Consider the following 121889-nt stretch of genomic DNA (forward strand, 5'->3'; position numbering starts at 1 on the left):
ATATTTTCGCTATAAAAAGCCTTGAAGTTACCTATAAATGTTTTGTCTAAAGGCTGTAATTTCTGGGTAGTATGTGGTGGGAGAGAAATGATGGAGATGTGATTATCTCTGGCTAGCCGTATCACATTTATGTTACAAGTGTTTCTGTAGTATCTGTCTAGTACCAAAAAACCAGAGATTCAACGGTTGGTTTTACGAAGTCTCTAAAGTGTCTCATCCACTCGGTAAATAGGTTATGTTGCACCTATCCACTTGGGTAAACTGCATATACAGATTCAGGTGGTGCACCTCTCATAAGCTGGTCATTTCTATTTTTTCTAGAAAAAATCATCGGTGGGACATTTTGTCCTTCTGCGCTCATGGCTACAATAAGCGTTATTAATGATCTGCGCTTAGCTGATGTAAGCTATGCTATTTTTTTTCCTTTTCTACCAATAACTTCCACAACTTTGCTTTGAACAATAGAAAATAGATAATGTAAAAATCCGCCCAACCAAGAGCGTCCAGCTAAACTAAAAGGATGCTGAATAACGTTTCTTGGAGATGAATTGTAAGCCATTTTTTGAACATTTTTTCTTGTAAGTCCGTAATACTTTGCTTCCATGATCAAGATATATTCCTGTTCCATTTCACTTTCTAAAACAGTTTTCCTCCCAAGTTTAGTTTTTACTAGTTGTTCAGGCTCTAAGTTTTCATTTGGTAGAAACATTTCTAATGTCGATCTAGGAACTCGATAATCTCTAGCAGCGGCTCTGAAGCCAACTCCTTGGTTTCTGTCTGCTACTATTGTATTGCGTTCAAAGCCCCAGCCTTTCTCACATTATTACACTTTTGTTTTGACTGTCTTCTAGGCATCGCAACTGAAAAGAGATACAATTCTTATCAACTTGGTTTGAAATATGGGCCAGACAACTGCCCCATATTAGAAGCAATTGAGGTCTATGTAATTTAGAATTTTATTTTATTTATGGTAAGGTGGAAACATTTTTGTTGTAACAATATGTTGGCTGACAATATTTCAGCTAACTCGTAATTTAAAGACAAAGATATCAATCGAAACAGGTGATCTTTACTTGCCTAGTGAATTATTTCCATTTTACCAAAAATGAATTTTTGCAGGTGGTTCGATTGTATTTGGTCATCAGGTAATTCAGAGTCTGATGCATTCACCGTCAAATGCTGAGAGTGTGTCAAGTCAACTGATGACTTGAAAACGTGACTAAGAGGTTTTCTAGAGGATTCGTGATATTTTGTGAACAAGTCTAGCCATCATATTCTCGTATGATCACTTTAGTGTTTGCTGCCTGTTAAATTTCATTAAAACTATTTTGAGGAAGGTTGAAAAAGACAAGCTTTTTTGGTATTGCTTCAAATATATAAAAAAGATGGTGTGCTTTTATATTTTATTGAAAAATATTAAGACAGTTAACATTCATACTATAATTTTATCCAATATTAACAAAAATTCTCTAATAGGGATTATCTACAAATAGCAAAATTAAACGGAGTATCTCATGTATATTCTCAATTTTTTTTGTTTAATAGCAAGCTATCAAACATTGTGAGCGAATAATGGTAACAGTAAACCTGATGGAGACGGGAAGCCGAAAGTTATCGAAAACATTTTTGCTAGTCTTGAACGACAGATAAACAAGTTCAATGTATTCCTGGAACATAAAACTTTTTGTTCCTTACTTGAACCTAATACAGTTGGAACGCATTTTTCATATAGCGCATTACTCAATAGTTACAAACAATCTGGAACTATGGAGTGTAGAGATAAGGAGAACTATCTTAAATGGGAGGTAAGCTGAAAGAGTGTGTCCATCTGTAAACAGCAAATTCGAAGACTCACCAAAATAGTGTGGCTCGTATATGTGTGCCAGAACTCATGCGCGTGAAACAGTGAACAAGACTTTCACTGTAAGTGTCTGCTTATTATATGATTCACCACGTTCTTTAACAAAATGATTGACTGAATTTCAACCCTCTTAAGATCTCAGTATCTCTCCACAAACAGTATCTTATTGACTCCACTAAGTATCAATTTGTGCGTTCATAAATAGCAGGAACGTCTTCAGCGGTTAATGAAAGAATGTTTCAAATTTTGTTAAAGCGATAAGCCTGTTGTTTTCAATGAGCCAGAAGAAAGAAGATGATAGAGAAACTAAAGAAGATTTGGATACAGATACGGAAGCAGATATAAAAAAGATGAGCTATCATTATATTTTTTAGGAAGAAAATAACAATACTAAACGGGTAAAAGATGTACCAGCCCAAAATGTTAGGACCCGGTTATATAATATTGTAAACCATTTTCGTAGGCCAAAAACTGCCACTAGAGGTTTGATAAATCCAAACAATATATATGGAGCTATTTCTTTCCTGTTTACATGTTGGATGTTATTGTTGAAAAATCAACAAAATAATGGAATTCGTAAGAGACAGTTATTGAAGGTGATAGCGATGCCCTATGCATCAATATTGTGAAGCTAAAAGTACTAATTTATCTTGATGGAGTAAAAAAAAATTAGACAACCACCGGGACCATTTGAAATTGGTAACTGTCTTAGCAAAGTAGTGGAAATTGGAAACAATCGGGAAAAATGAGATGGAGTTTCCTTTTCGATTCAGTAACCCATCAAAACGTTCAGAAATGACATCAATGTTTGTTTTACGAAAAAACTGCTCAATGGTTTCATACATTCCAACGCCATTCACTCATCTCAAATAGGAACTATGATGATGATTTGGACAAGGCAACAGGTGAACCAGGAATGATTATGATGTATAACCCAACAAAACGTGGAGTGGCATTTGTTAATTTTTTACTCGATGCTAAATGTAGGTGGTATCTAATCATTAATAATGTATTAAGTACTTTTTCCCACTGTACCCTTTGCGCCCCTGTACCTACTCTTCCTCTGTATAAAGTAGAATATGGAACTTAGCAGACCCCAACCAACTGATGTGTGATGATGTTTGCTGTAGAAGTCTTACCAATTATAACTGTTAATGATGATAAAGAATGACGCGTTTCTGCAGCTTACAATTTTCCAAATTTTGAATCCAGTTTTTACTATGCTCACGTCTCAACATATTAACTCATTATGATGGTTTTTCAACCATTTGCATCATCATTTTCATTTGATTTTCCTATGAAATACCCCGTTCAATAACAAAATATGTACATCTGATTATAAATAAATGAATCATATTTACATCTGATCATATAAAAAATAATTAAGGCGCTTATTTTAAATGTGAATGTTTCAAGTTATAATATCCTTAACAATTTTCTTCTCGTTATTATTCAAGTTCTTATCAGTAATATTTTTGTTTATATTTTCCGCTTTGATGCAGTCTTCAACAGAATTGACCAAGTTTTTTTCAAATTCCACTAACGAAGGTGTCAGAGAAGATTCATTACTGCTGCTATTCTTTGGTAAATTATTTTCGTTCTTATTTTTATTTTGTTTATTTTCCATACTAAACTTCTCCAAAATTTTTATTAAGTTTGAATGCTCTACCTTATCGTCTTTTTCGGCCGGTAACTTAGTGGAAGTTTTTCGTATTAAAGGCTCTGGTATAGGAGAAGGAGGGGGTGTGATAGTTTCAGCGGTCGCATTTGTAGCAGTAAGAAACTCAGTAGATCTTTTATGGGCCTCTTCTGATGCTTCTCTATTAATTTTCTTCACCAAAGACTCTGTTTTCCGTGGTTTCGGCTTGGGCGTTTCTTTTTCTATTTCTTCTTCTGTTACTATCATACTCTCTATGTCTGCTAACAATGCATCATCGTTTCTCGGAAGCTTCCTGGGTCTCGGTAAACTTGCATCTTTTGGATTATAATGTTCAATTAAACCCAAATCCCAATCTTCCAAACCGCCAAAAGAGTCATCGCTTTCGATGTCGGTCGGTGTTTTTCGAGGTCGTAATTTTTTTAATTTTTGAGGAAAAATTGATCCAAAACTTCGACAACGAGTTATATACGTATCCAATTTGCCTGTAGAACCAGCTGGCGTTTTCTTGTGATCAATTGGTAACGAAATTTCTGAGGGATGCATATCTTTTCCGGGGTTTAGTACAGATATTCCTGAAAAACAAAAAATATTAATATGAAATACTACGTTATATTATTTTGTCAGAATTATACTACGATTTAAAACCAAAATTGATAATAAATATATAAAGTATCTCATCTAATGACGTCTGATAAAACGTTCCATTTTAGGGTTACTAATTAAGTTTTTAGATATGGCAACATAGATCTAAATATGTCAAATCTGACAGTTTTTTAAATTACGTTCATTTTTGGTATTCAGATATCTTCACTCAGTGAACATTATAGGTTATTCCAGTCTCATTGCGTTGCATTTTTATCATTTCCAAGACACTGCTGTAGCTGGTAGTACACTCGGAAACAAAGTTTCAAATCTTGATTAAAATTTGCAACAAGAAGTAGACATACTGGGTCGTTAAAACCTGCGATTGCTCGAGAGCTTAGTACGAATCTAAAATCGATTCACAAACCAGCACCAAGTTTATTACGTTCATGATCCCCTGTTTTCCAAAAGCATACTAAAATGTATGCAAAAAAATGTACGAAGAAAGAAGCCTGAAAAAAGAATCCCCGATTACTTAGTTCATCATGAAAAAGTAACTTCTTCCAATTCACTTTTGAATCACGAGATTTCAATATTTTCTCGTCTGTCAACAACCGCCTTAGTACCACGCGGCAAAAATAAAAGAATGTGCTAGAAAGGATACGTTTTAATACCTTTTCTGTTATGGAGAAAATCACAAGACGTAAACCATCCAAAAAAAGGCTTCCAAAAATGTGTATTGTGTACAAAGAACAGAGCTTCGAATTTTATATTACCTCTTTACTTTCTTATATATCAGAAAATATTCACGTTTGCATGGAAATTTGTGTTGGGAAACTCGAATATATATAAATATTACTCAACTATATGAAGGATCTGATTTGAGCAAAGCTTTTCCAGCATTCACAGAGTGTGAGTTCATCAACTCGGTACATACAAATGTCAAAAGAATCGATTAATAGTGTTGACATTTTTGCAAAGAAGTGAGGGTTTACTTTTCACCTGTGAGGTAACGAGTCAGAAGACTATTTGAAAAAACATACATTGTTACATATGATGATGATAAAAACATAGTACAAGACATAATAAAAATGTTATTAATTGTTTTTTGTGATTTTTCTGTTATCAAACGTTCCAAGTATTAACTTGTATTAACGTCTTTGTTGGAAGTGTAATTTCAAGTATGGAATCACTCTTCCGACTCACCTTTATCACTATCGTCAAATTCTGCCACAGTTAACTTCAATTCGTCATAATTTGGAAGTGAAGTAACTGATAAGTTTTTCTTCCGTTTCAAACTTCCTCTATTATCTCTGATGTTATTTAGCTTGTTATTCATTCCACTCTTGCTTTTATCGTTATCAATGGTATGATTATGGACGTGATGATGATGATGATCGCGATTATGAGATGATTCGTCTGCATCACAAATTGGGCACTTGTAATTTATAGTCTTTTTAACAAAAACTGGCTCTTCAACTTCGACTTGTTGTTTGGGTACATTCTCAACCTAAAAAATATGAAATATCCAAATATACTGATGTTCCAATAAATTCTTTGATAGATAAATTTTACGTTAAAAATATAATTAAAATTTTTATCTACGTTGTATATATTGTGCTTTATTCTATTTATTCCATCAAATTCAAAACTCTAAATACTCACCTGTTTTTTTGACTGGAACGCCTGTAATCCCGTTTTTGCAACGGCTTCAAGTTTTTCTCGTAAATTTTTCTTATGTTTTCTAGGAGGCGGCGTGGGGGTTCCTTTTTCGTTATTGAATATTAAATTAAGTTTCGGATTCGGAAGGTGAACATGATCTTCTTTGTCAGGTACTTGAAGATCTACTTCAGTCCAATCGGATGATTTCGAAATTAGTTTCGAGGTTATCACATTGTTTGGTTTTTGATTTGGATTCTTCTCGATTCTAAAAATAAGGAAAATGTACAATATAGCATATAAAAAAAGGAAAAAAAAGGTTATATTTTCCAGTATATCAATTCACTACCATTCAAGAGAACATTTAGGTTGCAAACGCTACAAGATCGACGATCGAGGTCATACGCCTTCTTATCGGATTAACGAGAAACTTCTTTGACTAAGGAATATGAAAGCTGGAGTACTGTCCTTAGAAATGTTTCAAAAAAATGGAGACGATGTTGAAATACAGTCAACATTGTAAGCTTTACAACGATTTTATAATTGTTAACAATAAACAACGTTTTCTGTTTGTAAAAATATGGGAACCTAACTTTTGATGCAACCATCATCACTACCCGTTAGTTATTGCCCAGCTTGAAATGACAATTTTCATTTCACAGTTTTTTTTATGAATCCATCACCGTCTTATGGTAGTACAGATTTATTCAGTAACTGATTTATTTACTCTGCTAGTATAGTAGATTCTGTTTCTTAAGCTTCGTGCTTGGAAAGAAATTGTTGATCCTGATTCCCTTGATAATGACTATGGAAAAGAATTATTGAGTGAGTATATTGTTATCAGTACTTGACAAGTGTACAAAATTCATATTCATCGGTCCTTAATGAGTTTGTTGACAATAAATTCTCTATTTTTTTGTACATTGTATGCTTATTTGTTGACGTCTAAGCGATTACTTCAAATACATAACCTGTTGAAAAATACAATATCAGAATACGTAGGCTAAATTGCCGCTAATTTAATACTAATATGTACAATAGAAATGTGTGAATTTGAAAGAATAGATGACAAATTTTAGAAATAAGCAAATAGTATTTTTATTCATAAACAAACATTGCGATTTTTTCCAGTAGTACAGAAGCCTCTGTATTAGCTATATGTCATTCATTTTTCAAATACCTAGTTCTAATTATTTAACAATTGTAACATGCCATTTAGCTTGTTATGTATTGTGGCACAGTAGTCACTTCGGATTTATTTATTCTAACCTTGAGTTACTGATGAAATTAATTTGTAATCGACCTCCAACTCCATTCGAGAAATTCAATAAAACCTCGAAATTTATTCGAATTCTTCCTCTACCTATCCACACTTCAAGTAAAAGTAAATTTTAATAAATTTGTCGTGATTTTATTCTCTATATTCACTGATAAGTTTTTCTTTGCTTTTTTTATTGTGCTCACAAAAATTGCAGTTATCTTTCTTTCTGGATTTTCTTTTGTTTTAAACAAATTTTGTGTGATAGTTTTCATATGAATTCTTATTTTCTATTTATTTGGGGAACAGATTGAATAGAATAGAACAGATTCCTGCTTGGTTATATTTTTTAAAAAATATGAATTCAGTTTTTTTGTATGCTAGAGCACAAGCTCCTTTTGTTCAAATCTGTTCTTTCTACTCGTTCCTTTTTCCGTAATTTCAATCTGTGTTTCCGTTTCTTTCCTCATTACATTCTTTCCCGCATTTCTACAGTTGCCAGGTTGGGAGTTTCCACAACAAGGATACAACCACCAGACTACAAACTCAACCTCAACTTCAACATCTGGGAATCCAGTTGAGAGCTGCAACCATCCCGGATTTCCATTTTTAATTTTAACTTATAACTGCTTGTTCGTTGTGCTCTTTTGGATACACTGTTAATGCGAATTTATTATCTTTTCAATAAATTTATTTGTTGCTGAAACTTCTTTTATCGTTCTTATCAATAAATATTAATTTGGATAACCGTGTCCCGGAATAGTTTTGAATTTTTTAATTTGGGGTTTCCAGCTTTTCCACCTTTTTTATTAATTTTTAACGTCGTTCGTTAAAAAGATGGTGACGTCCAACTTAATATTAATTGTTCACCCCATCTGAGTAGTAGTTTTTGTACACTTTAACTGAGGCCAATAACCACTTCCTGAGGAAGAGTCTCCTGTCGGGGATTTAAGGTTACACAATGTCATCTTTTGTGTCAGGAAAGAAAATAAATATTTATATTTTCAGTTCACAAGGAAAATGACACTATCAATAAAAGTTTTGTATGTGCCGGAATCCCATAAAATAAAATAGAATAGGAATTTTCCAAAAATTATCTCATTTAAAGTCAATGTCACGTGCAAGGTTGTAAATCTTAGCACATGTGATAATAATAAAGTGATTGATGTTTACGATGTACCTAAATAACTGTTGCCCTCCGGTAGATAATTTTGAAATTTTCAATAACGCAAGCGGTTCAACAAAGAGGGTAGAAACACCTCATCTTGAAATAAAGGTTTTGATATGAAACGAAGTAAAGGTTGCTAACTCCACCTCCGTATACAAGGTATTTCAAATAAGGTAATCCGATATCTAGGATAAATAGAAAACTGAAAAATATTTGGGGGAAACTTTTCTGCACAAGATAATAGATAATATCTAATTTAACACTAGGGGACATTCAGGACCGCAGGAGTTGGTCAGGGTTGCATTCATTCATCTACTTTATATAACGTTTATAGCTAATACATCAAGAAAGAGGTTCTAGATGAGTAGCAAGACGGAATATCAGTTGGCAAAAATTATGATCAGATTTTCTGTTATCAGCAAAAAATATGCTTAGAAATAAATAAATCCAAAATGAAAATAATGATAGCTGCAGGCTACAATTTCAATTAATTTGGTTCTTAATTACCAACACTGGGAAATACGAAAGCGGAATATGCCGTCGTCTGACTTTGGCAATATCAGCGACTACCAAGTTAAATAAAATATGGAAAGACAAATCTATCACGAAAACAACGAAACGTCTATTTGCTCTTATATTTCCCATTGCAACGTACGCAGCGGAAACAAAGCAGATAAAAACCGGATAGATACTTTCGAATTGTAGGTTTATAGACTACTCTTACGAGTATCATGGACATAACACCGAACTAACGTATCCTTATTACAAGAAGTTAGCTGCTAACCAGAATAAACCGCATGTATCTGCAGGACCTGGGACATGTAGCTAGAAGATCAGGAACAATTGATCATAGAAGGGACAGTAGAAGGCAAACGCCCAAGAGGCAGATTTCCAATTAGGTGATTGATAAATATGAAACTGCATCATGCCGAAAAGATTGCAGAGGATAGGCAAGCATGGAAACAACTGCTGAATCAAATATAAATAGTGTCACTTCATCCTTTGGAAGGATATGGTAAGAATCTTGAATACGGATGGCATTATGAAATTTTTTTACTGAGCAAACCCCAACAATTTTTCAGTTTTCTATCTATCCTAGAAACGTGGTCACCTTTTTTAAAAACACCCTATATTGTAAAAGGATTATAATATATAATATAACCTAACGATTTTAGTCACTACTTTTTAGGGGTGATATCTCAGAAAAGTGGGGATTCAGGAAATGTTATTATAAGAAAAATCCATTTTAATTTCATCCGAGCAATCACCTCTTGAATTTTGTCACATGAATTTACAAACACCCTGTATTTACATTATCAATATATGTGAACAGTTTACAGTTAGATCAGTGCCAGTTACCTTTTGACTTGTTTCTGGTTCAACTGCGGATCGGATTTCCATGAATTAGGTCGAATCTGCAACAATAACATGACTGTTATTTTTCTCTCATGTGAAATTGCAATCAGTTACTCCATTCTTTATGAAAATGATACTTCTAATCTCAAGTATCGGGTTTATATGATTATGGTTTGTCATGAATAACGTTAGAGATATACAAGTATCACTATTTTCGATTCAATACAAAATATTTTGCCACTCGACTCGACCGTTTCTTTATGATATTTTCTAACACAATTTAATGTTGACTACCAACCCTTATTAATTGATTATTTTCTATTAATTAACAACATCATTATACAGGGTGAATAATGCGGAACTTTACATACTTCTACCATATGCGAAGTCCCTCAGGAAGGATATCATGTGGCTATTAAAAAGTGTCAACTCCTCTTCTTTATCAATTTACAGGATGATTTGTGAAACAGACCATAAATTTTAATTGGCTATAGTGTTTACTCAGCTAATTTGATTTATTTTTTTTTTCAATACAGTACACAACTATCAAGCAACAAAGTGAAAAAAATAGAAAATAGCTTTTCGAAATAGATCCAACCAGCCTTTAACTGTCTCAAAATATGTTAATCAATGGGATTAAAATCAGAGGATCTTGAAGTCCTTGTTGTTTTACTATGAGTGAAAAGTGAGGGGATGCTGAAAATACATCCCTCGAATAACAATGTTCGCGTTGGCCAGCAAATTCGGTGATATTTTTTGTAAAAAGTCCAAATGGACCTGTCCTCCTAAAACAGTGAGGACACCAATCCACGCATTAACCGAAAACCTTAACTAACAACGACAGAAAGATACAAAATTGTCATGAGGCATTATCAAACCAGCCAATTCCAGGTTGAGAAGAGTCTTTCTGTTCTTTACTCTGTTATACGCACTTAAGCCGCTTAAATGTTGGATAGCAAAACCTAAAACGATTTATTGCGAATTTTCATCTGAACTTTCAACAACTATTATAATTACCATTGCTTCAACTAATCCAAGCGTCTCTAAGTCCTAATCATAAATAATAGTAGTAGATGTACTGTGCTTTCTACTTCGAAAAGAGATATATGTTGATCAAGAAAATCCAACGGCTTGAGGTTTGGGGTGAAAAACTGTTGTAATACACTCGAAATTGGCCTAATTTTTCTTGATAATGAATTTTTTTAGGAAAAAATATTGGTTATCAGATAATAGGTGACATCAGCTAGAACAATCTGAGTCTAAAATAAAAAAAAATGCATCTTTTTTTATTATACTTTCAATACCCAATGGCGTTAAGACAAGCATCAAAGGTTTCAGGGCTCTATTCGTCTATGACAGAGGCATAGACAAACTTAGTTTTACGAATCCAAAATTTCTTGACTCGGATAAATTTCCCGTTTAGCAGTAAAAAATTATAATATTCTTCAATATACGTTTTACATAAGTAATAAGCATATCAGTTTCAAGTTCTGGGTCAATAAAACTCTCCAAAAATACGTTTCTGTTGCGCAATTCAAAATTGTGTTGTTCCGAGGCATTTCTTCAGAATTTTAACTATATTGTCCAAAAGTATACGAATTTAAAATTTCTTCTCCGTGCTGAGGTTATCCCAAAATCTTAAAATGACATAAGATAAATGAAGGCTTTTTTTGCCTCCCATTCTTCTGATTTAAAATAAAAGCGAGTTCTAGGGTGGCGTTTTCAGAAAGCTGAGTAGAAAATAAACAAGAACTCTTGGGAAACACAACGTACTTTGATGCTTACTTCCAGTCGTTTTTTATAAAACTAATTGTATGCAAAAAGAAATCATTTTTTCGCGAAATTCAATGAACTTTCATTGTTTAAGAGTAGTTTCATTATTTAAAAAATAATCAAAAAATTCCTTTTTCGGTACACAATTGATTTTCTCAAAATGAATCTTATCCAAAAAGTGTATGGCATTTTCAGCGTGTTACAACACTTCTGGCTATTTTTTGCCTTTGCCTTGCTAGTTCCCAAAAATTGTAAGGAAATTCTTGGAGGATCAAAACCAGCTGATATGTGAGGAGACCTCTAACATTGTTTACACAATGGCAACATCGTATTAAGCAGTCACTGTGTTTCTATTGACAATCTAAGAAGACGAAAGTCATGTACACAATTTTAAGATTTTAAGCATAGCACTACAGTAATTTGTGTAATAAGGTCCAAAGTTATGTATCCGTATCAAAATTAAATAAATCAAATGGATTCCAGATATCATTTCAAACAAACAAATCAAATTATTTCTAATTTTATATAGATTCATTATTGGAGATGGATAGTATGTATGCTCCGAAGTACTAATTTTTTCCAGTACTTTCTTTCGAAAAGGGACTTTTTTGAAGAATGGTTGAAGCTCCCATATAGAGAGATAAAAACTCTATTCTCTCTAAGTTCTTTTCGTCCAAATTTAATTTTTAAAATCTTACCAGCACCTGTGAAAGGAGAATCAAATTGAGGTTGGCTAATTATGCCTCCATAATTTGTGATAAATGGATTGCTGCGGGTGAATCAAAGCAGTGTATTTGGTAACTAACGAAAATTGGTCGGATGAATATATCAAACTCAAGGTTCCACGTACTGTGCCGCGACCCTACACATTATTTCGATTTCACTAATTCCACTAATGTAGGACGACCCTGGAAAAATTTTGGCCATTATATAGAATAAAAAAAACTGCTTCAGAAGTAGTAGCGCGTACAGAAGGGAAAAGAAACATTGCTAAGACAATTAAAAACATAAATGAATCTTCAGTAGCTGTTACTTCTTGCAATTGTAATTCCTTGGAGGATGATAGGCAATTAAGTGAGAATAAGGTATTAGCCTTTTACTTAAATAAATCAACAACGCACACATACAAGCAGATAAGTGATCTATGAAGGCAGGTCATGACTCCTTGCCATCCTATTATTGTTTAAATGAAGCAAAGGAATATATTGTCATCACAAAAACTACAAAGATATTGATAAAAAGTGTGGTTCTGGATTCGTTTTTTACTCTTACAAGTCAAAGCAGCCGTAACAGAAGCAATAATTTGGCGTAATCCTCGACCATCATCTACGTTTTGCCTTGCGATAAAATTTATTTTCACGAAGAGAAGCTCTAAACTAACGTTATTTCTAGTAGAATTCAAGGTCTCAGAAGAAATGAGAAATTGAACATAAACTGCGTTCCAAGGAAATTAAACAATAAATGGGATTGACTGTAGACAAGCCAGGTTTTGGCTCAGCTAATGACGGAAACACATCTTGCCATCACAGGACATCACAGGTTGTTAAGCTTAAAAAAAAATCAATACTGAGAACATTGTCCTCTGGTTTCGAAATAATAACAATTAAATTTTAAAAATTTTATCTTGAATCTAGAGAACTTTATCTTGATCTGTATTACATTACAAAAAAATAGTTATTCATGGCATATAAGTAATCAAATCTTTAATTGTTCCAATTAGGCAGCTTTCAGAAACTCAAGAAGCGAGTAATAAAGATTGCCGCACCAATACGTATTTAATTTCTATGATAATCATAAAATCTGATCCACTGATCTATAGCATCAGGAAAATTGTGCACAGAGGTTTGAATGCTGGTTATAGCTCCTATAGTCGATCCTCGACCTTTGTCAAGTTGCTCTAAAATGAAGACTAATCTGTTTCATTGTCAACGGACGAATCATGATTCTCCAATCATTCTCCTGGTAATCCTTACTGATTAAATTTCCAATTATTAATATTTTTTTAATTACATGACTTTATTGGTCGATACAGATGGAAAAAAGATGAAAAACAATTTTGTCTAGTTAGGTTGGTGAATCGAAACACTGTGCGTTGTAGGGATCGCCAAGAGGAGTATATTGAAAGCGAAAAAGCTTATACTGTAATTTGTGACGGATGAAAAGTGTGATAGTTATTTAATACATCCATACCTCGTATTTTTTTTCATATTAATTTCACATGGGAACTGTTACATAATACAAATTATTCCATAAATGTTCACATTAATAAAACAAAAATTTTCACAAGTTTCAAGTTTTCACAAATTTCTGATTTTAAGAAAAAACCAGAATACGTAGGTTATCTCTTATAACTAATAAATTCATGTATTCACCATGGAATAAATAATTAATTACATAATTCTTGTTTTGACGCTCCCACGAAAAAAGTTACTACTTTCTTAAACAAATTATTAAAGTAAGTTAGCTTGTATTAGAATTGTAAATTAGTTCACTTTCTTCAAGCTAATGTTATAATATCCACAAAAAACTTCTACACTTATTATTTTCATACAAACTTTGCTAAATTCGATGTAACAAATAAAGTAAATATATATATATATATATATATATATATATATATATATATTGTAATTATTTATTTCTACCTCTATTATTGTTTTTATTTTTCTATTGTTGTCGCTAGCACGTTATTTGCCGGGCATGAAACTCATTCTCTCTTTGAGTTCTGGCATAAATAAATAACTTATGGATGTTTTTCCTTTTAACAAATCAATAAAAGTTTTATGTTAAAAGTTAATTGTATTATTTTTAATTCAAATAAAGTTTAATAAAATGTAGTTGAGTACGCCTATGAGTCTAACCTAAAGATAGCCGTTCCTCTAATTTGATAATTCTACACAGTTATCTGTTATATATCGACTCAGATGAATATTCTATTATTTAGATGTACAATATAAGGAAAATACTAGAAAATTATGTCAATTTTATATGATATAATCAAGAAGTTCTATTTCTGTGGAAGGATTACATATGATACATTGAACAAAATTTAATTATACTACACAATTCATATTATTTCTACGGAAAAGGAATCTTAACCTCACAAATAAGGAATTTTATCCATTATCAACTTAAGTAGTAAGTAGGTAATATTCCTTTTTTTTTTTTTAAATTTTTAAATTATTTTATATTGTTACTATTATTATTATTGGCCAATAATACGTGAAGGAACTGACCTGAGATGATAATATCTTGCAATATCAGATCTAAAACTTGCATTTACTTCTGTGAATTGTCAGTAACAAATCTTCAACTCATTGGATTTTCTTCAGTCCAGATATTTATCTTCCATTCATCTTTAATAATTCGCAATTATTTTGTATTTTGATTCAATTTTAACTTCTATTTCTTATAACTTTGCACTCCCCATTCTCTTTTCTGCTGATACTCTCTTTCCAAAAAATGATCCTCTCTTTATTTATTTATATCTTTTTTTTTCCTTAGCAACCATATAATATGACTGACTAGACTTTTGCTCTTGTCTCCTCACAATGTCCTTCACTTTTCAAACACTTGTCAGTTCTTATATTTATGTTTTTAAATAAACTTTTATTTCATTAATAGTTTATGAATTTTCACTATTATGGGTCATTTTGGCAACAGTTTCATATATTTTTTTAAAAAAAATCAATCTTCCACTAAGTTTTATATTAATTTATAATTAATAACATTATTCTATGATACAAATTATGATTTGTACATATGCAATCCTTTTAGAATATATCATTTTTAATAAATAATTCCTTATATATAAAATAACTATAATTAATTAACTTACAAATATCAATTCAATTTCTTTTATTTTTTTTATCGATTTTCTGCCTTCAGTTTAATTATTATCTTTAGTAAAACTAATCTCAATAAATTATAAATTTTCATTATGTACCTACTTGCTTTTAGATTTCTGATCATTTCAATATATAAATATATATATATATATATATATATATATATATATATATATATATATATATATATATATATATATATACGAAATAGTTGATGTTCATTAACCAAGTCATTTTTTTAATTAACTTCTTTGGCGGGTTCTGGCAACTCTGTAGTCACTCGCAAACTGTCTGGCAGTATTTTTCCGTATATCCTTAGTATAAATACAAGCTTTTCCATAATTACAATCCGCGTACTGATTTTTCTCACAACTCAATTTCACGTGTTCATCCTTACTTCCCTATTCAAGCCACCCCTTCAAGATGATATACAAACAGATTTCAGTATCTCAAAGCCATAATTTTTAGGTTTATAAAGGGTGATCTTGTTGTTAATGAGTTGTTATTTGGTGAGGAGAAAAAAATATCAAATTAAAAGGAATCTTAAACAATGAAAAAGAATCATAATTAATAGTAAAGAAACTACAAGCTTAATTTCGTCAATGTAATCATTTATTTGTAATTAATCTATAAATATTTAGTGTTCCCTCACTTAGCTCTAATAACAGATTTCAATCGCTTTTTCATGGATCGAACAACTTCTATGCTATCCAATTCTTCAGTAAGCTCTGTTTTGATGTCCAATTTCGTGACTGGTACAGTATTTTCAGCCCTCTTAAGTTCATCCCATATTTGCTCTAAAACAAGCACACTCTGCTTTTGTTTGAGAATAGAACGAAGCTCCATTGTTCATCAATCCAACTAATGTGTTTTGTGGCAAATCGTAAACGATTTGCTAGGTGGACTGGCTTATTTGAAGCCAATAGCTCTTTTTGGCTCAAGGTTAGCTACCTTAAGCCTATTTATGACTGTTCCATCAATTAGAGCTACTCCTCGCATTTATCTAAGCTTTTGTTCTTCCAGAATTGTATCTTCTATGAAAATTACCAGTCTCTTGATAACGACGGTTAACTCTGCAAACAGCAGAGTGCAAATACACTATTGCAAACAAGCATAAAAAAGGTAGTGGCGATCATAACAGTTTGTTGCCAGTGATTTGCGATTGTAGAGATGTTGAATCGGTTTTTTTTCTCTAATGTATGTTCATATATATAACAGGTACAAAAAATCTTTCCTTGTAGCCCTCTTAGACGATTATGATTAAATAAAAGTTTAAAATGAAGAACAAGACTTAAAGACTGAAAATAGGATGCGCCTATACGAAGCCAAAGTCTGATTGAGGATATTTTTAATTACCTTTATAGTAAATTATCGAAAAACTGTAGTGGTAAATCATTCGGTGGAATAAAAAGAAAAAAACACCAAGATTGATGAAAACGTCAGAAACTTCATTCGCGGACAAGTTTATGATTCATACAAACAAAATAAAATTCCGACAAAGGAATAAAGGTTAAAAATACATCTGCGTTTGTGTTTTTAACAAACGGTTTTCATCACGAAAAACTATAATTAGGACGTTATCAACGAAAACTCAAAGAAATATACATAAAGTCAACATACAACATCAAAAGATTGAAAAATGTGATGGTGTGATGCGTTAAAAAGAGACATAATATAGAGTGATTGTGAATTCTTATGTAGTCGTTTCGAGTTCCAATAAACAACAATATATGTCTATAATGAACAGAGTAGCAAGAAACAAGCATTAACCACAGATTTTTTAACGATCCACTTGAATATTAATTTTTTACAACTTTACAACTAACAAAATTCGCCAGAAGATCTAAAGTATGAGGTTATGTGTTCTTAAACGGTGAATAAAATTTAAGAGTACTTTTGTTCATAAAGTGTTGAATTTAAAAAGTTTTGAACGTACAAAAATGTTTTAAGTAATCCATAAAATAGGAAAGAATTATACTTTTTTCTTGAAAACCACGGCGTATGTTGTAGATGATAATTGAATAAATATGTCCAAACTGGTATGATATTTCCTGATTTATAAGTTCCTTCAACTGATATCTATACAATGCATTACTTTTATATCATTTTCTGTCTGTTTATAATTTGACTCGTCGAACGGAACTGAACGAATTTGGTACTAGATCTGCTAGAGAGCGAGTAAAGGGGTTATGTTTCGTACGTGCCTCAGTCTAACCCTATTCTTCACCGATACCAGATTTGCACTGCCTTCCACCAAACCCTAAGCAAGTTCTTGTTTTAGCCTACCCCTGATTCTCTCACTACTATTCCAATTTATTAGCCGTCTGTCTTGCGGTGTTCCTACAAACTTACAGTTTCCCATCTCTCGTTGAGAGAGAAACTAAGAAAATATAGGTTGGACTACAACATGAAAAAATATGCATCCATCAGGAGCTTTGGCTATAGAAAACGTTCAGGTCGGCCTCGGAAACCCACAACCGCTGAAAATATATATTGTATCGATCAAGAAACGTGTTCGACGACTCACGGGCCTAGAGATAGCAGCTCAGAGATTGAAAGTTGACCTTCTTGGAAGGGTGGCACTGGAGAAACCTCTTTTAAACATTAAAGTAAAATGGAGGGATTGCAGTAGGTTGGAGAACATAAAAATTAGACGCAAGAGAATGGGGGAGCGATATATTGAGTGATAAGTCATAGGTTTCTGGGTTTAAGAGGTGTATATATGTGCGCAGACCAAAGGAAGATGTTAGATCCATGTGTAATTCCAATTTTGAAACACGGTGATAGTATGGGGATGTTTTGGAGGAACGACGACTGGGAAATTGGTAAAAATCGAAAGAATTTTTAAAAAAGTAAACTATAAGGAAAGATTAATGCAAAATGTACTACTAAGTTCTAACCAGTACCTAATTGGCAGGAAATTTATCTTCCAGCAGTATACGATCCCAAGCATTCCTCGAAGCTGTGCAAAGTGTATTTGAAAGAATTAGAAAAGAGAAAATGTACTGATAGTAATGATTTGACCTAGGGTTTCATCTATCCTGTCAACACAATTATTATGTAGGCACAGTGTTTATCGAGTATCACGTATAATTTTGCGAGACATTTGTTCACGAGGAAGAGTAAAGGTAATAAACGGTAATTATTTAATAATATTGTTAATTATATATCGCGTTTTGATAATGAAGTAACGAAAAGATATGCCTAATAGTTACAGGCAATTTAACATCAGCGATTATCCTTTTTACTCAACCACTGAAAAATAGAGAATATGGTATTAAATATATTAATTATTCCATCAAATTCTATATTACTTTATTAAAAATCTAGAGATATCCGAGGTGGCCTCAGCGTTAAAATGAGACACACTTAACATATAACAGTATTGGAGAAAATCACGTGTTACTAAATGGTGCTGAATTTGGCTTCTAGAACAGTGAACAAGAACACAATCTGTAAGGGTGTTTCATGCTTTTCAGTTTTTTTATGTGTTTTTAGTGATGTTAATAGGACTGTCTTTCTTTTTGTAAACTTATTGGTGTTCTTAGAACAAAAAAAGTGTTCAAGAATCGGTCTAAAAATGACGAAAATTGAAATAGCCCTAATCAGAAGCAGGCCAATGGCAGGAAGATGGATCGGTTTTTTGGTGTGGAACATATACTTTTATGTGGCCTTAAAGGAACAACGAAAGTTTATATCTACAGACATCACTGCTAACTTGCCAGCCCCATGAGATAACAATTAATTGAAGTGATGTAGTTAAAAATTGGAAATGCATTTATTCATGTAAGTACGAAAGGAAGAGCTTTGAATATCTACACGAAACTACCAAAAAGGTACACAAGAGTTTTATTGGCCAGTAGAATAGGATTTTAACAACGAGTGTATTTGTAACACCAACAACCTTTATTACGTATTTATTTTTTTGCATCTTATGGATATGTATGGTTGTTATTATCTCAGGAAAGTACTTTAAGCAGTATATGATTTTACTATTTTCTATAACACTTTGTATTGTTTATAAAACAACAAAATTAGTACGTATTCTGGCTTCGTATTCCCGAATACTTTTTATTTCACATGAAAACATCAAAGCGCCATCTGCTTTTGGGTAGCTCAAATAGTTATTCGCCGGCAAAACCAAGAATTGAGACCAACAAAACACATAGTTTAGTGTCGCAGTCTGTAAAATACGGTTGGACTGATAGGTTCGAAATTTAAAGTATTGTTTTGATAGCGTCCTTCTGTTATCAGAAGACTTCCAAAAAACAATTGTTAATTGCAATTTGTTTCCATCATAGTTATCATGTACTTTTGAGGGTTATCGTAATTTGTCACCGTGGAGTAATGAAAGCCGGCCACCGTCACTCCACCGCCCTTGAAAAAATTGATGTGTCACTGGAAAATTAAAAAAAAAGACTATTTGATTCATTTCAAAGGATACGCAGAGATATTTGATATGTTTGGAAAAGGGGATTGAAGATCTGATCTCTCAACGCATTGGCTCAACCTCTAATGAGACCTCGCTCCTAGCGAAGGCTTAGAAGGCATCTTCCATGTGATCTGCCTGACAGATTTTAGTGTTTTAGTGATGTGATGTACAGTTAACCCTTAATTGAATAATTTTTTGAGTGATAGGAACTGGGTAATCTTCTTAAAAGATACTTTATACATTGCTTCGAACCATTTGCTCATTGTGAATTGTAGAGATTGCAAATAAAAAAGGGGTTGTTTATAAAATTATTCATTTTCTTAAATTTCTTATTTCTTAGACCTTTTGATATATTAATGCATCTAAACGTTCTTGATTTTAGGTCTCTTCTGTTTCAAAATTTTTTTTTTTTTTTTGATAGTTTTCAAAAGAAAGATAAATTTTGACGTTCAACTTTTCTTTTGATAAATAAATTATGAAACATTTTGTAAACAAAAATATTTTTACAAAAAATATCCTACCCTAGAATACTACTGCAATTATCTCAATGGGGCAATATTTGAATTTCAAATAAATTAACATTAATCTGTATACAAAAAGATTATTGACCTCATCTTCAAATGAACGGTTTCAGTGAGTGAATATCATAATAATGGAAATGTTAAAAACATGATGCAGAGAAAACGGAACCTTTGATTCATTGTTAACTGACATCTAATTTTACATATATAACCACTGCTGGCAATAAATTAGTACAGTACTTTCGAGCCAGAGTAAATATCAAGGTCTCACCAATAGATTTTATATGTTGATGCTCAGAATAGCATTCAACTAAAGTGAATTATAATCGATTGAATTCTTCAACCGTAGAGTCATTGAAATTGTACATAAATAACCCAGTAATTTTATTTGTTACTTTCTTTTAGTCATATGTACATCTGTTTTTTAATAATGTGTTTATAATCGTTTTGACATCATTATTCGTTGACTCTTATTACATTTGATGATTTCGTTATTTACTTCAATCATCAAATTTTAGAATTTAAAATTTGGCATTACATCTTCTGTTTGTTGATTGCCCTGATACTATTGACCTCGTCAATGTAGATTGTACATTAAGATTAATTCAATCGATGTATCTATAGTTCAATGGAGAATACAATTATAGAGAGTGGACTCATACGTCCAGCTTAGAGAGTCTAAGAGGAAAACAAATCGATCAACATTGGTGTGTAAAAAATTAACATTTATCTGGATCGTATATGCCTTCTTCAAATCCATCTCCTGGAAGCAAGAACCTGACGTTGCATTAAGCTCAACTCTTCTTGAAGAATGATAGTGCTTGTAACATCTAATGTCTAAGAGCTAGCAACGTTTTTGAGAAAGAATGTATACGTTGCTGTTATTTTCAATATTTATGAAAAAAATGTGTTACAATGGCTAGTGAAAAATTGAAAGAAGTAAAGATAGAAATGGAAAAATCAAAACTTTTGTAGAAGATAAATTAAAAAAGTGTTCTACAAATACCTATGTAATGACACTGATGGATAACACAAAAATTCACAGCGCTAATTGTAAAATATCGTAATTTTTCTGAAATTAATTTGTCATCAACAGTAGATCTAGTTCAACTTCTATATCAAATACTGCAGAAGATGAAGCATACGTCTCAAAATTCACATAAACAAGTTAATATCCAATAAACTGACACTTTTTATGCAGTTATCCGATCTGGATGGCAAATTAATTTTGAGTTTTGGATGCTTAAATACTGGAATATTTTGGAAAATAAAATTTTTTAATTCAAAATTAGTGTATGGCACAGTTTAAACAACAATAAAAAGATCTAGCGATAATAGATTCACGTTGCAGAAACTTCGTACAATAAAAATAATAACAAACAAACAAACTTCTTAAAATGATTTGAAAAATTGATATTTTACGTGCACAGGTACGATGCGCACTGATGACGTCCGGGAGAGTGAGAGAGATAGCATATCTAAAAACTGGTATACCTGAAATTCTTATTTCCCCGACGTACCATAAATGTTCCCATCGATCCTCTATTTATAACGAACACCTCCTTTCTCCTTAGGATGGCATTTTGTTAGTCACAAACGACCTTTTCCACGTGTATCTCTGGGCCATTTTTGTTATCATTTCTTCACCTGAAGCTCTAATATTCCTGAGATTTAGCCAAATGCCATTCTCAGTTGCTCGCGCGGTACTCCTAATAGACCCAGAGACTAGTCTTAACAACTTAAGACATGTTTGAATTGAGACGTAGGAATTTTCTCATATGAAACAACCTATGTATCTGTTTGATCTATTTGGTTCACTGCTATTCGCTTTTATTATGAAATTATAAAGCTTTCCATGGTTTTAAGCATTAGTTCCCTTTCTATCTATTTATCTTTTTACTTGTAACTTTAAATTAATTAGTTACAACTTCTCACGTTATCATATATAAGATTTATCACTAGTAAAGATGTGAGGATGCTCCGGGGGAGCAGGGTCAACGGCAGGTCAAGTTCAACGACTGGTTTGAGTGAATGACATGTCAAGGACAAGGTTAACAACCATTCAAGGTCAAGATCAATGCCAATAACCAATAAAAGCCATTATTTGGTGTTGCGATTAAACATAGGATAATAGGATATCAATGTCTAAAAAGGCATTACTCTCAAGTATCATGGTTCGTTGTAGAATTTGAATAGGATAATCGATACAAACTCTACATATTATACAGGGTGTTTTGAACCATTGTCAATGTCGTAAGAGGTATTAATCTCTAGTGTCAAGGTAGAATTTGAGTGGGAAAAATGAGGAATAGCAGGTCAAGTTCGATTACCAGTCAATGTCAAAGTCAAGTTAAGACTTGTAATTTTATGTCTTAACATGTTTGTGCCAATGGCCGGTTTAGGTTAATTGGGTTCTTAAATAAGAAAATATTATACAGGGTTTATTGAAAAAATTATCGATGTCAAAAAGGCATTTCCTCTGGTATCATGGTTGGATATAGAATTTGAGTGGAACGAAACGGTCAAAGGTCAATGACTGGTCAAGGTCAGAAGTCAAGTCAAGTTGATACTGGTAATTTTATATCTGGGAATGTTAATGCCAATTCGCAGTTGAGGTCAGTCAAGTTTTTAGGTCAGGGAATGTGAATATCCATAACTGGTCAAGCAACATGATATACAGGGTATATGGAATAACTATTAATGTTAAAAAAAGTAGTATTCATCTTTTTCTAGAAATTGATATTGATATTAATTGTTTACTTATTTTGTTTCCAAAGAATTAGAATAAACCCACAATTTGGCACATTCGAATCACTGTTAGAATAAGATATAACTTTAACTGGAATAATATAATGTCAAACTCAAAATAGATATTCAGATGGAATGATTTTTGACTGAATTAATACAATAATTGATATCATAATTTCACACTAATACTTCCTGACTTGACGTACTACCAAACAATATCATCAAATAGTTCAAAGAATTCCAGCTTACTGACATACTATAAATAAATGTCCCAATTTTCTTGAGTAGGTACATTTTTTCTCAAATCGAAAAATTCCTCGTTTATTGGACAAAAAATGTGTTTCGTATTAAAATTCCTCGTATTGTATATGAATTCATAAACTTTAAATAATTTTGGCAAGCTTTGCGTAAATTATAGGAAAATCAATAATCTACCAAGAACCAAGACAGAAATAGACGCGCATTTTGCACACTTTAAATTTAGATTTAATTTGATTGCATAAGGATATTTTTTTCAAAAAAATAGTAAGTATAAAGCGATAATTTATAGCAGTGTTAAAATAAATGCACTGATAAATATTTTGAAAAGCACCTCATGGACTGGGATCCTAAAAATAAAGCCGTTTTGCGTATATATCTTTGATATTGTTATTTGTCAGCTCAATGATTACACAGGTCAACGTAGTTTTGTATTTGTTTATAAAAAAACTGAAACGAATTAATTTAATTAGGTATAATTCTTTTATCGGCTTTTTATATCACATCAAATCACAAAATAGTTGAAGACAGTTTAAAAATGAAACATATTACATTTTTTTTCGTGTTCGTAAGAACTTTATCTCACTAAACTCCAAAAGTGTAGTCCTGCATCCTATTTTCGTTGTAATGATCCTGATAGCGGAGTTCGAATTCCACAATATCTTGATAAAAACGTTCTACTTGTTCTTCTGAATACTCCTCCATGTTATGAACCAGCTCTGGGTAATTTTCAACTTTTTATTCCCGCAAAATCCAAAAACTACTCCCTTAAAACTGTTCTAACATTTTTATAGAGCACTGGTATCTAATTTTGGAAATCCTTCATTAGCGAAAAGTTTTTTTATTTGTGTTTTAACCTTTTCTTCTGATAACTTTGGAAAACATTTTCTAGCTTTTCAACAAATTGTTTTATAAGGCCTCACTTGAGGTATCAAGTCAGCATTAATACATTTCCACATTTTGTTTCCTAATACAAAATGCAGTTAACAGTACCCATGATCGTTAAGTATAGTGTTGGGCATCCACTCTACTATCTCACAAACAGTGATAGTACGGATATTTTGTATATCCACCCTGTAGTCCCATTAAACTTATAGTAAAATTTTCACACTTTCATAGTTTTCTTTCGGGTGTACAGATTGAGCTTTATGTCGTTACATCTTCTTTGGTGAAAAAAGTAGAAAAAATCTCAAGCCGACTTCGTTGCTCTGTTATTTTGACATCAATAAGCACATTCCATTGCTTCAAACGGGAACTCAAAAGCTCTCCCTTCTTCTTAGGTAAATTTATATCTCTTATTACGTCGCTTAAAACCTCTGAGGTAAGATAATGAGCTTCTGGTAGTTACTGTCACGAGATAAACTTGATTGAGACAATTTTGAGGTTCAGGTACTGGAAGTTGTAGACTATGAGAGATTGGAGCCGAAGAGGAGGCAAGTTTAGGATATTTCATGGGTTTTGCAGTTTTGACTTTCGTCATTTTATTGGATTAACAGCACAAAAATAACAGTCACTGACGTGGTCTTTTAGCTCTCGCCAAATTCTTGGTACTGTGAATTTCATCTTCCGTTTTTCACATCGACAGTATCCAAAATTGTGAAGATAACAATTAAAATTTATTCATATGCAAGAAATATTCTACAAGACTGCGTTGTGGAAGATGAAATGTATTAAAAGGGGGTGGAAGGTACTACCTCACCTACCATACTCGCCCAATTCACGCACTCGGATATCCACTTATTCCAATAACCACAATATTTTCTCAGTGGCCAATAAAGTTTTTCTTTTTTTCCTAACCAACTAACGAACTTACCTCTGCACTATATTTCAAGAAGTCTTATTATTTTATGATGTAGAAATGTTCATTTACCAAGCAGCGTTTACTGTTGTACAAAAATCTCCTCGTTAGTTATTCGATATTACGGGATGAGCCTTAAATTGAATATGGATTCTTCTGTAGTACTTCGCTTCACATCTTTTGTAAAGGGTGGGTTTACTTATATCAAAGATAATTTGTTTGCATTTACACTTAAATAAAATTTCAGAGTAGATATACAATTTTCTCATAGTCTTTGCAGCATTCTGCAAGCTGTATTCACCAATCAAAATTCAAATGTTCGTCAAATGTTTCTGGTTCATATGCATAAAAGTGTTAACTTTAAAAATCCCCCAAAAAAAATTTTATGGTGACAAGTCACCAATTTCATGATATTAACCGATAGTCATATGTTCCTTGCAAGTTAGTCTATTTTTGGTATGTTTTCTGGTGTTGGTTTAATCGTTTCAATCGTGAACATTTGGAGAAGATCGTCCGCTCTCAGGTCTTTCACTCGAGTGGTATACTGAGGTTACAAGTGAAGGATCTTCTAAAGATACCAAACATTGCAATTGAAAAAATGGATTCATCTAAATAACCCAAACATAGAAAATTACTGGTTGGACCGAGGACAATTATCAAAACCCGTCGCAAAGAGAGGTTCGTCGACTGGAAAGTCTTTTTTTGTATCTGTGTTTGTGTAACTTAAAAATAATTGAAATTCTTGTGTGGAAAAACTTCTAATAGGTATGGATGAACCTACGTTAGGTCGACAAGGAGATTAAAAACAATGGAGGGAAAAGTTTTTGACAGAAATTTTTCAAAGTGGAAGTAGAAGGTCTTCTCATTATAATGTGTTATCAATGAGGTTATGTTAGATTAGGTTAGGCAATGATACTTTGTAATTTTAAGTGCCACCAAAACACACCATGTAAAAATAAATAACAATTTAAAAAATTGAGATATGATTGTTGCTTTTATTAAAAAAAAACACAATTATTTGTTACAATGTGATTATTTATATTACCAGTTATCCATAGCATGATTATTTTACCAATTACGGAGTATTTTATTCAGTTTTCTAATTATTTTGACTTTCTAGATACCTATCTTGTGATATTCAAACTAGGCTGTACTAGTTTATTCTAGAGCGTGCCTAGGCTAAACTAGTTCTTAAATCGGATTTCGCCAATACATATATATTTTCTAATGGATCTTCAAATGATTTTTCTTACACCACACCTGTTATATTATAATACTCAGTCTGAATATTTTTAAATGTTCCTCCTTGAATCATGCCATTTCGTTGAATGATGTCTCTAATGTTACTGATTCATTCACTCGCACGAATCTTGTAATGCATTTAGAAATTTGTCAACATCCAAAAATATCAACCATTTCACCTACTATTTTCAAAATATATTTCCCTCAATTAGTTTCAATAAATATCATAGTACATAGTACACTTAATTTTCATAATAATTCATGACCAAATTGGTTATGTCATAACAAATGTTGAGATCATTTTCTTAAAATATATTCGACCTTGACTGTAGTTGATCTCGGACTACCTAGAGAGTTGATCATTAATTATTATGACTATTTATGACGCAAAATTTACTAGATTATTTCAGAACTGTTGTTTTTGTTAATGTGAAGGTTTACGATTTATTCAAACCGGTATTAATTGAAAAATATAATTAATATGATAATTTGATAAACGGTATTAGAAAACATTTTACGGAACAAAGATATACACTACTGGTCAAATGCTATCGACCATCCTCCAGTTTGCATGATACACAACAACTAAAAACAATACGGTCGATTCTGATATTTGTATTTTGACGAACATCTATATATAAGAATATAGTAAAAATAAAACTACATTCTGTAATTGTTACAAATTTAAATTTTTATTTTTCGATGTAACTCCCTTTTGCTTTTATTACTTCAGTACAAAATGTTGATAATCTGATCAATTTCGACAAATGATCGTCATCTATTTGGTTCTATTCGTTTTTCAGAAAATTTCGCTGCTTTCTGACTTCTCTGTACAATTTATTGAGCAACAACTCAATCGGATTCGAGTAGGGCGACTGTAATGGCCAAATCATTAATTTGAATACATTCCTCCCTCCCAATTCTTCCAAATACTCTTTGCACAGCTTCGTGGAACGACCCTTCAATTTCTACCAGGTCTCCAGCCGCACTTCCAAAATATCAGTAAAACCATCACCGAGCCTCCACCGTGTTTTACAGTCAGGATTATACTCGGACATACGAAATTTTCTTGTTAAGTTGGTACAAGCTTCAAAGATAACAATCTTAGTCACAAAGAATTGAGATTTAAAAAACGATTTCCATACTTTTACAAGTTTTGCGATGGTTTTGGTTATCATTAATAATTTGTGAATATTGCAAACCATATAATATTAAGTTTTGAAAGATGTAAAAATTGACATTCTACAAATTATTGAAAAGATTAAGTTTTAAATTTATAAAAAAAAAGAAAAATACTTTGTTGAACCAGAAATAGTATTGTGGAGACGATAGTATATATAGAAGGAAAATTTATTACCTGGTCGAAACGTGTATGGATCTTTTGTTTGTAAACATATTTGAGAATGTTCAGAAATTTGACGGAAAACATGATGTCATATCTCCTGCGTTTAGACACTGGTAATATGATTCTATATCTAGTAGATATCTCTTTAGTCAAACATAATTGAAATTAGATTTAATATCAAAAGAGAAAGATTTCTCTAAATTTTATAAATTCTGTTCATTAAAACGGAATTAGAACAACGTTATTCTAGCACGCATTTTCGACTAGGAATGGATTCCATTCTTAAATGATTTTTGCTAATTTTCTGTAGTGGGTTGGTGCCCCTGAATAACAGTTCCATTTTGCCAGATGATTGGACGATGGATAATATTTTGACGAATATTTAACGTTGTTGTTGTTGAGCATTTATAACTTATCCTCAAGACATCAAAAAAACAACTGATTCATTTTTTGTAATAAGAGTGACCCTTTTATCGAAACACAAAGCCATACTTTTTTCATATTCTTTTTCATTTTTGTTTTTCTAATTAACAGTTAGTAAATTATTTATGGACGTAGAGGCTACGTTCCGCAATTCTGGCGGTGTAAATTGAAGTTCTCTACCCGACATTCCGCTTACTTTCATATTCAAATAATATTTCCAAAGTCAACTGTTAAACATGCTACCAATCAACCAACCAACCCTAATGTATATTTTCAAAAAATTTTCTATAAACAAATAATGTGAATACAAGTCGAAACAGAGAAAATTCGTTCCTTCTTTGGAACTCCTGCGAATGAAAAGCCTTCTGTTACTTGTAATGTAAAAAAGTTACATTGAGCTGGCCAGCTAATTGAATCATATCTGATAATAATAAAAACTAATATTAGGTGGATATGAGAAAAAATAATGAGAAAAAAAAATAATTGAGAAGTTAAAAGAGAGATGAAAATAAAACTGAAGAATTTTGAGACGTAGTTGTGTATACCGCAAAAATCTATGACTTTACAACCAAAAATTATATAGGGGAAGGCAGTAACAAATAAAATGAAAGATTTCTAAAATATTTCTTTATTGATCTATTCCTATGCACCTACTGATATGCAATGCAAATGTTGGTTGAATTTTATCATTAAACTTTTGTAAATAGTACACAGGAAATATCATCATATGACTCGTATACAATTAGTGTTTACCCTACAAATATTATGCGAATACCTTCAGAAGTATTTGAAAACAAATTTAAATAGTTTATGCTATAAATATAACATCTACAAATATTGACGACGGTTATCTTAATACCTCATAATTGTGCCTAGACCAAATAAAGACGTTGGACTATTTGGTGAAGCTTTTCACTGTGATTATTTTTTAAATGTCCTCCTTTTATCAATTTTTTTATCGACTATCCTAAATAACTTGTTAGTTTACAGAATGATAAAGCGTAACTTTAGACATAATTTAAATGTAAATGGAAAGAAATGAGTGAACTAAAGATTCCAAAAAATATTAATACCGACAAAGTAACAATATTGGATATTAAATGGATATTAAATGGATGAAGAACAAATGGAAATAAGAAAATAATAATAAAGTTAGGAATACGAAACTTCCAAATGAAGCAAGCTACTAAACGAAAATTTGAGAATGTCTAATGTAGGAAAAAAATCACAATTAATGCATAATTAATAACGAATCATCTGGTCGTTCAACTTATTTCTGTTTTGTTGAATCAGTGCCTTGGAAATAGTGCAACGAAAAAACAATCTTTTGAGAAATTCATCTGCATACTCCCAAATGAAGAACTAGAAGAAGCTTACAGCAACATAAATTATGGAAATTGCTCAAACCAAAAACAAAACGCCATATCACATCATTAAAAAGGCTGGTAGTGGTTCTAATATATAATAAATTGCGAACCAAGATAATACGATTAAAAACAATAAAAATTAAGACCATTGTCATAACCATAAGATACAATTGATCTATTAGGGTACCAAGAAAAAAGGGTATCTTCATCAATTGCTAATGTTTCTATTATAGGTGATTACATAATTTTATCAAGCACTTTGCTGGTTTTATCGGTTGCTAACGAAATAACCTTAATGCTAACAAAGAGGAAACAACCCATGATTAATTCGTTGTCAATAACGAGAAAGATTACACTATCGGTCAAAATTTTTTGTCCACCCCATAATTTATTCATAAAATTTCAAAATCTTATCTTTGACAAATTTCTCTTTCACATTGTCAAGCGAAAATCGAAACGAACGGTGTCTTATAAACTAAAAGTAATATTGTCCGTTATTTGTTTACTTTAAACGAGAACATGTTTATATTTTGATTACGAATCTGTCTTCGTTAGGTGGAAGACGCTGATACCCCTTACCGCACTATACGCGTTACCCACCTTTAAAATTTCCTTGAGTGTTTTGCTTACTTGACAACACGAAAAAAGATTGTTTACAAAGTGTTTCGCGCGTCGTTCGTTCTATGCAAGGCAGCAGTGCAAACTCGTGTTTCCAATAAATGAGGAAACATGTGATATCTATAGTCCGGGAGCCAGGTGAAAATTTGGCTGATTATTTCCTTTCGCAAGATAATTGATATGCATCAGAGAGTTATGTAAAAAAGCCTAGTAAACGTTAGCTGTAACTCGCTGGGTGGGATAAGCGCCAGTAGCCTCCCACGCACGACAAAAAGTTATAAATTCAGTCATTTCCTCCCAGCTGAAAATTTGTAAATTGATTGTTGATATACTGCTGTGATATAGAAAAACAATCAGGTAATTATTTAGTTTAGGTTGTATCTCCCGATTTCCTTGAAATTTTAGTATGTTTTTTATGCTGAACAAGAAGATTGGATACATTCGTGACATTTCTTCAATAAATGCTTCAATTCTATTTGAATATGAATAATGTGTTTTAAATGAAAATTACCTAATAATAACCTAACCTAACCTAAAATATGTGAAGGAATAATTTCCACGCCCTACATATTTTCCTTTATATATTAAATTGATCAGCATAATTTGCTCCACAACATACTAAAATTTCAAGGAAATAATTAATAACTAAACAATTACCAACAATCAGCTATCAGTTAGGCGAGGAAAACCTGGTCAGCTGATGCAGTAGATACTTCCGCTTAACTCCTACTTAATAACTTCCAAAGTTTCAGCTGAAGGTTTTTCCACTGAGATGTAGCCAACTGACCTATATATTCATTCACATCGACATATTAGCTATCATCAATAAAAATTTTATTTGAGAGGAAATCACTGAAAATATATTTTTTTTTAATTTCGAAGCGCCAACTAACGTAGTCAGCTGATTATTTTGTTTCCTCGAGATATTGGGATAGTTACAGTTTCACAAATTTTTAGTCGGGAGGAAATGACTAAATTTCTATTCTTTTTCTCATCTCATCCCACCCACCTAGCCGCAGATGACGTGCACTTGGCTTTATAATACGACTCTTTGATTAATTTTAATAATTATCTCTTAAGAGGAACTTAGACATGTATTTCTGTTACTAGCTCCAGAACTACTATCGTCTTATCAATATTGATCCAGTGTCTAATACCTTATATCTCAATATTTTAATAACAAAATTAAAATATTCCCAACTATAAATGTAACACACCATATAGATGTATATTTACAAACATTCCAATCCCACAACTTGTAATTAGTATGAACTTTGTCAGCGTAAATACGAAAAGTATAGATAATCAGGACATACACATAATCTTTCGAAGTAACGATTACAGAATTTTCCGTTTAAGGTATTTCATAACAAAACCGTTAACCTCAATTTTATATTAAACGCATCACATCTACTTTAGTGTCATTATGATTGAATATGCAATTAAGAACACTTGTGCAACAACAATGTATTCATTCTTGAAACTACATATCTTCCAATATTTTATAATATAATAAATATAAATAAAATGAGTGTATATTTAATTGGGGCGAAATCAAACCATCCCGTACCTATAAGATCCGAATTACTATCTTGTTAAGTTCAGTTTCTCATCTGGCCATGAGTTCACTCTCGAAACATCTAAAGAGTATCAAATAACAGGTAGCTTAATAGTCGTTAACCATGTACATTAAATAAAGTAATTAAAGGAAAAAAGCATCAAAATACAACGAAACCAAGTAAAAATTAAAACTAATAAAAGGAATACAAAACTCAAACTTCCAAATAACATTAAATACTAAATACCATTAAATGGTAGACAGATAGTTTAAAAACTACAAAAAGATCTGGTGCTGGAGTATTTGGGACTGCTACCAAATACTCATCTTACCAGAGAATCTTACTGGTAGGAATCGTTGCTATCTAAAGATTCGTGGAAGTAAACCCTGAGAAACTACCATAAATGTGGCATAGTAATTCACATTGATAGTTAAACAGCTATTGACTCAATTAGCTTCCATAGCAACGATCGCAAACTGGTATGGGGATGCCGAAAAAAACTTGATACAATCTTTTAGTATGAATTCTTGAATATCTACGAATCAACGGATCCTTTGCCAGAAAAGGAGCAAGTACGTCTTTTACTGACCTGAAGACGTTCTATGGTGGAGCGAAAGTGACGGATTGTGGTAGTATCTTTCTAGGATAACTTTAACACTGGTGAATTTAAATAGTATTGGGATCTTAGTAAAAACAAGCTTCACCTCTTCACCAGCTTCCTCGCAGAGTACTGCTGCTTCACAAAGCACCTCTTGAGATTATGTGTAGCCGAAACTACCGAATGTAGATTCTGTGGGCATGAAGAAGAAGCTTCAGTTCACCAAGCATTCGCGAAGAATACCGAAGTGTGGGAGGTAGCACCTAACATCATTCAAGTCAGTGCGGGGTAGCATTGAAAACAGATCTGATGATGGGTATAATAAATTTAAAGGTAGTAGATGATGATAATAACAGACAATTCTGGCGTAGTATAATAGCATTGAGAGGAAAGAAAAAGAAGAAGATATATAAAACAAACTAAAGATATATTAAATACATTAAACTCCGTTTGCTCGAAGTAATTCAAGGAAGAAGCAGACCAAACATACATCATGTCAGAAGAGCAAAAAAGGAAATACAAATGTGGAAGAAATCAATTATGAATTAGTCAAAGACGTAATGCAGGGAATCAAAATCATAAAACTAAACAGGGCAGATGTGCGGGAGATGATAGAAGAAGCATGGAGGTCAGAAACAATAATACAAGAATGGGAGGAGGATCTGCTATTCAAAATCCACAGGAAAGGAGCACAAACAAAGTGCGAACACTACAGAACAATTTGTCTAATTTCAGTGTTCTACAAGATGTACACTGGTATAATAGAAGGGAGACTAAGAGAAGAAGTAGGCAAGAAACTGGAAGAAGAGCAAGCAGCATTCAGAAAAAGAAGACAGACAATAGATAATATTTTCCTACTGGCCTTAACGTTCATAGACCCGATAGCAGCTTTTGACTCAATTCGTAAAAACAACGTGTGGAAGATATCAATCAAACAAGAAATACCAAAAAAAGACAATAAATATCACAAGAAGCGTATAAAAAAGAATAAGAGGAAAGTTCAAAGATCAAGATGGGAAAATGAGAAAACAAGGGAACAGCATAAGTCCACTGTAGCTCAGACAACAATGGATGAAACACTAAAAAAAGTAAAGAAACGGTGGAGACATCTATAATCGGACATAGGATACTCAAAATGGTGCCACAAAACATAGAAGGGTTAAGGCCTGGTTTCTCTGACCAGATCGGCCCGAAATATTTCGGTGGTATAGCACAAAAAGTTAGTTAATGTTTTCGGTAAAACCCAGTCTCCCAGTATATTACATAGTAGAGGTATGTATAAAAGATCGGAACGAAGTTTCGGGAAAGTGTGCGGACAGCAGTTCGTCTCGATCAAACTAGTTTTGATTTGAACGATTTTTAAACGGATCAGTTCGCCGGAACTTATTGAATTTGTTTATATTTTAGAAATCTGTACATTTTTATTTCTATCAGCATTATAATTATTTTATAAAACATAAATGTAAAAAGATATGTCCGTCGGCAAGACGTACTACAAATTAGACTTTTCTGCGCTGGAGGATGAAATATTAATTGACAAAGTGAAAGAAAATCCTCCGTTATATGCAAAAAAATTGAAAAGTTACAAGGACATGAAAATGAAGTATAATATTTGGGCAAAAATTGCAGAGGAAATGGGAGAGAAATATCCGTATCCATTTTGAAGATCAAAAATCACCCAACTTAATCTTAAAGACAACTAGGTATATCGCAACGGATTGAATCTTCAGACAAACCTAGAGCGTTCTTTACGCGAATATTCACCGAAATATTTCGGCCCGATCTGATCAGAGAAATCAGAGCTTTATCAAATGCAGACGACATCATAATTATGACAAAATATCACAGAAAAAATTGTATTGAAGAAGATGAATAAATTAACATAGAAAAATGGAAAATAATGATAATAAAGGAGAAAATGGATTCAAAGTCAAAATAATCACCTAAACGTTCCATTTCCCAAATGTGAGAGATAGAACCATTGGCTAGACACCTTAAGAAGAAACAATATCTATTCCATTATAGAGCCTAGAAGTTGATGACGAAGATAAAAGAGCTGGGAGTCAATTTTCTGTAATTTATTACAGTGTGGATCTCACAATGGTTGGACAATCGTGCTTGTCAGTGGAAGATAATAATTCCGAATAAAGGTACCTTGTAAATGAAATGTCAGCGCGAAAGACTACAGCGCATTTTTCACCATTAGCAATCAGGGAATATTAATAATACTCTTAGTTTATAAAAAAGAAGTTTACATGAAAAGAAAAGAAAATCATCAATAATTTCATTTATTAATTAATATAAATTCACAGATCAAATGCAAGCACTTTGCATAAGTCTGTTTGGTTAAATACCCAAAATTTGAATGAAGAGATTTTTTGCAAAATATGCATTTGAACATTTAACAAGGATGGAATAAGACCGATTTACAAAACGAATATGGATGCCAAAACAGGAAAAAGGAGAAGGGGCAGACCAAAAACCATGGAACGAACAAATAGCAGATACAGGAATAGGCAACAGACAATAAATCAAATGTTGATACTGGCAATGACAGGAAAATATTGAGAAAATGGGTATATAGAATAATAAATAAATTTCCGACGCTTCAGAGAGGGCAAAAGAAAAATGATAAGAAGGTTGTAGAGTAATGTACGTACTAGCTTTTACTCGCGGCTTTACTCGCATCGAATCCATTAAATAAGTATCAGAAATCATTATAATAAAAAAGAACGAAGTCTGTAGCTATATTAGAACCTGAGATATAGATCTTTGAAGTAGAAAAATTGCCAAAAACCTACAAAAAAATCCATAACTCCACATTGAATGTCCGCGCCTAGCTCCTCTCCAACTCAACCGATTTAAGTGTTCAAAAACTCAAAAGAAAGAAGGTGTTTCAGCGAGAGTTCTTAAACCAAAACGAAGTCTCTATCTTGAATAGAACCTGAGATATTGAGGATAGAACGTGTGTACGTGAAAACCTCTCATAAGTAATGTACAGGGGGAAATCGCATTTGAGTATAATTTGAGAATGGTGAAAATTAGATGAAATCCGATGGCTGATGGCTGATCTGTGCATCAATACCTTTCATTGAAAAAAAAAATTAACCAAATCGGTTGGGTAGAACGCCTGAACGGACTCGGAATGGAAATCATCAATTTTTTTAATATATAAGATGGTCAAAGTAACATTCCTATATTTTATTAGGTTAGGTTAGGTTATTGTCTCAGGTAAATTATCAGCAAACATGGTGGAGCCCGTTTATCACATTATAAACAAATAATATACAGCATATTATATTGTTGTAAATATATTGCCATAATCAGTCATCGTTGACTAGTAATCGTCTATAAATATCTATATTGAAGGCAATTGAGTATAAACCACGGAACGAAAATAACTACGACAGTATAATTCTAGCTTTTCGTATGCTTTTTCTTTATTATCTCTACTTAGTTTTAATCTTGGCTTGAATATATGTTTGCCTTGCCGTGCCAATTAATCTGAAGTTTGGGATTCAAAATTCATTGAAATGTAGCAAAAATGTTATGAAACACTTAAAATACATTTAATTGAAAATATTAAAAACAAAGTTAACCAAAAATCACAATAATTATAAATTAGATAAATATATTGAAGAATTAAAACACAACTGAAGTTACATATTTAATTAGGTCACGTGAATTTCTAAATTCAATCCCAGCAGTTATAAAAAGGTACAAAACTTTCTATACCCTTTTATCTGCAAATAAAATTTTTATCAAAGTTTTATTGGGTTGTTTATACTCATTGTGTATAAAGAATTAATTAGGTAATGATTTTTTTATCCTTATAATTATCTACATAGAAATCTGAGTAGGAATCTTCATTATTTATATATTAGGTTAGGTATTTGTTTTACGAGGGTTGCAATGTTTTGGGATAGTCAAATAAAAACAAATAGTTATAATTGGATATGGTTTTTGAAAATATTCTCCATTGAGATCAATACTTTGCATGCGTTTGAACTAATTGTTCAAGCATTTTTCCCATTGCGATTTTGGTACCCACAAAACATGTATTTAGAACGCTTCAACGGCTTCTTCGGGTGTAGAAAAACGTTGACCTCGTAATTTATTTTCGATCTACGGGAATAAGAAGAAATCATTGGCTTCCAAACAAGGACTGTGAGGCCCCTCAATTTGAACAAAAATATCTACAGTTACTTTTTCACAAAATATTTTAAAATCAACGAAATAGATCCAGACGAATTTTTTAAACATAGATGAATGGATACGGTTCATATGATTAACATTTGAACTTATTGAGCAGAGGTTAAACAACACATTCAATGAGAAAACCTGATTTTGGATTAGATCAGGAAGTTCCTATCATGGAATTTTCAAATGGAAAAAGTTGAAAAACTATCATTGACATTTATGAACGTCTAGAGCGCATCACGCTCGCATTCATTCTGTGTACGACTTAAGGTTTAATCAAAGTTTAGTTAATGTAGTAAGTGGATTTTCCTACAACAAGACACTACGGGAAATAAGATCGAAGAAGTTGATGGTATTGAACTACTACCGTATCCAGCATTTAGTACGGACTTTACACCATCAGATTACTATTTATTCAGATCCATTCAAAATTCTTGCGTGGAAAAAATTTGAATCCAAAGGATATGTTGAAAATGTAGTGAGAAAAGCTCGACTATTGGTTCCCCTAATAACTCGAAAAGCTTACTGAACTTTGTGTTAAAACCATAAAATACAAAGGGCTATACTTCGCATATTAGGGCTGTTTTTTGCATATTATTCAATAATTAAAGTTATTTTTAGCTTATTTTTACAGGTTCTTTTTTTTGAGGAAATTTGCCCAGTACCATGTGAATTAGTGGATGATTTACAAAATAATTTTTATTTAACTATTTATATATATAAATCTTGTTAAACGGTGAAGTTTTTATTTTAATTTGATTGAAAATATCTGACGATGTAGCACACTTTTGGTCTTCACCAAAATATTCATATTTGTGAAGTTTTGTTCTAATTAGTCATCGTATATTACAATTTGTTTTTTCTTTAATCCCAACCAAATATAGTAATTGTTTGGGATTGAATCCCTCCTACAAGAACAGTCTTATTTTAATCGACATAATATATCTTATTTCCATAACCAGTTTTTTCATGGATAAATTGCTCGAGTTTGTATCATGTTCTGTTAATAAATTGACATAAATTAATAAATACCTCCAATTAGAATTGATAGGATTTGATGTTGATTTCGAATAATAAATAAAAAACTCTTTTCTTAGATAAAATATTCCTTTAAATCTCCGAAATGAGTAAATACATTGTTTTAAATCGATGACTAACGTTCAAGCAATTTTCTTGATCACTGAATACATTAAGATCATGCAAGAAACAGGTTTATGGGTATAAATGTACCGAAAAGTATACCTCTCGGTTAAATAATGTATTAACCTTTTCAACTCACGTGTAATCTATTGATTATCCTATCAAACTGTGACGTTGATTTATTTGTATTATCCACAGCGTCCTGTGATTTCTTTTTACATAATTTGTTTCCCATTTCGGGTATTTCAATAATAGAACAAAAACAAAGAATCGCGGTCGATATAGCGAGATTATGTATAAACCAAAACAAAACACGGACGCGTATCAAGTCGGCCTCGCGCACTAGAATGTATGTAGTAGACCTCGGTACGCGAACTAAGCTGAGCCAACCACTGACTGAGTCGCTGTATTTTCTATTGACAGGTAGGTGAGACACCAAGCACCCACCTCATATGCTCTGTACATTTACAGGGTTGGAAATAAATTGCGAGATATCCAATATTTTGAATTTATATATATATGGTGATTGATAAAATTCAGTGTGTCCTCTGTCCTTTGAGATATCAATTTGAAAATTTGGGGGATTATAGCCGTCGATTCTCTTCACATTCAAAAAATATTTACAATCTTACAGGGTGTTCCAGAATATTGTTCCATATCAAACTCATATTTTTTTAAATGAAACTCAAACAGCAATGATAAAATATAGGAACGTAATCAATGTTTTGCAGAGAAAAATCAAAATATCTCTAAAGCTAATAATTTTAGGTATAGGAAAAAGAAGAAGTATGTTGGTAGTACTAATACTCACATCAAATTTATTTATTTATATATTTATTTTATATTTATATATATATTTATTTAGAAAAATCAAGAAAATAATGTATTGTTATTTTGATTCACCCTGTATCAGATTCAATGAATACTAACGAAATGGGTAATTTTCCACAAGTTTTTCTACTATTCGAATGCTTTAGCAGCAATAGATCTTCATTCTTGAATTTCTCTTACATTGTACAGGGTATTAAACGATTTTTATTGAAAATGGGTTACAGCTTTTTAAATACCCCGTATAACACATCACAACTCCATATTATTGTATGAAGAGGTCAATATGCAATAGAATATAGGGTGTTTCATTAAAAAAAATAATTTTGATATGGCATAACATTCTAAAACACCTTGTGAATAATTTTATGATATAAGACTAATGCCTCAAATTTTCAAATTGATATTTCAAAGGACAGAGAAGGCACTGGACTTTAGAACACCAATCAATCACCCTGTAGATTTCTTAATATTTAAATAGTTAGTATTTTAGCCGAAAACATTATATTTGTTGTGTGATGGGAAAATGTTTTGGTATTTGCTTTATCGAGTAGGGTAAACTACATATACAGTACGTAGTAATTAGATAGATCTTTTTCAAAATCTGTAATTTTCGAAGGCGCACCGATTTTTCTTGTTCTTGTTACTAGATATCAATACTGCGGTTTTCAATTCCATTTCTTAGGTAAAATTTTGACAAGGAACGTTAAATTTTTTCTATCACTCATCTTCCCATTAAACGTTGAGGCCTCAACTCAGGTAAAACTGCTAATGTTTTCTGTATTGAATTGTACTTGTGGATTGCATAATTTTATATCTTCAATCTTCTTTTCCTCTCTTGAAATGTATTCTTTTTTTGACTTTACAGTCTTTTTCTCTAGTTCCTTGATTTTCTCTTTTAACCGATTTTTCATAGTTGTCATTTCATTCTTGATATCCGATTTTAGAGATGAGATTTTGTTTTCTACTTCATTGAAACTAGTCTATTTTACAGGTGTGACATTTTATTTATTCTTTTTTGTGAAGGTTTCTTGAAATAACTGGTTTATGTTTTTTTAGTATGGCTTCGTGGGAAAAGCAGGAAAGTTTATTGGAAAAATGTCTGAGAGTTCAGCTGAGGATGGAACAGATAAAGGCCCTGATTTTCAAAATATTGATTCGGATAAGTGAGAAAATAATGTAGAAATTATTAGTGACATCGAACAAGACATTTTGGAATCAGAGGAATGATAAAACTCGACCTAATACGGCTCGGAGCTCATCAGCAAAGACTGCACTATCATTTGGTAAATATAAAATGCCCAGACGTGGAAGAACATGGAAAGAAGATCTTCTTATCAAACATTTCACCGGTGTGAAACTGCCAGTAAAAAATGTAAAAAAAATAGTGATTTCTGCTCATTATTTTCCAGATACTCTGCTAAGTATTTTTGTTTCATACACTAATCAACACATACAAGCAAAACAGGAAAATTACAAAAAGAAAAATATCAGAACCACGAATTTAATTGAAATTAAAGCATGGATTGGTCTTTTGTATTTAGCAGGTATTCCAAAATCTCATCGTCTCGATCTTGAGGAAAATTGGAACAAAAATGGTACAGGTGTAGATCCGACTAACGATGTCGCAACAAACTTTTCGATTTTTATTACATATGAGGTTTGACGAATTGACTACGCATCAAGAACGCAAATAATAACTCTACTCCAATAAGGGAATTTTTTTATGGTTTTATCAATAACTACATAACTGCATATATTCCTTTTGAATATCCAACCATAGACGAAAAGCTGAAAGTGTTTCGCTTAAGATGTAGTTTTTGCCAATATATTCCAAGCAAACCTGCTAGATTTGGCATAAAGGTATTTGCATTTGTGGACGCAAAGACATTTTATACCGTTAATATGGAGGTATATCGTGGTAAGCAGCTCGATGACCATTTATCAGTAAACAACTCACCAAAAGACGTCGTTGCCAAACTTTGTGAACCAATACGTGACTCTGGAAAAAACAATACGGTTGTAAATTGGTTTACTTATATGCACCTACTTGAAAACCTGGAAAAGAATTTAAACCTAAGCCTTCCAGGTACAATAAGAAGAAACATAAAAGAGTTACCTCTTGAATTTTATTGATCAGCAAATCAACAGTCTAGATGTTTGCTTTTCAACAAAGTGCTAAGTTAGTATCATATATTCCAAAGAAAGGCAAGAATTTTTTACGAAAAGACAAATCCAAAATAATTATAGCTTACAACAAGACCAAAGAAGGAGTTGAATGTATTGATAAACCGTGCACGGCATATGATGTGTTAAAAAATACTCGCAGATACCCGATCTCAATTTTTTATTCGTTTCTTAACGTTGGTGAAATTAACATTTTTGTTGTTAATACAACAAAAAAATCCACCTGGAATATTCGAATAAGAAAATTTTTAGAGACATTGGCATTTTAACTAAATAAAGGTTATTTTCAACGTTGACTTACTGAGATTATGCTAAATATTGTAAACCAACAAATTAGGCGAGTCTTGGGCCTAGAAACCCCTCATACTCCTAGAGAATTTGGTATGCGGACACTGTGCCTTTTCTGATTGGATGAAAAATTACATGTTTCTTGTGACTATCCTTTTAATGAAGACGAAAACGAAAAACTTTATGGCACAATGCTTAGTCCAGTTTTTTTAATGAAATGGTTTATTTAGAATCTGTTTTCACTTTATACTAATAAAGTTATTTGATATGTTGTTTTATTTAACAAGTTTTTTTTATTGCGGATTTCCGCGTGCGACCTTTCATACCTTAAAAGTAAACGCGACCTATGAAAGTTTATAAGGATGGCAATAATTTCAGACTATCCTGTACAAAGCGTATTTTTGTTATTGATAGACTACCGTTTATTTTTTTTCATATAAGTATGTTGTTTCAATTTAAGCTAGCACGAGATCCAGATTTCACGTACTGATAATTATATTAGGATACAATAGTGAATTAATTCAATCGATGAGGTAAAATTGCGAAAAAGTATTTGTGTATACAAAAAAAACCTAGCAACCTACATAATATAAAGAATTTTCAGGGCATGACTTTTTTATGCTCGCCAACGAAATTTAAAATTCAGTTTAAATGATTCTACACAACAAAACGAAAGAAGAAATGAAGAATTTTTCTTCGCCCAATTGAACTGTTCATTTGGTAACTGTTAAAATTGAGATAGATTTGAGATGAGCTCCACACAATCGCTAGACTTTCCTAGTATCGATTTTCCGATTCCATTTTTGAAAACACTTTCCGATATCACATACCGTGAGATTCTAGAAACTCGTTTTCGGTCTCATACATCTTTTCTATAGTATTCTTATCAATATAGGATAGCAAAACTTTTTTCGTATTGACACTTTCACAAAATACGGTAACCATCTGTTATATATTTTTTATTCCATATTTTCGTTTTCGTTATATATATTTTCAAAGCAAAAGGAAAAGAAAGTTTTAAGAAATAATTGATCATTTATTTTTTTTCTGTATAATAAGTGAAATTGTACAATAAAACTGTCAATCTGGTAACTAATTAATGGAGAATGACTTGAAGCTAAATTATTTTGTAATTATTAGTTCCTAGATCTAACGAGACGAAATGATAAAAGTGGTTCATGAAATAGATCGAGAATACAATTAGACATTTCAACCCGCTTTTAAATCAGTAACACATTTTTGTTTGTAATTTTCTTTTAATTGTAATAATAAATATTTTTAAGAAGCTACTTCGAACAAATTTATTATTTACTATCCTCTCGAAGACAATCAAGTTGAAATAACCGCCTTTAAAAAAGAATGCTGTCAATACGATTGTTCGGGGTCGTAGATATTCGCTTAATTTTGCACATGAACATAAAAAAAAAACAAATCGAAGATAATAGTTGCTTAATAAGATCTCACTGAGCCAGTGGAAAAACCGCTCAGACGACTAGTATGATACTCCAAGCACACTAGAACGAGAGACTGATAATTTCGAACCCAAGGTTGAAAAATAGGAAGACTCCAGGACCGGAAAATATCACTAACAAAATTATTTATGTTATGGCAACCACCAATAAAAGAGGAGGCGACGTTTTCGCGGACAGTATCCACAATTCATAAGAATAGACAGAAGGAAGATGATGTTTATGTCATCACCATAATGCAACTTCTAACAAGGATATTAACGTACTACCTTTTCCAAATACAGAGAAGAGATCAAGAGAAACAAAGCTTTAAACATAATAGATCCACAATAGACCCAATATAGTAAGAGTCTAGTCCAATGCTTCTCAACTTTGTCCTAGCCTGGAGTCAAAACTGCAGGAGAAGGATACATGTTGGGAAGCAGCGAGTTCAGAATTTTATGATACGCAGATGATGCCGTCTTCATAGCAGATGAAGACAATATACTAGGAATGCTTTTCAGATTCACCCAAATGGCAGTACATTTCAAAATAAGTTATCCATTCCCAAGAAAAAGTCTATGACAATAAGTTAACACTAACATTAACTATAACATCAAGCAATAGAAACATCCACGAGGAAGCAGTCATACAAGCCATTAAACCGCCAGAATCTCCTTAAGTTTGCGCATATACAAGCCAGCTGTATGTACCATATTAACTTATGCAGCTCAAATGAGAGCAGATATAAACAGGAAAAAACAACTTCCCCGAACAACAGAGATAATAACCGTTAGACCAATAGCTGGAGTAACTCTCTGGGACAAAAAACGCAGTTCCAACATTAGACAGGCCTGCGACCAGATAACGGATGTAGTAAGATGGGGGAGGATCGGCTGGCGAAAGAAGCCAACAACCAGGAGACCAAAGAGATAGGCCGAATCAAGGACATCGACATCTCAAGATAGAGAATTAAGAAAGTAGAGAATACAGGGCAGGCCCTAAAATGGAAAATGAAGTTGGTTAATGAAATAAAAATCCATTGATTTCTTGGGATTTTAAGACCTTTTAATGCCCGTAGGGTCATTAATAACCCACAGACTAAAAATGAATCCATTTCTCTGTGTCGTTTGCAGACGGCACTAAAGTATGTTCGTTTAAAAGAACGTACTTGCTTAATCGTATTGTTACTCTTTTCTAGAATCTGCGAATTACCAACATAAAAAGAAATAATGTCCTCAAACTATGATTGGTAAGTAGCTTTTATGTTATTAGTTTCTTCAAATAAAATATTTGTATCTTTGTTATTTTTCTGACTTCGTTTCATTTGATTTGAGTACGATATAAGTGAATGATAAACCGTTTTTTAGCTGCGCCACTTGGTCACAACGCACTATTTTGAGTTCTGATTTTGTTAGGAAGAACCATCTTCAGTTGCTGAACTGCTAGATTCTTCCAGAACGCATATGGATGTGAATGATGAATTCGGAAATGTGTTGTGCCAAAATTTGCTTATATTTTGCATAAAGAATATCCTTACGTTTTTGATAAGATTTTAATATTAAATATTTTATATAAATTTCGTAAAAAAACGAGCAGTAAGGGAAAAAGGACTATGGTATCATAGATATGAAATGGAAAGGATAACAGTGTCGTGACCATATTGTCAAATGAGTATGGTGTTGACCCCATGCAAAAATGTGGGGACAAAAATGAAAATACATCTAGGAAAATAACAAGCGATATATGAGAGGTATGGAGTAACTGGTAGTAACATATTAAACTACAAAATCTAAATAAGAGAGAAAAAATGAGTAACATCAATATGATTTGGATAATTGTTTTATACGTTGCTATTGAGTTAGCCCGCTCTTACGGATATGACGTAGACAATCTCTATTGGGTATTCCAAATACCTCATTACATTCAAATTTTTATAATATTCAGTTTATATTGAAGGGGAAGTATTTTATATTACAAACTTTTTGTTATGATAAATATTTTTCCTGAAAAATGGTTTGCAATTTAAAGTGTGGTCCATTGTTACGTTTCTCATTCAATTGTAAATAAATGATTGTTATGACAAGGGTCGCCGTCATCGCATTTTCTAGAAAAATATAATCCAGCATCCACTGACGGATCACATCGACCAGCTATATACGAGGATGGTCCGAGCAAATAAAATATAAAAATTAAAAATATATATATTGGAAAATCTTTGACCACCGAGTCATTTTTTCGAATCTGGGAACAGAAAAGAATCCAAAGGGGCTAAATCTGGCTAATAGGGTGCATGAGGTAACAATTCAAACTTTAATTCATCAATTGCGATAATGCATGTGTGTGCTGGTGCATTGTCTTGATGAAACAACACTTTCTTCTCAGCCGGATGCGCCCGTTTTCGCTTGATTTTCTTGCTGAAACGTTGCAATAAATTGTAATGAAAATTATCCCACGTGCATTCCAAAAAACCGACATCATGACCTTATTTTGATTATTCTTTTGTATCGGGTGTGAAGTGATGGACCAACGTTTAATTCATGGTTATGAAACGGCGCAAAAATTCGGCTTTATTTCTGTGAAAGATTGCTAAACACGGGAAACATTTTCACGACGCTGTTTTTGTTCCATTGTGAGCTAACGCGGCACCCTTCGTGCGCACAGCTTACTCATATTCAAATTTCCAGTTAATATGCGATGTACCACACTTTTTGAAATGCCTACTATGTTTGCTATCTCGTTCGCTTTCTGTCGACTATCATCCATTTCTGAAGTCGACCATTGCGATGCTGGTCTTCGTAGGTCGTACGGCTTCTTTTAAACTCTGCTACCCAATATTTTACTGTTGATTACGAAGGAACAGTCTCACCCAGAGTAGTTGTAGTCAGCTCTTATATTGGTTGGGCTAATGCCTTTCAAATGAAAGTATTATATCACATAGCGATGACCAATATTTTCCATGTTCACCAAATTCACTAAAAACGTTCACTATTGATGGCTGCCAAACAAATACTACACAACGTGGCGTCTTCACACTTAAAAAACATACGCTGTGAGTGGATTGTGTACTTTCTATTTTTTAAGCAGCTACCGCCATCTCTAGGTCAGGCCAGGTACTTCTGTGACCATCTTTGTATAAAAGTAACAACGTTTGATAAATTTATGAACTCATCACATTTACAAAATTCACGTTGTATAATTTACATCGTCTTTAATTTCAATTATATAGCAAGTATTTGTTTATCAAAAACAAACGATGATTCGTAAGAAAGATATAACAAAAATAATCATTAGGTATTATTTTTCTCTCATAACACAATCCTCTTGATAAAACAAATACTCAGCATCACGTTACAGTTTTCTACATGTTCTTATTTCCCGTGTTGTTTTGTTTAAACAAACAATTTGCTTTCTCCTTGATTCGACAAACTAGACTACATGAAATTTATTCGAAAATAATGAAATTTTATTATTATATTAAGTACGACGTACATGCATCGTTATCCACTATTTATTTGGGACTGTAACATAGGTATAATGGCATTGAATTTTGCATTTTTAAAAAATACTTTCAATGTCACCGTACGACTTTGACATGATTTGTCTCATTTACATATTTTTTTATAAATCGTATAACATTTTTTGAAGTACACAAAGATCTGTTTGGATATGGACATGTCAGAAAAAATCTATTCCCATCCTTCGATTTACATGGTACCTGATTTATAAGATATATATTTGAAACGGCTTATAAATTATATATTTTTACAAGTTTTGGAAAGCTGTTGAAATAATTGGCTCCATATTTGCATATACATGTTTCATTGATTTGGTAACAGCGATAATAATAATAACCCCCGGGGTGTAAAATACAATACAAACACATTCAGGAAAATTTCCTCAATATACGAGTGTGAAGACAAACATACAATAGTTTTTGTGAAAATTGGTATCGAACTAAAGAGATCAAAATTTTAATTATTACCAGCAATCTGAAATATTGGGAGCTGCTTAAGTACGTATACTTCGACAAAACTCTACTATTGGGAAAGTCTGATAACTTTTCCTTTACCAAGTTGGAAAACATGCAAATTTTTGGATGACATATAATTCGATGACCAGCAATTCCATTTCAACCTTAAATAAAAGATTCTTTCATAAAAAATATGGGAAAATTGTTGACCGACCAAACTTTTAGGTACTTTCGTTTGCCAGATATGCAAAACATGTCGATTTTTCGATAGTTGAGTTGGTGATACCTAGCAGTTTTATTTTCATCGTATTGCTTATTTAAAACAAGTAAAAGGGTAAAGTAATATTGTCCGATATTCCAAAAATATCAATTTATCATCAAATCAGTTGATAACATTCAGATTAAAATGACAATTTGATTTAATTACATTATATTATTAAAAACTCAAATTCTAGTGTATAGTTATCATAAAAAGCATAAAATATTTAAAAAAAGGTGTTGCGAGTTATCTCGTAGTTGGCTTCTCTTCGCGGAAGCCAACTACGAGTTAATTCATACAGATACAATACAGATATTGTCGAGTGTATTACATTTACGTCTTTCTTGAGTGTTTTGTTTTATAATTATTGTTATAATTAAATTATCAAGAATCTAATATGGATAAGAAAAGACCACTGACTCAAAATGAAATCTAAGAAAGACTCTTAGATGGGCCAAAAAGTTTTCACAATGCTCACAAAATTTTTCAAAAAGTATCTTCTAAAATAAAACTGATCAAGTTCAGAGAAGAATTCGTCGTCGCGTTGATTGAGAAGAGATTCAACCAGCTTCATTATTTAGAGTCTACCAACTACCGAAAAAAAGCGGCGTACGACTTAGCCATGTCGTATATGTAGCCAAGCAAAAAAACGCAGAGAAAAGCGTAATTTTTGTCCACCATGTAAAGGAAAGCCAGCCCTTTATGTGGAAGATTGCTTTAAGAAGTCCCACAAACAATAAAATATTACTTTATTTCGTGAATTTGAATTAACTTTTATAAATATATTGTTTGTGCGTTTTTTAATAAATTTTCTGTTCATGTATTAATTTTATTTTCTTTTCCCATCTATCTATCGATATTAGCACTTATATATTCCGAGTGTAATCGTAACTGCACAAAAATGGCCAGTAAACACCGGACGAGATAACTCGTAGTTGGCGTCCTGGAAAAGAAAGCAATCTACGAGTTACCTCGTAGTTGGAAGTCAATGTGTTAATATATATCCAGGCATCACTATAACTTCTATTTCAGCTTTCCAGGTGTGACGAAGCATGCTGAAACGCGGATATATGAAGATTACATGCACTTTAGTTGCTTCCAACAGGCTAGGTACTTCGGGGAATCCTCATATTTGAATATGTGAAGATATTCTCTGGAGCATCTGGTCAAATAGTAATTTACTTCTTCGTGGGGGCATCTATTCCAAATGTCCACTTGCGGTTGCTACATCTTTCCTGATTCGAGGCATCCCACAGCATTTGCCAACGACCTATGATGTTTATCCTTCCATCTCTCCACAACTCTTCTTCGCTTAGTTCGATAGATATTATCTGCTGATGAAGGGATCTTCTCTGTAAGTGATCACACATACTGGAACCTCGGGTACTGTGCGGTATGTGCTGGCAGATCATAGGGCGCCGCTAGACTACAACAACCCTCATTCCAATAATTTTGGGAACTACGTGTAGTGTAATTTCTCCAGTAAACGTTCCCGTCGCACATACATTTTAATATTATAAGCTTTTTTTATATTATTTGTTGTTTTTTACATAGAGAAATAGTGATTAATTCTAATCGGATATCCAAAATAAAATACTCCATCAGAACTATATTGGCTATCAATCAATATATAATAGTAAACACTAACCTCTGATTTGACGGTGTTATTCTGTGATGCATCCATGCTAATTAAAACTAACACTTTCTGTTTCACTTTTGCCAAGTTCAAATCACAACAAATCGGTGAAGGTATATCGAATAACCAATTCACTACTGTTGAAGGTAAATTTCCACTAGGTAACGTCGACAATGAAATATCAAACGCGATGTAAAAATAATAATGACTTCACCGTCCTGTTAGCGGCACGAAATACTGAAATCCTTCAACTATGATTGAAGCTCAAATCTGTTAGCGTCTAATTTTATTTCAATATAATAAAAAAGTTACGTCGTTGTTTATATTTATATTATATTAGGTCTATGGAAACATAAAGTGTTTGATATAATACCGCACGTGTCTTTGAGGTTTTATAAATAAATTAGATTCGGATACACGAATAAAAATTATGAAAATCTATTTAAAAATGTAAAAAAATTTTTAAGAATCTACTTCAAAGCACAACCCTTGGTATGGTGTGAATTCATAACTTTGATTTCATGATTGTAAACATTTCTGGGAGACTTTTTTCGAATCGTCTCCGTCACAGAACTATCAATGCCAAAAAGAATCAGAAGAATGTCTGAAAAATTTCGTATATTAAGTATATTTTATTATTTGTCTAAAAAACGGGAGCTTCATAGTGCTAAATATATTATCGGCGACTACGCTAGATTTCTACTTGACCAGTAGTTCGCTGTTAGAAGTGAGGATGGCGTCAGTTAGCGTTCGCTGGGCGATGTTTAACTACATGAATCAAATAGCGACGCTCTTTAAAGTTGTATCAAGACCGAACGAGGGTTGTTAAACTGATGAGACGTAAAAACATCGAAACTAGTCAGTAGTTACTGCCTCTCCTTGTAAAAATGGTGATTGATATCACGCTCTTCGGAGGAATTGTTTTTTCCTTTGAAGAGCGGCAAGATACGTTTCGATATATTTCGAAATTATAGTAGAAACTTTTTATTGTCGTCGAGATACACTAAAATGAAATTTTAAAAAATATATAACATCAACTTATTTAGGATGATTTATAAGTAACAAATGTTAACACTTAGGCTTTATTATTTCTTAAAAAATTTTGAGCCCTAGTTCTTTTTCAATGATATAGAATTAATTCGAATTCATACAATCCTCCACTTAAATATCAAGCGCCATTTCTATACGATCCAGAGAAAAGTAAACAAGCCACAAAGTATAATTCAGTTTGGATAATCGGAATTTCCAGAGTATGCACGATAAAAAGACATTGAACATAACACATTTTGGATGTTTTACACCCGTGGCAAACATTCACATCGAATCGAAAAAAAAATAATACTCTCCAGAAATACGATCTCTAACAATCCGCAAAGTTTACCAACGACCGTGTCTGATGAAAATAGTTCTAACTCACTATATTTTGCTGAATAGTCTCAAATATTCTCGAGATAACTGTATTTATACTATTATTCTTCTGAATTCAAACGCTATACTGAATAAGAACGGAATATAAAATATATTAAAGCAGTGACTTATATAGATTAATTTCATTATTTAAAATTAGTACAATAAACTGAAATTCACTGAGTCCTCAATAATGTAACCATATTTTCAAATCAATACATAAGCTGTGCTGACCAGCTCATAAAATAGACAAGATTCAATATATTCTTTTGCAGACATAAGCGCCCGAATCAGAGTTTAATCAATTACATAGAGCAGTTAATCAAGCATCAAAGATCACTTGCTACTAGTAGAAATGACTTCAGGAAGATGAAGGTCAGTGGATACGTATATTACTTAGAACAGTCTTATAATACATATACGATCAGTCAAGACCAGCACTCCACGACGGCTGACGTTAATGATCGTTTTTGAATAATGATCTGCTCCAGTAGATTGATCGTCATGCTTCATCTAATAATGTGATATTTTTCTAATTTTGGACAGCACTACTGACTTTATACTGCCGCGCATCTTCGTCGTGACCTATCATTTTGCTCAACTTAATTTCCAAAATGCAATTCTAGACATATAAATGATGTGGTTATTTCCTTCTCATAAGAGGAATTATTAAAAATTATTAAATTAAAGTCGTTCAATTCATCTGTAACTGCTTTATCCACACCATAATCGCCGTCTACACTAACGCTACATTATAGTGTGAGAAATCACTTTCAAGTTAACTAATTAAGACAAATCTGGGAACAGAATGACAGAAACGAAGCACATGGCTTTGTTAAACTAATGATTCTATTATAAAAGAAACTAGACTATAAAAATTTATATTGCACACGATTGATATGTCATGCCGACACTTAATGGAAGAGCCACCTACTTGTTTAATATTCCAGTGCTATAATATCTGAGTCCCAACATCTTCCCATGTACCTAATGCAAGCGCTTTAGTCGAATCCTACCAGCTATACATGAGAACATCCTTCCAATCAAGAGCATCTCGTACTGATCTCAGCAATCGAATGCCAATCACAACTCTCAACTCAAGTCAGAACATTGTTTGATTAATATTGGCAATAATGATTGGCACCTTCGCTTGTACTAGGTTGACTATGACATATTCAGCTTCACTATTGTTGTGAATTTCACTCAAACATCGATTTTGGAGAACTTCACCAAAGGTTTGATTATATTATACATCATCCATACAAATATTTCTGCTCGCCAAGACCTGAATGAGAAGTTTTTGGTTCTTAGTCACTGGCGAACAAAGCCCAATTGGATCATAGATCTTTTGGACCCTGGAATATACACTTCTTCTCGTCATACCTTCATACTCTGTCCAGCCTTTCCACCAATCCATTTTCAAGCTAAGGATTTCTCGCTTGATTTCCTACTTCAATCCGACAACCGATGCTGAGGAATCAGTACCACCATCTTATGTGTACTTCCATCCTATAAGTTAGAGCCCATATTCTACCAAAGCTTCTGTAGCAACATTCTTAAATTCTAGAACTTCAGTCAAGGCGTTTAAACTGCATAACAAATTGTCGGCATTACAACTTCTCTCCATCTGCTGAAGCTATTTTTCATAGAAAGTTTTCCAATCATAAGATGAATGTGGCAGTCATTCATAGCAGCCAACAGAAAGAAACTACAGATTGTGCTAAAATAACTCTATTAAATCCGATAGTGACAATTTCCAAGATACTGGAATCTTCCTGGTGAAACGTTAAATATTCTCGGCCAATAGGATCCACTTTAATTTACAGCAACACAATGTCGATGTTGGCTGAAGAACCAACCTTATGCTTTCTGAAGCTCTTAAAAGTCTCGAGAATAAGTTCTATCGAATCAAAGTAGGTTGTAGGTTAAGTTGACGTTTTTACCACTTAGAAATGAAGAAATTGTTAGCCGATTAGATTGTGTGTCGTCTCTTCAATGGTGTTCAGCTTCAACCAATCTTATCGTCATCACTTAACCTTCGTTTTTTCCAAGCCCATAGTTTGTAGGACACCAGGAATTCACTGGGTGCTCTTCACATCAGTATCTGGCTTCTTGGTTTTACTGAGGGTGGAGTCCGCTGCTTTTCGAGCTTCCACGCATCTTATGCAATGCACATCCATGTTGCACGTGCTTTGTCAATGGTTGAAGCATTAGCCCCTGTCGCGTTATACAGGTACGTCATGCTTTTTTTGTTATAGGTCGATTTATGACAAGCTTATTTTCTCTCTCCTCATGCAGTAAGTACGTATACCACTTAATCCCTTTATTCTGGGGTCGAATTTTCTTAGTACTTGCTGTTTCTTTATAACTGTGCACATGAGTAGGAACTATTATTGGAGGTGGTCTTCTCTCCGCTTTTACCTGTTCTTTTCTTTCTTTCTCCTAATTTTTCCAAGTTCTTCTTGTATTATTTGTTGTTCTTCACATTGTTATATTCACCTTCACAGGGTAGTCTTCCATTTTACTTTCTCTAGAGTCTCTGGCTTTTATTATTAGATTTTTGGAGCATCTAATGTTCCCTCTTTTATTTTCTATGATAGTAGGGCGGACGTCCTCCGCTTTTTTGTTTCGCTTACCTTTAAAATTTTCTAGTTTTCCAAGTTTTCACATATTTCTCTTCATCCTTTGTATGGTTTCTAATTCTTTTATTTTGTCTTCTCATTTTTTCTTCTTGTTTCCTTATAATAACTTCGTAGTATTTTTTTCTGCCTTTTCGCAAATGTACCCCGGTAGTAGGGTTTCCCATTCATTTTGGAGTTTCAAGCTCCATTCATGTAACTCATGTATTCGTTTCATCATATTTAACGATCAATATGTATAAATTGTGGTATATCCACAGATATATATGTTTTAATTTGTTCGACTGCCATCTAGCGCTCTAGACGCTAATATTACTATGTACTTTAAAATGAGAACTAACTTTGAGGATGAAAATGATGTTGTAACGTATCGCTAGATGGCAGAACTGGCATGAAATGAACATCTAGTTTCACCGGATACAGAATCCTACTTAATTATCCTTGACCAAAATATTTTTTCAAATCACCAGTTGACTATTTTTTAAAAAATACTTTGTCAGATAGTAGTAATTTGGAATTCTGTATACAATGCTTTGAACACATGCGTATTTTGTGAAGTAATAGTTTGGAAAACTCCTGGAAAATTGTGAAAAGTGAATAAAACCAAAAGCAGTTGAGGATAGGTATAGGATATTGTACATAAATTAAGTCTAGAATCCCAAAAATCCAAAATATATATTTATATATATAAATTTTTTATAGATGCGTATTCAAACATACAACACACGTATCCAAGCCGTTTTCCAGCTTTGATTGATTGATAATAATAATAATTAATATCAATTTTAGATTTTACCAACTAACTTTGAAACCGATTAGAATAAAAATGATAATAAGATACTTATTACATGGAATAATGTGTCAAATTTCTTTTCAAATTTATATTCTCGGATCATAAATGCTCCCAATTTTGATAGTTGTAAAGAGTTGATCATGGAACGGGCACCTGATTAACCATGCGACATTCCTCCATTGTAGTTACTTCAGAAGTAATCCAACCTGAACTACGAAGGTTAAAAATTAAATGTAAATAATACTTCCTTATTTTAGGATGTTTTAAAAAAGAATAATGCTATCAGTACCTCCACAGCCCCTTACGACTGAGAAGAGTATAAGTTAAGACCAATTAATTGCAACCATTTGATGAAAAATTGGAAGAATTTATGATCACGAAGGTCCAATCACTAATGGACACCAAATCAAATTATTTTGTGAAATACGTAGATCATCTTCGGAAGTCTATAATAAATATTCAAAGCGACATCTGTATTTAATATTTTGACTTTCTGCAATCGAATGTGTTTCATTGGAATTGGAGTTTTTTGTTTGTAAATTATCAACATAAATTTGATTTTAATTACAAGACATTCCTAATTTGTTTAATTTTTCAATAGAGGAATTTTTGAATCGGATAGGTATGATTTATAAAGAAACTAAGTAACTGAAATTCACTACCGCTCAAAAGTTTTTGGCTGCACCAATTTGTGTGATTTATATTTTAAAGAACTCATTATACGAGTATAAATAAGAATTAAGTAATAGTTAAACTACAGTCTGTAATTGTTACAAATTTAAATTTTTGATGCATAGATGTAACCCCCTTTTGTTTTTATTATTTCTGTTTACAAATGTGGCATTTTCTATAACAATTTCGACAAATGATCGTTGTCTGTTTGGTTCCATTCGTTTTACAGGATATTCCAAACATGTGAAGTGGAAGTAGGATACTGCTTTCTGACTTCTCTGTCCAATTTGTTCAATAGCTCAATCTGGTTGAGGTCGTGTGAGTGTGACGCTCAAAAAATTACCATCAGTCTATTCTTCCTTTCTAGCTCTTCCAAATATTCCTTGTATATCTTCGAGAAGTGCTTGGGATCATTTCAATGCTGGAAAATAAATTTTTGCCGATCAGTCGTAGGCCAGAATTAATATTTTATAGCCTCCTTCCCTCGAAATTCCTTCTATTTTTACTAAGTTTCCAATTGCTTTTCCTCCGAAACATTCCCAAACCATCAACAAGCATTCGCTGTGTTTTACCCCTCCTAATCTGCATGCGTCCACTTTCTATGTTTTTTATCCCACTGCAAACTTTTAAATTTATTTTGAGGTCTTGAAAAAGGTTTCTTCACTGCTACTCTTCCAAAAAGACCAGCCCCTCCACATTTCCTTGTCACTGTAGAAGTACTCAAATAATCGTTGATCTGAGAGGCTATATCTGGTCCTATGAATCGTTGATCACATTTATTGATTAATACAGTACGTTTATCCTCAACGGCTATGGTTTTTCGAGGCTGCCAAAGCTCCTGATGGATACATAATTTTTCACTATGTAGTCCACGGTTAATTTTGACTAGATTATGAAGACTTGCGATCACTAGTTTGTACCGATAGTTAGGTTTCGTCTGTTTTAAAACTTATAAGTCTGAATTTTCGAGAACAAAAACAATTCTTAATCGAACTTCACAAAAATATATCTTAATTAACGTTATTGCATCTAACAGCACTAACTCGGACTGAACTACTATCATGAACACGACGAAATTTCCAAGTTTTAACATGTAGCACTCGTCGACAAAGTATGACTCATTTTGTACACTTTGATAATTATAAAAAGAAACATTTTGATTTAAATTATTTACTTTAAAAGTAATCAAATGATCTAAATATTTACTGTGAAGTTCGGTAAGTTACTTGAACTCTTAAAAAAAGTTTGTCTTGTTCCTTTACTATTACTTTTTTGGAAAGTAAAATTTCAGTGTCACATATTTATTCAGAATTTCGATTCTGTTGTTTATTAGCTTTTTCTAATATTATTCTTTTTCTAGAATTAAATTAATAATACATCTTTTTCTAAAATCCTATACATAAATGATGCTAAAATTTCTTTGGGTAAACTTGATAAAGGAATCGACTAAGAAGACTGAAACGATTATTTACAGAATTGAAATACAGTTTTCAATTAAGAATTTCACTTATCCCCTACACAATAACTGGTATGCGTGAAATATTATAAATTGTTCTTTATTTCACTTGCCCTGCTAGTTCTAATGCAGTTCTTGTGCGAGTATTTTAACGAACATGTATATCTCGATTGTCTTAGTAACGGTGTTCACCGTTAGATCGCGCGCTAATTTGTTACATGAATGCGCTAAATTATACAATCCTCGGCACTATATGAGTCATTTGCCCTCTCTGCACTTACCATACATAGGAGACGTTCCTATCCCTAATAATATACCGCCTATAAAACCTTCTGCAGTCGTAAAAACTAAAGCTGTCAAAGTTATTACTTCGTATGTGTACAAAAATCCGGTGTGTATTAAATACACTAAGAAAAAAGCGATGTGCAAGCAGGATAATAGTATTAAACATAAAGGTGCCTACGAACAATTGGTGACAAAAGAATATTTTGTGAAAGATCGTAAAAGTAGAAATAACGATGAAATTAATAGACATAAAAGAGGATTTGATAATAGTTATGAAGAAAGGGATGCGATTGATAAGAGGTAAATTTTTTAAATAAAAATTGTCTATTTATTGAGTATGTATTATATACAGAGTAAGGTAATTTATCTTTGAATTGTCAATGTAAAATTCATAATTTTTTATCCATAACTTTTCTGGTCTAGGCTAAAATAATTCATGACATTCAACAATATATGCTTGCGTTAAGGATTATTATTTCAATTTTCTTTTTATTGGACTGGTTCTGGTTATATATCCAATATATAATCGGATTAATAAGATAGATGCAGTACTAATCAGAGAAATCTGATGTAAATATTTCAAAATTGTTGATATTTTGGGTTTGGGTTCTTTGCTGAGAAATGATAAAGTTTAAAGTTGACAAAATGTTCAGTTTATTGAATAGAGTTTCAAAAGGTACCTGTCAATGTGCACAAAAATCAGTATCTAACTTTTACAATTTGAATTAGAAAAATATTCAGGACTTTATATAGAAGCAACTTATTTGTTTGTTCACAATTCTTATAATTCTGTGAAAGAAAATTAATGAACAAAGTTTTAGCATGTGGCGACAAGATTTAATTACAAAAATAAAGCTTAATTTATTAACAAAACTCTTGCTAAACAATCTTCGGATTGTTGCTCAATACTTAACAATTCTTGAAATTACAAATTGGAGCACGTTTGCCTGTCGCCATTTCTTTCGCTTTTTCGCTGTCGCGTGAACATATCAAAAAGTGCTTATCGCCTGTTAACTTAACTAATTAACATGAACATAGTTACCATCTTTGACTCTATATAAAACAAAATAGTGTGAGGTAAGGATAAGGTCAAGGTTTGGATAGGTAGGGTCAGCTATCAATTTGATCAATTCTCAACAAAAATCAACGCAAAAGATCAGAATTCATAAAATATGTGGTACGAGAGTGGCTACATAAGTTTTGAGATACAAATAAAATAAATATTTGTGATTGATATGTCTTTATTATTTTTCGATATATTCGTCATTAAGATCAATACACTTTTTCATACGTTGGAACCAATCTAACCTAACCTAACCTAACCAATATTTTTCTATTTCGATTGAGATACCTCCAAAATATTAACTGCTTCTTCAAGTATAAAAAAACGTCGACCTATCAATTTATTTGTCATGTACAGTAATTCCAGGCGATCAAAAGCTTAGAAATCTTTTTTGACAGCCAAATGTTCATGCGATATGTATACAAGTGGAGCTAATATCCAAGTATGCCTCAATCTCGCTGTATGTCACATGAAGGTCTCTCAACATCAGTTTACGCACAGCATCGAAGTTTTCTGGTACAACAGACGATTTTGGACGACCTTCTTCCTGTAGCGAAGTGCGACCACGGTTTAATTCGGTAAACCAGTGAAACACGGTCGTTCGAGATGGTGTTTCATCATCAAAATACAAAGCGAGTTGATTGGTACACAGCTGTAGATTTAATCCACGTCAAAAGTAATAGAAAATCACCGCACGAAAATGTTCAAATATCAGTCGTTCTATCCATCATTAAAAATGATAAACTCTACGATGGCAATGTCAGATTTGACATATCAGTTTGCCACATCTAAAAACTTAAGTAGCGACCCTCGTGTCAATGAGGTTGTTCTATTCAATTGCGGATTAATAATCAATGGCTTTCTAGTTGAAACTGAGGTTTTCGCATGAAAAAATCGTTATAATTCTACACGTGGTTTCACTTTGAGTTCTATGCTTTGTTTTTACCGGAACATTTCTTCGAGTAATTTTGGCAGTTAGCATTGTCCTGATGGGAAAAACTGTGTTAATATCTTTATTGAATCGTCCTAAATTAGCATACTTTTTACTACTCTGAAGATGGTCAATGTAGATTATACCGCGTACATAAAAATCATCTTAGTTTATTTATTGACTGACAAAATAAGCTTCATTGCCGATTCCCCTCAATAAACTCACTGTTTATATTTCTTTTTGATCTCTGTTGTGACATGGTGAATCTATCATCAAGAAGGGGCATAGAAAGTCCTCAAATTAGTGAGTCAATAGTGGTAAATACTCCTGCGTTGTCACATTTGCAGAAACTTTCTCATACTCCATGGATCATTTCAAACTGAAATATTTTTCTTTCAATTCTTCGGCATATTTAGCGCTTTTTTGTTAAATTGATGATGCGTACTTCACATTTCATTATTTATTAAGCAAAAGCAGTGAAATTCTGTGATAGAGTCACCCCTAATGTACCCCCCAGAATTGTTCGATCGCCGAATATTTATGCCCTACCCTGTGAGGGTCGGGTATAAACATAAGGGTCTATTCTATTGCATTCCATATATTAACTAGTCATTTTCTTAGATTGTGAAAAATTCGTAGATACGTAGGTAGACGACCTGAGCGCAAACGATTTTCAAGCGTAAAATTTTCACTATTAAAGCAATTCAACCAACGCTGTACTTTTCGCTCAGTAACTGTGTCTTTCCCAACACATATTTGTCTTGCTAACACGGATGCTTTAAACTATTATTTTCAGCAATGTAAAGCATGGTACTCTTCAGAGCCTAGTCATAACAATTTACGACATTGACGCGTAAGAATTTTCACATATGAAAACCGACATTACTTATGAGACTCCCTCTATATATAAGGTCCTTCCTAAGTAATCTGAAATATTGTAGATTCTATAAACTTGTGTAATGAGTCTTGTCGTTAATGAGATTAAGGGTGTTGAATTGTTTGTGATAAATGAGATCAGACTGTAAGTGAAATTTATTTTTCCTGGTGATGCTACTACGAAAGAACATGCTGATTCTAAGAAGCTTTTGAAATAATGTCAAAAGTAAAAAACTGACGCAAAAAACGAATTAGAAATCTTTTTATGGATTAACGTTTAGTAACACCTTAGAGGCTAGACGTATGTATGCCCAGCGATATCCAAATAATCGTTTATCATGTTCTAATACGTTTACTAAGATACATATTCGTTTACAAGAGACTGGAACTTTTCCTAAATCAGAGAATATGAGAACTCCTCAATTGGAAAACCAGATTCTTCAAATTATTTACCAGCATCCAGAGAGGAGTACTATAAAAATTGGTGATGAAGTAAATGTTAGTAACAGAACTGTTTGAAATGTTCTAAAAGATAATTAGCTACCTACTATCTGCTCTCTATACAATATTGCCAATAGATTTTAAATATAATTGCAAACAATCCCAATTTTGCCACCAACATTCTGTTTACGGATGAAACCTTTTCAAGACATCTCATTATGAATTTTCACATAACTCCTTTTCGATCATTGTTTAGCTTGGTATCATCGAGGATTATTTAATAGTACCATTTTTTCTTCCTGAAGGGTGGACCGATCATCTTCATTGTCTAGAAAATAAACTTCCAGTTCTTTTGCATGATGTACCTCTTATTATTAAAAGACGCATGTGGTTCATATATGTTCCTCCACATTGTGCAGTGATTGTACGCGAGTTGTGAATAGCGTTACTCCAGATCAATGGATCGGACGAGGATCTCCACACCCGTGACCCCCTAGGTCACCTCAACACAGCTCTCCGAATTTTATTATTTATGCAGCCCCGATTTTAAACTTAGGAGATCTCCAAAATCGTATCATACAAGGCTGTGATGTTATGTTTTTATAAGTAACTTTTCGTCTTAAATAGCAGTGTCGAAGCCCCTACTACAATATTTTAGATTACTTAGGAACCTGTATAATTTTAAATTTTTTCAAACATCCGCAGGTTTATTGTAAATATGTCAAATTTTATAGAGAATTCTAATCCCTACATTTTTCATATCTTTTCTCGTTTTAGTCATATTTAAAAAAAGTGCATTAACAACTAGAAATCTTGGTGAAGATAAATAAATTCATATCATTGGGCTAGTAGTTTGAATCCTCATTCCATTGATTTAATAAATATATAACTGAAAGTAGCTACGCATTTAATATTAACCAAAATTCTTGCCACAACACAAGTTTATTAACCTTATTTAAACAATTAATGAAATTACCTCTCTTGCAACGACTTACTGTCTCATTGTTTCAGATATAATCAAGTTCATCTTAAAAAAGCGGAAGACGTCGATTACCACAGTACTTATGTTAATAATTTGGAAAGCAGCGAAACTGTTACCTTATCAAAAGAAAACAGGAAGACACCTGAGCTGTTTACAAATAATGTAAACAATATGTTGATAGAGGATAGATTAGACCAATTAGAAACAATTCTACCACATTATACGCGCAGGAGAACGTACGAAACTTCGACAATAACAGTCACGAAAGTTTTAAGTAACAGAAAGACGATGGCTACATTATTGGCGAAAAATTGCATTCCTTACGGATTTGATTTGTGCGAATCTAAAACGAGAAAGAGACAGTCAAAAATAGCTAAATTCAGTAATGACTCGGTAGAAGAACGATATTATTTCGGATAAATTTGTTAGTTGCGTATTGAAATGTAAAAAGTGATATAATATTAATTTATTGTGGTTTACTCGTTGGATTTTAGATATTAAATTCAAAATTCAGCTGATATTACGTTTTTTTCTCCTAAAAAAAATGCACATAAATTTATTTTATGCATCAAGTGACCAGAACTTGAAAGTTTCTAATACCTATCACTTATGAGACATAGACTACTGGTCACCCCATAATCCTCTCATTCAATTTAAAAATATTACACTTTAACAAATTTCACTTTCATATTGTCAAGGACTCAACGGTGTCTTATAATTTTGGATCAAAACATTTTTTGTGGAGGTGTCAGAGCCAGTTAAGGGGCTAATGAACAGAGTAGGAAAGAGTTTTATAGAGTTAAGAGTCAAAGTTTGAGGTTTTTGGGTCTACGTGAAAATTATTTGTGTGCAGGTCAAAGGAAGAGCAAATGCTAGATCTATGTGTAAACCCAACTAGAAAACAGGGCAAGTTTTAGGGGACTAGAGACCTGTTAAAAATTGAATAGATTTTGAAGAAAGAAGGTTGTACGCTCTGGCCAGTGCCTGTTTGGCACAACATTCATTATCCAGTATGACAACGATACGAAGTATTTTTCGAAGCAGTGCAAATAGTATTTGAAAGACGTCCAGCTTTAACCTGAGTTAGTTGCAGTTGGACAAACTGGGCAGGGAAGTCAGAAGGTACTAAGTAGCTGACGATTATTTGTGGAAATTGTTACAAATAAAGCAAAAATTTGTTTTATTTGTTGTGTATCACGCAAACTACAGGGTAAGCAAAAACGTTTGACCAGTAATGGAGTCTCACCAATTGTAAAGTATATAATGAAGGTCTCCGTTTATAAAATATTTTTAAGCTAAAGAAAATGGTGAAGAATTGAAAAAATTGGTTAAGCCCATTGGAAAAGGAAGAGAATATGGTACAACTGAAATGAAAAACAATTTACGGGTGATGTGAGAACAGGTAGAAAGGGAGAGAGAATAGCGAAAATTAGATAGATTTTAGGTAAAAAAAAATCTTAAAATCTTTGTATTGTACATTTTATTGACATAATCCTAAAATTCAAGTAGCTTTTACTGTCAAGCCAAACTGGTCAAAGGTAAGCATGATAATATAAGGGAATTCTACGTTCAAACGCGACATCTATAATCTAGAAATAGAAATACGGTGCCATCTACCGGATATCTGTGCAGCTTAGATGCCTAACTGCCATCTATTAGGATTTTATACAATTAATCGATAAATATACAATAAAGTCGTATAATAAACCTTGAATTTGCAATAACAAATATTAATATTGAAATAAAAACTACCCTATTTTCCAAACTGGACGAAATTAAAGATGCTTACAAAATTTTATAAAAATTTATTCAGTAGTTTTGGGGTTTTTCGCGAACATACATAGTGACACGAAATTTTTATATAGGTATATAAAGATTTTCTAACTTTTAATGCAACTATGTATAATTTGATCTATAGTTACTACATAATATTGAGAAATAGAAAATAAAAAAATTGTTAAAGTAGATTTCTATTTCGATTTTATGTTTATTTTAATATTCATGATGTAGATAATCTATTGATTGATATGAATACGCAAATTGTCAGTGTCAATTCATATTTTCATAGACCGAAGTAGGTCGAAACGTCAAATTTTTTCCTGCCTTTAAAAAAATAATTCTCTATCAAAAGAGAACTAAAATCAAGACGGTTTAGATAATATATCCATCATATACTTAAGGTATAACTTAATATTTAAACTGTGTTCTAATAGAAGTGATACTATAGATTAGAAATGCTTCATAATTTTATTACTCTTTCATTGATAAAAATAGAGTCAATTGAGATCAGAAACAGTCCACTTGATATTTTAGAGCAGTCAGGTAAACTTGACCCAGATATTAGCATTTAATGGATTGTTTGAATGAAAGTTTCACTATATTCCCAGTGGCAATTATTCTAGGTATATGAAAAAACAGATTAGCCAACAAAAACGGAAAGTGTGCACATAATCAAAATGATCCACAATATTTAAATGATATATTGTGAAAAGTCAGATTTAAAAAAGACATTAGTATCAATGGTATTGTCGTGATTCATAAATAGAAAGTGTGCGACTTATTTGTTTTGCGTACCGTATAAACGAACTAATTTATTTAAAATAATATGTTGGTATTTTTATTTGAATAAATTTTAGAGATCTTGATAGATAATTTTACGCTTGTTGGCGTTTGTTTTCTCGAAAAAAATATATATAATTTACTAAGTATATATAACCTATCCGTCGCTTTTACTCAAGTTACCATGTCAGTCAGTATTTCGCTTCTCTATATTGTATTAGGTTAGATTTTGAATGGGATTTCGTGAAGTTCTAGGAACAAGGGAAGCACTAGCCAGCTTATTAATACTCTTCCAGAAATGTCAGGACATGAGGAAAGATGTCTATGCCTGTTTCATAGACTACGAGAAAGTTTTCGATCGTGGTAATCATACCGACTTTCTGACATTACTATAGAAAAAAGGGTTAGACAAACAAGACATCGAGCTTACTAGAAATCTTTATTGGAATCAAAAAGCAACGGTTATATATGAACAAACGACATCAGAACCGGAGTGTATAGTATTCTGTAGCACATATTTAACCAAGCAATAGACGATGACGAGGATAGAATATAAATTAACGGCAGGACATATGCAGACGACGCGGTTATCATTACAGACAATCCAGATGCCCCTCAACGCCTAATCATCAAAGTTGTTGAAGTGGGAGATCATCTAGGCATGAAAATTAATGTAACAAAAACATAACAAGACTTCCAAACCCACAATTGAACATAAACATCTATGACACCAAAATAGAGAAAGTTGAGAAACTTAAATACCTTGGCAGCTGCATAATAACAAATGTAGACCCTGACGTCGAAGTAAAATCACTTATAGAACAAGCTAGAGCCATATTCCTAGAGGTGAAAAGCCTATTATGTTACGCAACCTTGAACTTAAGCTTAAGATACCGTTTTGTAAAAGCGTATATTCACTCAGTTCTCTTGCATGGAGAAGAAACATGGACATTAAAAGTGGATACCATGAACAAACTCAAAGCTTTTGAAATGTGGATTTTCTACTACTAAAAATATCATTGATTCAACATATACCTAACGATGAAGTACTTAGACGTATAGGAAAGGAAAGAGAGTTACTTACAACAATAAAGAGAAGAAAGGCTGTTTATCTGGGCTACATATACCGTAACAACAAGTATGCTATACTGAAATTAATAATAGAAGGAAAAATTGAAGGAAAACTTGGCCGCAGTCAACATTCATGGTTAAAAACCATACGCGATTGGACTAGTATAAACACATCATCTTTAATTCGCACCACTCGGGACCGAAATTGTCGCCAAACTTCATTAAATGGAGATGGCATCAGAAGAAGAAGACTACTTGTGAATAAGATCCATGCATTTCTTAATACTGTGAGATATATATGTCTTTAACAGTTTATCACAATCATACGCAGATGAAGCTCAGCTAATCGATGTAAGATCTCTCAAATGCAACTGGTACCATTTTCATTGCCTACAAGGTGAAGTTCTATAAACGAATCTGGATTTTTTGGTTTTTCAACAAATCAAAATCAGATCAAATATTCCATTGAAGTACTTCTACAGAACTAAACCTAAGTTGTGGTCTAGAAAAAATATATTCGGTAATAAATCTGATAAGATTCCGACTTAACAAAGAAACAAAACAATTTTTCCATAATAATTTTCATTTTCTAGTCTATAGATGTGTTTTTCGGTGATGCTCTAATCTTGATTTTGAAATTGAGCGATAATTCAATGCTTGATATTCATCTCCCCCTTTATGCAAATATATGATTACTGCCGTCTTAAAGCAATTTGGAAAAGTCTCATTTTGAAACGAAACGATTGTTAAAGTGGTAAGCTGATTTACTGTGCAATTTGGCAGACTTCACTACATTCAATAAGTAATTATCAATGTTATCAAGTGACGTAGAGATTGTGCTTGACTGTCCGAGAATTTCCTTGGGTGAAACAGAACATTCACTTCGTATCCACCTGCTGCCAAAAACATTATTTAGTGCCAGTAAAGTGGAGTGATGCACCATTATGCTATAATTACATCACTTGAATAACAACGTTTGCGTTGACAAGCAAATTTGACAGAATATTCTATATAAAGTTATAAATGCACACGTTAACCGAAAACCTTCAGTGGGTACGACATTCCCGAAAAGCAACGAGAATTTTCTTCTGTCCACACATGCGAATTACGGGAATTATTTATCCCTTTTTTAATAAATTGTGTTTTATCTGTAAATAGAGACTATACAACATTGGTTGTTGATTGTTAAATCATCTACAAAATTCTTACATATGAATTTCATCTCCAGGATATAGTCGCCATTTGAATATGATGTGGGTACCGATGATTTTTTTGTAAAACTTCACTTACTTTTCACCAACTAACATTAAATTCTCGACTTACTTGTCTGGTGCTTATTGAAGTCCTCATTCTGTTCTTCCACTGGGAAAAGTGTTATTCTGTAGCAGCAGCTCTATTATTACTATTACAGAATCCATAAACAAAAATTATGTTGGCATATTCTGTGGTCGAAAAATCATATAGCAATCTGACAGAAACTAACAAAAGCTCTGCTAAAGCACCATAGTACGTAACATAGATGCACACAGAAGAAATGAATATTCGTGTCCACGCGATAACTTTGGTGGTTTTCATTAGTAATTAATATCGTTTTCATTGGTTATTTACAAGGTGCAATATTCGATACGAATCCCTAAATTGATTTTTCTAAAGCCCGTCCTTGAATTTATAAATTTATCCAATACAATTCGAATGCTTGCATCATGTAAAATTTCACAAAATCAAATGAGCTGTGTAGGTACTATTGCCAATTAATATGTACATATTAACAAATAAACTCAAATCACACTCCTTTCAAAATTTTGACTTTACGTTAAACATCTTTTGTTCCATAACAATTTTAGTAGGAACACAATTAAAAATTTCAGTTGTTTTTACTAATGTTGCAGTATATGGGTTTCCCTACTTTCCCGAGTTGTAATTGGAACCGTTCGGATAATACACAACAATAACAATATGAAAGTTAGAATTCGTATTTTTTATGGGTAATTTTATATTATTTGTTAAAGGTTCCCATAAGAAATAAAAATTATATTCGGAGTTGTTGAAGACAATAGAATTATTATTCTATATTATTGATAAGAAAATAATTAGGTAGTAACACAGCGGAATAAATTCACTTACAAATGGCATTAAAAGTAATTATTTATGTAGATCGAAGACATTTGTAGTGGTGAGAGAACAGCTTATAAGTAAATATAGAAAAGTAAGGCTCGTCACCTATTCATCGTATCTTTCATATAAATTTTTTTTAAAAATAATCTATAAATCATCCAACTAGATCTGTTTGTATGGTTTCCAGACATACAGATATCACTAACATCACTACAAAATGTTTTGAAGCTTACTTGCTACAAGCTTATTTTTGCCAAAATGTATCTTCCATGCCTATAAAATATCAAAAATATGTTTTTATTAGTATACATGCATATAAAAATTCGTTTTCTTAATTATATTCTTTCAAAAATTTGCTTTCCTAATTTAATTTCATGAAAAATTGTCAATTTGTTCGTCTGGATTTTTTTGAACGAGTTTGATTTTCCCTAGGGAAATTGATATACGATTCAAATTCCGAGTTGTTAATGTATTATTACGATAGTAGGTTTTGAGGTACCATAATAGAATCTAGGGGACGGTGCGGGAAGAGAAAATTACAAAATTTTGGTTAGGATTTGTCAACACACTTTAGAATATTGACAAAATTGACACTAACTAGCGGATTTCAGTGAAGAAAAAATCATTTCTTGTATCAGAACACCAGATTGAGCGGATGTATTAAATATATATATATATATATATATATATATACATAGTGTCCCGATTCATCACTGAGGAGTTATAGTGCCTCCAATTAGGACTCAAAATTTGGAAAAAACTTTATGTCTTTCCCACCCTTTACCTTGAAAATATCTAATTTGGTACACTGTATGAGACTGTTAAGATCATTAATGGTAACTAAAAGCGATCGAATTATTCTGAGGGGTAATTAAGGGTGACCGTCGTGCACTGTAGGGAAATCGTAGAAGAGTTTAAAGGAAGATTTCCTAATCGCGTGGTTCCTTGTAGAGAAATATTTTCCAATGCTGCAAAAAGGACACGAAAAACAAAAAAAATTACAGTGTTTATCGTGGACGTCCTATTCAAATGAACAGGCGAGATGAAGAACCTATTGGCATATGATCATCTACAAACCCAACTATAATGCCCATCTCTGACGAATTATTTAACATCAGGATATTCACTTTCAAAAGAAAATTATTTTCACTGATAAGGCTCGCTTCACCCGTAGAATTATTACAAGTACTTAATTATAACTATTATGAGTATTCAAATGAAAACCCTCAAGTGAAAACTCCTCGACATTTTCAACGTGTGTTTAAGATTGGGTCCTTCATATCGATCATTATTTGATTGGACCAGTTATTTTACCAAACCATCTAACTGGCGAATTTGTCAAAAATACTGTACCGGATTCTTTTGACGATTTGCCCTAACGATTGAGTTTGTAACATTGGTTCATGCATGATGGGGCACCACCACATTTTAGTGTCAATGTAAGAGTCTTCTTAAACAGCCAATATGCAAATAGGTGGATTGAACGAGGAAATAATTGTCCTTAAGATTGGCCTCTCATCAGACCGCTCATCAGACCTAAATAAATCTGATTGTTTTCTTTAGAGGCGATTAAGGACTCTATTTATTTTTCTCCAGATGATTTCCAAGATGAATTGTGGGATCGTATTACAAACAAATGTAATTTAATGAAAAATGATCATCAGCTTCTGGCTATGAGAATTTTCCACTCAATTAAGAAAATCATAACAATTCAATTACTAGAAAAACTTAATTGCAAATTGTCATATTCATATCAGTTTTGCCAAATCTCAGAACATTAATGCTTTGGTCAGTCACCATCAGCAAGGACAATGGACGTCTGTAGGTCGTAGAAGTAATAATGAGGCAAGATCATTCAAAAGAAATATCGGTAAGTACAAAATCGGTTGATCCGGTAGCTCAGAGAATGGTTTTCATAAAGGTAACTATTCACTTTCATGAGAGATGGAGTTCCCTGTCACACTGCTCGGTCTGTTAAAGCTTTATTAACAAAAGACAATATTCCTATATTGGATTGGCTGGAAAATAACCCCGATATTAACCCAATTAAAAATGTGTGGGTGCTGATGGAAAGAGAAGTGGCTAAAGAGCTGATCACCAACAAACACATCTTCTAGAAAAAATTATTCATGTGTGAAATCACCATTCTCAAATGCAGGAGAAAGTACAATCTTGCATTGATAGCATGTCGCACAAAATTAAAGCTTTAATGGCAGTTAAATATTGACTTTTACTTACATTATTTCCACTTTTCTTTAAAACTCAATGACCAAATGGTTTTCTGAATCTATGCTGTTTCATTGATGTTAAATTGATTGCATAATATAAAAATAAAAATCAATTCAATTTAAAACAATCAAACAATCACTCGGTAATGAATATTTTACATGAAATCTTGCAATGGGTCTAATATTTGGCCAGGGACCGTACATTTGTTTCTTTCAAAAAGTTAATGACCTCTCAAACTTTTATTCAAACATATTTATTGATCTAGTGTAAACGAATTTCAAAACTATGTAGACCTGACCCTTCTGAAGAGGCAGGTAAAAATTGGTATTAAATAGTTTTTATAAACTGAACATTATAGTTGAACGGTATATTTTTTCAGGAAAAAAGAATAGAGAACCAAGTAAATATTCATGTCTTTGTTTATCTCACTCGTTTCTAAGATATTCAAATCTTAAAAACCATTTTAAAAACTATTGTTACTGCCACTATCTCTTTTGGATAAAATATTTGTTCAAAGAATGACTAAGTCATATCCGTCTCAATTGAAAAGAAATTCAGGTAGATAAAAGTCTCATAAATACCCGAACGATACAATAATCAGTTTCAAACGAAAATGTTCGGTAAATGGATCTACGTCTTGCTTGCCTCAATAGTTACGGTCTACAGCAAAAATGTACACCACAGAAGCCCTAGATACATTGGGGGGGCTTATACAAAAACTGTCACGTCAACGCAAGTTGTTACGTCCTTAGTGCCTTCTTCATGTGTGTATGTTGATCCTACATTACCGCCTTGCCGAAGTGTTCGTTTTTTGAATTTTCCACATTTCGATACTGTCAGGTGAGCTCCTTATTTTTATTTTTTCATCTACAGTAGAACCTAGATAACAAAACCCAGGAAAACGCTTAAAAATTTGGGTTTTTCGAGGTTTTCACCTACTAAGGGTTTAAGTTAAGGGGTTTTTATGGGTTCATATTTTCACTTACAGAGGTTCGTTTATTATCTTTATCTAGGACGGATAAAGATTGATGAGCTAGGTAAAATGCAAATGAAGCGTTGAAATGTTAAAAAATATGCAAACAAGAGAAAATATCATCCTCTGTATCACTGCATTGCTTTATAAAAGATTGAGAAATGTTTACAACTTTCCTTGCTTCCCTGATAGCCTTCTGAGGCTATAACATCATCGCTTGTGACGAATTCTTCGAAAGTAATTTCGACGTGAAACATCCCCATAAATACTTTCTTTTATCTGTACGTGGCTTTCCGATTCAGTGCAAACTTCTTTGCTTTCGCTTGCCTTATAGCACCGTAAACTTTATTTGAAGGTCAGATCATTCCGTTTCTCGAAATTCTCCAACCAAGAATTGCTGGATTTACAGTGACGTAGCAAACAGCTTTTCCGTTTAGTAATGTTTTCACCGCTACACTGCTTAAAGTGTTCTTTTTAAGATGCATCTGAGTTACGTATCCCATCTGGAGAATAACGTTAACCGGAGGATATTTACGAGTGAAGGAAACGATCATAAGAGCCTAAAAAGAGCGAACTAATTTTTTTTACAAGGAAATACAAGATAAAACTAAGTTCGCCGCCACAATTCAAATGACAAAAGCTTTCCCTCTCAAAGGAAGCTATATACTCAGGGACATATAAGACTTCAAACTTTCATGAGAAATGAATGTGGAGGATCCAAAACTTTTTACACTTGCTGAAAGATGTTTGGTACAAAATGGAGACTACAACGTAATATATTTGTTATATACAAAGCAACCATAATCTATAGCTCATTAGTCTGCTGGGAATCTATGAGAAAATAAATTAACCGAAAAAATCTCATGAAAGTCCAGAGAGAAGTAGTACTGGGAATTACCGGAACCATCAGATATACTGCACAAGCAGTACAAGAAGGAGTACTAAGCCTGTTATCTATAAATGGTGTAGTTTCAAAACACGCTTTTGGACGCAAACATTACGGACGTTGAATTTTACTACAGGAGGAAAACGAATAAAGAATCTATTAGTTCAGAACAACTACTAAAGGATAACAGAAACGGGCTTCAAGGAAAGGATAAAAATAAACATTGTGACAAGACAAGAACTGAATAAAAATTCTACCAAAGAAGAGAAATCTCAATCTTCTCAGATGGTTATATAACAAAAAATTGAACAGAAGCCAATGTGTTTTCAAAGAAGCTAAACATCCAAAAGTCATAATGATTGAAAACTGGATGTAATATCTCTGATATATTGTGAATCATGTATATATATATATATATATATATATATATATATATATATATATACATCCATCTACACTGAAAGAGAGGCAGCATTAAAAACAATAACATCAAGTACGACAAAATTAAAGGTGATAATAAGCAGTCACGAAGCACTCTCCTGGGTTCGTGACACTTAAGTGAGCCTCTGCTGGGTACCTGGATACTATGAAGTAGAAGGACAAATAGGGCTGTTAAAACTGGGACAAGAAGAGAAAATGCCGAAAAGACAGTATAAACAAATTATAAAAAGACACAGAAATCACAGTCAAACATTACGAGATATGGCCAAATATAAGTGATTGTACGATACCCAGAACAATTTGGTCATGAATCAATAATGAGAAAACAAAGAAGATGCTGGATGACGAAACTAGAATGCCTCGAAAAAATAGCGGAATATAAAAAGTAAAAAAGTAAAAGATACTGGATTGGAAATATTGAAAAATAAACTATAAGAGGGAAAAGATAGGATGGTGGTTAGATGGTTACCATTTCGTGGAAAATAAAGGGTAACACAACATGCAATACGCTTCGTATTGAGGCTACTCGTACTAACCTAACTTTTTTTATTTTTTCCCTCAATAGTTGATTGGAGCTGAGGTTTTGAAACACAAAGTAAATGATACTGATAGAAATGCGAACGAACTATATTCTTCTGATGTTGTTTAGACAAAGCCACGTACGAGTTGAGTGAATTATTGTATCAATTATTCACGCTACACCTATTTCAGCTGTTATGGCGGATCAGTTTGCTAACACGGCCATTTTATTGAGTTCGTGAATTCATTGTAGATCTGGATTATTTGAAAGAAATTTAATGAAAACCTCACTCAGCTATTAGTTGTTATTTTCTTCTTAGGCGAGGACACAGTACAACCAGAACAGAGATAGACTACGAAAAAATCCAAAAAAATCCTGTAAAATGTTCCAACGGCTTGCTACATGATGATAACGCGCCATTCACAAATCCCTGGTGATTCGTGGCCACTAAAAGTCTTTCTGTCTCTAAACATTCACCTTACTCACCAAATTTAGTACTATGTGACCTCTAGCGATTCTCGAAAATAAATAATGCGTAAAAAGAGGATCGTTTTGACATCATTTGGAAGGCCTCTACACGGCAGTTGAAAGCTATTCCAAAAGATATTTTCAAGATACGCTTCCAGTCATAGATTTAACATTGGAATAAGTACATTGGTATCAACGTCAAGTGCTTTGAAGAAAATGAATTCACAATAAAAATTTCATGATTTATTAGTTTTCAATAAAAACATTCGCCGTATTTTTTATTCACCTATGTCCATCAAAATACTTTACTCATTTATTATACATTAAGATTTCATTAAGCATATTATTAAATCGCATGGAATAATCTGAAAGGTGAAAATTTTAAATAAATATTAATATTTCAGGAACTGGTTTGATAACAAATCAGCTACTTTGGTTGCAAGATCGGAAACAACAGAAACAACGCCATTAGGATGGGGTGAATATTTTGGTTTTTATCACCCCACAGTTACGATTACGGAAATACAATTAAAAACATCCATTGTTCAAGATCCAAGAATAGCAGTCACGTATGCTGTTAAAGGATGTCGTCCCCAAAAGTTTCCAGGTGACATAGACAGGTAAGTAATCAAGTGAATTGACGAATTTTATTTTTAAACTAACCAAAAATTATTACTTATTTTTAGCTGTCAAATAGAGACTTCAACTATTCCAATTTTAGAAATACTTCCTACATCTACAGTAGCAATTTCACATACAACCTCTGTTTCCAACAATAGGACTCAACCGTTGGAAGGAAAAGAGAAAACTCTTCCTAGACCATTAAATGCAACAAAAGAAATTACAACAAATACTTTACCCGTTATAGAAAGTTCTTCAATAGATGAAACTGATATGAAAATAACTAGTACTTCTCAAGAACCTACAGAACCTTTACATATTTAAGTAGTACGTATCTCAGGTTTAAAAAATTAAATTAAATTTTGTAATTAAATGAAATTCATCTTATTTTAAATATAAAGTTTATGAATAAAGATTTTCTTCAATTTGTTCATCATTTTCATTTTCAAATATACTCCAATATGTACAACTTTTTCGGGGATGGATGACAGATCGCTACCGAAAAAACTTAGATGATGTTTCTCACAAGAAAACGAATACAGACAAGACAAGTCTTTCAGGCCCCACATAGGGAAGACAGCTCAAATGGTGGCCGAAAGAACAGCAACAACAGACCATGCCGCATAAACAGCTGCTGCTAATGGCGACGATTCACTGAATTCTTTTGTATGAGGTGGAGTTCTAGTCAGATGCACTGAGAATAAAGAAATACTGTAAAGCGACGACTATGGTAAAGAAACAAGCTGCACCGAGAATCGCCAGCTCTTATCGGACTGTCTCTGCATAGGCTGTCCTAGTAGTGGCGGGTATAATCCCCGTGGACCTCCTGGCATTCGAAGCTGCTCAGATATAACCCGACAGGATGCCACAACCATCGAACACACTAGAACAATACAGACGTGGCAACATTGGTGGACAGAAGAAAAATCAGGTGAATGGACGCAACTACTAATAAAAGACTTTAGACTGTAGATCGAAAGGAAATTTGGAGATGTAAATTTCTAAATTACCCAGCTTCTGACGGGACACGGTTACTTCTGACTGTATATCCATAAAATAAAGAAAGTACAAACACCTGAGTGTACGTATTTTGAACACGACTCAGATGATGCCGAATACACGTTTTTCGTGTATAACCACTGGAGGGGTTTGAGAGAGGAAGTAGAGAAGACTGTAGGCAGCATAAACCCTGATAATATCGTCCAGGTGATGCTGCACAAGGTAAAATGGTGGCAACTGGTTGCTACCTACATACAAAGAATGTAGACGGCTGCCTGAAATAACGATATCATGAAAACGTAACAACTTACTTGGACAAACCCACCGACCAGAAGTAATATCACAATAGTTCCTGGTTGGACGGAGATGATAGAAGATGGCGGTTTGGTGGGTATACTCCAGGAGTCCTATGTATCTATCAGCTCATCTGGTAAACTTCGTTACTTGGATTCCGCATTTATTAGGAAAAAATTTATACTTACACATACATACATACATACACTTTTGGTTCTCATATCTATTTTTTTGAAAAAAAAATGGATTTTTGGAGTTTAAGATGATGAAAATTCACTTTTCTATTCTTATATTTTATTTTCCGATGACGAAAAAGCGGATAATTATGACATTAGTTTGGTAACAATTGTCTACTATGAAGGAAGAAAAGTGATAAATTTCAGTTTGAACGCAATTTCCGTAGTAATCAAAATAAAAAGTGAAAAATAATAAAATTGCTGATAGGAAAATTAATATCAATATTATAAAAGCGTGGAGTGCTTCGTATTACATTTTCGCACGAATTTTGTCATTTTTAAATAGATGTGAGTCTGATTTCCAGTCCAAAGATTATCCGACTGATTTTTACGATCACTAAAAATTATTCGAATGTGGATGGGTTTTTGTATAACTTTGACTCAAAATATGCAACGGTTCATTGCGGAAATGAAAAGGACTCCCTTTCCATTATTCCTTTATTCCCCATTTTCTTAACCATTTCACTGCGACGCTCTTCTATAGTCGGGCCAGTGAAGCTTTCCCGGCTGTACCCATTTTAATACGTCTAGACGAATGTTCTGTGCTTGCAGATCATCCCTAAAGTCGGGCGCAAGATTTTCTACACTGACTTTTGCAACTGATAGTCCCATAAACACATTCTAATGGATTTCAGAAATTATTGATAAATTAATACTAGCAGTGAAAAGGTTAATAAACTCAACATGGCTCTCTACGTAAGATGGACAGTAGTGTTTCTCGGTGGGTCTCTTATGTAGGTGACTTAAATATAAATGTGGTACGTGTCTCTAGAATATCTCAGCGGTGCCCAACCTACGGCCCATGGACCAGATACTGCTCACGAAGAAAGAGGCTCAATTAGACCTGCGAGCGGGTTGAAACTAAAATGTTACATCATATAAATCATATAAAAATATAGTTCAAATTGCGTCGAATTAAGGTCTTTTCGTTAGATAATTTGACGTTCATTTAAATGCAAAGACAAGTACAGAAATTTTATTTTAAAATATTTACTTATCGAGTGATTAATTGAATGAGTATTATTCAATTAATTTTTTTTAATATATTATTTAATATTTAAAAAAAACTATATTATGATTAAAATTCATCACCAATCACCTTCCTTTATGCCTTAACGTTGAGATAGAGTAGAATGTTATTACCCCAAATAATGTTAATTGATTATGAGTGCCGTGCTTTCCAAGAGAAATAGACAAACATGTACTTTTTTTTGACACACAATGTGCTTGTCTTATTTGCGAGGAAAGTTTCTGTATACATAATATTAGGCAAACTTACGATACCAAACAAGTTTTCATATAAAACTGGCTCAACAGTAACCATAATACTATTAATATAATTCAAACTTATACTCTGCCATCTCTACGAATAAGCTAGTACCAGCATAAACTACTAATAAATTATTGTCTTGAATTATAGATTTCTGTACAGTTGAAAAGACTGATACTGTTTAAATTTTCATAGATGTCACTTGTAAACGTAATTTTATATGGCGATTATAAACTAAATGGGACACATTATGGAGGGTAGAGGTAAGGAGAACCGTCTTGTATGCGGTATTAGTTGCAAAATTGTAAACAGCAAATTATAATACGAAGACTCGTCAAAATAGTGCTAGTGTAGCAAGTGAAAATGATATGAATTTAGCAGTTATATATTTTATGTACGTTACTATTTTCCAAAAAGAATTTAATTTACTTTTCTAATATAATTGTTTGGGGGGCTCTTTTCAAAATTCTTCCACTTACTACTACAGCGCCACCGTAATTTGCTTCCTTTCAACAGACACTTTTCGATACACCGAGATGGAGGGTAGAGGTAAGAAGACCTCTACCCTCCATATAACACATCCCATAATTATGAAAATTTGCCTACAATGAAGTAAAGAAAAGCGGAGAAAATGTTAGATTCAATCGCTCTATTCATATGAAAGACATAAAGCGTTCGTTACACCAAATTTTTATTGTCTTCTTCATTCTTTAATTTAAGCAAAATGCTTGTTTTTCCTTGTATCCTCTCTCGTTTAATTTTATTAGAGAGGTTGACGCTCCATCTCTTAGAGGGTCTTCCAACGTCTCTAGCTATTTTGACCATTGTGTCGTCATTCATTCGATCTATGTATTCGTTCCACTCTTTCTTCCCATTATCTATTCGTTTATGTTCTCAATCTTACAAATTCTTTTAATGTTCTCGCTTCTCTCGTTGTCAAAAAGTATTTTTCCAGCCATCCTGAGCACTATTTCCATTTCGGTGGTTTCTAATAGTCTCTTTGTGTTCTGAATTTTGATTGAAAAGCAGAACCGCGATGTGTATACGTATCGTAACATTTCAAATTGCAATATAAATATTATTTACTAAAATTGCAATTTTGCATAACATTTCTGTAAATCACAATAAGAAATACAAAATTAAAACTAAGTATTATGAATGTAATTTACATGAAAATAATATGTGTCATGTATTTGTATATCGGACTATTGATATAAACATGTGGTAGGTATGTGGTGAAAGCTTATTTAAGGTCGGTGTGATGATTCATTATTTTCAGATCGCAGTTGCTTAATATTAACATTTATAAATGTTTAGTGATAATAAGAATATCTTTGAGTTTTTGAAATTTGTGATTAAGTTCGCCCTAGATTACTAATCTTATTTATGAAAACTTATTCCATCTCCCTATCCACTGATTGGGAAATTGCAAGATACTGCTGGGTAATGCGTTTTTAAGCGTGGCGTATCTTCATCTTGCAAAACCTTATCGCAATCGCACAGGATTTCCTGGATCAGGGAATAAATTTGCCAATGTAGGAATCCATATAATGATCGTTATTCAAATTGCTCCAAATAAAACAACCTTTTGAAAATATTATTCTTCTCTAATTCGTTGATCTATAGTACCAATTTTGTCAATTAGCTGTATGTTGAATGAAAAATTGTACATAACGTCTTCAGATTGGCTCACTGTGAATAACTATATACTTGAAGTATCTGGCTTTTCCTTAAACCAGATCCAGAAGGTAAAAATTATTACTTTTATTCTGGTTCTTATTTTTTGGTTTTGAATTCATTATAAAAATAGTTTGCCTATATGACTATAACGTTCTAGTTCAGCTGGAAATTTTTTTATTGAAAAGAATTTCTGCTTTCGAGTTTGTTTTTAGTAGTAACGAAACTTTTGATTGAATTGAATTGGGGATGTACGCATGGACCTTGAGATACTAATACACGTGAAGTATTGAACTCTGTTTCTTCATTCTTCGATGAAACATCCCCATGTCCAAACGAAAGTCTTTCTGCAAGCCGACAGCGCATAGGTAGCCTTCTTTATTTTGGTGTACACGGGCTCATGTTAGAGCAGCTCCTAGATAAATCGCCGCTTTAGAATACGTAAGTGTTACTTCTTCCAATGTTATAATTGGGGACTTGACAACATTGCACCTTTTGGTAAAAATATGGAGCTTGTTGCTTTTTCGGTTTAATCTTTAGCCTTTTAGTCTAACACCACCTGTTGACTCATTTCAAAGCCCTTATCATGAAACCTAGCGAGAAGGCGGCTTTTCCTGGGTAAAGAATAATAAAGTTGTCGTCGAAGACCCTTCTATACAAACCTGGAGCGTAAAGTCACACTTTCTATATTTCTATATATCAGAAAATGTTGCTCACTTCAAGCAGCTCAGGTATTTTATTTTTTTATGTCATTGGTTTAATTGTTTCAATATTCAATAAATAGAATTATTATTTTCTTTGTTACCTATTTACAATATTAGATACATAATTATTGTTAGTTATTAGTAATGGTACTCCTTTCTCCCAAAAAATTGTATGAGAAGCTGCTGAAATTTTTTACAGATACGATTAATTGAGAAATTCTTGGAGCATTTGTCTGAAAATATCAAATATTATTTGTTACTTCTGTGCAAGACACGTCTTTCCAGAAAAATGGAGGAAACCCTTTATTATACTGATACTAAAACCTAGATAACCTAAAACAATCGTTGATTCCTATGGACCAATCTTACTAACTTACTCAATATGTAAAGTGCTAAAAAAAAAATAAATGACAAACGACTTTGATGGATACTCGAGAGCAGAAATCTTTTAATCCTGGAACAATGTGGTTTTAGAAAACATTGGTAACATCGTGGAATTAGAAAACTTTATTTATAAGGGTTTCACATTGAATGAGAAATGTATTGCCATATTTTTCGATATTAATCGGGCATTTGACAAGTTTGATGATATCATATATTAAGAACTATGAGTGAATGGAGCAAACAAAGATACTGCGTAGTTTTTATAAGAAATAAGAATTTTGCTATGACAATAAGCACACAGATATCTGAAAATAAATGGCAAGGGAATGGGACACCGCAAGGTTCCTTAATAAGCTCAACAATATTTATTGTAACCTTAAATATTACAACAGATAATATAAAAGCATCCTTTGAAGAAGCTATATACACTGATGATCCAGTTATTTTCTTGAAAGGTAAAAATTTGACCACAATGAATAATTTTCTCCAAATTTTTTTTTGAAAGCAGAAGAACTGGTGTTAGCAAACAGTTATTCGTTTCTGGACATCTAAAACTTACCGCATGCTTTTTGGTAAGAAAAATGAGTACCTTGATTTGTATAACTAATTTTGGGATATTCTATGTGGCTGGAAATAATTTAAAATGGTAGTCGTCATTTTGAAAAGTGTTATCGTTTTTTCCCAAGTGACCAAGTTTTTCTTTTTCTACATGTAATTCCAAGTATTTCTATAACCTGATTCTTATCCAAACAAAACACTCTAATATGTTATAGGTATTCCATATTAATTTTTTCTACAAAATTTTATTGCAGATGTTTCACCTTGTATTGGAATCTACGTTTGTTAACCGGTTCCTCGAACCCTCCAAAGTCCGAGTAGTTGGTTTAGTCTTCGTCATCGAATTTTAAGTAATCACAAGTCTAACGATTTACAGAAACGCACTAGCTCCATTTGTATCAACTTAAAGTTACTACTCTTTGGTGTTTAATTTTGCCACATTCCCACTACGAAAACGCTTATGTATTCATCGTCTGGAAATAAACTAGTAAATCAAATTCAATAGTATATACAATATTGAGCGTATTTCTTAATATTACTATCAAGCGCCAAATTTGAATATTGAACTAACTAATTAGAACAAGAAACTAATATATTGGGGATTGCAGCAAAATTTGGAAAATGATAACTCTTTATTAAACTATAATTCCAAGCAATCGGGAAGTATTCTTTCCATCATCAGTGATCATCAGTTCACTTTGAGGATGAATTTTGAGGTGCCATGGTACGAGTTAAATTCATGAATTATGATCAACATTGAATAAGTATATATGTAATTTTTCAATTGGTTAAAAATTATGAGTTATGTAAAAATATTAAGAAATACGCAGGCTAGACAATGAACAAATTTTCACTATATAATCACATATCTAAGGTAGGTAAACTGATATTACTCTTCTCTGTCACCAGCAGTAAGTGTGTTCTTGATGGTAAGAATATTATTTTTATTTTCTATTTTTTTATTCCAGGTTTTCATTTCCTCGATGAAATTCGAAGGAGTAGGTAGATTGAGGCCTTGGAATCAACCAGGATAAAGGGGTAATTCGTTGCGAGGAGTAGCCAGATTGAGACCACGGAATCGGATCACTTCTCTTGATAATGGCTCCAAAGTGGAAGCCGAAACGTCGAAATTTTTTAAAATTCCAACGTGGTTCAACCCGTGAACCTAGTTCTTTTGTTCATATATATTTATATATATGTGGCGATGTATTGTGTAACAAAATGGCTAACTTTCAAATTGAAATATCATTTTGGAGGTTTGTAGCTAGATTTTATTGTGTATTTAGTAATTCCAATGTTTTAGTAGGAATATTTTATTTGTATCTTCCACAACTTTGTGGAGATACTAAAAAATATATGGAACATTCATCACTTCGTAATGGGAATGCAAATATTCTAGATTTTTTGCTAGAGAAGAATATGTGGATATTTTTTGAATAAAATTTTCTCAAAAACAAATATTCTAAGACTGTTGAAATTCATAGACCGCAACGGTTTATTAGTTTATTACAATTAACAAAAAATAGGTTTTCCTTTTTTGCTATAACAAAATTTGATGACCAGAATCTAAGCTTCCATTTACTTTCTTTGTTCAACATTTATCTGTTATGCTCTGTCCTTCTATAATATAACCCGAATTGGTTCAGTTCTTATGCTTGATGCATTTTTGATGCCATTATTTACAATATTCACTGATACTTAGTGAAAATTGGGATGTGGTATTACCCTTATGATAGATAAATATGATAAAACTATTTTCCGAATTATTGGAACAGCTTGTTTCTATGAAGATTGAAATTGTTTCATAATAGTAAATTAATTGAAATAAAATTATTGGGATAAAATCAAAATCAAGGAATTAACTATTAGAATTGTCAATATCGGCCAGTCCACAACTGAACATAAAAGTATTATGAAGTTCTTGAATTACTAAACGGACAATACCAAACACCCACCTGCGTACATAGCTTTTATTCATCGATAGGAAAAGCAATACTTGTCTGGGCAATTGTTTAGTGCGAAGTTCGACTACCGGCAACCGGAATTTATCAAAATCATCGGAGTGTATCCACGGCACGGCGAAAGACCACTTTTAGTCGAGTTCATAGTTCGTTGTAGTTCGGGTGCCTTTACGTTTTTTTGTGAATACATTTGCACATTTTTATAAAGTTTTGAAGCAAAATGGCAAACAATAGGGCTGCTAAAAGCGGATTTGCCGCCGAAGCTCAACGAAAAGTAAGTAATATCCATTATTTCAGGATAGTAGTAAAATTATTAATAACAGGTGGTTGATTCCTGACTATGGTTTTTTCACCATACAATGCGGATGAGCGCATAATACTATATACTTTTTATTCTTTTTGTTACATCAAAATTGAAATATCATTGTCTATTTATACGAAATAAATATTATTCGATAAATTTCAATTTAATATCTGACCAATTAAACGTTGGAAAAATCTTGCGTATAACTGACGATCTTCAAAAACAACTTTTAATTGAACTCTTATACTAGGTTGTTGTGAATTTACTCTTCTACCAAAGTTAACACCCTTGACCTATATTAATTGTGGTTTTGTATGGTATCAAAAGCAACCTCATTACTATAAATTGGGTTATAAATTTTTGTTCTTAGATAATCGCTTTAATGGTATTAGGTTATGCAAGAACCAACAACTCATCAGTCATTTACTCATCATCTGTTAGATAAAAAATACTATTTATTGACCATGTGTGAAGCACAGGATTATTGGAATGTCAATTTCATTTAATTTTTTACCAGGTGAATGAATTTGATTAAGTTAAATAGTGAATCAAAAATATATTCAACTTAATTTATTTTTTTTTATTTTTTAATTATGTGCAGAAATCTATAGTCTAGTTTTATGAATGAGGGTGTAATTAAATGATGAAGCTTTCGTTATTTTTAGGCGTATCACTTTTTAGTAGACAGTTAAAATATTTTTACCTCGAGTATTACTTCCGAATAGCTGAAAAAAGTGCAATTTTTTAAAATGTTTCATTTTTCTAGAAGGTGTGTTAAGAACATTGTGTTATACCGGTTATAAGGGTATGAGAGATTAAACTTTTTAACTTTTACACAACTTTACGTTCATAAAGAATAATTCGATAATTTCATAAGTTGTACTGTCCAATTTCTACAATTTCAGTTCTTCTATAATTGTATGATTAACTGTCTTAGTCCAGTTTTCAGGCTTCACTTTACAACATCGAAAAACAACTGTTTAGCATCATTCATTCCAGAAGAATTATTTTTTCTTTATTCTTCTCCCTTTATCTGTGTCCATACATATTCAATCGGGTTCGCAATGATATGGTGGAGATCTAATCACCGTCAATCGCCGATTTTCTGCAGTTTAATCAATAACGGGAAAAAATATTCTTTTAATTCTTTTAATTTAGCCAATTCTGTAATTCTTTTTAATCACTCGGTTATAGGCAATTTTTCTAATAGTCTCGAGTGAAAACTTGCATTATCCATTACTATTATACATTTCTGAAGAAGAAGATCTATCGTTTGTTCCAACCATTGTACTACCAATCATTTGTAGTCACCGGAACGAATAGACTCGAAAGTCAATATTTAGTCTATCGTAAACAAAACCGTTTGAATTGCCGATGTGTACCATTATCAGTTTGTGCCCTATTTCTGTTGGCTGATTTTAACCAGAAGACTTTTCTTTGAAGTCTTTGTATTTCAAATGAATTTTTATTTTGAATTTTGGTTTTCCTGGACCCTTACGTGCTGTTTGAAACTCGCCACATTTCTCTTCTTCAATAATTCTGTAAATCGTAGATTTCCCAACACCAAGTTTACTACTAACTAATTCCACTGTGTCATCAACGCTTTTACATACATATTTGTCTGTAAATGTTTCAAAACAATTAAATATTAATGCTTTTTCATTTCAACTGTAAAAGAATCGATTTTCTTGACGTTTACGCGGCATTTTTAAATTTTCCGTAATCACACTATAATTCACAATAAACTGTACACTGCACCTTGCAAGTAGTAGCTAAACTAAACTGTTAAGGATAAACAACTTGGACCTTTTTACTTTATGGAGAAATCGAAAATCGTACTTTTGGTGAAATTTGTCGGGGAGATTTTTGGAATTAAAATAAAATAAAAAGTAAAATTTCTGTTGCAAATGGGTACTTACAGAAATTGTGATCAGGCTGTATCATCTTTAATATACAGGGACTTTGATCACATCAAACCTTGTGCTATTTTTCTGTAAAGGTTATAGTTACAAAACATTTATAAAAGACAAAACATTTTTATCAGCTCAGATACAGTTATGAGAATTTTAGGAAATATTTATATTATGTATTTTGCAATAACATCATCTTCAGGTAGATATAAACATTTCGTAAGTTGACAATTGTGACAGAACTTGATAATTTTGTAGTGGAGACATTAAATGGTGTAGGTACTGATCACGAACTTTAAAATGTCTTATTATATGTCATAATGTCTTATATATTTACGCCTATCCTATCATCCATATTAGATATTTTATAATCCTCATTTTTTTTATTGCTACAGATCGCAACATTACATAAACAAAATCTTACAGCTCTTTAATTTAATGATGTATTCAAGATTATTAATAGCTTCATTCGCGGTAGATAATTTGAACACATTCCAAATGTATGCTGGATATCTTCTGGACGTGTCGAATGCGCATGATTTGTTCAGAATATGTTCAGAACAAACATTCCTCTACGAACGATTCATAAACATCTAAAATTATAATATGAATTCAAAACTACTTAGGAGAATAGAATTTATATTATTAACTAACCGAAGTTTTATTCTTGATATTTGTAAGTGTAAAATCGAGTTTTTTTTTTAAATACAATTACGTAGAAACTCCATGGGTTAGAGGTTATTTCGTGGTAAATATCACAAAAAAGATGAATGCTCATGCGCCAGATTGAAAATCCTTACCAATGACAATGTCTATGAATCTGGTGATAGAACATGTTCAGGATATTCACCGCGAACCCGTCCCTCTAAGCATCCACCCTCGGATGGGTGCGAAGAAGGACATTCTATCAACCCCCTGCCATTTCGACAGGTCCTTCCTTCGTGTCACGGTTTCGCGCGTAGACTCTTTACTCTTCTCTGAGTTCTATGGGTTATTCTACGAAGTATTATATTTTTGTTAAGAGTTAGCCTGTTTGGCTCTTAGCTTCTTTTTCTGGACGTCTTAGTTGTGTGTGTTTTCGCTGCCTCGGGTAAATCCTTTCCAACTTTGGGGAGTGTCCTCTTGTGGGTAGACTCTGAAAACCTAAGATCTTGTTTATTTGTATTTTGTTTTTTGTGTTTTTTTGTCTTTTAGTTTCTTGTTTTTTTTGGGTATGTTGTTTTGAGTTTTTTTTTTCTTTTTTTGTATTTTTGTTTTTTTATATACTAACTTAAATTAACCTAACTTATCGATCCAATTATCTTCTCGGCCTCCCGTATTTTCTGTAATCTTCTCTACTGTACCTGTTGAGTTCCATTAATTCCTCATTAGGATGCTTTGCCAGCTCTTCAAATAGCTTCTCTGTCCTGTCGTCCATGATGTCCAGTACTTTTTGCGGTTCCCTACATTTTCTCGCTACTTGTTATCCATTGGACATTTAGTGCTTGTCTTAACATTATGTTTTGTTGAGCTTGTATTTTTTTCCTGTTTGTTTTATTTAGGTTAGGTTAGGTTTGTTCCCATGCAATCGAGGCGTATGTCATAATCTGTATTATTATACTGTGCAGATATGCACTCATGGGCAAAAAATAGACTCAGGCGACACCTCTACAATCGCAATTCACTGATAAAAAACCGAACCAGAAATTAAAATTTTCTTACTAAAATCTTAAAGGTGTTAGCTTCAAAACGCTTGTTTACAGTAATTGGAGGTAAAACCCTTATAAAATGTTATATACCGACCACAATCAGTTAGCTATCAAACGCCAACTGATACACATGAGTCAGTATGCTGTTTTCAGAGTTTACCGTCGTTACCAAGACTGGTAACTTTTATCGAAGACGGGGTTACGGAAGAAAAAGTTGCACACCCGAGAGAAATGACCAATTGCAGCTAAATCTGATTGGCCAGCGTAAGGAGGTTTATTTTAGCCAATAGGTGCAAAGTCACGTGGTGATCATGTTTCGATCACGAATCGATTGTGTTTTCGGTTGCTCTATTTGTTGAATGGATTTTATACAAATCACACTAAATTTGAAGACTGAAACGTTAAATGTATTTTATAAGATGTGATCTGTACGAACACTTGATCAAGATTAATACGCTCTGTAATACCTTATCATAAGATAACCATACTTCAGATTTCTAAATATGGTTTAAGGGTTAACTTGAAACCTATAAATTATTTTTAATAAAAGAAAAAAATGAGTGATGTGGAATATTTTTTTTAACTAAATATGCATTTTTGGTTGAAGCTATTAAAATTTTCCACTAATTTATATTGCGCATTCCATATTTTTTGTTAGTTTCCTCGTCAGTAATTTTATTATTATATAAATAATTATTGTTTATTTGTCAGTCTGATTAACTATAAAATCGTGTTTTTCTTGGTTTTTTAAAGTATATTTGTTCACTTTAAGCCTCAAAAAGGTACTTTGCGTAAAATATCAATAATTCCAAAAATTTCAACTTAATCTTTTACTACCAAAATGGCCGATTACCTTAATCTCCCACTTGCACTTGTCGAACTTGACCTAAATTTAACTCTGTAGTATGAACATATAAATTACCCTCGAGAAATAATTTGTTCAGTTGAAATTGACTTCGGTGTTTACTTTAACTCCAAAGACTACATTTCAAAATTCGCCATATAAGCAATACCCGTATGCTCGACATACATACCTTATTTGGTTTTGACTGCAAATACTCAACGACATTCTGACGATTTGTTGTTCGTATCTACCGAACTTGTATCTAATCTGTGGTTAGTTTTATTGCTACAAAAGTAAAGTAATTTTTTGCATCAGTATCATTTTGTGCAAAGTTATTCTAAGCAGTTGGGTGTTAAAAGAAGTAAATATGGTCAACGACAGAGCTCCCAAGAGTGGATTGGCGGCTGAGGCTCAGCGAAAGGTATTAATGTTTTTTAGTTTGTCGTATTGATTAGATTTTTTTATTATTTGAGTGATTCTAATGAACTTGTATAAAATTATAATTCGAGTTCAAACACAGGCTATAAAAACTGTACTTTGATGTTCCGTGGACAGCTAAATGTACAAAATTTCATTTTTTGTTAAATATTAAAGTGTGCATACAAATTATAGAAAAACAATGAATAATTTTTCATATTTTATCTTATTAAAAAACATTTTGAGAATGTACATAAGATGAATAGACAGATAGAAATTTTATGGTTAATTTTCTCTTAAATGGAAATTATGAAATAACCATTTCAATTATTTTTATTGACGCAAATTGAATTGATTTTTAAATCGATATTAGGATGATTTTAAAATGTCTTAATACATACATAGATACGTTTCTGGTATTGACTCGGTTTTCAAGTTCATTTCATTTCACAAAATAAAAAATAATAATTTGAAATCATATAGAATTAGAGAACGAGACATACTAATTTGAAGACAAAAATAAAAAACAAATAGATGAATTTCAAGCAAAACCATTTTTATTATTTCTTTTTTGTCATGATTTTTCTTATTTTAGTTCTCTTTTGATTAAGTATTTTTGACTTACTTCGGTCAAATTATTACCAATTATTTTTTCATTTTCTATTAAAAGAGACTTATATCAAGACGAATCATCAAGAAAAACTTATAAAAAGGTCCAAGATGTAAAAAGTTGAAGAAAAGTATTTTTAATACTCACCTCAATATTGATCCATCCTTCTATGCACTTTGTATAGTCAAGTGATTTTTTTACATGCTTTTTGAATATACTAATCAATTTTTCTGTTTATTGTTGTTAAAAATTCTATTTTCTTGTTTAATTTGATCAAAAATTGTATTTTCTAATTTCAATTTTGAAAAAAATTGGCGTTTCTGAGTGTTTTATTAAAAAATTCTCTTTTTTAAGTTATATATTGTGAAAAATTCAATTTAAATGTCTAATTTGGTCAAAAAATATAAAAGTTTAAACTTGATACGGTAAAAGTGACTTTTCTTTGTTCAATTTTGTCAAAAATTCCTTTTTCTGGTTTAGTTTGATCAAAAAGTATCTTTTCTAATTTCAATTTGGTGGAAAATTGGCTTCTCTGAAAGTAATGCTCAAAAATTCTCTTTTAAGTTTCATATTGTTACAAATTGGAATTTATAGTCTAATTTGGATAAAAAAACTTTGATATGAAGTTAGATAAAGATAGAGATAGAGTTTGATATGAAAAAGGGTTTTTTTCTGTTTATTTTTATCAAAAAATTGTTTTTCTGGTTTAACTTGATCAAAAAATATCTTTTCTAATTTCAATTTGGTGAAAATTGACTTTTCTGTATGTAATTCGTTCGTGTCAATTGGATTTTAAAGTCTATTTCAGTTCAAAAATAGTTTTTTAAAGGTAAGTTTGATTAAAGAAAAAATTTTTTTTTCCTGTTCAATTTTTTCAAAAACTTGTTTTTCTGATTTTGATCAAAAAGTCCAATTCGAGCTCTCAAATTTTTTTTTTAATTTGTTTGCATCTAAAATTCGTTTTTTTTGTTAAATCAGTCAACATTATCTTTTTTTAGTTAAAATTGTTAATAAATTGAATTTTTCTAGTTTATTTTCATGGAAAATTTCCTTTAACATTAATTTGATAAAAAATTGTACTTAGAAATGCATTCGTTCGAAACCTCATTTAGTTAAAATCCAGTTTTTCTGATTTAAAATTTTTTTTTCTAAACTTATAATTTTCCAAGACATCGTTTGCTTCTATATTGATTCCATCTGCATTTTATAAATATAAAAATATTAGGCGTTTCAAGTAAAACACGTATAAAACTAACTATTTACCGAATTATCTAAATGTATTCATTCATTTAGCTGCTATATTCTTTTATCAACAGGCGAAACATAATTGACATAACAATAATTGTTTTTAACATGTTTAATAAAGAAATCATACGTGAATTCTAGTTGGTTAAACTATGTCGATTGTATCACGTTTTTATTATCTTATCAACCAGCTCTTCGTGTTATTAAATAAGGTCATACGAACGATATAGTAAACAATATCAATTCAAATTTAATATATTATTTTTGCGTTTTAATTTATGTATATACAGAATAATTATTACTATATGAATATTATAATATTTCTATTCAATAATATTATATAAATTTCTTTAACTTTTAACTTCCTACACCTCTTTATATGTTTATGTTAATTTGTTCATTGTCTTTGCGTTTCGATCTTTTTCATAATATGTAGTTCTTAAAAGTACTCCTTTCACTGTTCCATTATTTACCAGCCATATGTTAATGTTTTGTTGTTTTTCCCCTATACTTTTTTTTGTTTCATGTTGTTTTTCCTTGGATTCCTTATTGTGTTATTGCCTTTCTCCATTTTTCGTTCAATTTCTTTCCATGACACTTGTTTAGAATGTTTCACCCACTAGCTTTTCTTTTATTATTTGTCGAGAATCTTTTGTTACTAGTCCTAAATATCTTCACCATAAATTTTGAATTTTAACTTATTTTTAAATTCCTTCTGTCCACTATTTTGTATATTTTCTATTTGTGTCATCAAATATATTTTCCTTGTCATTATGATGCCATTATTAGTTTCTGTCCATATTTTTTATATTTTTCTATTATTTTTACTTCCATCGTATCCATGTATGTCTTTGCTATTGTCTCCTCTTACAGTTTTCTATTATTGGTTCCGATTTTTGAATTTTTCTTTTTATTTTCATGTTTCACTTTTTGTTTACTTCAATTTTTGTGTTTTGCTGTCACTAAATAGTGATCGCTATTTATCTATTATCCCCTTTTTGTTGTTAAATCTAAAATTTTATTTTTATTTCTTTTGCTTATTAACATGTAATCTGCTATAGATTTCTCATTCCCTGACTTCTTTAGTATAGCTTTGATACCATAATACAAAGTAGATTTGTTTGTGCTAAATAATTCTCGAAAGCGAAAAAAATAAACCCGACATTAGTAATTAATCAAATTTAATTTTTGTGTTTCTTTTTATGTTTTATTTGATCGCAGACTCCAGATAATATGGCATGTTTCCTTATATTTCACGTCCTTATTTTTCATTTCATCTCGTTGTTAAGTGGGTCAAGCTCCTGGAAAATCAATAACTGACGTCACAGTTGTCAGAGCTTGCGAATAATCTGTATTATCCTACAAATCCTTTACTAACCTTGATTTAGTAAACTGTAGTGTATATAAACGTAATTTTTTGAAAGTATGACAAGTTTTGACCGTAATATCTCTGAAATTAGCGAAAACTGAATGTATGTTTTTTGAAAATAATTTTTGTTTCGATTAATAATAATAATGAAGATATCAGAAAAAATTTTTGAATAAAAACTACACTCAATATCACCACAAATCACTTATCATTTACTGTTATGGACTAAGTATATGCGTTGATACTAAAAATACCATTCCTTGTACAAAGTGATGTCATTTTCACAATTTAAATTTCCATTTTATGCGTTTTGGATTATCATAAAGGACCTTCTTTATCAAGGGATCAAGAACAGAATCTATATAGTGTTGTTGAAGCAATACGTTACATGTGATGGAACGATTGGAATTGTTTTTTTTGGGGGGCATATTATAGGTGATCCAAATACCTGGTCTGGTTATTTTCCAACCTGCTGCAAACATTTTAAGGTTTTTTGAGACTTCCTAAATTATCTAACATGAATATCCATTTCTGTCTGTAGTATGTCGTTGTCCAATTCTTTTGGTAGGAATATCAAGATCAAAATTACCCGATTTAACAACTAAATAATAAAGTCAATGTGAAACTACTTCTGATTAATTAAGCACCACCTTTCTATACAAGAAATAATATAAATCTTTTTAATGAGTCTCTGAACCACCCTAGCTTCGTTTCTTTGGGTTGGACTCGAGAAAGGGCAGGAATATATATCTTGAGGGAACTCAAAACATTAGATGGTGTGGATGGCGGCTATGTTGCCTCAATTCAATAATTTTTGCTTGTGAAGGGATCGAAATAAAAACAATTATTCCATGAGATCCAAGCAGAAGTAGAAACAAAACACTTTTTTGAGAATTTGACACACACTAATCGAAGCTCACCTCTTTTAGAATATACCCCTTAACGTACAATGCATTGTGAGCACAAGAACCCCTAGATCTCATTCGGTGGTGTGGTCAGTCTTATATAATAAAAGGATTCATGAATATGGAAATAATAACTTTGTTATAAAGAAATTAACTTCTCTTTTTCCATAATCAAGTCAAGTAGGTAACTGGCCAAAAAAAGAGAGTTGCCGAAAACAACTCATGATACATGTGATATTGTCAACTAAACCTCTTCATTTTTTAACTTCACCCTTTAACAATAAAAGAAACTGAAAATTTTTTATTCTTAGAAAATTCGTGATTGTCATACAACTATTGTTGGTCACTTAAAGGTTAATTTAATCTGTGTTTAAAGGTATCAACGAATCGCTCTCTTATATTTTATTTTTCAAAAGTGATCGTGCCACCAACGATTAAAGTACTTGTTTTTGAAGTATCCCAAACGTTTAGTAGGTAATACTTGTTTGATGTATCCGTTTCTATGATTTTGGTTTCTATTTCAGCGGTTATACAAAATATCTTTTGTTTTTAAAAATCGAAAAATTGTTCTTGTGCTTGTTCGAAGATCATGGGAATTGAAAAATGGAAACACTCAAATTTTAGGGAAAAGATACGGTAAGAGTATGATAAACAACACCACGATGATCATCATGAAGCTCTATACATAGACTATTGATGATACGAGAAATCGATTTAACACATCTATTTTATGCGGAAATATTAACTTCCGGATGATCCGGAAGTGGCCATTAACCCAGGAAGGCTAACAGATATCGAACCATGGATAACTTTGTTTGATAAATCTTATCAAGATCTATCTGTTTGTGAAAAGTCATGATGATTAACAAATGTGCTGAAGAGTTTTTGTGAAGAAAGTATGCTAATGCGTCTTTTTTTATCAAAAAACCTAATATAACCTAACCTAACCTTACAAAAATTACTAAATTTTCATATTATCTATTGATTTTTCGTGAAAATAATGCATTTGCTTCCTTTTTCCTCAGAAACTCAGTAACTGCGCATACGTCAATCATCATGACTTCACACACAGATAGATCTTGATGAGAACTGTCGAACAAAGTGGTTCGATATCTGTTAGCCTTCCTGAGATGATGGCCACTTTCGGTATCTCCGGAAGTGAATGTTTCCGCATAAAATTGATATGATAAATCGATTTTTCGTATCATCAATTGTCTATGTATAGCCAAAGATACTTATTAGGAAATAATTCTATTAGAATAGAAAGCATGGTGAAGAATGGTTCAGAAAATGTTCCTATACAGGTGGCGAAAGAAATATCAGTAAAATGAAATAGTGGTTACATTGGAAGTTGTATAGTATATAGCCCTAAGCCATCACGGGCACTAGAGGATAATTTCATACATGCAGATGAAAAAAGAATATATTCATCTGGGTCACCGAGTATTTATTCACATTATGTCTGAAACGTAATAATTAATTCAATGAAGAATTTCCTACAATGTGTTAAAAAGATAAATTTTATTTCCGTTGTTATAACCAACGGAATATATATTAAGCATTATATTAGTCTGCGGATATTTCTGGGAAATTTAGAGAATTCTTCACCCATGACACACCCGGTGTTTTTCAACGTGTAATTTAATATACTATGTCTCACGATCATAGGCATGTTTAGTTTATATGGAATACTGTATAAAAGTGTTTATCTTATATAATGGCCGGTACTAAGGCGTGTTAAAATGGTAATATGAATACTTTCCATAATTGTATAGTGGGTAGGTATAATGATAGTGAAAAGTACGATCACAATTTCTCGACCTCGATTATTTGATGTAAACTTATTAATTTTATAGTACAAAACACCAAAGTAAGTCTATAACATGCACATTAGTGTTTCATGGATTATTAAAAAATTGGGAAGACTACTTATTTGCTTGTTTATTATTGTATGTTTAGCTTCCTTGAATATACATTACCGGACAAGAGCTTCTGCCCACCCTATAGTTTGCGTGATACTTAACAAATTAAAGCAATACGATTGTGATAATTATATTTTAAAGAACATAATAAAGATAATAATATAGTAATAGTGAAACTATAATCTGTGATTCTCACATATTTAAATTTTTTAATCAAAGTGAAGTGGCAGTAGGACACTACTTTCTAACTTCCCTATCCAGCAACTCAATTGAGATTGACTACGACGGGCAAATTATTACTTTTAGTTCAATCTTCCTTTCCAATTCTTTCAAATACTCTTTGCACAGCTTCGAACACTGGGATTGTTGTCATGCTCGAAGAAAAATTTTCTGCCGTTTCTGCCGGTCAAGCGTTGGCTAAAATGTAGTACATTCTACTATATTTTTTTCAGCTTTCTCTCTTCAAAATTCCTCCAATATTTACTAGATCTCCAGTTGTCTTTCTTCCAAAACATCCCCTAACCATCACCTAGCCTCCGCTCTGTTTTACAATCGGAATTGCACATGGATCTAATTTTCATTCTTTCTTTGGCCTGCGCACATACACTCCTCTTTTAAACCCAAAAAAACTTAAACTTTGACTCATCACTTCATAAAACTCTTTTTCAATCTTCATGGGTCTAGTTATTATGTGGTTTAGCCCACTGCAACTTCTTGATTTTATTTTGACGTCTTGAAGCGATTTCTTCACAGCCACCCTTCCAAAAAGGCCAGCTTCTCTCAATCTCCTTTACATTGTAGAGGTACTCAAATGCAGATCTAGATTTTTTGACTTGATCTGCTACCTCTGGACCCGTGAGTCATCAATTATGTTTACTGATCAATACAATAAGTTTATCTTCAGTGGTTTTGGTTTTTCGATGTGTATCGTGTGTAGACAAAAGTAGACCAGCTTTTAATTAATAATCATAAGTTTTTAATAATTTTTCTGATTGATAAAAATTATTTCAGAACTATTTGTTGTCATTATAATAATTTAAATACTGAATTAATTGGTAGAAATCACTCCTAACGTGATCAGAAGCAACTTTAATTGCTTTGGCACAACTCATTGATAATGATGAAATTTTTATTATTATTTCTATTTATTAAACACAATTTTCACGAAATATCAGTTTTGGGCAATAATGGGTTAATATATACTTAGTTTATACTGCTTGTAGAAAACGGATTGGCTCGTATTTATATTAATTCACAAAATCTGGTTGAACCTTAAATTGAAACCAGACATTGAATGAGAAACAATTATTTTGCATTGTAGCATTTTGACTAGTTGAAATAGAAAACACAAATTAGTTCAGTTAATGGTTTTTGGTACTATAAGATGAAATATGTTTTAAGAGAGTCGAAATTATTTCAAAATCTCAACTAACAAAAGGAACCAAACAATGCCGCGATCTCCTTGATCAACGGATTTATATCCCTTTAAATTTGTCGAATAATATAGCTCTAGCGCAAACGACAAGAAGTTATCTACCACCTTTATGTACTCAGATACACAGATTACTAATTTGTAAAGTGCAAGTTTCTAAAATACTACAGCTGCAAATTTGTTTTAGACTCATTCCCTCCTTCCAATACAATTTTTAAATTAGTTTTAAAATTTTCCTAATAATGTTTTCAAACCGTAAAATCTTTATTTATGACTTAATAGTAATAAATATAATATACAGTTAATGTTTGAAACGGCGTATTTGCTTTTCTCATCATTATTCTCGTCGAGTACTGGAAGTACTCAAACACTCTTCTTTTTTAAATAGAAATAAGCATGCGATGAATAATAATGTATCCACATTAGCGACACTTCTTTAATTTGTTAAATAAAGTTCATTTGAATCCACAGAATACAGAATTATGTATAAACGTACGAGGGCGGTTTAACGCTAGTTCCAGATTAGTTCCAATAATCTACGAGGATTCCATTTTAAATTGTTACAAAAAGTGAATCAGAAACGAACAAGTTCGAAACAAAGTGTTTTATTTCTCGTTGAAATATTCGCCCTTATAAACTGGGAGGGGTTGGACCAGTGAGCATCCACGATTTTCTGATTCCTGTCTTTTGCAGTTCTGTATTTTCTGATTATTTTCATATTTTCTTGCCAAGACAATGTTATAAAGTGTTTTATCACATAAAAAATAATTTCTTAACCGGTTTGCAAAGTAGGAACTTCACTTATAGTCTTTGTACGCGCAGGATTGCTAAGACAAGGAACTTAATTGGAAACGACCATATTTATACTGTAATTGCTACTGCTCATGTATTCATTACAATTTTTTATAGGAATACCAATCATAATTGGTGGATTAGCTCCCCTAACAGTCTGTGCACCTGATAAACCGTTTCACGAATAAATAAGATTTAAGTAATTACCTTCCTTATTTCTTTTACTTACAAGACGAATTGTGGTGAGAAGAGCTGGAGCAGGATGAGCAATTTATACCACACTGTAATCAAATATTCTTCATGCTGGTTCTTTTCTAACTTCAACTATTTTTAAACTTTATTTAGCTCGAATCTCATCTCGATTTCAGGAGCAATTAAATCATTCTCTCGTCAAATCCTTTTCGTATATATGATCTAAACAAACCGTATTGAGGAATAAATGTATTCTTAATATTTATAAATGTCTCTCATATCTTCAAAAGTACTTTATATAACAAATGAAAAAATTGGCAACCATCGAAATCCTTGGACCTATCATTTGTTATTATAATTAATTGTATTTGATTCACGTCAATGGTGCTTTTATCAGGTTAAATCGGAAATTACTTATCAGAAAACCGGAAATTGGTGTTTTTGGTTAACGACCTGGACTCATAATTTCCATAGAAATCGAAATGATGTATTATCGCATAATGAGATATTTATATCAGCAGGCTGATTCCACCTTGTGTTGTGACGTATCATCTTAATTAACGATATTATTGTAACTTATTCAGGCTCTAAAAGTACAGTTTTCTGATTTTTACTAAATTTGCGAAGTCTCTAGTTGTAATTTCCAATCTTTATCTTAGCTTCATAATTTGTAACAATGTTTTTATTGAATTATTTTTTTGGTAAAATACATTCAAACGAAAATGAATCTTCAACAATGAAAAAAAGGTTATAATAATTAATAGTAAAGAACGTACAAGCTAAAATTCGTCGACCTATCAATCTTCAGAGTTCCATCCCCTGGTCCTAATAAAACTTCCAATCGCTTTTTCATAGATCAAATAAGTTTTTTTCTCGATATTGCTTGATGCTATATCATTCCTCAGTGAGCGCCATTTTGAGGTCCGATTTCGTGGCTGGAGCAGGATTTCTAGCCCGAACTATTCTCGTAAGTTCATCCCATGAATGCTCGATAGAATTCGATAGTCTAGGCTACGCGTTGGACAATCCATAGCGACAATTTGTTATTTTAATAATCAGGTTAATAACAATAAAAAAATCAACAATTCAGCACACACGCTACGGAAACAATTCAAAGTCTATGGCACCAAAAGTTTTCAATGATGAAAAGATTATAATGTATTAATCAGGCTTGATAAGTTGCTCGATCAATCCAGTACTTTAAACCTTAAGATTCATTATTTTACTTAGTTAAACTTCAACGATTTTACATTTTAATGCATGTCAATGAAATCTACATAGACTAAGATTTTTGTATTGTATTAGGATTTTAATTTGTAGTGAATACTCAAAATTTACATTGATTTGGAAGGGTCAAATAGTATATCCCCACCCAATAGATAATAAATAAAATGCCGGTCATCAAATAACGAAATTATTATTACAAAAGAAATAAGAGACGGCCTACTGCGAACTGAATAGTGAACAACTTATCCATTACAATATTCAATTTTTAGAATCAGTGAATCATTTAAAAGTATAGATAAGCCACAATAATACACAAAAATCCAATCCTGAATAAAACCGGTTTCTAAATCGAATAATACTGAGAAAATAATGAATGTAAATAGGGTATTACACATAATTCCAAAAATTTTTTCTATAATTATCAAGTAGTAGGGTTTCCTGTTCAGTCAGTAGTTAGTTAGGAGCTGTGCAAGTGTGCAGTATATTAGAGATCAAATTATTCTTAAATAAAAGATTTTGTGAACAATAATGTATGTGACATCCGTGGCTTCAAGATCAACCATCAACAAGTCGAATTGCAGATTCGGAAAACGTCCTACTAGAGACTAGCGCAGAAAGAGGCCAAACATTTGACGGCAACATCTATCAACAGATGCTTTGAAAGTGATTGTAACTATTTTTAACCGACTTTAAAGTCGAGGTGTCCAGAACACGTCTTTTCCATCAAACAATGTTTGTCACAAATACACCTCACACTTCACTGTACAAAATTGCGAAACAAGATGTGACAATAAGACGAAAATTATACCAGAGAGGATAACTCCAAAATGCGGTACAATCTACAATATGTTCGCATCAAACATAATGCCAAATTCTTCAAGGTATTCTTGCAGAAATGAAAAGAAACCATTTTCTTGGCGTATTTTCAATACAAACAGTGGGAAAATGTGAAAAAACATGATTTTAGATATAAAACAGTAAATAAAAGGCAAACAGTAATGGAAAGTAGTTGTTTGATAAAGATATATAACAAGTATCGTAATGAAAGAAGACTAAGAATCTATTATTTGGTTGAAACATAGTTTGACAGCTATGACATTGTTCATAAAGCCTTGATAAATGTTAATTGGAAATGTAAAATGAAAGCACCCCATTCCAGAGGTAAACATATATGCATATTGCATTTCGGTGAGGAGCAAAATTGGGTGAATGATGTGCATTTTATCAAGTTTGAAGCATGTTAAGATAGCTCTTTAGATTACCATGAGGACATTTAAGGAACTCTTTTCGATTCTGAGTTTTAACAACAAACTGTACCAGCACAATTGCAACTAAATATCTTTCCAAAGCAATGGAAGTTTCGATGAGAATTATACAGGTGTAACTAATACAGGTTTTAAAAACAAAAAAAATAAATACCAATGAATATACTGTAGGCGAAATGGGCAAAAAGAATGGTCAATGTTTTAAATATTACCCCCGTGTTAATATGTTGGAATCGAATTGATATAGTCTCAACTAAAAACCCAGACAAGAACTAATAACACTTCACCAAAAAATTCCTGCTCCGTTGTGTTGCTTACAATGAAAGAATGTCCTAAGACATTGATTCTGACGAAGATGAATATGATGCTAGTGATTTAGTATTATTATATTGTAGTATTATAAATGAAAACCACTGGGAAAAACTTGGTCATAATTTTTTGATTTTCCAGGAAATTATCATATCCAAGAATTTAAAAAGTTATTCCCCAGTATGGCCTTACTGTTATAAAATATTCACTGTATTGTGTCTATAATATGGCAACATAACCATCAACTTTTACTCTAGTTTTCAAGTTACAAAAAAACTTTGAAGCAATTAATTCATCCTTATATTTAATTTTACTGAAATTATCTTCGTTTGTTATATTAAGTACAACTCTGTGCAATTATTAATGATGGGTTCCTTATCTCCTTTTGTACTTATGGTTTCACAAAGTGAGAACATTTTCGTTATTTGTTGTTACTGATATTTATTTATTTCCATAACTGTAATGACTGCATGGTGATATTTCGAATAAAATCAAACTAATTGATTTCTCCTGATATATCTCTCAACTAAACAATCTGCAATCCAAAGTATTTTGAGATTATCAACAATTTTAGAAATCAGCTCAAATGATTCATCGAAGACATAAGTTAGTTTCCTCTGAATTAGGCAATCATCCTTAATTTTAACCATTCAAGGTCACCTCTTGGAATGTATGAATATTTTTTGGTGATATGTTGTATGACTAATCTTATGAAAACAACTACATTAACGGTTTATGTGTAATGTAATATATATGTCAAACATTCTATATTTCAATGTATCATCACTGGATATTAATTTATTATCTACAAGATATATCCAAATTCAGTTGAATGGAAAAGTTCGCAGAAAATTTATTAGAACACTTTGTTATCCGTGATATTAATTATTGATATCTCCCAACAACACTGACATGGTTCTGAAAGGTTACAAAAATAGATTGGAATAAAAATTTCCTCTCTTATTGTTTATATGGTTAGTTAATAATTTGTTTACCACATATATATCATTATTCTTATTGGGTCTTGATTTATACTGAATACCCAGAATTTTATAAAAATTAATGGATACTGCGAGAGCTCAAAGTCAAAAATCGGAAACCCACAACACTAAGTCAGATAAAAGCAATTGTTGACAACACATCTCAAAAGTGCTCAACTATAGAGAAACGTTATAATGTTCGTCATCAAATAACTAAAATATCAACACAGATGTTCTCGCTGCTTAGATAAGGAACCCATCATTAAGAATTACACAATTTTTTATGTTTCTGTTGTCATAATATAGATACAATATTTGATAACAGTAAAATCATACTTGGGAATAATTTTGGCCTCTCTCTGTGCTAGGCTCTACGTTTACCGATTCTGCAAATCAACCTGTTGATGGTTGATCTTGCAGCCACGGTTGGCACTTACTTTATTGTTTACAAAACTTTTCTTTATAAATAATTTGACGCTCACTATAACTATAAATACCAACTTTTTTTCCTTATATTTACCTATAGAATCATTTTCCGAGATTGGGGTGTTATTCCGAAACACCCTGTATATGGTCTAATTAATACACTCAGGATGTTTACGCCAGAACAATATTCCCCCCATATAAATAAAAACACCTCTGATTGTCCACCAAAAAATTGCAGAAAAACGTGAACTCGGAAATAGGCGGCAAACATCCAGAATGCCAGAGGATAGAACAAGCAAATAATTGATGTTGCATTAAAAATAAATTACTTCCAACGTCCATGGAAAATTGGTCAAGTCCTTATGATTTTGAAGCCTGAAAAAAGCTGAAAATGTAAATAAGCCTATTAGTCCGGTGCTAATACTTTAAAAATTATATGAGAAAATATTACTAAAAATTTGAGCGAAAGAATATTAAAATATCGGGTCGGATTCCAAATATATCGTGTAGTTAATATAATCAAAACTCATTTACAAGGACTTTATAGACAATTTTTGTTGTTATTCTAGAAGAGAGTTTTCACATGAATACTCCTTACATATCAGTTAGTAAACCTACTGTGAAATCATGGTATTCGCATACAACAGCCCCTTAATTCATGCAATGCGACAGAATATAACTTGATGTCAATTGTTATACCTACGTACGCCGAACATCACGTCATTGTTGACCGCCGAGCCATTTTTTCAATTCTGTGAACAGAAAATAATCCGAGGGGCCTAAATCTAGCAAATAGGGTACATGAGGTAGAAATTCAAACTTTAATTCATTCATTTTGGTCATTGCAATAACGGATGTATGAGCTGGTGCATGTTTTGATGAAACAACACTCTCTTTTAAGCCAAAGCCGTTTTTGCTTGATTTATTCGCTCAAACGTTGCAATAAGTTCGCTTAACACTCGCTGTTGGTAGTTTTTTCTTTTTTTAAATAGTCGTTGATAATTATGCCACGTGCATTTTGAAAAATCCGACGGCATGACTTTGACTGCACATGAAACGGTCTTTGCCTTCTTTGGAGCCAGTTCTGCCTTTCCACTCTATTATTTTGATTGCTCTTTTGTTTCGGGAGTGAAGTGATGGACCCACGTTTCATCTATTGTTATGGAACGGTGCAAAAATTCGGTTTTATTATTTCTATGAAACATTGCCAAATACTCGATGAAAACATTTTCACAATCCTGTTTTTGTTCGATTTTAGCAAACGCGGCACCCAACTTGGGCATGGCTTTCTCATGTCCAAATTTTCAGTTAATTTGCGGTGTACTGCACTTTTTGAAATGCCTATTATGTCTGTTAGCTCGCACACTTTCAGTCAATTATCATCCAGTACCGCTTTGTGGAATTTCTTCAACATTTTTGGAGTCGTCACCTCATTTGGTCGACCACTGCGATACTTGTTTCGCAGGTTGTACGGCCTCCTTCAAACCCTACTACCCAATATTTTACTGTTTATAACCAAAGAACAGTCTCATCCAGAGTAAAAACTAGTTCAGCTTTTATATTGGTTGAGCTAAGGCATTTCCATGTTTACAAATTCACTGAAAACGTTCACTTAAAACAAATACTAAACAACGTGGCTTCTTCAAACTTGCAACATATGCTGAATAGACTGTGTACTTTCTAATACAGTGGGATTTTTCAAGCAAATACCGCTATTTCTAGATAGGCCAGGTACTTATGGGACCATCCTAGTACTATAATTTCGAAGCACCATCAATTTAAATATTTTTTTCTTATTTGTAGGTTAATGCAAAATATAGCGAAGAATTAGCAAAAGAAAGTTTAGAATGGATTGCAACTATTACAAATGAACCTATCAGCGTTGCCGGTGACATGGACAATTTCTATGAAGTACTTAAAGATGGTACACTATTATGCAAGTGAGTATTTATTTATGAGAGAAAGTATATGTGAATGATTTATTGAGTAACTATTATAATGTAATTGTCGTTTTAATATTAATTTGTTTATTGGTTGATGCAATATACGAATTTTATACTTGCCATTAATCGACTAACATTGTATCATAAACAAATAATTATATACCAACAATCATATACTAACTGGATGATAGTCACTTTCTTACATCGTCAAAAATCATAGGTAGTCATCGAACCATTCTATTCATTAATATAACACAAAAAAATTAAACCGTTATTTATAATTATGATACTATTTACATATTAACTCAGATTACGCTACGCCCGATTATTTCATTTTTTTCTCTGTCCTGGATTAACTGGAAATATGTTCATATCCTATTGAATTATTTTTTGGCTTTTGTACATTATTGTTATTTCAAATGAAATCGATGTTTTCCACTTATTTTATCGGTGATTACATTTTCAAACGAACAAACCCTATCACAAACAGACAGCGTAAAGTACTTGGGTGGTATCTAGGCAAAGGACTCACCTGGAAACATATATCCTTACTAAAAGGAACAGCTAGGAACTAAATTTGACTTACCGTTACAATCAAAATCTCATCTCGATGTTATAGAGAGGTTTCAATCAAAAGTATTACACAGAATCGCCGACGCACCGAGGTTTATATTCAACAGTGAAATCACCAATTCTGTCAAATAAGAAATAAGTGGCTTCAGTGAATGCTTCTTAAGCAACCATAACAACCACCCGTACCAGCTAGCAGTGAAACTACTTAACAACAGTGAACATATACAAGATTAAAATCACAAATTTGAGTATGAGTTCCTACATACTCAAAATAATTATCAGTGAGAAATGATGTTGCTGGACATCAGTCACAAACATACTCATACTACATAAGAAACAATTTAATTGCTTATAGTACTAATGAGAGTATATATATTTATATTTCAATATAAATACTGATTGCATGTGGTAATAAGCAAGGCTAAAAAAATTATTACCCACATATGTGGGTAACTCGCGATTCGTTGAAGGAAATTGAAGCACGTTTCAAATGGGGATTATAATGAGTAAGTGCATGCAGAACAGTATGAGAAACGGTAATCAGATATTCTCTTAAAAATCGAAAACGGATCTGTTTTTGTTATGCATCTAATAGCCGGGGTGTAGAGACTTACAAACCATCTATTGGAGAAAATCCCAGGCTGCAAATTGACTTGCTTACTAAAGTCAATAAATAATAAGTTTTTAAATTTGAATTACTAAACTTGGTATAAAAATATATGAAGCGAACAATGTTAGTTCCAAATCTGCTTACTAGTGCCTTCAACAACGTAACCTCAGGTTCGTATATAATAATATGCTCGTTACGAAAAGGTAGTAAAAGAAAAGTAGAATATGAAGATTCTTAATAATTGCATTGAAATATCAATCGAACCCATAGTTGGTGATTTAGGAAAACATACTACTGATGAATCTGAATTTGACACAGGTGCAATAGAAATAACGTAACTTTTATCAGCTAACATTTTTTATATTTAATAGAAATCAGTTTCCAGTTATGTTGAACTATGTATTAATGTTACTATCATAGCCAAATACTATTACAGTTTATTATAAGGATATACAGAAAGTATATTAAACATTTGAATGCACTTAACCACAAATTTAGTGATGTAAATTATTTTTCTTCAAATTATATAGGAGGTACTAAGTTAAATAACTAAAAAAATATATAAGATATTTTTTTTTTCATATTAAACTTATTTATTACCGCCGCACGCCTATGGTTCGTTGACTTGTTTTTCTCTTAAGCCTGAGTTGGTCTAGGACGTATATGTTAAAAATATTTGCCACACTATACATTTTTGTTTTGCTACTGTAGAACTAAAACGGAAAATAATTGTTTCCATAAATTAAATCTTGACATTAAAAAAAAATGGTGTTTTCAGTGATAGTATAAATTTTAAAATTTTGTCTAATCTTATCTTGTTCTTAATTATTATTCAGCCTCTCATTTCTATTTTTACGATTTACTAATGGTTTAGGTCATCTTATTAATTATAACTAAATTGTTTGTGAATTATGTGGCTTTTTGTGAACGATATGATTTCTCTGTATCAATTAATAATTCTAATCGAAATTTTTACATGAAAATGTTTTGGAGTGTTTCAAATTTATAGGACGTGTAAAGATTTTCATTTCTGCCAAATCGGAAATTCTCATTTCTTGCCAATTAACAAGATAAATCAAATTGGTAATTGTTATTATTGGATACTTAAATAGACTGGTACGAGGGTGGCTACTAGGTTTTGACAAATAACAACAAATATTTATAATTGGATATGGCTTGATTGTTTTTCAAGATATTCTTCATTCGATAAAACATGCGTTTGAACCAATTGTCGAAGCATTTTTTCCATTCCATTTGAGGTACCTCCAAAACATGTGATTTGAACGCATTCACGCTTCTTCGGGTGTAGAAAAACGTTGACCTCGTAATTTATTTTTGATCTGCGGGTATAAGACAAAATCATTGGGTGCCATACAAGAACTGTACGGCGGATTATCGAGGTGGAGAATAATTTGTATCTGCGATTGGTTTCTCTGATTTTTTATAACTTCTCTGGTAAAAAATGCTAATGTACTATTCAGAATTGGCCGTTTTAAGTTACTCTTATGGAACGGTGACATGTCTAATCATTCCGAAAAAACAAGCGACCATTTGCTTCGTGCGCAAACAACTTTTGTTGAATTTGGCTCGTCTTGGTTTCGGGTTCACATGCATAGATCCATGATTCGTCGCCTGTCACGATCTTTAAAACACCGCGAATTAATTTTCACAACATTTCTTTGCACAAGCTTTTCTTTGCGCGATTGTCAAATTAACCGTAGGTAAAAACGCGAACAAATCTTTTTGGCATCTTCATGCAATATTGAATGTATGCGGCTGAAACTAATGCCAAAATTTACCTCAATCTCACGGAACGGCATATGACGATATTGCAATATCAGTTTACGAACAGCAACGATGTTTTTTGGCCCAGCAGCTGATTTTCAACGACGTTCACGAAATTAATCCTGTATCGAAGTGCGATCAGAATTGAATACGAAAAACCAAGCTCAAGATGGGGCTTTCATCATCAAAAGTCGAAGCGAGTTCATCGGCACACTGCTGTTGATTTAATCCACGTCGAAAGTCATCGCACAAAAATGCCTGTGAATTAAATTTATTTTCTGACCAAGATGAATGTTTCAAGTTTCTGTAAGGTTCACCATTAAAATTGTCAAACTTTTTGATGGCGATCTCAGATTTGACATATTCACTTCAGTGTTGCCATATCATCATTTTATGAAAAACCAGTGATTTTGGTATTGAACAAAAATATATTATTCTCGCATTTACTGACTTAACTAAACTAGTTTAATGTTACATTTACATTTTTGACAAGTCTCAACGTGGTCTCAAAGCAAAGCGTGTGAACGGGGTTTTTTGCTTGACCTGATCCGGGCTAGTATCCGTATTTGGACACAGATAAATATAAGCTTTTGGTAAGTACTTGGCGACGTATTTAAATGTTGCCGCATGTTAAGTATCGCTTAGGAGATCTTGTCATTTTTCTTACTTTAACATCCACCACTGTTGATGAACTTGATGAGCGTCTCCGTCCGCTATAATTACCTACACATCTTGCCTGTCCTGGACCCACAATCGTGGAAATTGCATCTAATGTTAGTAAAGATTTACGACTTTTGCCAAGTTAACAGGTATACGAAGCATACTGTTGGAAAAGTCAGTTCTTCTGAAGAAATCTTTCTCTATGTTCATTTTATTATATTCAAAATTTGAAAAACTCAAACACATAAAGACTCATTCATATTTTAACAATCAGAATTCATAAATACAAACACTCGAACACTCAAATATTCAAAAGTCTCTACTCAGAAATAATTAGATATCGATATAGGTAACACAATCGGAAATTACGCCTCTATTCTGAGAACATGTCTTCAAAATATTTTAGAGAATTCAGACACAAAACTAAATATCAATAAATTGTAATTAGTGAAGATATCTAAATGTCTATCTGCTAAAGAGAATCCTAATTCTGTGTCATGCTGATATCTACTGATGTATAAAATCGTCCGTAGCATGATAGTTCCTGCGAATAAATTGCACCCCCAAAAACCCACAATCCTCCAATAATTACTTGAAGAGCATCGTAAATGAAAACTGCATTTTTGTGAACAAAATATGGATCAATTGGACCCTAAAAAAATTCTAGTGAAAAACATCCTCCCGTGATAAATCTACGTTTGCGTATGATTGTAAAATATTCTTAGTGTAGTACGATTTTTGAAGCTCTGGCAAAAATAATTAGTGCCGCAATTGCCATCGCAATCCACAAATCTCAATTCTTCGAACTTTTTTGAGGGGATACTTTGAAGTTTATTAGGATTAAACCAGCAAATGTTGAGGAGCTAGAAACTCAAAATCGTTCTAGGTTAAGAAACTACATTGTCAGCACTTGCTTGTTTGAAATAATTCGATATTTGTCAGTTACCATAAAAAAGCCATAAAAAATGATATTCAACAAAATTTAACAACAATTTAACGCCCTGTACATATTGTTATTCTATTAGAAAAATCGCGATTAGAGTATTAGTATTTTAACTATTATATTCATTTCCTATTGCACACTCTCTGTATGTGAAAATTCGCTATGACTAGAATCAAAATTAACAAGAACTAACATCATTCACAAATGTGGATAATGACTAAGCAACCAATAATCTTTCTAAAACAAACGACCTTCATGAAAGGTATTATGTTTATTATATTAACAAGTAAATTGTGTATACAACTGTAAAAGCAAATGAAGGATATAAATGTTAATATCATGATGTTCCTACCACTAGTTTCTGGGTTTAATTAGTAATTGTGGAAATCTTTCACCTGTCGTTAATTTTTAAAACTTTTTTCTGGTTCTCCACAACCTATTGTTTATAAATAGAGTTGACGAGTTAGGGTGAATATATTAAAACTCGTCATTTTTTTTAATGATCAGAGCTTCTCTCATCGAATGTCAAAATTTGAGTTTAAATTTTGTCAAAGTTGGACTCTCGATCAACTATTATTGTAGTGTTACAAACTTGACCTTCTTATTTCGTTTTTGTTTTATTGGGCGAGGTTGATTTCTTGTAAAACTCAAGGTCGCATGCCAGTCTAGAGGTTCATCATTTATTTCGGTGCTTATAGTATAATATTTAATTTTTTTCTGCCTTACAGAGGGCGCCTCATCAGTAATTTCTTTACTTTACTTTACTTTTTATTATATTTCTATCTTTGTTTATTGACGACGCAGTACATTTTTGTAATAAATAGTATGGAGTGCCATAAATATAATAATAAATTTGGACACAAAAGTTTAAAGCAGTCGTGGTATGAAATTGAAGGGTAAGACATAGTTGATGAGCGATCGGCATAGCATTGGTTTAATTGTTTTTATAGTGAAGATTTGACGCTTGAAGTTCGTTCACATTTTGGGCTGTCCATCTGCGTGAAATATGGCAGTAGAAAAATAACCTAAGACCAGCACACGTCGATTATCGGATACCATTGAACCTTCTTAAGATACCATACATCGCCGTTTAAAATCATTAAGTAAAAACTATAAAAGTTTTTGAAAAGTGCCCAACGAATTAACAGAGATTCAAGCGAAACGTCGAGCTAAGTATATAATCTAAAATAATTTGTTACTTGCGATTGAACTGTATTTATCTAATCAAACCGAATAAGGAAAATCAGTGGTTAACATAATTATGAAGGTTTAGTGAACATCGAAATAATTTCAGATGATGGAGCTATCAATGCCGAGGTATATAGAAGACAGCTAATGCGAATGTATGTGATTTTATCGGAAAAATATCCAGGTTTAATTAAACGAAAGCGAGTTCTCTTACAACAAGAAAGTGCCAAACATCCAGCATTTAGTCCCGACCTTGCAGCGTCAGATTACTACACTCATGAGCAAAAAAATAGACTCAGGTGACACCCCTGCTGTCGCAACTCACACATCCCTTTATTGGGGTGGATTACTACTCTCGTACTTTTTTTTTAGTTCCGGCTTCGTTAGCTTCCTCCGTTTTCTGTTTCAGCATTTTGTTGTTCTGTCTACTATTTCTGGTATCTTCTTCAATTTGGTTTTTCCTCTGCCTCTTGGTCAAAGAGGTATCCATTGTGTTATCCTCCTCACCATTTCTGTAGATCTCCTCCTCTTGATGCGTCCTGTCCAATTTAGTCTTTGTGCTTTTACATACCTTATTATTTTTTTTATCCTCCCAGTTCTTCTTCCATTTCTTTACTTTTCTTCAATCTTCTCTCTCCATCTCCTGTAATATGTTTACGAATATAGTTCTAAATATTTCTCTCTCGATTATCTTCAGGGCTTTTTCTTTATGACAGTTATTTCGATGGCGTACACAAGCACTGGTCTTATTAATGTTTTATATATATTTTTTCTTTTTATTAAGTAATATTCTTGCTTTTAAGTAACTTTTTTAAATGTTCAATATACTTTTTGAATTCTCTCTCTTATTAAGATACAGTTTCAAATACGTATTTCTGAGTCCTTAGTGACATCGTCTGCGAATGGTACTGCTTGTATTTTCATTACGGTCTCTAAAACAGGATTGGAGAGATCGAGTCGCTTTGTTTGACGCCTTTATTTATTTTAATTTCTTATGTAAGTCTTTCCAGATATCTTACTTTGGCTTTCGTGTTTTGTAATATAACTTTTATTAATATCTTTAATTTTCTGGATACCTTTAGTGTTTCTAAATCTTCTATCTTTTTTTGTCTATTTATTGAATCAAACGCTCTTTTAAAATCTATAAAGATTATGTGTAGCTCTCTACTGTATTTTCATGTTTTATTTGATAATATAGTTTAATATAAACCATTTGTAATTGTTCGAATTCAAAAATAGATAAGTTGAGTTTTCGAACGTTTGTCTGATGTACCAAGTAGAAAGTAAAAACATTTTTATTGCACCCACTTCATCATAAGTAATACATTGATCATATTACAATATCAAATAATATTATCTCGTTATAATATTGAATTAGAGCGTTGTGTATTGAATAAATACCGATAAAAAAGTTCAAGTATCCAATCCAAATGTATCGTTACCACATGAGAATGATGTCATGGTATATTTTTATTATAACGAAACGTTTGACTTAAAAGGAAATACGAGTCATGGTCGAGTATCGCCAGCCGTTAAAATAACACTAGAGATGGTCATGACAGTTCCAATTTTGGATTTACAGTCTACATAACTATTAAATCACTACCAGATGTTAATACTCATATTGTGTAATTGCAATTTACGCTAAAGATCTGCAGAACGTCTCTCAAATGATGCATGATGTTCATGCAACATATTATTACTAAGATTTTGTGGATTAGCTTCGATCCGGAATGATATCTAGATCGTTGGACGTGAAAAATTAGTCAGCCCATAAAAATTGTTGAAAATTATAAACAAATAAATACGTTAAATACAAACAGCTCGTCAATTATAAATATTTTTAAATTTTTAAAAAGAGATTAGTAAAGTGAAGAAAATTTCTTAGAAAATAGCTCAAATTTCCTTAGATTTTTTTGCATTATTTATGATTTTAATTTAATACTGAAAATAGCACTCTGCGCGCCATTGCTAGGTTGCGTTTTTCGTCTCGAAAGCGAGTACGTCAATTATAAACAATTTTTTAGGTACTTGAAGTAAATTGAAATATCTTAAAAAATATGTTATTATCTACTTTAGACAATTTATTTCCGTTATAAATTTTTATTTGAGTCATTTTTTGAACAAAATAGACGATTGTTCATTAATAAAAGTTTCTCAAACTTTCTCAATCGTATTAAACTACAAGAATTGTAAAATTGATTCGCTTCATATGTACATACAAAAAAAGATATAAAATTTTTAAAAATATTTTTAAGTACCTTTTTCGGTACAACTGTCAATATTTCTGTATATTTATTGATGGGTAAATGTTAATTTTTTATCCCTGTCAAAATAATTCATAAAATAAACATGATAAATTACTTTTTGGAAAATTTATTTTTTATAGTCAATTATTAATTGATCATTAACCATAAAACAATTTCATGTATTGAAATAATTATTAATAGTAAAGTTTAAACAATTATTACTTACGACATAAATTCCCATAAATGTTCCATATTGCAGTTGATAAGAAACATTCCCACAAGTTGGTTAATAAAGTTTTTTCTAGAATATTACTTGTGGTATAGTTCAGTATAAGAATTTGAAACAGTAAACATTCAAAGTTGTAGAAAAAATGTTGTTTGTAATTCGTCTATAAAATTCGTGTTCTCAAGGCACATTCTATAAACTGGGATCTCGGCTAAAAATTAACAATCTTGTGCCTTTAGAAATCATTTTCCGAACTTAATACAGAAATAACTATTTTACACAATTTTGTACAAAACTTGATGAAAATTTTATAAACAAAGTTTCTCTGCTTTGAAATTTTTATGACATAATCTTATTTTGGATATATATAAGAAGTGCTTCACAGAACCAAAAGAAGAAAATTCATTTTAAAACCATAAAGAAAGTTGATAATTAACAATCGTCTAGTTTGTTAAAAAAATTGACAAAAATGAAAAATTCCAACGAGAATACATTCTCCAAAGTAGCTATATGATGGTATATTTTATTTTAGATCTTTCATTTTAGTTTCTGTTCCTCAAAAAAGTTTTTTGAATTGACATCCTTGTTTTCGAGGTCTCACAATGGTGTGAGGAGGGACTTTTTTCTATCAGCTATGAGCGAAAAATCGAACACTATTGTTTGGAGGTGTTCAATTGTTCATACGTTTGAAAACTTTTATGAAGTAATTAACTTTGTACGCATTCCGAATCGAATGAGCTAATCTATGTAATTTTAGTAATAGTATGTTGAATTAACACCTATTTCAACATGCAGACTATTATATAATAGTGTAATGTTAGATATTCAGCTCAATATCTTAAACTTTGTGGATTGTGAATGAAAAATTTAGAGCTACTTTCAGAATTTGACTTTGTAAGAGATAAAAAATTCTTTATTTCAATTCTTAGTTCTTTGAGTTTAGCCTTGTTTGATAAAAGATCCATTTCTCGTATAATTTAAATTTTAAAATATCTAATATGCCTCGGAAGTTTTCTAAAGAACCTATTTCTTGATAAAGCTGAATATCTTTCATATAGCAAATATGGAATAAATATGATTGGAAAAATTTGTTTTGGTCTATATACCAAAATTCAAAATCAGTTTTCTACTGTTATTTTATTATAATAAAAAAATACACTTTGCTAGTAATTACTGGCTTTACACTAGATTGTAATAATTAAATAAAATTCATTTGAAAATTTCAGATTGAATTTTAGGCTCCACTAATCCATTTTCCATATCTACGCATTTTTCAACACGTTTTGGGAATTGTCCATAAACTGACTGACTTCTCTAGTAATTCATCGAACTGCACAAGTTATTCTGTTTTCTAAATACTGACTTACGAAATGGAGGAGATATCGACAGTTTTGGGAAGACGTAACACCATTTGTAGTTAAAGTATTTTCGTTGAAAAAATTATTTTTCTTATTGAAACATTGTAAACTCGTACTGAAAAAAGACCTTTTGAAGTCTGTCTACTGTTATAACTCCGATTTCGAAAGTTACGTTCCAAACTCACAAATGATAGTGTCGAGCAACGCACGGTGATTGAATACTTGCGTTTGAATAAGTTGATTTCAGAGAGATTGAGTGGTTATATTAAGGAAATCTGCAGTATCACAGGACATACTAAAAAGTTTTTATTGTGAGTGTTTATGAAGAGTACTGTCGTTTGTAGTATTGCTCCACTTAAAATATAACAATAGATTAGATCATTATATCTATACCTAAAACTAGCAGGGTCGGATTATGTATGTTCCCAACGTCTTTGTCTGTGGCAGTTCATTTCGAGTCATGAAAATATGTATTATAAAGCTCGATAATGCTTTTTTAAATATTTATCAAACAGCGCAAATGTTTGCCTGTTGAGGCAAAAATGTTTACTTGAAGTAGTGCGAGGCCACGAAAGAAAGAAACTTCAACTTGAACGAGTTGAAAATACAATTTGAAAATTTATTAATAATTCGATAGCTCCAAAAAAAAAACACAAAAAGACATTTGTGTGATTGATGATTGCGAAATTAAACTATATATATATGTATCAATATATCTCTGTAAAAAATATCAAATAACTTCCATAAAATCAAATTTTTTCCTTAAGTTATTAGGACCTTTAAAGGGTACTATATAATATGATAATTTGTCAATTTATTATTGTAAATGGGTTAAGAGCAGAGGTAAGACACTAGCTCTGGTATTTATTGAAGTAGTAAGAAAAAAATGAACAACCCTTCCATTCCTTTAAGAATAATTTTTTCTTGCAACATCATTTATTAGAGCCCTTTCCATTCTATTTTCAATTGATTGATTAGCAAAGTGTATTGTTTTCAATATCGTATAACGACGTTTCATTTGTATACAAATTAGCTCGTTATATGAGATTAAATTAGATTGCACCGTATAAAATGTGTAATTAACTAGACAGGCAACGTCAATTTGCGGATACCTAATAAGTTCTAGAGGTATTTAAAATATCTATTAGGTACATATTGTTTACCAAGTTGAGGGATGTCAATGTTGTATCAGTCGGACACTTCTAAAAGGACATAATTTAGATAACGAAATTTAGTGAAATGTTTAGAACATAAAATCGAGTGCGGAAACAATATAAGATACCCTAACAAAGAATAAAGTCAAAATATGAGTACTAGTATACCATGGTAACTAAAATTATACCAGTTTTTACAGGTTTTAAAATCGTTAAAGGCCGCTTGGCATGGTGCAAGACAACGTGCAAGAAATTGCATGCAATTCCTTGAAACATCAAAATATTACATAGACGAATATTGCATGTCGTTTGATATTATGCAAGTCTCTTACCACTGCATCATGGTTGACACTGATCAAAATTCCAAAAGTAAAAGTAGGCAGCTTAAAATTGAAAATAACAGAGCTAATTAAAGTAAACAAGAAAAAAGTCACCAGTGCATCACTGGCAATAATTATATCTGCCTCTGCCTTGCTTTTGGAGTCTGATGGACAGATTAGCTAGAGAAAAACATAGAAAAACTAGTTGAGTATTGATGAAAAAACATTTGAAAAACTCCTAATGAAAATAAAACGTAATATTATTAGATTAGAAACTCATTTGCGCATGTTTTTGATCAAGTACGACGCGTGCAGCGAAAATATTATGCTCATTTTGAAATTCTTAGTAAAGATAGAAAATCAACCACTTGGTGGTCCACATTTTGAAGGCCTGCTTGCGTTTAGATGAAAATTCACGCTTACCTGAAAACATAATCGCAAGCTTATGAACTTAAAAAGGCCAAAGTTTTGGAATCTGATGACACTATCATTCTATTTTTGGTCATGAAAGTAGGTATTCAATAATATATTGATTTCCATATTATATAAATTCTAACTTCAGGATGTTTTCTTTATCGGTTAGTACGCTGCTTATCGAAGAGAAGAACTCACTAAGATGTCTATAAACGATCTTGGAATAAAAGCAGATATTATTATGGTATCTACACTTATAACAAAAAACAATATGTCAAGATTATTTGCGAAAACAGAGGAGTTATGGATTGGAATTATATTAATCTGTGACCCTCTTCCTTAACATATTAACTTATAGTAGCGGCTATTGCATTAATCGGCATAAATACCATTGGAAAAATACCACGTTTAATTGCCCAAAATCTAAAATTGTCAAATTCTGAGCTTTATACCTACTGGTCACTGTTTTCGGCGGTCCAGTGTCACTCAATTGGCAAATGCAAATATAAAACGGCATGGAGGTTGGAGATCCTGATCTGTTAAGGACACAAACAAATCATCAACTTACAAAATTGAAGCTACTGGTGACCAAAACATCGGACAAAACTTGGTGTCAACTGAAAATTAATCAAATATAGATGAGAATGCAATAAACACAGCTAATTGTACCATCAAATATATAACTGTACGATTCGCGATTAATATGTTAGACGTAGGTTTTTCATTCTTTGTTTCGTTTCATCTAATTAGACACTATATATGTATCTCTTTTGTTTGATAAATCAACATTTATTTAAAATAGTCGTTTTAAACTCACAATAATTGGTCGCACGAGAAAATACACAGTTACAGCTGAAATTTTGAGGTTATGTTCAAAGATTTCGCCTTTAGGGGGTCGCTGACTCGTAGCCAGCTGCCTCTACTATCTACAAAATACTTTTGCAGGTGGCAAGTCGTCATTGCCAATATTAAAACTTCAAATTAGTACCACACTCGTTTGCCTATCTTATTGACTATGATCTGCATCATACAAAAAATTTGTTTCCAGGTCCGGTGCTGATACTATTTTCTACCAACGATTCTCTTCCAATTGTTGCTATCCACATTTTTCCAGTCCCCGTATTTCTCGCCTCTATAAAGTACAAAATATTTAAAAAAAAGTAAAACCTGACAATCGAATGGAAATCATGAGAAATTAATTATTACTCCACATAAGTAAACCCAGTTTTTAGGATATAACCAAAATAATACTCGCTAATTTTCGTCGCCAGCGATGGTTATGTGAAATGAGCTTGTTTTCCGTTTTTCTGGGTTATCAACGCAAATACTTTGAATTGAGAATAGTATAAAATTATTTATGTACATACATACATCAAGATTGGATTTTATTGAGCAATATAGAAATAAAAGCCAGATAAAACATTGGCCAATCTGTCCTTAGAAATCAATACTAATTCGAAATATTTTTGCAACTCTCCATACTGGTGTTTAAATTTTCTTAGAAATCCTTTTCCTTCCAATAAACAAATGATTGATGATATATAATTAACATAAAAATTCATGGCTCATTATAACGGAATAATTTTTAATACTTTAGAATGAATTTTTAGTGTTTTGTAATTTTTGTTGGTGCCTCATTATACATACACCTCCAAATATTTAAAAAATGCTGAAAATTTGAATCGATTTGGCTATCATTTTCACTCAATTGGTAACCAATTTCCAACAATACGTTAAATGTAAATATTTTTTCAGGTTAGTTAACAACATTCAACCTGGTATTGTAAAGAAAATAAACACGTCAACCATGGCTTTCAAATGTATGGAAAACATTAACGCGTTCTTAGAAGCAGCCAAACAGTTAGGGGTACCACCCCAAGAAACATTCCAAACTGTAGATTTATGGGAAAGACAAAATTTAAACTCTGTAGTCATCTGTATACAATCTCTTGGTAGAAAGGTGAGATATATTTATTTATATTAATATTTTTCAGAATTCAACCTTCGTTTGATACAAAATGATGGGTAATATTTTCAAGTTATTGAATTGAAAAACATGATTTGGAAATCCAGATTCTATAATCTACTGCATCCAAATTTATTCAAATTATTAATGTGCTAGTTAAGCACATCAAACTAAAAAGCAAAATTTATTCAAATTATGTTCAAAAAGTTGAAAATATATTAAAACACTGATGAATAAAAAATACTAGTGGAAAAAACGATGGTCGCTTTTTCCATATTTCTCATACATCGAGCGCCCGATGCTTCTTTTCCCATAATACTAGTATTTTAATTCATTATTTAATCTTGTTTTTAAAAAGAATATTCGAAATTTTTTAGCTCCATGTGCTTTTCAGTTTTTTTAAAAATGATATGGTAAACCAGGCACATCCCAATAAATAAGTACCTTCAATGTCGGATTAAATCCTCGTTTTTTGATAATATCTGCCCCAAATTAGTTCATTCAGAAACATTTATATTTTTGAGTGTTCGCTAAAAAATTTCGCTACGAGGCAATGAATCTGGCTGCGGAGTTAATAATGGCAATTTTACTTTACCATTAAGGCAGTGATATCCTGTCGTTTCTGTGGAAAATTTGAATGCTCGACAATATTTCCAAACAAAGTCCATTGGCCCAATGCTAACACAGTAATCATAATTATCTAGAGTCTAGACGGTGATATCTGAAGTTTGCCGGATAATGTTGCATTGCCAACCTAACTGTTTCGGGGGCTGCCTCGTTTTGCTCTTGTAATTAAGAAGGACGAAGTAGAGCTATACTAACCCTTTTGTTTCTTCATTCCTCTCAATAGCTACGCTTCGAATCCTAGTTGCATTATGGAGTTGTTAGGAAAGACTCGATAATCTTAATCACCGTGTTGTTAACGATAATATAGCCACGACAAGTTAATAGAAACTCTAAAGAAACACATCAACCGGTCAAGTTGAAAACTTCCAGTTGTCAGTTGTTATACAATTTTTAACAAATGCAGGACTAGACTCTTATTTTGACTAATAAATTTTTCGTATTTATGTTTGTTGCCACTTTTTATGTCACGTCGCTCGGAAAATGGATAAAAAGTATTCTATGTAATTCTCCTGGATCTAACCTACCTCTCTACAAATTTTCAGCCAGATCTGTTAAAGGGTTGTAACATCTACTTTTAGGACTGAATATTTAGTTCATCGATTTGCTTCACAACCCCCACAACTCGTGGAATTACTAAAGTATTGTAATTAAAATTTTCAGGCCGACAAATATGGTAAACCACATATCGGACCGAAAGAAGCAGCCAAAAATGAGCGCGTATTCTCAGAGGAAAAGCTTCGTGCAGGTCAAACTATCATAGGTCTTCAAATGGGAAGTAACAAAGGTGCCAATCAATCAGGGATCAACTTTGGAAACACAAGACACATGTAGAAATGAACTTAAAAGTCAACGATTTTCTAGCAAAAAACTATTTCCTAGAAATTTTTTGAAAGAAAATTATAGATTTCAAAAATAACAGAGTCTTCAGTAGTACTTAGAAACACATAGCTGCCTATTGTATATTAGGTATTAAGATATGTTTCTTCGCACCAGTTTGAAATTACACATTTCAGTTTTTTATTTTTAATAAAATTAAATTCTGAACTAAACATTCATTAAAAAAATGTATTTTGATGCAATTCGAATTTTGCTGTTGCAATGGTCAATTAATATTAATAATTTTTGCATATAGTGATCTTTCTGGTTTTTTGGTATAAGATTCTGGTGTTTTTGATGATTATTTATAAAATATATGTTTTGTTAATACATCGAAAATATATATTAAATTTACATTTACAATCTATTTTTGATCGATTTATAAGTCAGTATTTAAGTATTGTTATAAGCATTCCTGTTTATTTAATTTCTTTCATGAACAATAAATTTAGAGAACAAATTGTGGTTGTTTATTTACTAAAAATTGCGATAATGTAATAACACAAATCAAATTCAAAATGGACCAAACAGTACAGCTTTTGTGTTATGTAGTGCACTTCGTTGTTATTGTCTGATTCTCACTGGGACCATTACATTTTAATTCTGAAGAATTATTATTTTCTGATAGTGTAGACGGTATAGCAGGGGTTCTGAAAGCTGTTGAATTTTTTGGTATCTCGAGATTTGATTTGGAAGGTGTTAATATTTTTCAATAAAGATAGTTGATCCTTAAGACAATTTATAGCAACATCTTGTTGCCGAAGCTTATTTGTTACGTCATGCGATTGCAAGAAGACGTACAGGACCATCCGGCAAGTACATCTCATCATAAAGACTTGTGGATACTATTTGTCCACGTTGTCTATACGCCAGAAAAATCACGCAGGAGATGCGCTGCCAATAACTGCAAATATCAGACACATATTATGTATAGGATGCTTTGCCTTATTCCATTCAAAGTTTTGATTTTAATTTTACCTTTATGAATTTGTATTATTTGATTAATAAACACGTTTTCCATTAAAAATTTACAATTTTCGGTGAATTATCACATTTTATCTTTTAAAGTACGTTAAGTGCCCAGTGATGCTATTTGCCATCGTCCCTTTCTGGATTTGTGGGGTACTTAGGATCTTTTTCTATATTTTTATCATATTAAATGTTTCAATTCGCTTGTTTTCTTCATTTCATTACAAAATTCCGATCAATATAATTACGTACTATAATGAGTTAATGTTTACTCAGGCCTTATCGATCATTATTGCATTGGATTAGTTATTTTACTAACCAGCTAACTGGAGAAACTTATTTAGAATCTCTTAAAATACTCTTCTGGATTCATTTGATGATTTGTTATTACGATTGAAATTGGACTGCATAATCACCACCTCATTTTAGTATGTAATATCTAAATAAGTGGATTGGGTGAGGAAATAGTTTTCTTCAAGATTAGCTTCCCCTCTCACCGGACCTTTTTTCTTATTCAGTTGTTTTCCGAATATAATTGTGGAATCTCGTTGCAGTAAAATGTAATGTAATGAATAATATTGTGTGTAACAGAACATTGTGATCATTTTTAGAAATTTACTCAAATTATGAATTTCTAAGTTAAGGCATTCACGTATGCAAACAGACAGAATTTGTGTGATACCCTCTATAATAAATAATTGAATACTATGTGTGTATCATTACATTAATCAACACCTCTTACTAAAAAAAACAATTTTATATCAGAACAAAGTGTTTATTTTTTTTTTCAGATAAAAGTCACACGAACATTTCAGAAACATAATTAATCTTAATTAATAGTGCAGTGACGCCTATTGGTAGAAAAGTTAATATTTGTCCCAAGTTTATTCATTCCTGATTTCGTTTGCATCGCCTTCATAATTAAGTACTTTCATTATACCAGAATTGGGCAACTGGGGAATTGAACAATTTTTGAAACTATACGCAAAGTAACAAAATTATTTTTAATAATTGCTTCAACAATGGTATGTAATTCTGATTTTCTGACAATGGAATTTTCTTATTCATCAAAAAATATGAATCAAATTTTTCAATGTTATTCTGGTCTAATTCATTGAGGGATATGTTTTTCGAAGATGTTTTTAAACGTACTATTTTAACCTTTTCCAAATTTTTCATTTTGACGATATTGATTTTTAAACTTCCATTAATGTTGAAACAAAACTTGCAAATTCTGTTACTTTGATTTTATATATTAATTGAGAAATTTTGTGATATTTATAATACATCTTGGCTCAAACTATTTCCATCCGTTCTATTAATTCTTAAACATGCATATACAATTTTTTTAAATGATAAAAATGATTTAAACTATTCCAGCAGAATATATATGAATCTGTTCTATGGATGTTCCATGGGTAGTTCCAGTATATTTCGAGTTGACTCCAATGAAGTTATCTGTATCAACCAGTATCTAATTAAGTTATCATCAAACATATTCCTTGAAAAAATCTTTTGTAAAAGTCGTCAATATTGTCCCTGCAGGTATTTCTATCATTTGGAACAGTGTCAAAAAAGTGCGCTTAATTTCTACTTAAAAAGTTCGAGGTTTGGTAATAAATGCCGCTAATGAATAAATAAACACATTAATTTACACTAAAATATATTGAAACTATGGATTGAATAAGGAGAACCGGCTCCAAAGAAGGCAAAGACCGTTTCATCAAGACAATGCACTAGCTCACACATCCGTTATTGCAATGGCCAAAATTAATGAATTAAATTTCGAATTGCTACCTCGTGCACCCTATTCGCCAGATTTAGCCCCCTCAGATTATTTTCCGTTCTTGAAAAAATGGCTCGATGAATTTTAAGTATAACGGTATTTATGATTGTAGCAAAGTGATAAAAGAATAGATACTTTAAAATTTGTAAATTAATCCATATAGTTGGGTTTTAGTTAGTTAGTCAAGACGAAATATCTTGGAACGAATGTGAACAAATTTTTTCAATAATTTTGAATGGATAATTGTTATCAAAAGTTAATAATTAGAAAAATATATTTTAAAGATATTTTGAAGTGAAATCTCAAAATATTAAATATCACATCGCAAGTACTGGATGTGAATGAACTGATCTTTGATTTTGAGTTTATCGTCTTCAACACTATTAAAACATTTTGCAATATTAGTTAGCTGCTAACTGAAATAAATGAAAAAAAATGTAAATAGTTGCGTTGCACAGGAGCTTCCTAAATTAAGCAACACACATTAGTTGCAACATTTTAATTCAATTCTCATTTACTTAAGAAATGAACACTTTCAAGTAATGTTCGGAGTTTTGAGTTAGGTAGTTAAATGACGATGCCAAACTTTGGTTATATATTATTTTCGTGAAGGACTTTTTTAAAATTTCATTAATTGTTTAGAATTATTTAATATTGCATATCAGCCCACAAAAAATAATAATATTTTAGAATATAATTTTGCTTTGACTAATTGGTCGAATTGAACAGTGCAATATGCGTATTAGGTATATTGAATTGCTTTGATTGTGCCAATAGACTTCTTGCTCCCACTTAGTATAATATATTGCTGTAAAGGTACAACGTTCTGAAAGTGACAATTCAGAAATCTATCACAGTGTTTTAATTACAACATACAAAATTACTGGTTGAATAAAATTATTGTTTCCACACACAATTAATGACAAAGCTACAAACATTTCAAAATAATTTTGTTGCAATTTACTACATTTGTAGTGAGGTTATTTACAGTTGCAAATACTTCATATTTTTCTGAACTATAAACTAGATTTGCGATTAGCTTTTCCAGCAATTTTTCATAGTGAGATTTTGTGATCCGATATTTTTAATCATTACTTATAATTTATTATTTATTCCAAAGTTTCTGGAGAAAGCTGTATTATACATTATTTTTAGTATTTCTTTTAAATATTTCACTATAAAATGTCAGATTAAAAGTTATATATATTATTTAAATATGTACTAGCACGATAACAACGGACCTTGTCAAGCAACGATACACCTTGGTGAATTATATAAATGCCCCTTGATTTAGAGCAAGACAACAAACAAACGTAATGTACAGTGAAACCTGATTTAGTGAGACATCAAATGACCTGCAAATTGATTTCAATTATAGAGCTCTTCCTCTTAATATCTGTCTCATTTACAGTGGGTTCCATTAATAGAGATCAGAATACAGGTTATTTCAGTTATAGAGGTGCGATTATTAAATAAAATAACATGTTATATAAACATTTTATGTATGTAATAAACAAAAATATTGAAGCAGGTTTTTTTATGAATTTTCAGCCATCAGATGCTTTTTGATATTATAAATTTGATCAAAAATGCTTTGGTTACCAATAGATATTATTTCAAAATAACTGCGCAAAGTTTTTAGTACTTTTACTGCCTCATAACTGAAAATTTTTACTAAATTTACTTCCGCGCCAATTTCATCGTCATTCTTTATCCAATGGAGAAGACTTGAAGTCTTGTTCAGTATCGCTTTCAGCAAATGTTCTTGAAACTAGTAAGTCGTTGTCGATGTTTATAAATTCTTTGCATGCTGGCTATTGATTATTGTCGTTGCTGATTCAGGATCAATTTCTAAATATTTTTAAGCAATTTGCTATAGTAGTTTTGGTGACAGAAAATCAAGCTTTCCTAGTAAATCTCATTGCATAAAGAACATTGATATGCGGGCACTCAATAGATTAAATAACATTTCATGTAATAAATTTTAAAATTGTTGATGATGTCTCAACAAGTTGTCTCAAAAATTTGGAAAATAGAGATAAAGATCCCAAAAATATGAGCAATAGCTCATTCGATGGGGAATCACTTCTAGAAAAAAAGTTTTTGAAGGCAAAAAATTGGATTTGATATTAACAAAATAAGATGAAAAAAAAGTGGTTTAGTCTAATCTACCTTATATGCGAGTTGCCCGTTTTTCAAATTTTTTTTCCAACTGAATTCCAAGTTATCGAAAACATACATATGATGTCGCAATTAATCTACATATACAGGGAGTTCCGTGACTTGGGACGGCAGAAAATTCGGGAGTGAGTAAAAATAATGGTTTGAATAAAAAAATATTTCTCATACTACTTTTCGTTTGAGAGTTATAGGCCTTTAAAGCTGCGAAATGTATAGGTCGACAACGTTCATTTTCCTAACTTATTATCGACCATGCGTTAAGTTCAAAAATCCCTGTTCTAATATATTTAATCATATACACCAACAAAAAAGTTAATGTACTAAATCGATGAGAACCCTTGAGTAGTATTAAAATTCTTTTATATACCTTAAAATTCTTTCCTCGAACATAAGTGGCGATACAGCAAAATTATTTTCATCATAAATCGCAAAGGGAATAGATAGTTGTAATATGTAATAAATATGTAATCAATTTTGTTAATAATAACATCGATTATCGTTGCATTCAAGGTGATATTATTTCACGTACAAGACGTGTTGTTATGAAATACTGGCAAATATAAATGTTTAATTTCCAGAATATATCTAATAATTCTAATATTTTGTTTAACAGAACCAAGAAAGTTATTGGAAACTCAAAGGAGACTCTGGAAACAACTTTGGTTGTACAAAGAAAGAAAGCTAGGTTGGAATTTCTGGAAGCGTTGGAGATATTCATAATGAATACACTGTCTGACGCGCGTTTCGATAACCAAGTTATCGTCTTCAGAGACAGTGTATTCAGTTCAAAGAAATAAAAGATGAGGGTTAACAGATTGAAATAATAACATAAAAATCATCGATTGGAAAGTACTGAGCTAAAAATATCAGACCACAAAGTATAATTCTTAAATACTAACATAAAATCTATAATATATATGAGTGAAAAGAGTAATAGTAATAAAAAAGAGTGCAGCACTAGTAATATTTATAATAAGAAGTAGTTAAAATTTTAGTAGAAAATCAGTCTCATATACTAGCCTTTAACGCGCTGCCTAATGCAGTAAAAATACTCATATCATTCAAAATATTATTCACAATTATATTTAATTGGACAAATTTTTATATATTTGTTTTTTCTTTGATAAAAATAGGTAAAAATATTCAATATGCCAAATAACAATTTCATTAGATTAATTATGATTTATTGATGCATGATTCACAATACAAAATACGAATTTTAGAGAGATAGCTACATAATTACCAAGACTGAAGTAGCGGAAGTGAAAATAACATTTCCTACTCATATTTTTGCTCTAATTATTTAGCCATTCCATAATCGATGGGCCTCAAAACTTGGATCATATTGAAGTATCCCATTTCAAGTTCCATTTTCTATTATAATCGGAATATCATAGAAATACTTGGCACTTAAAACTTCCTTCCTTGAACTATTATAGTTTTTTCTCAACTGAAAAGTACTGATTATACATATTATTTCGAACACTCTCTGCTTGCTCTGTGATTAGCTAATAATTCGTATAAGCATCTTCCAATCCTGTGGGTAGGAAAATTTTTCTTAACAAAGACGTTCTTCTGTTTACTTTCCTATCGTTGTATAATTTCAGTATAATAAGAAGTTCATAAATATATGGAGAGTGTAATAAAACAGTCTTTTTTAGGTCATCAATTATAATAACCATAATCTTTTAATAAAAAAAAAACAAATTATCAAATACCTATCTGATATTAACATAAGAGTGAAAAAATATTTGCGTTACTAGCAAGGGAAGTAAGTGAAAATGAACAAAATCATAAGGTCTTCTAACTGAAATTAACAATATATTTGGCATATTGTTTTAAAAATAATTTAACAGTAATTTTATTAAATAAGGCCTATGATGAGCGACACGTAAGCAAGGATGCTCGAACTCTCCGCATATATTGAGCATTTTTTTTGAGTAAAATGGAAGAAGAAAGTTTGAACTTTTAATTTCAAAAGCATTTTAAAACTGTTTATATCACATCATTAGAAATTTTTTGTATCTTGATTAGAAGTACGTTTTAAAATAAAGAAAGAATTCTTTATTAACTTATTTTTAACATTTATCCTAGTGAGAAGTGTTATTTTATAATTTTTAGATAAAAAATAATAAGCTTTATATGATCAGCTTTAGGACCCCGAAAACACGCATACTATTTTCGTAAAAATCTTATTTAATTTAGAATAATGATTATATTTATAGAATTATAGATTATTATAGAGCAAAGAATATATAGCTCTAGAATTATATTCTAATAAGGCTTAAACTAGCATTGAAAGGCATCAAATATTGCTGAGATAAAAGTTATTTCCATTTCCAAGCTTTTATTACTTTCACCTGTATACTGGGACCATTCTTGTATGAAAGTGCACGAGCGGTACATGGCATATTAACTGAAAATTTGGACAGAAGAAAGCTGTGCGTTTCATAATCATGGATAAAACGTGGGTCCATCACTCCACACCCGAAACAAACGAGCAATGAAAACAATGGACTGCAAAAGGTAAACCGACTCGAAAGAAAGAAGGCAAAGACCATTCTATCTTCTCGCAAGGTCATGGCGTCGGTTTTTTTAGCTGCGCGTTAGATAATTTTTATTGTCTACCTTGAAAAAGAAAAAACTATCAACGGCGAGTATTATGCGAACTTATTGTAAT

At 31.9% G+C, this 121889-nt stretch overlaps 3 protein-coding genes and 1 long non-coding RNA gene across 7 annotated transcripts; 3 read left to right on the forward strand and 1 right to left on the reverse strand.

Annotated features, from left to right (window-relative positions):
* Positions 1–1389: 1389 nt before the first annotated feature.
* Positions 1390–48334, reverse strand: LOC130892641 (probable basic-leucine zipper transcription factor E). Of its 3 annotated transcripts, none has more exons than XM_057798154.1 (5): positions 48046–48334; positions 9548–9603; positions 5769–6030; positions 5310–5613; positions 1390–4093 (listed from the first exon to the last, which is right to left on the reverse strand). In XM_057798154.1, the coding sequence occupies exons 1-5, from the start codon at positions 48079–48081 to the stop codon at positions 3273–3275; spliced, it is 1479 nt and encodes a 492-aa protein (XP_057654137.1). In that variant the 5' UTR covers positions 48082–48334; the 3' UTR covers positions 1390–3272. The 3 variants fall into 3 exon arrangements, with proteins under 3 accessions (XP_057654137.1, XP_057654136.1, XP_057654138.1); XM_057798153.1 differs by lacking the exon at positions 48046–48334 and adding an exon at positions 37554–37817; XM_057798155.1 differs by lacking the exon at positions 9548–9603 and having other exon boundaries at positions 48046–48265.
* Positions 14217–17204, forward strand: LOC130892642 (uncharacterized). The gene is made up of 2 exons (XR_009059071.1): positions 14217–14463; positions 16407–17204. It is a non-coding gene; the product is annotated as an uncharacterized LOC130892642 (long non-coding RNA).
* A 6823-nt stretch (positions 48335–55157) lies between the features above and the next one.
* Positions 55158–59998, forward strand: LOC130892320 (uncharacterized). Its single transcript, XM_057797693.1, has 2 exons — positions 55158–55585; positions 59608–59998. Exons 1-2 carry the CDS (start codon positions 55158–55160, stop codon positions 59996–59998), a joined length of 819 nt encoding a protein of 272 aa, XP_057653676.1.
* A 19365-nt stretch (positions 59999–79363) lies between these two features.
* LOC130892702 (myophilin) lies at positions 79364–114733 on the forward strand. 2 transcript variants are annotated; one of them, XM_057798252.1, is made up of 4 exons: positions 79364–79818; positions 99185–99321; positions 112560–112764; positions 114058–114733. In XM_057798252.1, exons 1-4 carry the CDS (start codon positions 79765–79767, stop codon positions 114226–114228), a joined length of 567 nt encoding a protein of 188 aa, XP_057654235.1. In that variant the 5' UTR covers positions 79364–79764; the 3' UTR covers positions 114229–114733. The 2 variants fall into 2 exon arrangements, with proteins under 2 accessions (XP_057654235.1, XP_057654236.1); XM_057798253.1 differs by lacking the exon at positions 79364–79818 and adding an exon at positions 84390–84711.
* Positions 114734–121889: the final 7156 nt, after the last annotated feature.

This window comes from Diorhabda carinulata, chromosome 4 (assembly GCF_026250575.1).
Source record: "Diorhabda carinulata isolate Delta chromosome 4, icDioCari1.1, whole genome shotgun sequence".
Taxonomy (NCBI): Eukaryota; Metazoa; Arthropoda; class Insecta; order Coleoptera; family Chrysomelidae; genus Diorhabda; species Diorhabda carinulata.

Excerpts from the sequence above, each read along its gene's own strand:
- LOC130892320 (XM_057797693.1), top strand. The coding sequence starts at position 55,158 with ATGTATATCTCGATTGTCTTAGTAACGGTGTTCACCGTTAGATCGCGC. Across the intron at positions 55,586-59,607 it reads AGGGATGCGATTGATAAGAG|ATATAATCAAGTTCATCTTA; the intron begins GTAAATTTTTTA and ends TCATTGTTTCAG.
- LOC130892702 (XM_057798252.1), top strand. The coding sequence starts at position 79,765 with ATGGCAAACAATAGGGCTGCTAAAAGCGGATTTGCCGCCGAAGCTCAA. Across the intron at positions 99,322-112,559 it reads GATGGTACACTATTATGCAA|GTTAGTTAACAACATTCAAC; the intron begins GTGAGTATTTAT and ends ATATTTTTTCAG. Across the intron at positions 112,765-114,057 it reads TACAATCTCTTGGTAGAAAG|GCCGACAAATATGGTAAACC; the intron begins GTGAGATATATT and ends TAAAATTTTCAG.
- LOC130892641 (XM_057798153.1), bottom strand. The coding sequence starts at position 37,649 with ATGGGAAACAAATTATGTAAAAAGAAATCACAGGACGCTGTGGATAAT. Across the intron at positions 9,604-37,553 it reads GGATAATCAATAGATTACAC|ATTCGACCTAATTCATGGAA; the intron begins GTGAGTTGAAAA and ends TTATTGTTGCAG. Across the intron at positions 6,031-9,547 it reads AACCAGAAACAAGTCAAAAG|AATCGAGAAGAATCCAAATC; the intron begins GTAACTGGCACT and ends CCTTATTTTTAG.